Raw genomic sequence first — 107,934 nt, forward strand, 5'->3', positions numbered from 1 at the left:
TTAAGTGGGTAATTGATTTTATCCAAAAAAATTGATTTTTTTTTTTCATAAGCTACGAGTGTGAGCTTCTACATTCGAATTACAAGAAAGGCATGTGAAAAAATTACAAGAAATGTCCAAAATTTAATAAAAATAAAATTAAACTCTCTTTTTTTTTTCCTTAGTAAAATTTAAATTTTGAATTCTCAAAAAATTTACTAATATAAGTTCTTATCAACCACCACCCTTCACTTAACACTTGCTAAAAAACTAATTTAAATAAAATATTAATTGATAGAGAAAAATTAATTTAATTTAATTTAAACTTGAGAGTCATTATAAAGATTGTTGCAAAGGTTGAAAGAGAGATAGATTTTGCATCATTTATTACATCATTACATTTTTATATTGCCAAAATTTTTAAGTAATACTTACTATCTTCATCAGATATGGCTCATATTCATGATGTCATTAGAGATTATTTATATATTATCATCTTCATTAGTTATTGTAAAATTAATATTTGGTATCTAAGAATTAAATCTTTCCCTTTTATTAAATTTATGTAAATTAAAATTGTTAATATTAATGTAATTCAAGTTTTTATAATTATATATAATTTCAATAATATGTTTTACTTTTTAAATAAAATTTAACAAATTTAATAATATTAGATACAAATTTATCAATAATTTAATTTTAAAAAGTAATGTCCTTCATGGTAATTTATATAGCTAGAATTGATTCTGAATAAATTATCCAAACATCTTTAATTCTATTAAAATTAATTTTAAAAAAATAGTATCAAAACAAATTGTGTTATAACATAATTAATTATGATTAAAATTAATCATTTAATTAATCATTTTTATAATTAATTATATTCAACTGAAATTCAAATAGGCTTTTATAAACTCCCTCCCTCCAGTCTTGCAAGATAAAATTGATTAGAGTTGGGGTGGCGTACTTGTAAGACAATTTACAAAATTGAGGTAGTAATTGATATTTAATAAAAGGCATTGGTAAAAAGATGAATAATGTTAAAAGAAATTCTTGCATGGATGATGACATGGTGCAGGGGATCTATGCAAAAATTTCTCTATTTTTAAAGATATGATTATTTTTCTTGATGAGATTAGTTTTAATAATCATCATACTGACAATAGTGCTCATCACTAAGATTTAAATTGTTCAGATATATTTTAAATGGTTGAGATTGAAAGTCTTAACCGACGGTAGATGAGCATGGAAACCAATTTGCATGGTTAAAACAAGCCTAGCAGTAGAAGGAAGTAGACTTCAATTTGTCTCCTTAACAAAGTTTTTAAAACTGGATTGGATATTGAATTGGAAAGGCCAACAATTCACGATTCGCGTGATCAAATTGAGTTAAACTAATAGTCGAATTGGTAATGTAATGATTAAACAAAATAATATTGAATGTATATATAAAATAAATACAAAAAACTATAGTATGTTGATAAAATGGCATAATATGACTATAAATTAATAAGATTATGAATTTTAATTTTATAAATTAGATATGAGTAAATTCAAGTATTTGTTAACATCTTTATAAAAATAATCTCAAATCATATTTTATATATATGAATTATCCAAAAATAAAGTTAGCTTTTAGTATGAGCTAATTCTTAAATTTTTTTATTTTTTGTTTTTAAGTTTGTTTTAATATTATGTTTAAAATGATTTTTTAAAAAAAAATCCGCTCTAGTTCCTAATTCAACCTTGATTTCTGACTCAATAGTAGCTCAACTCAAGTCCAATTTGTTCAATCATGAAAATAATTTTTTTGATCAAAATTGAGCCGTTAATGGCTTTGCTATTTGGTCTGGTTTTAAATCATTGCTCGTAAATGAATACCCGTGTGAGGGATTTTGGTTCATAGCAGATGTCTGCATCCAAAATTGCTTTCCACTTTCCACTATATGTAACCACGGGGTCATGCATAGCATTTAAATTTGCCAGGGGCATTGATGAAGTTGATAAACAAACTAATCTACCTTGACATTATTTAATAATATTTGTATTTTTCATCCCAAAAAAACAAGAAACTAATCTCGCAGTCTAGAACCACTCAAACTTCAACTAAACTCTTAACAAGGCAGGGACACATATGAGAAGACTAAGGGGAATGCAAATTAATGAGAATAAAGATTATTAATATTAGATACTCTCTCTGTGTGAGAGCTTTTGACTCTCTACATACAATGTACGTGAGAGCTTAGGTGTTTGGTGGTGTGGCGGTTACCAGAGAAGGTGATCAAAGGTCAGAGATGTGTGACGGAAGGAGTATAGATGATTCAGAGGAGGTTTTTGCTGAGTCAATTGTTTGAAATGAGGATGTGGATTGAAAAGTATTGATCAGTAAACGGATTACTGCTAAGGAAGTTAATAGATCGATGTTTGAGAGTAAGGTGCAAAAGGCATGGAATCTTCGAGATGGATTGGAGATTACTGATATGAAGGATAATGCTTTCATTTTCACAGTTACTCAGGAGGATGAATATTGTAGAATCCTGAGAGATCGGCCGTGGTCGATCAATGGACAGTTATTGAATGTGCAGGGATGGCTGAAGCATAAAGCAATGGAGGAGTTAGATTTCAGCTATTTTGTTTGTCTGTGATGAATTTGAAGAATATAGTGCAGTTTGGAGGTTGGATTGGTGATGTAGTGTTGTCAGAGGATCCTTAGTTCAATGATAGACTGATTAGAGGATATTCTTGTATTAGAGTGATCTTGAACTTATGTAAACCTCTAGTGTCAGGATTCTAGCTTCCAAAACCAAATAAGTATAAGACGTGGATTGATGTTAAATATGAGAGGCTATAGAATTTTTGTTATAGGTGGGGGAGGATCGGTCATGAACCTCGTGGTTGTAGATCTGAAAAGCTACTGCCGATCTTGGATCCAGATGTTTTGAGGTACAGCGTGGACCTCAGCTAATCATGTTCGATTTTAGGAGGAGGCTACAGTGGTCATTAAGGAGGTTAGCCGGAACTGGGTAGAGTAGGCGTATAAGAGCATTTCAACGTGATGAGGCTAGGAGGAGGAAGGATGTGAGAAGGAAGGAAGATGTAGAAGAGAATGACGATGATGTATTTGTTATAAAGATTGGTAAGAATAAGACTAATTTGAAAGGAGAAATGTACAAGTCTGAGGAACAGAGTCGTGTCAAAGTAAATGAGACAAGGAGTGATGATAGCATTTGTAAGAGGGGTGTTGATGAAGTGTCCGATCTGAAAGGGCCTTTAGTAGTTGGGCTGAATATTATTAGACCAAGTGAAATAAAGGATTGTGAAGGTAGAGAAGTTAAATCTGATGTCAAGAATAATAAGATTGTTGCTTATGGAGGCCCAATAGTGGATGATATAGAGAAGGTTTGGGCGTTAGTTCCTTTTGTAAATCAGGAAATATGTGAAGTTACAAATAAAATGGAAAGAATGGGCTTGAAGAGGAAGGCTTTGGATGTATTAGCTCAACATTTTGCAAAAAGAAGGAAAATTAGTGGGAGGCAGTCAGCCATAAAGCAATGGTTACAGATTATTCTAAAAACTTAAGGTCTGTAAAATCAAGCATTGGATGAGGAAGTGGGAGAATGGGCAGGAGATTTATGGAGGCTGGCTTTTATGAAGTAATGGCTAAAGTTCCCAATTACGAGACCTTTGTTTATGGTGCCCCTAGAGTTAAACATAAAAGGCTTGTTTAGGAGAAGTTAAGAAGTATTGCTAATAGAGTAGTGGGCGCTTGGATGTGTGTTATGGACTTCAATGATGTTTTGTCCAGTTCTGAGAAATTAGGCTGTTTTCCTATGGATTTACGAAGAGTTTTGAATTTTCAAAGTATATTGGCTTATTGTGGTATAATGGATTTGGGTTTCAAATGTAGCCCTGTTACTCGGTGTAATGGAAGAGTTGGTTCTGCACATGTTAAGGAGAGATTAGATAGAGCTGTAGGAAATATGGAGTTTAGAGATGAGTTTCAGAATGCATTGGTTCTACACATTGAGCCTACAGGTTTTGATCATTATATGCTATAGTTGATTGTGAATTTAAGCATGTGAAAGTTCCTCGCTTATTCAGATTTGAAGCTAGTTGGGTGAAGCATGAAGATTTTCTACAAGTGGTTAAGGGAGGTTGGAGGGCTGGGATTGTTTGGAATGATAATAAAGTGATTGAGTTAGTTTAGAGGCTTGATAATTATATAAAAGCTTTAACTGATGGGCAAGAGATGCTTTCCTTAATGCTAAGGGGATGGTTGACAGACTTACTTTGCAATTGGAGTACAAAAAAGGTGTGTGGTTTGCTGAGAAGCGTATTAAAGATAAATCTTTAATTAATCAAATTGAATAAGCCTGGTGTAAGGAGGAAAAATATTGGTGGCAGAGATCAAGAGTGAGCTAGTGATAGAAACACGTGTTTTTTTCGTTCTTGAACTACTTAGAGAAGAAATCAGAACAAGGTAGTCAGACTTAGAGGTAGTGACGGGAATTGGATGGAGGAGAAGAGTCTAATTAAGAATGCTTTTACTAATTTTTATAATAAGCTTTTTGCTTCTGGCGATACCAAGGATATGAGTAAGGCTCTGGGTTTTGTGAAATGTCATGTGACTATAGAGGAAAATTTATTATTAGAGAAAAATGTCACTGTGAAAGAGATCAAAGTTGCTACTTTTCAACTTGGCGGAGGCAAGGCGCTTGGTCTGGATGGCTTCTCTGGCTTATTTTATCAGTCATCCTGGAATGAGGTTAATGGCGAAGTGATTTCTATGGTGCAAGATTTTTCCTTGAATAATACCAGTCGTATGGATATTAATCAGATTAATGTGGTGCTTATTTCTAAGATTGAGAATGTTGAAAGTGTAGGACAGTTTAAACCTACTGGTCTATGCAATTTTGTGTCTAAAATTGTGTCCAAAATTTTGGCGAATAGATTAAGAGGCATACTTGTCAGAGTTATTTCCTGTAACCAGCGTGCATTTATTAGTGGTAGAATGATTCAGGACAACATTTTAGTGGCTCATGAAGCTTTTCACCGTTTGAAACTCAAGAAAAAGCATAAAAAAACTGAAATGGCAGTGAAGATTGATTTGAATAAAGCCTATGAGAGGCTTGAGTGGTGTGTTTTGGAGGAAGTCATGAGAAAGATGAGGTTTAAAGAGAAATGGATCGCTTGGGTTATGGAGTGTGTAAGATCTGTCAATTTAAATTTAGTAGTGGCTAGTAAAAAGGTTGGTTCTATTGATATGAAGAGAGGTGTGAGACAAGGGGATCTATTATCCCCTCATGTTTTTATTATGGCAGTAGGTGTTCTATCTAATATGATTCAATGGTTTTATGGATAGGAGCTGTTTAAAGGGGATTAAGTTGGCTTTAAATGGTCCTATTCTTTCTCATTGTCTTTTTGTAGACAATGCATTGTTTTTTCTAAGAGTGGATAGCAGAAATTGTGGAATGTTGAAGTATATACTAGATGAATTTTGTAAAGCTTCTGGTCAAGGTGTAAATTTGGATAAATCATGTATTTTCTTTTCTCAAAATGCTTATGTGGATTTGAAGAATGAGGTTTTTGAAGCTTTGGGGGTGAAGGCGACTGATGATCCTAGGAAGTACTTGGGTTTACCTATGATTTAGGGAAGATCTAAGTTTGAAGCTTTGGCTTTTGTTAAGAATAAAATGGGGATGAAGTTACAAATGTGGAAGCAAAGATTGTTGTCTTTTGTTGGGAGAGAAGTGATAGTGAAGGCAATAGCTAATGCCATTCCAATTTTCCCTATGTGTTGTTTTATGTTTTCTAAGAAAACTTGTTCTGAGTTGGAGGGAATGGTGTCTAAATTCTAGTGGGGAATCATGAAGGTAGGATCCATTGGAAGGTATGGAAGGTTCTTTACAAATCTAAGGGTGATGGTGGCATGGGGTTTAGACATTGTGAACTCTTTAATAAAGCCTTGTTAGCAGAAATAGCCTGGAGACTACTATAAAATCCTGATGATTATTGGTGCAAATTGCTTATATTTTCTGAATTAATGGGTTTATGCAGGCAAAGAAAGGGGGTAGGGCATCATGGGGATAGTCAAGCATGATGGAGAGTAGGGAATTGTTGGAAAGGGATTTGTGTTAGAAAATCTTGAATGGTGAAAAAGTAAGCGTATTTGAAGATCACTGGATTCCAATGCTGAGGAGCACAGATTCAGGCCAAGGGTGCTAACTGATAAAATGAAGGCCTTAAAAGTGAAAGATATCATCAGTGATGTATGTGGAGTTTTGAGCTGGTTGAGGATTGGTTTAATTTGGAGAATAAGGAGTTGATAAACAGTGTGAGACTGCCTTTGGTAAATGGTGAGGATAATCTTATCTGGTTGGGAAGTAGGGAAGGCGTGTATACTGTGAAGAGGGGATATAAAGTAGCTTTGGAGGAGGAGAAGGTTGATGGGGTTAATGATCCAGGCTGATCTTTTAAAATTCCCAAAAGCTTATGGGATAGTATATGAAAAATCAAAGTTCCTCCTAAAGTTGTCCTTTTCATATGGCATGTATGTAAAGGTGCCATTACTACAAGGGAGGCTTTGTATAAAAGAAATGCTTGTTGATCTTGTATGTGTGATCTGTAATGTACATGTGAAAATTATTGAACACATCTTTTTTTTTTTTTGTGCCCTTAGGTAAAGAAATGTTGGTTTGCTTCTTCATTATCCTTAAAGTTTAACCAATAGAATTTGAGAAGATTGGATAGCTAGTTACAGGATTGGTTGGTGGATAGGGAAGTTGTGGATGATTATGTAGTGGCTATTTTTGTAGCCACATGTTGGATGATTTGGAAGGCCAGGTATGATTTCATATTTGAAAGGTGGAGATTAATGCAGATCTTTGCTTAAATAAGGTTGTGGGGTTGGTAAATGAGTATTGGGTTGATGTGGTCAATCAGAAGAAGGCACAGGTTTTGGATAAGAGTTCTAATAGAGTTTTAAATTGGCAAAACCTGTTGAAGGGATGGTGAAGTTGAACATTGATGGTGCTTTTTGTGTTAGAAGGAAGAAGGCTGCTATTGGAGTGCTGGGTAGGAATGATTAGGGTCAGTTTTTGAAGGGTGTGGGAAGAGTGGTGGTTGCTGATTCAGCTTTTATGGCTGAATGTTTGGCAATGTTGAAGCTCGTTCATTAAGAGACTTGTTCACTGATAAAAAAGTCATTTTAGAGACAAATTGCTAGAACTTATATCGAACAATGGTGGCTAAGGATATGAAAGGTTGTGAATGGGCATGTGTTGATATTCTTCAAAAGTGCTTTGAGCTGCGTGGGTTTGATAGTTTTTGCTCTTTTTCTTTGGCTTTAAGGAAAGGGAATTATGCTGTTGATTGAATTGCAGCTAGTGTGATGAGAAGCATGGCATTGCAAGGATGGCTTTATGAGCCACCATCTTCTCTTGTCTCCATTTTGTTGCAAGACCTGCATGGTAGATGTGTTGATTTGAAGAATAAGGATGTGCTTGATCTAGAGGTCAGAGTTGCTGAAGAGAAGGTGAAGGAAGGTATTGGCTGATGCTAGTTTGCTGGCTTTTTTGTTGTGTTTTGTTTTGTGTTTTCTTTTATTGCTTTATAGGTTGTACTCATAGGTTTATTGCTTTCTGTTTCTGTTTTGTGTTTTTTAGGTTGTATTTCAGGTTTTTGTTTTCTTTTTACAGGGGATTAGTGAGTGTTATATTTCTTTTGGTATTAATAAAACGGCCTCTTTTTGCTAAAACAAAAAAGATTATTAATATTAATATTAACATCATGTTGATTTGTATAACTTTATATTATTTATTAATTAGGAATAATATAACTCACTTCATACGCCATGCAACAGAGTCATTTCTGGTTGATAATCAGTACAAAACGACAACGAGGGTGTATCTGTTGGCATGTCAATCACCCACCGTAGTTTCTTATATATTTTAATTAATTTTCCACATCAATTAAATTTACACGATACTTGTGCTTGTTCATTTACTACTGAAAATGTTAACCGGACTGAGATCGCTGCCATTTCCTTCTGCTTAAACAAAACAAGAATTCATGAAGAACGAGAAGCCCACCAATTGAGACAAGGTCAGAAGCTCACGTGTCTCAGACACCTCAGTTTTCCAAGAACGGGGACTGCTTGAAATTGAGAACTTCACGCTGCAAGTCCAGTTTCAAGCAAACTCGAGGATTTTCGAGCAAACGAAGTATGGAGGTAACAGATCTTCTGGATTAACAATTATGCCGTTATGCTTCGAACAGCTGAAGAAAGTGTATGACTGAACACTGAACAGGTACTTCCATTCCATTGATACATTAAAAACACCTTTTAATTATCTGCAAATCGTGAACTTTTTCCATATCCACATGGTGGGCGCAGAATAGGAGTTCTGATAAAATATTAGAGACAGCTTATATTGTTGTTGTTGTTGTTGTTAGTATTTTCAAATTATTTGTACATCCTTCTCCAAGGTAAAGTCGGAAATGCATCTCTATATTGCTGTCTGTCTGATAGATATCCTCCGAAGATGACTGTACATTCTCGCCTTTTTTATTGACACCTCAGGCGTCTCAAATCGGTAGGGTAATGCTACTAGGCAGTCGATGTCAACGCTAGAAGATACGCCAATGATACGCGGGGAAGGCGTCACATTTTGGAAAACAGATGTCCCAGCTACAAGTTCATCTCCTCTGGTAAACTGATGCTCAGAAAATATAGGCTGCAAAGCCAGTAATATTAATGAAATATGAACTTACTAGCAAGGATTGGTATAAAAGAAAAGCAAGTAAAATGCAGGTCATGTGTGATAAATGAGTGGTTCAAGGTTTACAGAATAAAGATAGATGCTAGTAGATAGAAGATCATATGCAGCACTGAAATAGACGCTTCTAGCATACCATTTTTAAGTTTCAAGACATTGTTGAGACTTGAGAGGAACTAGAAGCAGCTGGTAAATTGCTTATTTGGTACTCTCACAACAAATATTGTTTTGACAATGTCACGCCAACAAATCAGGGTCCCTGGCTAATTCTAACAGCTCGTAAAAATTTAGATAGTTTTCTGAGCCAGCCCTCTACACCCCTACCCACACACCCTACAAAACACGAGAGAAGAAAAGGCAGTGGACATTGAGGACAGAGTAGAGACCAAGAACAAGTTAGCACTCCGAAAGACATAAGATTGAAAGGGGGAGAAATCTTAAGTTAAGGTGACTACATGCTGCATGGCCAACATAAGTGTAGCACCTTTCCACAACAATTTCTTTCTCCCTTTCCAACATGATTTTCCGTTTAGCATCAAGAGTTAACAAGCATGGAAGGGAATTTTTGCTTTCTTCAATACGTAACAACACGAATCACACTAGTACTTTAAACATTACCAAGGTAAATATAAAAGGCAAACAATAGCACCATCTCATCAAATGGTAATTGATAAAGTAATCAGATCTATCACCTTGCAGACATGAAAGCCATCCCACAAAAGACCGCCTTAACAGATTGCTTCTGTCCCGCATAATCAAACGCCAATGGCAGCATTTCATGCAGTGTTAAAAAAGCCATGACTCCCCCAACTGCAATAATTGCAGAACATATATAATCAATATAACTACAAAAATAATTGTGATATTTAGAACTTCTATTAGCACAAACCTGATCCAAGCAAACCTTCAAGAATCTCAGGACTTAAGCTGCTAGGGAATAAATAGGCTGCAGTAAAACAAAAGAATTTATCACAGTAAATTCAAATTTATTAATGCACAACTCCAAAAAGCATGGTTTTGTAAAAGATTAAACCTGCAAAATTATATCACAACTCACTTTAAGACTGATAGGAAAAGAGAGCATATGTAGAAGGTTAATTAAAATGGGCATAATATCAAGCTAATATGCCTTGCATTCTAAAGCTCGTTGATACATGGAAACCTCAAAAATCCAATGCTAGAACTCTATTCAATTTCACACGGATTACACATGATACTCCCCTATTTATAGAATATAAGTTTGTATCAAATATCCTAAATTAACCCTAATTGTTTTTTTTTTCTTTTGGTACATACATGATAATGTCTTCTTATTGGGGGTAATCCTATTCGAGACCCAGCAAAGCACTAACCCTCAGTTTGGATAAGAAGAATAGTTGAAAGGAAAAAAATGAGAGGAAAGAAAGTGAAGATAAGAGAAAACTGGAAAGAAAAAATTCTCTCTCGTTATGTTTGGATGAACAAAAGAAAATAAAGAGAAAAGAAAATAAACAAATATTACAATGACTATAATGCCCCTATATCAAAATAAATTATATTTCATATAATTCTTTATACAAATAAATTGAAGGAAAAATTGCATTAAAATTAATTTCATCAAAATAATTTAAAATATAATTTCATGTTATTATATTTAAAAACCAAATAATTTACTAAAAATATATTATTTTTCTATTTAAAAAATTATTTGGCATTGATGTTAAAATAATTGATTTACCATTTATTAAAATTAAAATAAAAGAATTATAAACCATTTCATCAATCTGTAATTCAACATCAAAAGATCCAGAAAAGGGAAATAAAATAAAAATTGCACACCAATTTGGCATTGACATTGCTCTGCTCCATTGTTACCATGAAATTGAAAAAGAACCAGAGTTGAGGAAGAATAGTGCATGATGAGTCGCTGAAGCTGCCTTGGCTGAGAAAGAACGCACTTAGGTGGAATATTATGATGCCGCTGCTTGGGTCAAAGATGATGAGTCTCCAGCAGAGAGGCAAAAATGATGGATAAGAGAGGGAGAGAGGAGGGGGCAAAGGATGGAATAAAAATTTTACTCTCAAAATCTCTCCCCTTGTGGAGAGAAATGTGATGGGCCCCACACCTCATTTTGTCCTCCACTTTTCTCTCCTCATCCAAACTGGGGGAAACTTATTTTCTCCCTCACTTTCTCCCCATATTTTCTTTCCTCCCATATTTTATTCCCATCCAAACAAAGCATAACTTACCCTAATTCTGATTCCCTAAATACTCTTACCCTCCTAGATTCCCACAGAATATTCGTCCTCATCAATATTACCTACCACTACTATAATATAGCATTGCATCTTAGACTGGGATCACCCCTGTCTTCGATAAAATATATATATATATATATAGCATTGCATCTTAGTCATGCTTTCCTTTCCATTGAAAAGAGGGGGGAAAAAAAAAACAAACTCCTACAATGTAGACCAACAAAAGGGAGATAGCTTACCAACAATAACAACTCCCAGGGGTTCAGCAAAGCCAGAAAGAGAAGCCAATTTGAATGCCTGCCACTTACTAAGATACATTCATAAACAACAAAATTAAAGTTTTAGATAATTGATCAAACTAATAGTTTACTGTCATTAGCAACACAAACTACCAGATGCACAAAACAGAATGACATCAGCCATGTCAAAATTTACATATGTGCGCATCCTGGAGGTAAGGTCATAAGCATCTATGTTCATTTGTAGACAGGTAACAGCATCACTATCCAAAAGCAGTCTCAATTTTTTCTTTTATCTTCTCTGATAACACAACAGAAATATTGTAGTTATCCTCATGAAACAGCCAAGCAATGGCTTCCATAGCCACAATCATATCCATGCTGCAACTAGAAAGTCTGCCCACAACCCTAGACATACTATCATCTACACTGCGTACAGGACAAACTATTTGGATTGCAAGCCCACCATCAACCTCTTACAGCTACTGAACATATATTTTCCTACAATGTGCCTTTACATTTTACATGGATCAATGTTGAATTCCCAAATTTTATGAGCTCTTTATTTACAATTTAAGGAATAGAAGCCTCCTGTCCGTTGCAAGTGATTGGGGGGGGGGGGGAGAGCCATCAGCATTTGAGGAAGTTCTTACCTCTGCGTTGCAAAATAAACAGGAAGCGCAACCGCAACACCCTGGAAGCCAGATGATCAATGTGCTTTAAACCAGAAAATAACTAAAAAAATAGTGCGTTTTAAACAATATGCTAGGAAAAGCAAAAATTGTTATCATACTTCTAAGTTTTTTATTCCCCCCCATTTTCAGGGTGCATGGAAAAAATCTTGTGACCATTCTTCTGGGCTCCTCTGTTTTATCTCAATGCAAGGTCTACTAGGTAGAAACTTAAGACAGTTTAACTCTTTTTCATTTCTACAATAAGAATACATCTCCCATACTGATTTAGCCTTTAGTCTTATAATGGGAAGCAAGAGCAATCATGCACCTAGAAGATGTTAAAAAATAATCAATAATCCCTAGTCTCATGACGAATTGGAGTAAAAGATCAAGTATTCAAACCCACTAATTGTGTGTAAAACATATAAAATTCAACAATAAAAATAAGCAAAGTAACATCAAAATACAAACTCAATAAGGCATCAAATACCAAAAAAAAGTGCAATGATTTTTATTCAATGCTAATTGCACCAAGCAACTAAAATCATAGCAATCAGAATATACCGGCACCATGAAAGATCAGCATATTACCTCAGGGATATTGTGTAGAGCAATGGCCAATGCTAGGTTAAGACCAACACGAAGGCCCTATTGAAAGAATACAAGACAAACATCATATCAAAGAGGCACTAGCAATCCATGTGCAGATATAGTGGGTGTTTGGTTTACAATTGGCCAAAAGCACAATTGCCATACCGACTTTCAAAACAGCAAAAGCAACTCCCACTTGCGTTTTCCAAACTAACGATGGGCTTTCAAAATAAGTTTTTATACCCAAACATAGGTTTAGTGGAAGTTAGTTCACCAAAAGGACTTTCGGGTGCCAAAAGTGGTAATCAAACACCCCTGTAATCTCTCAATCAAAAATTCAACTTAATACCACTCCAGCTTTTAGAAAAGGGGGCTGGACACGGTACCTTCATGGATCCAAGAAACACGGCCATTCCTTCTGGAAAATTATGTAAACTTATACCTGTGAGATGACATGAAAGAAAATTTTACTTCAAACCTTGAGCAACAGTGGACAAGGTAAATAATAGTCAATGGGAATTCAAATTCCAATTTTTCCTTCATCACTTGATTCTACCAGCAAGATGAGTAGATAACCAAACAAAAAACCTCAGAGAAACATTAATGATGGTATAATAGTCAAGAAAATTCAAATCCTATGTTTCCTTCACTCCATAGCTAAAATTTTTCACTCTTGGCCTATAACCTGAACTCCCAGTGATATCACTGATTTTGAAGTTGGAAATTTTACAACATATCAGGAAACAGAATTGGACAGGTAAGAAACATACATGTACATGGTATTTAGAATTTTGAAACATAAATGCTAGGTTAAGATATTCTGAAACAGAAATTAGTGAGCTGGGTTCTATATGTCACCGCATTTATCACATAACCTTCCTACCAATGAAAAATACCCTGTTTGTCACTTAAAGCAGATTGGTCATGAGGGCATTATTCTCCTGCATTATGCTTAAACTTCCTCATAAAGTCAAATGTATTTCAGTAAATTCAATTGATCATCTGACATTTCTACTTTTGTATGCTATGGGTTGCTTCCTTTTTTTCTATTTTATCAACTTGTTCAAATGTATTGGTTTACTTATAGGGCTTAAAATTTTAGATCACTTCAGCAGCTCTTGTAATTTACAACTCTCAGTCTATATTTTTCTTCCTTTGTCGTTTAAGAAATCTACTGTCTAGTGTGTTCCCAAATTCCAATCTTAATATCAGTTTTTGGTACAGCCTTACCAAAATCATGAGCCTTTGTCACAAACATGTGCAAGATTTAACCTGCTATCTATATGATGGAAAACAAAATATGGAATGCCTAGTCTCCCATTGAAAAATCTGGGTTGAACTACAGGAAATTTTAGCAGGCTGGTCCCCCACTTCAATAATTAGCTTTTTCAGGGAGGTTCCTCACTCCAATTCACTGGCTATCACTATATTGCAATAAGAAGCCACCGCACTTTAAGTAAACCTCTAATACCAAAATAACTAGTATTTGCAAGAGGTCACAATCTATCAGCCAACAAATTTCAGCACATTATTCATGATATTCTTTGTGTGAGACTTAACCAGCAATCTACCCTGCAGTTAGAAGGCTCAATTCTTTGACTAAAATCCTGATACCAAGATAACCAGTATTACATTTTTACTGCAGATAAGCAAATAGAGGTGATTTCAAAATCTGTTTCTCAATCAACAAACAAGTATGATGACCTACGGTACAAGAGGTTAAGTTTGAAACATACACATACCTATAGCTGTAATAATCCCACTAAATAAAACTTGGCGGCGACGCTTCTTCATTATGTCCTTGCCTCCATCATCCCCATTTTTCTATTTCAAAGGATGTTGTCATACGATCAAAATTTATATCTATGTGGTAAATGACATTGCAGATGCAATGTTAGCATGCATAAGCATAAGTAGAGATAACATTCATTTTGTTGGAAGGAACATCATGAAAACCTTTCTACTCTTCACATCTGAAGCAGGAGCAAGTGTTGGCTCTGGGATAAAATTGGCCACGACAGCAAAGAATATGACACCCGCAAAAAACTACATGAACAGGAAGATCTAACTTTATCGTCTGAACTATTACATGAGAACATGCTATAAAGGTAAGAGAGAAAGACTGCTGTCCGTTAAATAGATAATTGCTCAAAAGCATAGCCTACCCAAAGGTTGCCTTTGAAGAAGCCAAGTGAGTTCAAAGCATTATGAGCAAGATCAAAGAATGATATACTCAGCATCAAACCTGCAGCAAAACCCTGTGCGGAAAGAAATATTTAGGAAAACAGAGATTCGCAGGCACGCCAACAAATATAATTGATCTTCTGTCTCATTTCACAAAGGAGAAGGGAGGAAAAAATCGAAATGAACTGATTAGCTCTGATCACAAAATTTTAACCAACGAAAGCCACCTGTAATAGCCCAAGCATCTTCAAACTGGGAGATTGATTAATTATTACAAATAGTGCCCCTGTTCCACATTGAGAACTCTTAGTCCAATTACATGAAAAAACTCTATCAGGAATTATAATCAAGACAAAAAAGACGCCGTGAGCTAATAGTTAGGGAAGCAAAGATGTCAAATATTTTCCATAAATGGAACCCGGAAGTGAAGAAGTAATTTTTTTTTCCCCCTGGAAACACAATACTAAGCAAGTAGACAAACTCCTCAAACGGGTTTATAAGAATCTAAATATGCTTGCCATAGAATAAGAAGTGACGAGAACATCCTTCTCTAGTTGGATGACAAGACACAGAGTCCTATACATGAATGACGATACCATATTGTGCAGGAACAAAAATGCTTGAGGATGAAAACAACCAGATTATGAATCTGAACTTTTCTATATATAAACAGAAAAGAGGAGGAGACCAGGGGGGGATAGTGTAGACGAATGTTTTAGGTATTAAAGGAACTGTTTCGTGAAAATGCACCGCACAAGCTTTCCAATGGTGCCGGAATTTGACATTCATGGGTATGAAAGATGAAGCACACGTACCGATAGAAGTACTCAAACCACCCACGATTGAAAGAGCAAGAGCTACAGAGACTTGAGAATCCATGGGGAATTTGTTTCCGTGTTCCCCAAAATTGGGAGAGAAATAGAAGCAGCGAAGATTGAGAGAAATTGTAAGGGTGGAGAACCAAGGCAGAATGTTGAGACTCGAGAGAAATAGGACGGAATATAAGATGGCAGTTGATAAGAGAAAGAGAGGATTAAAGAAGAGAAAGGCGAGAGAAAGTGGGGGGGGAATGTTGCGTGGACTGGCAAGTAGCAATAGAGGTGATGACGAGAGAGGAGAAGGAATTTTAATATATTGGGGAGCGGAAGAAAGAGATGGTTTGAAGAGCTGGGCCAAGAAAAGAGGGAGGCTCTCCTCTCCCGCTTTCTTTATCAGCGGTCTATACCTAACCTCACTTCTTCCTCCTCTCTACCTTCAGCTCCCAAGTTTTCTTTGCCCATCTTTCTCATTTTCTAGCTTTCCGCCCTTGCTTCCTCAAAATAAGCCGGATTTTACAGCCCCTGCAGGTTGACAGTTTTCCTGCGAGTTTAGTTTTTAAAATTTATTATATACATTTTGAATTTTTATAAATATGATCACCCTTACAACCGCAAAATATCTTATTTTGTCTATTGTGTTTCATTTGAACTCATTATTTTGAAATAATGTGCATTCCTGTATATAAAAATAATGTGTATTTTTAAAAAAATAATAAAAAAATCCTTATAAAATATATAAATGACAAACTATCAATCAATCAAAAAATTTTTGAGTTTAGAGTGAGAAGCTCCACCTTCTCTCTAGTTTCTTAGAGAGAAGGTTCATCTTCTGCTTATTTCACTCAATTTCTTCTTCATCTCATGCTTTTCATGAATTCTAATCACAATCTTGACCCTAACTTCATCTTCTCAGCACCTCCGTCTCAAGAGCAAAGTTTGAATCCTCTTACTTTCAAGGAAGAGACTAATTTATTCAACAGAAACATTTCAAAACTTGATTATGAAATGATAGACAAAGGATTAGATTTGATTCAGCAACCCAAATAGCAAATGCAACAAATCAATTACATCCAATTTGAGCTGCCAGGAAACAAACATCAAGAGCAACCAATGGACATTCATATAAATGACGCTCCATAACAACATGCAAAGACAAACAAAACATCTGTAGAGATTCAAGGGGCCAAAATTCTTATTTCTTATGAAGAGTCCCTGATTGGTTACATCCAATTTCTTATGGAATTTCCTTCAGGAGAAACAATACCCACAAAAATGAAGCTCTAGCTAAAGAATTAGAGAAAGAGTGGTCACCATAAAAAAGAACTAAGAAATTAATGGATCAATATCCTGCTCTTTAAATCTCCAAGGATGAATGGAAGAAAATTTATTTGCCTTGGATGGATGCAATTGTTATCAACACACTGGGCCTACAACTCAATCCTAAATCTCTTAAACCTAGGTTAGCAAGAATGTGGCAACTTAGAGACTTTGAATTGATTGACTTTGTTAATAGTTACTATATTGTTAGAACTAAAGACCAATATGCTTATGACAAAATCCTCACTGGTGATCCCTGGATAATATTTGATCATTGTTTCCTTGTTCAAAGGTAGTCTCCTAGCTTTAACCTAAACTCTAATGTTTTAAGCAAAATTGCTCTATAGGTTAGACTCTCAAACATCCCAATACAATGCTATGATAGAGAAATTCTTTGGAGATTAGGAAACTACATAAGAAAAACTCTAAAAGTAGACTCCAACTCTTTATCCAAATTAGACTTTACAGATAAAAATGGCAAAACCGAAAGAGGCAATTTTATAAGGATCAGTGTACAAGTTGATCTCCAAATGAAACTTGTGCCCAGATTATTAATCAAATATGAACTTTATAACGTCAAGTACGAGAATCTAAATTTAATTTGTTTTGGCTGTGAGTGCTACGGACATAACAAGACTAACTACCCCCATAATCCATTAAACAAAACTTCAGAAAGAGCTAAGGGGACTGTCGAAAATCAACCCAAAAAGAAGAATAAAGAAGATTCAAGCATTCTTAAAGTCTAACCAGAGAAAGAAGAAAAGAAAATAACGAAATAGGGGGCACGTCAGAATCTTACCAAAAGCTGCCAGAAGAAGAATTTAGGGAATTCATGAAATTCAGACGAGAGTCCAAATGTACAAGGAGCGCATGAAATTCAAGAAACCCAATGGCTAATCAATCATCACATCACAGCAAAGGTCTTAAGCCATCTTTTGGAACAAGATATGACATCCTTACAAAGCTCAACCATGACGCTGAAGAACAGGGAAGAGATGACTTTACTACTAACTATGGTATAACTAAGCCGATCTCACCTATAAAACCTATCAGACAGATCTAGAAGAAGAAAGATGTCTCTAGTATGAAAAGGGCAAGATTAAAGGACCAAGAAGTGGAGACCAAAAATGCTAAAGGAAAGGGATTAATAAGAGAGGCTAGAAAAATTAACAAGAATAAAGCTGGGCCTAGCTTTTCAATGGGACGGCCCAAATGCCATTAACCTTGACAAAAATGCCTCAATGGACCTATAGCCCAAAAATGCCAACCACAGGCCCACTAAAAAGATCCATAACATTAAGAAAGGAAGTAAAAGAAATCTAATTATCTTTAAAAGGCCCAAAAATGAAGTTACTATTGAGCACGTCCCTACTAATGAAGCTGCAGAAAAAAATAAAAACAAGGACATATATGCACCAGATTTAAACATATGGGAGCTACTAGCCTTCACTCTGAAAATCCTGAGCAAAATTCTCAAATTCCTACCAATTTGTTACTCGAACAAAACAAATCACCAGACCCTATGGATGGTCAATCTGTCATTCTAGAAACTCAACTCAACGTCATTACCATTATGGATCATTGATTCATTTCTTTAGGTCTTGATGCAGAAGGCCACTATAATCATAGAAATTATGATGATGAATTTTTGGATAATGACTTACTAGACGAGGACTATCATAACCAAGTTCATAATGATGATCTGGAAGATGGTGAATTCAATGATGATAAAATAGAAGCCTCAAAGAAATCTCTCAATGGCTAGCCGTAATCCAAGTTCACCTTATCTTTTTATTTAGTTAATTATGGATATAATTTGTTAAAATTGTAGGGGTGCTTGTGCTAGAAGTTTTCCTTAACGCATTAATGATATCACTAAAAATTATAATACTGATAAAATTATTGGTTTGGAAACTAGAGTTAGTGGTTCTAGAGCTGATAAAATTATTAAAAAATTATGTTTTTCTGACTGAATTTGAGTAGAAGCTACCAGATATACTGGTGGTATTTGGCTTTTATGGAATAATGATATTGTCAACATTGATTATATTTATTCCAATGTTTAATTGCTTCATTGTAGGGTTAACATTTTGGGCCCCTAATAATTAATACATACTCACGTGTGTTTACGGTGACCCTATTTCTCATAATCATCATCTCCTTTAGAACTCTATCATCTCTTTAGCTCAAAATATTATTGATCCCTGACTCATTGTTGGAGATTTTAACTTTATCTTTCATGTGATGATAAGTATGGGGGAGATAGCTTTAACTGGAAGTCTATGAAACAATTCCATCATTGTATAAATTCTTTCAACCTTCTCAAATTAAACTATCATGGTGAAAGATTCACTTGGGAAAATGGTAAAATCAAAGAATGGCTGGATTGGGCTTTCTACAACACCAATTGGAGACATAAATTCCATTAAGCTAATACTTTTCATCTTCTTAAATATGGTTTTGACCATCGACCAATTAGAGTTCAACTTAAGAAGAAGGATCATCATGAGTATAAATCTAAACCCTTTCGCTATCATACATCTTGGATGCTTAAAGATTCTTTTTATCCGTTAGTCAAAGATTCATAGATAACTGACGATTGGATAGAAGGGGCAACTAATTTTGCTAAGTTTGCTCCTAATTGGAATAAAGGCAAAATTGGTAATATTTCTTTTAAAAAGAAGAGAATTTTGTGTCGTTGGAAGGGATTGACAAGAAAAGAAACTACAGAGATAATTACTTTCTCAGGAAGTTAGAAAAATCTCTTCGAAATGACTATAACCTTGTCTTACTACAAGAAGAGCTGATTTGGTTTCAAAAGTCTAGATGCAAGTGGTTGAAATGGGGTGATGAAAATACTAAATTCTTTTATGCTACATCTATCATTAGATGAAAAAGGAACCAATTCTATCGCTTGAAGATGAAGATGGCACTTGGGTTCAGGATCAGAGCAAACTAAAAGACATGGCTGCCTCCTATTTTGACAACCTATTTAAGGAAGATGTCAATACCAAACCTTCTCTTAAAAGACTTTCATCTGATATCTCTTTGCAATGTTAGTTATAAAATTATCACCAAAATTCTTTCCAATGGTCTTTGTACTTTTATGAACCACTTAATTAGTGATAATCAATGTAGTTTCATACAGGGGCATCAAAGCAGTGATAACATTATAATAGCCCAAGAAGTCATTCATACCATGAGAAACAAAACTGGAAAAAAGGGTTTTATGGCATTTAAAGTCGATCTTGAGAAGGCTTTTGATAGATTACCTTAGAGCTTCATTGACGACACTATTAATTCTATTGGGATTAATAGTCACTTTAGAAAATTAATCCAAGCAGCTATCTCTACTACATGAATGCATGTCCTTTGGAATGGACATCCTTTTAAGAAATTCACACCTTCACGTGGTATCCGTTAAGGGAATCCTATTTCTCCTCTCTTTTTATTCTTTACATTGAATGCTTAAGTCATTGTATTAATAGTAGCATTGATAATAATGAATGGAGGCCAATTAGACTAACAACTAATGGGCCTCCTATCTCTCATTTATTCTTTGCTAATGACCTTATCCTTTTTGCAAAATGTTCTCTATCATAAGCTATGGTCATGCAACAATACCTCTCTAATTTTTGCAATGCTTCTAGACGAAAGATAAACACTGATAAATCTAAACTCTTCTGTTCGAAGAATGTCAACATTAGCAAAGCTACGCAAATTAGTCATGAGTTAGGAATTCCTCTCATAGGAAATATTGGAAAATACCTTGGAATCCATATTGTTCATGAAAAGGCTTCTAAGCTTACTTTTGCCCCTCTTCTTGATCGCTATTTGAACATGATTGAGAAATATGTTCTTATCAAATCAGTTCTTTCAACTGTTCCTAGTTATATCATGCAAACTATGCTCTTACCAGATAATGTTTTATTAGAATTGGAAAAAACCTCTAGAAATTTCCTTTGGAATTTGTCTAATGGTAACAAAAAACCTTATCTACTTTCTTGGGACTGCATTACCATGGACAAAAAAGATGGAGGACTTGGCATTAAAAAGCTCAAAAATTAAAATATTTCCTTCGTCATAACGCTTTGTTGGGGTCTTATCACGAAACCTAACTGTCTTTGGGTGCAGCTCCTACATGATAAATACAAATACAACAAACCCAAATTCTAATGGTGGTTAAACCTAACCTTTGTTCATACACTTGGAGTAGCATTTGCAAAGTTTGGGATAAACTTATGCTGCATGTTGGTTGGAACATGACAAATGGTCTCCACTCCTAGAATCCCTTATTAAATATGCTTTCCCCAATGCAGATTCTATTCTTCACACTAGAGTTTCTAACTTTTGCAACAATGAAAGATGATGGAATATTGACCTTTTAAGTCATTATCTTCATCATGACATCATCAATCAGATCTTGCTTGTGCAGCCCACTAATCAACAAAGAGAAGATATTATGTTTTGGAGGGCATCATCTGATGGCAATTTTTTCATCAATCTGCCTACAAAGCAATGGATAACTACTAGAACCAAAATCATTTAAAATCTAGTCTAACATTTAGAAATGGCCTACATATGAAAAAATCAGATATTTCCTTTGCAAAGCTGCCTAGAATCGGTTACACACTCACTTTTCCCAACATAGTAGCTGCCCTTTTAGTTGTCACTCTTTTATTCACATCTTAAGAGATTGTAAAGAGCTAAAGAGGTTCGAGAAAAGTTAGTAATCCTACAAAACTTAACATCTTTTTCTCTCTTAGTTTGCAGGATTGGATAAATTGGAATGTAAAAAATAGAGCAAGCAGATTGAATACGAGAAGAATATCTTGGCAAAGACTTTTTGCCCAAACTTGCTAGAACACTTGGAAAAGCAGATGCAAGAAACTCTACTCTGATGATGAGGTCTTACACAGTACCATTGCTTTCTCCAGCATTGAACAAATCAACGATGATCTCAAGCTTTTATCTAAATTCAATCAACTAAATAAAGGAGACACTACATATGATACCAAATAGAGTCCACTTGAATATGGTTGGATTAAACTTGACATAGACAGCTCTATTAACAACTATGGCACTGTTGCTTGTGGAGGCATAATTAGAGATGATAAAGGAAATTGGATTAAAGCATTTTCAAAATTCCTTAGTTACCATCCTAGCACAGAGGCAAATCTTATGAGAATTTATGAAGGACTTAACCTCTACTGGAATGAGAGATTATTCAAAGTCAATATCTACTTAAACTCAATGGAGGCGTTACCTCTTATTAGTAACAACTACCCAAGGAATCACTCTTTATCCAATATTATCAATATGATAAGAGATCTCACTATGAGGAATTGGGTGGTTACCTTTGACTATGTCAATAGAGAAGAAAATAGATGCATTGATCTCTTGGCTTACCAAACAATACACAACAACTTTGATATTCAAATCTTTAATGAACCACCATAAGATTGTACAAGCCTTTTAGCCTTAGACATAACTAGATTTTAGTCTTTCTGCACAGTTTTCCATGGCCTTGTATTAAAAAAAAGAAATATATAAATGACAATTTGGTCCCTCAAAATGCCATAATTCCCCTGAAGTTCTTAGGAATTTTTCTGTTATTAATGAATTTATATAAATTACCAAATTGTCCTTATTAAAAATAAATGATTCACAAGTTTTGTTTATATATTCATAACTTTTCTTTTTATATTTGCAACAATGCAACAATAAATAAGAAATTTAACATGAAAGTTGTGATTTACTGTTATATTGTTACGAATATAAGAAAAAAGTTGTGAATATGTAAACAAACTTGTGAATCATTTATTTTTAATAAGGACAATTTGATAATTTATATAAATTTATTAATGATAGAGAAATTCTTAGGGACTTCAGGGAAATCATAACATTTCGAAAGACCAAATTGTCATTTATATATTTCAGAGGGATTTTTTATTATTTTTCTTTTTTTTTAATATAGGATTTATAATGCTAGTAAAATAAATGAAAATACCTCCCACTCTATTCATCAGACACTTCTAACTAGCCCAGGTTAAGAAAGGAGATTAAAATTAATTAAGAGTCTTGATTTTTTTCAAATTTTTTTATAAAAATCCCAAATTATTCTTAATTAAAATTATTAACTTTATTTTAAATTTTAATATCAAACCTGCTACAATCAACTACATATGTAAACATTTTTGAAAATAATTCATTATACCTCCTCAAATTTTATAAGGTATCTTATAAATCTTCCATAAACAAAGAATGGAGGAATAGTTTATTAGGAGGAAGGTGCCGCCGTAGCAAGCATAGCAAATGCAAACAAGAGGTTAAAAAAAGAAATGGAAAAGGCGGACAGGACAATCGTATAATATTGTACCTCGTTCGTTTGCGTTTACAGGCAGATCCAAAACCCTCAACCCTTCTTCAGATCCTACGCCATTACTTCACCTCACATGGCCTCTACTCTTGCCCTTAGATTCCGATCTTCTCGTCTCCGAACCGCCTCATTGTTTCGGTCATCTCTCCGCCCCAGGCCCATCGCATCTCCGCCCTTGTTTGTTGCTTCTGTCTCTCATGTCCCTGCGATCCTTCTCCCTGATTCCGCGTCCTCTTCCTCCGGCCACCGTTTCTTCTCTACAGCTCGCCGCCAGCCATTCCGATCTAAGAAGACGGTCGACATAGGCGCCCGAGCCAGGCAGCTTCAGAATCGCCGACTCTGGACTTATGCACTGACCTTCAGCTGCATCGCAGGCTTTATTGTGATCGTCTTGAATAATTTCCAAGATCAATTGGTCTTCTACGTCACTCCGACTGATGCTCTCGAAAAATACTCCTCGAACCCATCGAAAAACAAGTTTCGCTTGGGTGGTCTGGTCCTCGAAGGCAGCGTCGTGCATCCGGCTTCATCCCAGGAAATGGAATTCGTAATCACTGATTTGGTTACTGATATTTTGGTTCGCTATCAGGGTTCGTTGCCAGATTTGTTTAGGGAGGGGCACTCCGTGGTGGTTGAGGGGTTTGTAAAGCCCTTTACAGAGGAAGTCAAGAAAGAGGTTTCGGCTAAAAGTGTGTCTGGAAAGGCGAGGAGTGGAGAGTGTTATTTTTCGGCCACCGAGGTTCTTGCAAAGCATGATGAGAAATACATGCCCAAAGAAGTTGCTGCGGCTATTGAGAAAAACAAGAAGATGATAGAGGCTGGCGTTGCTGTGGATGAGGGAGCCAAGAGCTCGTAGATGGATGATACAAATCGATTTTGAGATTATTCCCCCCCCCCCTCTCTCTCTTTTTTTTGGGGGGGGGGGGTGTTGGTTCTACTAGATTATAAATGCCATAATTTTTGGGACGAGAAGTGAGTTATCAAACAGGATGATAATTAGGATAGGCATTGGTATACGATGAGTGTCGGGAGAGGTAAACTTGATTGTTTATCTATTATATTTTGTTGTTGTAATTCATTTTTGTGAGGTGATATTTCTCAAATGAATAAGCGAAATGATAACTTATGTTATGTCTGAAGAATCTGTAAGATGCTTTCCTGTTGTTAGAAGTAGGAGTTTATGGGCAAGGACTGGAGGACGAGAATGGCCTGAGACCTATGTTACAAGCTCATTGGGCACGTTCTTATAGAAATGTATCCCATATACGGTGATGACGAACATTGTGTTCTCCCCGAAATGACAGATAAGAGCGAGAGTTGCATTGAACTCCAACTTCGCCTTGCCTGTGTCTTCCTCAATTACACTTTCTCCTGTGGAGCAAATCTTCAAGTGATTGTGTCCGGAATAATATGCAAAGGAAGAATTTTCTCCCTTTAAGTATCATCTCCCCCCCCCCCCCAAGGGGCCGAGGGATAGAGTTGTGTTAGGGACTGCTGGAAATGACTCCTCACAACTGTAAATTTGAAATTTATTTCGTTTCATTTGATAGTTCAGTTCCAAACGAGGGAATTAAAGCCAAGTCGTTAACCAAGTTGAGGAGAGCTGACTGTGGGGGCTCACACCCAACAAGAGATGAAAATTGGCAATCAATAGGTCACGTAATCTCACGGTGAGAATTCAGATCCTGTAGAAGCAGTTTGGAGGCTTGTTGATGGGGGATTGAATCCTTACCATCAAGGATAAATGGCATGATATCTAAGGGGAGGCTAACGGTAATGTACTTGTGGGGATCCAATATACCGAGGCTATTCCATTAGCCACCTCTTAAGAATCGAGTTGATATAGGACATGTCATAAAGATGTAAGATCCCAAACGAAAGAAAGCGACGATGCTTGCAAGACAAATATGTACTGTGGAATGTGAACAGATTGGTGAATAATAGATTATGAAAAATAAAAGGAAATATACAGGTTATAATGAAAACCAAATCTTGAAAATTATTTTACGATAACGTTTTCTTTTCCAATTTCGTAATTCGCCATGGACGTTAAGAGGATCTCCTGTGCCGTGCTGTTGGTGGTTGCTGCCTCCATGTCGGTGGCTTTGGCCTCCGAGGCCCCTACCCCTTCCGACTCCGCCTTCTCAACCGCTACCATCCCCGTGCTTGGAGCATCCCTCTCGTCATTCCTTGCCTTTTACTTGCATTAAATATTCCCACCACCACCGTCTAGACAGGAAGAGAAGATTCTCAAATTTTCCTCTATAAATAAATTGTACCAATTATGGTGTTCTCTTTTGTATGTTGCAATTGTTTCGTTCAATGAACATTATTAGGAGCGTCGTTAGAGTAATGCTCGATCTATTTGAATAGTTCAAACTCCCATAAAGAGCTTTCAGAGTCTAGTTGTTTTTGCGATTTCAATTTCAAAATTGCACCACAAAAACTGAAAGCTATTCAGATCAATTTCAAGAGATTATGATTTATTCTTTCAATTTCAAGAGATTATGAGTTATTCTTTCTAGCTCTTGCTATGAAGCTTCTTTCTAATGCAGATTTGAAAGCTTAAATTGCCAAACACGGTTATTTAGTCTGCATTTAGGCTAGTAAGGGATACACTTCCAAAAAACCCTGATTAAACATCATCTTCAAACTGGAGAGCACACGAATTCTGCCTCCTTCTATTTGCTTAGATGATTGCTTTCTACTTTGGCACGAAGGAATAGGAAAGCCCCCGTTATGTAGAATAGGGAGGGGGAAAGGGAGAAGAGAATATGGAAAAGAGAGAAAAGGAATAGAGAGAATATAGAAAGAATAAATAACTAGGTTGAAAGAAGAGAGAAGAGGCAAACTATAGTAATTTTTATTCAATCAAAAGCGTGTTCAAAGCAAATGAGTTAAGTTGCTATTTATAGATCTCAATTTAACCCTAAAAATAAATGCAAGAATATTCTAAAAATCCTAAAATTAAATAAAAAGGTGACAATAACTGCTGAAAGATAACAATAATTCAAATTAAAACAAAATACTCTTAATTAATATGAAAGTAAAATATACTTCATCTATCCAAAAATGTAAGGCATTTTTAATTGAATATCACCCCCAATAAATTAGTTATTTACTTTCAAACTAACTTTATTTTTTCATATTTATCTCTATTAAATATCCTACAGTAAATACAAAGTCACTATCAATGGAGGCACTTTGGAAAAAAAGACAATGATTACACCTCGAAAGACTAAAAATGTCTTACATTTTTTAACATCCAACTCCTCAAAAAATGCCTATATTTTTTAACAGAGGGAGTATTCAATATTCAATCTTTTATATCTTTAATTATTTCTTCATCTTTTTCTTTTTCATCCTATCATTTCTCACTTGTTTGAAGACCTCTATTTTGAAAAGTAACATGGTGGATATGCTCAGGAAGTATGATGGGATTGAGAGATTTCATGTTGTTTGGAAATCATTTCTAGTAAATTATATACCAATAAATGACATCAAGTAAACAACAAACAATTTGAGCATGTGAAATCATAACATACAAATCTAAAAATTCTTTCCAACAAACAAGATAATAATAGAGAGAACCATGTGATTCAAAAATAATTTGTTCTTTTGCAACTGCAATAATGTCATCACTAGAAGGTATAATAAACGAAAGATGTTGAACAAGAGCTGAATGAAATTGAGTATCATGATTAATAGTATTAGAACCCAAAACTAACACGAGTAAAGTTTGTTTCCATAACTATTCTTCTTTTAGAATATCAGCTTCCTCTTGAGTCTCAAGAATGATTATATTTAGACTAGGAGCAAAAAATTTAACATGGTTTGACTTAACTTCTTTGTCACATGCCTCAATCTCAAAATGATCAATGCTATTGCTTTCTAACACCACTTATATAGGTAAAAGGTCTTTGTTAGGCATATTATCTCCTTTAAAAGTTAAAGTATTAGGGTTTTCATCAGTTTTTAAGATGATAGGATTTAAAGTTTTTTTCTTTTAATGTGACTTCTCTTTCTGAACTTGACATGAACATATAAAATTCAAGTTAGATTGATCAACCAAATTATACTAATAGTAACATTGATAGCTATTAACATAATCAGACTTGGCTTCTCTCCTCCCACCCCCAAATTAAATATGGACCATAAAAATTTAATTTGAATAGTCTAGATTAAATATTTTTATTCTTATTTTTATTTTGTTTATTAAAATATAAAATTATTAAATATAATCAACAATATGGATAGTTCAAATTTAATATGGGTAGTTTGAATTTAATATTAAACATATATATAATTTTAATGTTAAATTTACACTATCCAAAGTATATCTAGATAGTTAATTTATAAAAATTAATTTTTTTAAAATATCTAATCACCAATCTGGACCATTCAAATTTAATATAGATGGTTCAAAATTAATATTAAATTTTTTATTAATGTTAATATTAAATTTGGACCACCCATATTAAATCTAAACTACCCAAATTAACAATAAAACATATTTATTAAATTTTTTAATAAATATAAAAATAAATATATTTAATCTAAATTGTCCAGATTTAATAAGAGGTAGGAAGAGGGAAGCCAAGTCCAACATAATTATAGCAGTGGTAATCAACATAATCACATTAATAACAATAATTATACTGATGATAATTAATATAATCACATTGACGATGTCAATATAATCATATTGGAGATTGAATGAACTTATAACATCATGATTGAAGGTGTTTTTCTTTTAATTCTAGGTAAAAAAAAGTAAGATAAAAAATGTAACATCTCAAAATTTGACCATGATTAACTAAGCCTAATTAAGGTGATTGAGTGTGAAATTAGTGTAGTGTGTTGCCAAAGAGGTCTAACCAACTTTTTTGCAGTAATTTCAGCCTTAAATCTGGCCCAAAGCAAAGCCGAGTTATCCATATATCGAAAAGAGAGGGAATTAAGAGAAAATAGCTCTGTGCTACATGTTGCGGCGTGTAACGCATTCGCTACAGCACATGTGTGGAAATGTATGAAGAATTGGCTTCTCGATGCCATGCGTCGAGGCGTATACCGCCTATGCCATCAGAAATGGTCAAACTTTTGCTTAAGTGAGCCTGCATTTATTTGAGAAATCAAAAGGAAAAAAAGGAGTAAATGAAGGGCATTCACCAAGCTCTGCTAAGGCTAAAGATTGTGAATCATTAGGGACATTTTGGATCCTCCAAACATTAAGAATAAGCCTCTTATACCCTTTTCTTCACCCTTTTTCATTTTCTTGAAGAGTTAAGTTAAGGTTTATATTGGGATGTTGATTTTTGGTCTCTAATGGCTATGGGTCTGAACCCATAAACTTAAATTAAGTTAATGAAAATTGTTGAAGTTATTTAAAACTACTATTGATGATTTATAAGTATTTGGTTAATGGAGACTATTAATGGCCAATAATGGCATTTATAAGAGTGGTTAAAGGTGTTAAATGCCATTAATGATGGTTTAATTGTGTATTGAGGCCAATGTGAGTTAGATGAGGCTAATAAACCTAATGGGTATTTTTTAAAGTGAGGTTGTAATTTTGGTGAAGTTGAGAGTGGTGACTTAAAATGTTGAAATTTATTCTAATAAGGATATTAATTATTATCCTTGTGATTTAAATTGTAGACTAACTAAAATTTTTATACTATGTGTTGATATATGCATGGCATGATCATTTATGGCGGGGGTTCACATAGGAAGAAGAGTAGTGATAAAATTCATATTGTATTCGTGGCTTACTATCATGATCGAAAGCTAGCCAGACTACTAATTATTGGAATTAAGAGATAGTCAATGTCCCATTATTGTTAAGGGACTTTTTTAATTGTTCTTCGAGGGAATTGAATCTAACTAATATCTACCAATTCATGAAGAAGCTAGCTCAAGGGTACAACATATAGGGATGAGCATCACTTGGTTTGATTTGATACCAAAATGTGTAAACCCTATCAACCAAGCAATGCTAAAAATATGAATTAAATTGAACTGAATAAAGATCAAACTGAAATTTGATAATTTGGTTTGATCAGTTAATTCAGTTTTGGACTTCATGTTGGGTTACTTGGACTTGGGCCAATTATGTTTTCTTTCTCTTTAAAATAGACAAGGCTTATATATAAAATTGGTCTTGTAAAATGATAGTATCCCATTTTAATGAGGGTTAGGGTTTCAACTTATCAAATTATATATTTACTTTTATTTAAGTACAAAATTTAAAGAATAAAATAAAGTAAAGTAATTAATGAACTAAATATAATTTATTATAAATAAATTATATATATATGATAAATTGGTTGGTTTGATCTATTCGATTTTAAATCTTACTAACTAAATTGAATAGATCAACCAAAATATTTTTTCCAAAAAAAAACTAAATTAAACCAAAAAATTGAATAGGTTGAATCATATAACAAAAATTTGATTTGATTTTTGGTTTTGCTTACCCCTAATGACACCTCATGATTATTAGCATTAGAGAAAATCATGACTCACAAGTAAGTATAGTAGCCTTAGTCAACTGATCTTCACAAGTGAAAGACTTGGTTAGATTGAGTTCATGGACGTAGCCATTAGATAGCGATCGATTTCATGTCAAATATATTAGGAGAGTATAAGGATGTCATTGATCATGCATATCATATTTTAGCCACATGATTGTTGATATTGTGGACTAACAACGTTGTTAAGGACACATGATTGTAAATATTGTGACCCTATATGTGTCTAATGATGATAATTTATATAAGTTTTGTATATGTATGGTTCCAGTCACATGGTTGTTAGTATTATGGTTGTGGCGATAATTTAAAAGGTAGATTTTCTTGAAAAAATAATTTAATTGTCATTTGCACCCATAACTAATTAACATGCATCTATATAGACTAGATTGACATTGGTTACTGAGTGATTGTACTCACCTCTCTCTTTTTAATATTACAAGGGCTAGCTCATTTGATCAAGATAAGGAAAAATGACCAAAGGTATAGGATTATGTGGAAATCTGACTAGTAGACCTTGTAGTATTATTTATATACATATTTTGTTAATAATTTGCCAATAAGGGTCAATGATTTTTGACTACTTGTACTATTTGAAAAATTAAATTGAATGTGTATTTTGTGCCCTAAGTTGTATGTGTTATGGTTGTAAAGTTTAAATATGGGCAAAATACTAGTACAAATAAGGAGATATGTAAATAGATGAATATTATGAATTATATGTTGATGTAAGAATTTGGCTTCTACTATATTTTTGTGATTTAATGGGTTGAGAAGTAAAAATGTGGTATTGGTGTTGTTTGGTTGTCTTAGTGTGTTGCACGAGTTCATTGTAGTCCATTGAATGTAATTTAAGGGTTGGTGTGAGCTCTTGGCACTTGGATTAGCAATTGCATACTTAAGTTGCGAGATATTATTAAAAAGGAGTTTGAAAATGAGTGTCCAACTTTTAATTGAAAAATTATTTGATTGTTAGACTAATTGTAACATCAAAAGTTAAATTCGATTAACTAAGCTTAATTAAAATAATTAAGTTTATTAGTGAAGTGTAAGGCCATACAAGTCTAACGAGCTTATTTGGTTACAATTTCAACCTTAAATGTGAGTCTGAAGTAAAGTTGGGTTACTCAAATGTGAAATGTAACAATATTGGGTTAACCCACATCACCACAATGAAAGTCAGCTTTACCTAAGGTGGTACTTGGGGTATCCCCCTCACCCAAGGGACTTCTCAAGACTCAATCCTCCAACCTCTCCCACTTTAATTAAATTAAGGCTAAGTCTTGTATTGTTGAGTCAATAATTATATGATGAGTGGAGTTTAATGATTATGTGATAAAGGAGTTTCATGACATAACTTGTTGTGGAGTTTGATGATGTGTATTAAATGTAACTATGTGATGAATATGTATAATGATAGTACAATGAGATAATTGAGCATGCTTGAGTACTGAACACTTGCCTACTATGGGCTATTGCATATCTATTCATTACATGATCATGGTAGGTGGGAGTTCACCAAGGAAGATGAGTAGAAAATTAAAATCCATGTGGTAAGACCTCCGTCAAAGCTTGATGGTTAGCATGGATTTATTGTTTATATTATCTTACTTGTTCAACGAGAATGATAGTTCAGGGAGAATGACACCCCATAGTCTAAAAAATGAAAAAAACCATGACTTACTAATAAGTTGATCAACCCTGATTAGGTAGCTTCTTACACGTGTTTTGGCTAAGGTAATCTCAATTTATAGACAACCTTAATGTGTTATAGCCTACAGTTTTGTATCAGAGGTATAAGGAGGATATAAAGAAGGTTTGATCATGCATATAGTGATAAAAGGGAACATAGTTGTCTATATTATGACCTTAGTGATAAAAATAATGAGATTTACCTTATACCTATGTGAAAATATGTTAACAAATCATTATCTTATGAATACATGCTAATATGAATGAGAATTGTGGTTAGTGTTTCTTGATCATGCTAAATGAATTGAGAGTAATATATTTACCACTTGCATTTAAATTAATTAATATGCATTAGTATAAGTTAGATAAACCTTAGTTACTGAGTGATTGTACTTACTCTACTATCTTTAATATTATAGGAACTAACTCAAAGGGACAAGACATAGGGAAATAGCTTGAGGCATGGGATTACTATCCTCTTTATAGACCTCCTTTTCTTTTTAAGTATTAATGTGTATATTCTTGCATTATATTGCCAACTAGAGATAATTCATGTTGTGATTTACTTGCACTATGTGTTTTGTTAAACTATATAATGTATTTTGAGCCCTAAGGTGTATATGTATTGATTGTGAGACCTAGAGTAGGATTAAAATACTAATGCAAGTAATAGTTGTGCATGGCACTTAAATTATGATAATCAGTTGATGAAATTTGTGATTGGAGCTCCCCTTATTGTTTTTGAGATTAAGGGGTTTAGCAATGAAAAATGTGTTTCATGTGTATCGATAGTAATGTGGCATGTTACATAGGTCTGTTTTAGTCCATTGAATGTGATCTGAGTGGTGTTTGTAGCTTTTAGCTTTTGGTAGGAATTTTGGACACTCAAGTATTGTGTAATGATGAAAACGAGTGAGTTTTGAAAAGAATGTCCAACTTTTGACTGTGAGATAATTTTCTTGTGAAATTAAAGCTATTAGATAGAGTTAAGAGAAAATTCTTTATAGGCAGATAAAATTCTTTATAGGCACCTAAATCATGTTAATTAGACGTTAGACAAAGAATTGGGGCCTATTAGAAGTTTGCCCCATTGCTATCAAATAATAGCAAAATCTATTGTCAAAATCGTGCAATACATCGTGGCGTATGGAACAGAGGCTCACAAGCTATAGCGCAAGTATGACAAGCTGTGGTGTATACCTCTTTTTCTATAGTGATTTACTATTTTTCAATTTTTACGCAAATGCACTAATTTTTTTTGAAATCCTATTCTTCTGCATATTAATCAAACTTTGATTTTTAATTTGTAAGGATCTTTTAAAATGTTTTAAATATTGAAAACTTAGGATCCCACTTGTATAATTTGACAAGTTTGATAATTACATTGATGTTTATAGATTAGGGAGGATTAATAAAGGTAATCTTACTTGTCTTACTTGGAGATTTTACAACAACGTCATCAGCTAGAGGTCAAAAAAAGCTCTCTTTAGATACCTATATCACCTCATTCAAAAATCGAACAGATAAATAGGGTGTGTCAGAATTTTGCTCCAGGAGCTGTCATGTGACAACTCTGTTGCTATCAAATTCATGCAATGCACTGCGGCATATGGCATAAAGGTAAACATGCAAGGGCATGACTGCAATATGCTGCAGTACACCTATATTGTTTTTGCAAAAATAATGTTTTCCAACTTCTTTTGTGAATGCTTTATATAAATCAGAAGCCCATGCTTTTGTCACATTCTAACTTTAATTTCTTTTGAATAAATGATTGCATAGTGTTATGAGTTTAGAAAACTTAAGATCCTTCTTGTTGAATTTACAACCTTAGTATTCCGATTGATTTAACCATGACTACCTATGACTTTGGGAAGTTAATGGTGGTTTAATAGAGGAAAACTTACAAAAAATGAAGGTCTAATATCCTATTTTAAAAAAAGGTTACCAAATTGACCTCTATAAAAGTAAAGACCCAATTCAATAAGCCTAAGTTTCCAAAAACTCAAAAGTTTCTCAAGGATCACACATATTAAATAACTAATAATTTGAGTAAATTTTTCACAGTAACCTTCAGGGGTTTAGAACCCTTTAGGGAAACCTATAAAAATTTTGACTAGCATTGAGTAAACTATGACTCAAATATAGGGCCAAACTGTATGCGTGAGAGTTGGGTATGGTTGACCTAAGATTATAAGAAAAAGGATTAAAAGATATCAATTTTTTAGGTTAAATTAAAGGAAAAATCATGAGTGAAGGAAGGCAAGAAAATATGGAACAATAATTAAAACAAGAAAGGAAGGAAACAAAAATATGGAGCAAAAAGAGGAGTTATGGTATAATGGTTTAAAATGAAGAAAATAAAGAACCAAAACAATAATAAGAAGAAAAAAATAGGTAGAAAAGACCCAAAATACCACCATAATGTCCAAAAAAACTCAGAGATTAAAATTTAAAATCAAAATATTTTACTACGTAATCTAAGGAGCTTTAAGATATAAACTTTTCTCAAAAAAGTGTTTCCATATGATGATTTTGGTACTGAGCAGGTATTTTAGAGTTAGTTTAGCAGTAGAAGTGAAGTAGAAACCTAACTCTGATGCCAGTTAATCTAGAACAAGAAAGGAGAAACAAAGAAGAGAATATAGAAAATAGAAAAAGGAGGTAGAGAAAATATAGAGAAAAAAGATAACTAGATAAAAAGAAAAGAGAAACTCAAAGAAAAAATAAATTGATAGCAATTCTTATTCAATTATATGTGAACCAAATGAATTAGGATCTTATTCATAGATCTCAACCTAACCTCGGAAATAAATGTGAAAATATTTTAAAAATCCTAAAACTAAATATAATAATAATAATAATAATAATGAAAAGATAACCATAAATGCTTAAAAATAATAATAGCTTAAATTAAAATGAAATATTCTTAATTAAAATGAGAATAAAATATTTTGAATCTTCAAATCTTTAACATCGCCGAGAAGGACGCCATCCAGCGCCGACAATGGCTTGATGCAGATGGGAACACTGGTGCCTGCAACTGCAAATAGTCCACCCACAGGAATTATTCGGATGAGGATCATACCGAATATTCTCCTCCGCTCTCCACTTCTATCATCTTCCGCTTTGTTAGCTGCGTCGACTGCCATCGGCCATCCACCACCGTTGATTCCAGGCAGTGGCAAATATCTTCCCTTCGATTCAGCCTGTCCCCTTCAACGATGTGCTCTATGGGCCTATTCTCCGCCTCACCCAACGAGTGCGGAGTGGAGGAGCACGAGTGATCAGCAGACTCGATTGCAGTAACGGGAAATCTTATCCAGGCTTTGGAGTACAATGCCATGCCTACGTTGTTGACGAAGATTAAACCAAAAGGAGTCCTGTGAATATTACATGAGCTTTCGGTGGAGTAGGGAAATAATGGGGATCTTTGAGGGAATATGCTTTTGCATTTGCATGCATCGACTATCATTATTCATTCGTGAGCCTGATGGTGAGTTTTCATATTCTTTAGATACTATTTATCCCATTTATCTTTGTTTTAAATCTAGGCCGCTGGCAGATAAACTTTAAAAGGGGCCCAAATTCTATACTAAATGTTGATTCCCACAAGTCCATGAAAACTTCAATCAATTGATCGAAGGGTCAAAATCGAAGGATTGATCAAATGTCTGGAAAGTAAAATGAAAATAATTTTTTGGGCCAAGAACCGGAAGAGAGATTGAGGAACATCCCGGTGGAGATTATTCCAATTGATCTATTTATTTGGGCCGGGCTTGCTGCCTGACCTCTTCCAACTACCATCTTTTTATCCCGGCGTGCTCCCTGTCTTGAATGTTTCCGTCTCAATTGTGAAGAGAGACGTTGCATGGTTCATTCAACAATAATAAATGTGATATTACCAACAAAAAATAATAAATGTGATGATTTTACTTAACTAGTGCCACTAATTCTTTATTCTTTTATAAAAAAACCCCCCTTTCCCTCTGGGAAACAATTATCTAAGGGCTGTCCTATTCAAATAAACTCTACCCTAAATATCACGATTAAACTTCAAGATAATTTTTCGTTTTTTGGAATGAAAATAGTATTAAAATCATGAAAGATTGCTATGCATGGTTTTCAAGCTTTAGGCATGAGTGGCTAGCATATGAACATAAGTATTAGCCTCTCTATACATAAAATTTAAATTACTCTTCCAATCCCTATATAGTAAGAATTTGGCTAGGTTGAAGATATCTCTTTAGGGGTGTTGGACAATATGACAATGAGTTATCAGATTAATTGCCTTGACACAGTTTGTGAAAACTTGGACACTATGGAGATTATTGTAATTACCAATGTTAGCATTAAAGCCACAAATCCAAAAAACATTTAATGTCTCTGTTTACTCCACCACACTTACCAATCTCATATTTGAATGAGCCATCAACATCAAGTTTTACATTACCTGATGTAGGTCTCACCTAATAATCAACGCTCTATTGAGTAGGCCTGCATCAAGATACTGAGTCCGTGGTAATTTTTTAACACATAGCACATCCAAATCCAATTCTCTCATACTTAAGACGCAGATATTTGTGAGCTCAAGTTGTATTGTATATTTGCAAGTGTTCATTTGTTTATGACAAGCCTTTTGTTGGTTTCCTTAACTAATTATACAGCTTCATGTACCTCTTCCTTAAATTTCTTGGATTTAAACAAGCATGTGTCTTTTTGTGCGTGGCTGTGTGTATGGATATGTAGATAATAGGACTATAACCTATACGAGCCTCTAATATGACCACACACGGCAGGTTGGTTAGCGTAATCTCGGACTTTGATTTCACTCCTTCATATATACTAGTAATATTGATTAATGTTGTCCTCGTGCAATACATTCGACTGCGCACACTACAACATTTTTTTCCTGTGGCAGTAGCCAAAAACCGTTGCTACAAGGTAACTGTTGCATATAGGTATGGGCAATGATTTTTGGGCATGGAACTTGCCCCTATATTCTATAGTCTAAAACAATGGTTTTTTCATATTTTAAGCCACAAATTAAACAACCATTGCCTATACAGTAAAACAATAGGCAATAGTTTTAGGGTACTGAAATAAGCAACAATTTTTATCCGTTACTTGTTATATAATTATAGGCAATATTTAAGAATTGTTAAAAAAATATTAAATAACCAAAATTTAAGAGCCTGTTTGATTTCTATTCTCATTTTTTATTTTTAAAAACTATTTTGAAATAAATTTTTTAAAATTATTTTTAAGACAATAAAATGAAAATTTGTTAGTTTTAAAATTTGAAAAATAGACTGATACTGATAGCTATATGTAATTAATAGTGATGATTAATAATAAAAATTGATCAAGATAACTATCATTTTTAATAATCAAATTTAGTGTATTTTAAAAATAAAAAAATAAAATGATAAAGTTGTTTCTATTTTTTTGTTTTTAAAAACAAAAAATGAAAATAATTTCGAAAATAATTAAATGAAAAACACTTATTCAAATAAATTTTTAAATTTTTCTAGTTTTAAAAATAAAAAATAATTTTTAAAAATAGAAAAAAATCCCTAATATTTACTTCCTTACTTGAGATTCGAATTGTAATTCACTTGAAGTAATAAGATAGCTGTGACCACTCTTTCAACAAAACTTTTAATTATTATAATGTAAAAATATTACATATAGATAATTGTTAAATTAAATTTTAGTTTTTTCTAATTAATAAATGGAAAATTAAGAAAATAAATAAATAAACAAATAAAAGAATATAGATAACTTATAAAAAAATATTTTTTTATTATTAAAAAAATATTAGAGGCAACAGTTTTTTTAAATATTTTCAAAAAGAAGATTTATAAGTAACATTTTTTTTGCCTATTAAAATAAGGACTAATTTTAAAATGTTATGATAAAAGTGTCATAATAGGCAATAGTGTTTTAAGTTGTCTATTTAAAAATTTTATTGCAGCATTTAAAAAATGTTGGAATAATTTTTAAATATTACTAAATATTTGTTACTTAAAGTAGATATTAATAGTAACACACAAAAAATGTTATTTATATCTATATTTGATAACATTTTTAAAATTATTAAAATAAAAACTATTGCCTAAAAAAAATTGTTGCGGTGACAGTGAAAAGAACTATAGGAATTGGGCGGAACAGAATACGAATATACTGTACCCCGTTTCTTTCCAACCACTGCTTTTACTTCCGAAGAAAATTTTTGTTCCCGTTTTTCCATTATTTTAAAATTCAAGACAATAATTATTATCATATTTTAGTTGTACCCCTGCATATCCTCACTATTTTCTCAAGTTCGGAGCAGCATTATAACATATTGTATTTTCTTAATTTATGTACTAAAACCTTGAAACGAAATACAGGCTTGCCGCCGCCTTGCCCCGTGTTTCTTGTTTTCTTATTTTCACACATGTATCCCCTGTCAGCATGAAACCCAAAAAGCAAAAATTCTCGAAACTAATGAAGATATGTTGTTGAGGATGATATGTATATACACTACCTGACCCGGATATCATCACGCACGAGTTTGAAGCTTTTGTGAGATTTGAAAGCACACGGTCAACCCATGTACCCCATTCCCTTCAATAATTCCTTAATTTCCACAACTGCTGATAATTTCTTAGTTGGCGTCCTGCTTTTATGTAAATTAATTAATAATTAATTATGATCTGTGATTGGTCTTTGGTCAGAATCACATGAAATACTGGACAAGTTAATACAAGCCTTAACTTATCCGGGGAGCTAGAGACCATGTTCGAGTTGATTAAAGCAAGCATCGTCATCGTGTCCTCCACTTGTTCGCCGCAACAAAGAATTGTTCTTATTTGTAATTAATATATCATGTGTCGCGGTTCTCCAAAAGTTGCTTGTGGAACAAGGGAATGATGGAGGAGCCAATCGCCTTCCCATTTTTCAATTTTTTTTAATATATTTCTTGTCCATTTTATTTTGTTGGATTCCAACTTTAGTTAATTTGGCGACAAGGGATATGGTCTCGGCGGGTGAACTAAAACAAATCAACAGCTCTGATGGATTTCATCTATTAATCCATTAATCAAAAAATAATTACATTTGAGTTCATAAGTTTATGGGAATGGTATTTAAATTCTAAAAGTTTGAATTAATGACAATTGACTTTTTTTAAAAAATGATATACATAAATGGATTCAAATAGTTAAAAACAAGAATCATACTTATAAGTTGAGAGTTATATTTAAAACTTGAAAACTTTACTAGATTCTGAATTTATAATTATTTAATTTTTTTTATAAAAATAGACAAATAGTGGCAATGAATGAAAATTTGTAGATAGGAGAATATGAATGAAGTAAGGGTGCCACTCAGCGGTAGATATAATACAAGAGCGAATGGAATACACATGGGGATTGGGAATGGAAGATATAGGGCCTCTTTGAAAACTTATTTCGAGTATAGTTTTTTATTCTTCAAAATAAGAAAATAAAAAAAATTATTTAGTAATGTATTTTTAAAAAATATTTTAAAAAACAAAAAAATAAAATATTATTCTGAAGAAAAAAATAAAAATAATTTTTAAGTGTTTTGAGATTATTATTTTAAAGAATAAAAAAGAATGAAAAAATATTTATTTTTATTATTTTTTATTTTCAGACCATGTTTTATAAAATATTTATTCTCAAAACAGTAAAATAAAAAATAGTTTCAAACAGACACACTGCTTCCCAATTAATTTTGATTCAAAATATAAATAATTTAATAAATGTAATTTTTTTTCATTTTACCTCTTATATTTATTAATCTAAATTTTTATATAAATATATTTTTTATTTATTATAAAGTGTATTGATAATTGAAACTATATATAAAAATAATATATATTTTTATGAAAATAAAATTTTTATTGGTATGGAATTTTTTAAAAAAATTACTTATATTTTAAATTAAAGGGAGCAAATGATAGTGATAATAATTAATACATACTGCTAATATATAGGAGGAAAGTAGGGTTGTGTGCACGATTAGGGGGAGCCCCATGTGACGATGATGGTACAAACTCGTTGTCCATTCGTACCCCTCACTTTCTTCTCCTTCTTCATGCCGTGCACGTGTGGCTACCGCCACATGGACTGGATGCCTCTTGCTTTTAATTTAATAGAACCTATTCCAACCCACACAATACGACACTTGATTAACGGGGCTTGATTTAAGCCATGCACAATTCATCAAATTGCGAGGAGATACCCTCATTTATGTATTAATTAATTATAGATATCAAAATATCCCTACCTCTTAATTCATTTTCATATTAACATACTCGGACTCACATCCACCTTGGACACCAAACACATGACCTCTTTGCTTCATGCCTGTTGTCTGCCAATTTCTCCCACGGCCATCACCTTCTTCGAATCGAATGACAGCGGAACTCCATGCATTTCACTTTCTTTACGGTAACTATGGAAAGATTAAGCAGCCGTTTAAAAATTATTCTTTAAATTGGAGTTTCCGGACTCGCTTCCATATAATATCATTTCAAAGTATGGGGATCAACGTGTTTAATTTTCCCGCATGCATCCATGCATTTGCGTATTAAGTTTTCCTATTTTTAATTTCCACGCATGTAGCTTGGGTATTTCCGTATTTGTGCGTTTACATATATAGTATAAAACTAAGACTTTTAATTTGTTTTATTTTCCTGACCTCCTTGTGTTTTTTATTACAAGGATGAGTTAATCATGTGATTAACGTTCCTATTTTCTTCTAGAAGATATAGAAAATGTAAATATTAATCTTCGTGTTAAAAGGCACGACAAAATAAACTCGAATAAAGTTGCATCCTAAGTGATATTATTTAATATCACCCACGTCCCCAAATAAAAAACAGAAAAGATGTTATCACAATCGCAAAGAAAGGAAAAAACAAACCGAGGGAAAAACAAAATGCTCTATATATAAGCGCCGATCGTGGGAAGAATGAAAAAACACATCTTTTTCTCTCTCAACACCTTTCCTTCACCATCAGAGAGAGAGAGAGAGATATGGATTCAGCAACTCCACCGTCGCCGGAGCTGAGGCTAGACGAGTTAAGAGCACTCAAGGTCCTGGGTAAGGGTGCCATGGGTACCGTCTTCCTCGTCAATGACGTCGTTGCCGATCCTTCTGCTCGCTGCCCCTTCGCCCTCAAGGTCGTCGAGAAATCCTCTGTCCACAACAAGCTCGACACCGACCGTCGTGCCCGCTGGGAAATCCATGTCCTCTCTCGCTTGACTCACCCGTTTCTTCCTTCCCTTTTAGGGACATTTGAGAACCATCAATTCTTGGCCTGGGCCATCCCTTTTTGTCCGGGCGGCGACCTCAACGTCCTCCGTTACCGTCAAACTGATCGGGTGTTCGCCCCTGCCGTCATTCGCTTCTATTTGGCAGAGATCATCTGCGCATTAGAGCATCTTCACGCACAGGGCATCGCCTATCGTGATTTGAAGCCGGAAAACGTCCTCGTCCAGCAGTCCGGTCACGTGACCCTGACGGACTTCGATCTGTCTCGAAATCTCGCCCCCAAAACTATCAAAAATGCCATCACCGTCGAACAAAATCTGTCCGACAACCGAGGCAAGCATCGCCGGAATTTCACGCGTTGGATTCCAGTCCCACAGGATATTATTCATATCAAAAGAGGATTGAAGAAGGCCAAGTCCGCCAGAGTCATCCCGGTGAGCAGGAGGAAAGCGAGTTTCTCCAACGGGGAGCGTTCTAACTCGTTCGTTGGCACCGAAGAATACGTTTCGCCCGAGGTTGTCCGCGGCGAGGGACACGGGTTCGCCGTCGACTGGTGGGCCCTGGGCATATTGACGTACGAGATGTTATACGGCACGACGCCGTTCAAGGGAAGGAATCGGAAAGAAACGTTCTGCAACGTTGTGACGAAAGCGCCTGAATTCGCAGGGAAGCGAACGACCTTAACAGACCTGATAGAACGGTTGCTGCAGAAAGACCCCACAAAGCGATTGGGTTACGCTCGGGGTGCCAGCGAGATCAAGGAGCACGGGTTCTTCAAAGGGGTCCGGTGGGACCTACTAACAGAGGTAGTACGGCCGCCGTTTATTCCGTCGAGAGAGAACGGGGACTGGACGGGGCTGGCGGGCGCCGGCGGGGCGGACATAGGGGAATACTTGGAGAGATTAAGATCGCGGTCACCGGCGAAACGGCGGGATACTTGTTTAACAGAATTCTGACGCTTGTGTTTAGGGATCAGTTATTCAGTGAAGGGACTGTAATTGGAGGGTACACAGAAGAAGGGAAGAATGCGAGAAAAGGGGATTAGGATAATTAGGGGGGAGGGGGGAAATCTTGTGGTAAACGATAGGCTTAGGTGTAAGAGCTGTACATTACGGTTGTTTAAGTTGTTAACAAGATAAAACCACTTCTCAAGTGTTGTCAACATGCTCCGAGTCAGCCCGCCATCTTTCCATATTGTTTTATTGCATGCATGCTGAGGCTGCTTTATTTATTTTTGCTAATTATTGTTTGAAGTCTTGAACCCAAAAATGGGGCGATTAAATTAGAGAGACTCGAGCGCGATCGTGGAGTCACGTGGAGAGCCAGTTATTCCAAATCATAGGCGTTTTAAAATATTCCCCCTCTTGATTATTTATTTCGGGGGATGGAACCCTTTCCAATTAATGAATGGCGCAGGAATTATTAGTAGCATTGATTATTGATTTAGCTAGACGGACCCGGAAGTACGTACGTAGTCGTTGTTGAATGAAGCGGTGGCGTGTCGATTATAGAAGTCGGAGCAGCTTACCTGAATGGTGTAAACTTTTGGAGGTAATTATGATGAGCGGCCAAAGGGATAAGCGTGACCGCGCAGCAAAAAATAAAAGTTGTGAGGATGATGTCGGGACCAACTGTTCTAAAATTGCGGGAGCCAACGCATGATTGCCCTCCAAAACCTTTTTGCAATTAATTTACCGAGTGAACCGAGCGGGGAAGGTATCAATTATTAGGAGCTACTAATTGAAAACGTAGACATGGCAAATCAGAGAACAATAATGGCGTATGGATGGAATGGAACGATAAATAAAGGTGGCAGCGAAATTTAAGACATTACATTTTTTCCACAATATGATGTAATTCCAAATTCCAACGGCATCTTCTCTTTAGTCTTCACCTCACCGCACAACTAAGCACAACCACCCATCACCACGAAGCATATAAAATTCCCTGTTTTCTCGGCCCCAAACAACTCCAACAACCGATTCCCTTGTTTAAAAAGCAAAAGTTCGTCCCTGAAAATATATACGCACCAGATTTCATTACTTGATCACCTTCTGTTTTCGTCCCCCCCCCCCCAACATGTATATCATTATATGTTTATTTGAACAACAAATATCAAATGTAGTGTCATGAGACATATAGAAATGTAGAGTCTCAAAAAGATAAAAGAAACTAACTTTTAATCAAACGCGAAGCCTGAGCTCCTTTACCATAGTTTATCCGAATGTAAAAATATAAAATAAAAAAATTAATGTAGATGCAAGTAAGCAGGGATACATTAATTAAAGAAAAATGTGGCGGACTATGCCGGCCATACAATAAAAAAATAAATACTAAAACTACATGATAAAAATAAATAAAGGAACAGACGTGGAGTTTGATACTGATAATTTGTTGATGCTAATGCCTTATGTTGAGAGAAAGCTCCTCTATTTATAGATGATCCTGTTTTGGTGCCTAAGCTCCATGATTACTACTTTTCTTAAATTTAGGAAGCACTTTCTTCAATATAGTCATTCATCATGGGTGATGGTCTTAACTTAATGATTAAGGCTCTGTAAATATTTTTTTTATGTATAATTATTTTAAAGTCAATTAAGTTGAGCTAGGCTCAAGCCTTTAAATTCACAATTTGAGTACAAACAATGCTTGTATAATTTTTGTTTCCACTGCATTTCATCGCTTACCCGCGCGCTTAACCTGCATATTCAAAATTCTGCACCTGTACTGTACTATGGATTTGTCAAGCGCCTTATACATCTAGTTATTCAAGTTAAGAGAATACCATCGGTCATGTTGGGAAATTAGCAGAAGCACCTTATCTCTATATAGCCCAAGGGTGCAATATAACTAAATTAAGTTGTGCGTGTTTGTGTTTTGACAAGTGTAGCTGCAATTAACCTTCAAACATCCAATTTGTCTCGGAGAGTAGAGTTGGATCCCGAATGACGATTCTTTCATTAATCAAACCCAATGATCTCCGGTTGTGGTTTATTACTCCTTGAGCTTGCACGTGATCAGCTATCTCGGGTGGTCTGCGTTTGTTAATAATTAACCATATATGTGCAAAGGGAAAGTGGGGAAGCTGTTGCATTGTGAATTGGCTTCGGGGACTACAGAAATAGGACGATAGAGCACTGAATTTGCTTTATTTTGCCATCAAACCTCTATATTACTTGAAAGCAATAATGCGATGATTCATTTATCTCTCATCTCATATTTGTCCTCCAGTGTCGACTTCACAGGGGCCAATTATTGAGCAACTACAGATATAATTTTTGGGATCATTTTACATAGACATCCACGTATACGTATGACTCATTTGGAATTACAGGTTGTCAACGTGTCTTCACCAAAAGGGTCCAAGCCCAATCCATCCAGCCCATGAATAAATAATTTTGTTTTAAGTGTTTTTTTTTTTTATATACATATTCTAACCCAGGAGCCAAGGAAAAAAGAGAAAAGATTCTCACTTTGATAAAAAATTGTACTGCTCTTTCTTGAGTCTGAATACAATAAAATGAAGGCTATTTATATTAGTCTCAATTAGACAAGAAATTAATGTTAATGGAGAGGTTATGAAATAATTTCATTCTAAATGAAGGGAATTACAAGATTTAAAAATACTTAAAAGCATTTATTGAGAGCTTATGAAAGTTACAAACACTTATTATAATTTATAGATAGAAAAATTATAGAAATAGTAGGAGTTATGGAAATGGAGCATTCAATTCTGTCACATATTCATTGCTCTATAATTTTTTCCTGTTATATCTCTTGTATATGTGTCCACATCTTGTGGCACTCCATTGTGTATATATTCCTAGTACTGTACAGGCTTGAGGACTACTATGGATGAAGAGAAATGAATTCAGGAATATTTCCTTGCTTTATCTTTTATGGCTTAACATAATATCAGAGCCTTTGACATTTGTCAGCTACCGTAAATCATCAACCAAATACACCATATTCGACTAATGCTGATTCTACCTCTAATTCCTCTAACATGTCTAATGCTAATGTTACTGCTCCATCTAATTTTTCTCATTTTCGTCTGATTGACAAATGATAATTATTGATGGTTCTATTCCCATTGTAGCACCGAAAAATATTGATGGTTCTGTCAATCCAGATTAAGCTCGCTAGTTTGAGAAAGATCAGTTACGTTGGTTCTTGCTATTCTTACTTCTTCTTTGTCTGAAAAGTTTGTTGCTCTGGTTATGAAGCACAAGTCGTCTTGGACCCTATGGTTTGCTGAGAGAATGTTTTCTCTCAACAATCTCAGGTGAAATTTCTTCAGCTTCATCAACAACTTATTTCCTCAAAAAGTGTGGCGATTCCATTTCTGACTACTATCGTCGTGCTACTATTATTGCTGATTCTCTGGCTGCATCTGGTCATCCTTGTTCCTCATCTAGATTTTAATACTTATTTGCTGATTGAGCTTGGACCCCTTTGGTGAAGATATGTTAACACTTGTAGAGACAGCCAGCGTGCAGCCATTAGCCGTACACAAAACACTCCGTTTGCTTCAACCATCGGCAAATTAAAATTGGTTCCATGCATATGCACTTGTGTGTGTGTATTGACAATGGTAGAGAGATAAGGGAGACTAAGAAGAGCTACAACCTCCCCTTATAACTTTTAAATTATTTTTTTCCTAAAATGAAGAAATTATATATTTTTGGCACTAGATAATATATTTATTTGTATTTGGTATTAACAAAATTTAACCTAATTACTAAACATACAATAATAATATTTGAAAAAGGAATAATTTTTTTGGCCTAAAAAAACATACTAAACATGAGATCTATTTTATGTGATGGTTGATTATTATTATTATTGTGTTGATATATTTATTGTCATAAATTATCATTAAATTATTAATTAATGTAAGAGTAAGCAATAGAGTTTTTTAAAGGACAAGACTTATATACTTACTCTTATATATTTAATATATTTTTATCCAATTAAATCAAGACATTTACATTTTAATATGTCAAGAATATTAATAACAAGAATTTATTATATAATAAATAGTCTATAATAGATATATATGTCTTAATTTAATTGAAAACAAACACCTTAAGTATATAAGGCTAAGTATATAAGTTTTTTGCTTTTTTTAAACTGAGTATAACTTTAAATTTTAATTATGCATTTAAATCATTTAATGCTAAAATATTTCTAAGAAGTTTTACTCTTCAAATTTTTCTAACCAATAAAAAATTGGAACATAAATTACTCCCTTTGGATTAATTTATACTCCCTCTATTAAAAAATGTAAGGCATTTTTTAAAAAGTTAAATGTTAAAAAATGTAAGACATTTTTAATCTTTCAAGGTGTAATTATTGCTTTTTTTTAAAAAAAGTACCCTATTGATAATGGCTTTATATTTATTGTAGGATATTTAATAAGGATAAATAAGGATAAATATAAAAGATGAGGTTAGTTGAAAAGTAGGTAACTACTTTATTGAAGGTAAGATTCGGTTAAAAATGTCTTATATTTTTTAACGGAAGGAGTAAGTTACTTTCAGTATATTTTACTAAAATCAATAAAAACCTTAAATTTTGTTAATTCTGTTTAAAAATTCAATAAGTTTTTAACTTTACTCTTATCAAAACATACTAAAAAAAAGTATCTTAGCATTTAATAACATTCTCAATATTTAATAGGGGCAAAATGATAATAAAGATAAAAACAATAGTCATTGAAGTGTTTTATAAATAGGTCTAAATTTAAAAATCTTTATCTACCCCATGAATAGAACCAAAAGAGTATAGCATTATGAGTTTAATGCGCCCAAAGATCTCAATTTTTAGAACCTGATTACTATCTATGAGTAAATTATGTCAAATTTTTGTCCAAGTTAAAATGTTATTTTTTATTTATTGATAGTTTTCATTGCATGAAAATTGACGTCTAAAATTTAAAAACAAAATTTCATTTTCTTTTGGCAATTCTATATTTATGAAATTGAATATAATTTATTAAAATATTTATGTTATATTATATGTGTGTGTATATATTTCCTTCCATTTTGCACTACCGGTCTCCTTAATTAAAAATTCTGGCTCCGCACCGCCCCTGTATATAGAATTATGGGAAGAGGAATGATAAATACGCCAGAGAAGAAACCTTTTTTATGCGAAAGATTCATCTGTTAGGTGGGTACATCCATCGTCAATCAATTTATCGTATCTTCACAAGCGTGGGGTACTTATCTCCTTAATTGCTAATATTGCTGTTTTCCTGTTTTTTTTTTTTATGCATGCATCTTTGTTTAGTAGCAAAGTAGTACTGTAATTAATCAACATCACAGCTTGATGCCAGTATAAATAAAGCTAGAATTAATTAGAACGGATCAATGACAAATATATGCCTTCTACAACCACGGCGCACATACACTGGAACTTCTCGAGAGAGGCGTATCTTCAGTTCTTCACATCTAGTCTGTTTTTTGTTTTCTATTTTCCGAGTGATGCGTGCAGAATCCAACCCGTGACTTGCCGAGGGAACCAATGGTGTGCCATAACCACGTTCAGGATGGATACCCTCACCTTCAACATAACCAGTGTATGTATAAGGTAATGTGATTGATTATTAATTATGTATTAAGTTTGTGACAGAGAAATTTTATGATCTCCTAACATTAATTGCAGAGTTGAAAATTACAACAAAACTTGAACAAAATGTGAGAAGAATTACTGTGGTGACATGTTTTTAACAAAATAATCCGTGCTCTGGTCCATCAATGTGCCGCCAACCATCTGCTATGGCCTTCACGGCTTCACCTTCACGTGAACTGTTCGCCATCTCCCTCACCCTTCTCCTATCCACTCATTCCGTCCCTTCCTATATTATTGTTATTTTTTTTTTCACACGTTTGAGATTGCTCAAGTGCCAGAACAGCAGTAAAACCCTTGCTGACCAACTGTTTGGTACGATCTTGCAAACTGTGCGAGGCAAAAGTCCAAAATTTTAACTGAATACAGACCATTTTCGCCAGTGTCCTTCATTCGATAATAATTACTTGTAATTAGTATGGTTCCCAAATACTACAAATTAAATATTACTGTTTTGTTTAACTGAAAAATGAGTAATTAAAATTAATAATATTCATTTACAAGCCGCATACACGCGAGAGACAGCAGTCAACCTTAAACGGAGGCGCATCAGGACTTGATAGATGTGATGCCGGCGTCATCAGCGTGGCGGGAAAGAAAGCGAGCGCGGATTCATGGGGACACCTTTTTTGGGGAGATGAAGGATATAACTGTAAAAGACACATGCAGAAGAAAGACACGCGGGGCGGGAGAAGAGTAAAAGGAAATCAGGAAGAGCAAGGCTTGAGAGGTTTGCCGCAGAGGCAATCGTTGGAGACGAAGGAGGAGGCTTCCAGATGGTCGAAGGGAGAGCCGGTGGGGATCCTCCCGCACAGATGGTTATGACTCAAGTCCAAATGCCCTATGTAACCCGCCGTCGACAGCGACTTGGGGATGCCGCCCTTCAGGTTGTTATACGACAGATCCAGCACCGTGAAATATGATCTCGCCCCGAACACGTCCGGTATCGCACCCGACAGCCCGTTTCTGCTCAGGTTCAGGTCGCTTATACCCGAACTGAACAGGCTGTCGGGGATTCTGCCCCATAAACTGTTCCCGTCCAGATTCAGGGTCGACAGTACTCCCATTCTGCCCACGCACTCCGGGATGGGCCCCGCTATCCTGTTCCTAGACAAGTCCGCGTCCGCCAGCCGATATATTCCGCAAATAGAGCTGGGAATCGTGCCGCTCAGCTGGTTCCCGCTCACCAGGGCCCTGCTCAGCATCCGCATCCTCCCCATGCTTCTCGGGAGCTGCCCCGTTATTCTGTTGTTTCTCAGATCCAGGTGCATCAGGCCGCCCAGGTTCGTCAACGACGCCGGGATTTCCCCCGTTATTTGATTGTCCGCCACGTTCAGGACGGTCAGGCCCCTCAGCCTTCCGATGTCGCCGGGGATGTCGCCCGATATTCGGTTCCCAATGAGGTCGATGATTCGGAGGAAGGGCAGGGAGGTGATGCACGGAGGGATTTCTCCCGAGATGCCCTTCCAGTCAGCGACGGTGATGCTGGAAAGTCGACCGAGCCTGCAAACTGCGGGGGAGATGTATCCTGTCATGTAGCCGGTGCGGCGGGCTTTCTGGAACAAGGGGTCCTCGGATTCGCCGCGGAGATTGATGTCGGCGACGCGGCCGCTGCGCTGATCACAGCTGACGCCGTACCAGTTGTGGCAGCAGTCGGTGCCGGTCCAGGAATTGAAGATGCCCAAGAAGGGCTCGTGGAGTGCGGCCTTGAAGGCGAGGAGGGCAGCCCGTCGGAAGGGGGGCAAGAGAGGACCGCGGGGCTGACTGCCAGGAGCAGCAGCAGCGCTCCCATAAACCGACTCGGAGTTGCTCGAGCGTCCATTGAGTGGGAATTGCTTGCCGTTGCAGCTGCAGTGTCTCCGATGTTTTTCGAGGACGTGAAATCAAAGCTGTGGCCTCACTGGCTATAATATTTTAGTTATTACCACAAATGTGTGGGACCGGGGAGTGTCTGCATGCAAGTTCGGGAATCTGACACCTCATTTATAGACTCCTCCTTGGTCTTTTCTTGTGACCGTTTTGCCCCCCGCAACACTCCTCCGCTCAAATGAACAGCGTAATGTGAATAAATTAGACAAACTGTAATGTGTGCTTTTTTCACCAGGAGTACGAACAAGTTGTGTATTTACTTACATGTGAAAGTGAAAGTAACAAAGAGGGAAGGATATTGGGGTGGTGAAGTGGAAGAACAGGGGAACATGGGAGAGGAGGAGGTAGGAGACAAGAGAAGGGTGGGAGGAGGACAGGGAGGGGAAGTGAAAGCATGCAGGCACATGATAGGGGCAGGGATTGAGCGGAGGCAATTGGCACAGGACAAAAAGTTTCTCATCATCATCGATGTAAACGTACGTGTAATTTCTATGGGTATTGGATTTTGGCATATGACCCAGGAGCAGGGGCATGTGGACGGAGGGATAGCAGGGTTTGGGGTCCCGCGGGGCCAAATAATTGATGCCCATAACTACTTCACCACCATGCCCATCTACGGCTGCGATAATCAAGCTGGGAATTAATTATTAGTGACCTCAATGGGTTACTGTGCGGTGGCATCTTCTATATATATATATATATATATGCATGTATCTCGACAATTGTCAGAACGTACACCCCGGCCCCTTATGGCAAAAGGGTTCCTTTGTCTGTTTATCTTATTAGAGATGCATTAGCGCATGTTATTCATATATTCCTTTAATCTTGGCTGTGAATGATTTGTTTAACTTACGCATGAGATTGCTGTTTGGAAATTAGGTTGTACAACTACAGAGATGGTGCCATGACACTTGTGAGTGTGATCCGCATGTGAAATAATGTGATATGCTCTGCCACCTGCCTGGGTCTCGTAATAGAAGCATGCATTTACTTTTTGCACCCACAACCCTTGCTCCATTATATCTTGCTCCCGAATCCCACGTATATTTGGTCATGATATTGTTCTTTCTTTGCCCGTTCATGCCTCGCTCTCTCGTGTTATGGGTGATGATCAAGAAATCCATGTCCAGAGAAACATAGAGCATGAAGAGCAGCCATTTGTAAAGATAAAACGAGGCCCACAATTTCCTGTTTGACTTCATATCCAACTTATAGTTTCAAGAAGCGGAATATTAATGTTTTGGGACTCTTGTTCAACCATATCGCCGGTCGCCGGTGTACGTATCATTATATCGGCGTTCTCGGGGACGAAGCGGCCAGGAGAAGCATGTGCGCAATTTAGTTTTAAATCGAGCTTATTAGATTGGGTTATATAATAGCGATTTGTTTGTTTGGGGAAAGCAAAAATATTGGAACATAGGGTTCCAAAATCTGCTCGAGTAATTATTGATGGATGCACATGGATTTCAACCAATATCTCGGTATATATGCGAGATCAGTGGTTGCGTATTATAATATGACATAATTTATAATATAAATCTGAAAGAGGCGGGAAGCTTCGGAACATGAATATCGATACGACAATGTTTACCAGCGGCCATGTGACATATCCCTTTCTCCCAAATTAACAGGCAGGGGGCACCCAATCAGTGATGGATCTACAGTGACACTTACGGAGGGTGCCAAATTTATTGTTTTTTTTTTTAAAAAAGATGTATGCATGTATTTTTTTCATCTTAAAAGTATATCATCATTTTTTTTCAAAAGATTAATTCAATAACATACACGAGAAAGGACCATTAAATTTAGATAACAAGCTATATATAATATGAAAAAAAAATAGAAAGTGAAGATATGCAGTACATTAGTCATGCAACAAAAGTTTAAAAGAAATACGACAAACAAAAATCAGCTTTTGAAAACAAGTAGCCGGGGTCCGGGTGCCTTGAGGAGTAATTAGAGTGGTGGCGTGGAAGGCATGGAGGTGGGGATGGATATGTAGAGGATAGGGGTGAGGATCAGATGGGCAAGGCCAGGGCTGGTGCTAATTAGGTAGATGGAACCTGCAGGCTGCATCTTGTGTCTTCGTCGGACATGGACCCATCTTTTGCCTCCTATTTCCCATTCCTCCTTTTTCTTTCTCCGCCACCATGATGATGGACAGCCCTTAGTATGTATATTATATATGCATGCAGTGCATGCTTAGATCATCCCTATTATCCTGAAACCACACACCAGGGATCGTAGAGTACCCTCAACTAACCTTGTCTCTTTTTGAACCAACTTAGCATGGCACATCACGCAACCTCGTGTCGAAGTGCGTTATTAGGCTCTAACCTCATTCATTAATTAATCCTTCCATTATTGTCCCCATCTCTCCCGCGCAAAACAAAATGCGGAGATATTTTTGGAGTCATGATGAACAACATTTTCAAATTTTATTGAGCGCCTGCAACATTTACGAGCACGGACTTGGTGAAGATGACTTGTAAATGCTCGATTGTAATCTGTATTGACAAGTGCTTAAAGAAGGAAAGACAGCAAATTGACGACTTCCTCGCAGGATATCAAACTGATCAGCCCCGTAGACCGATCAGGCTCTCCAGCCTCCTGCAGTCGCCTCTTGATGCTTGATCATGCTATTTGAATCCGCGTCATTATTTACATCTCACTAGACAGTATACAAGTTGTTAATTATTTATGCAGTTGTGTATTTAATGAAAAGGTTAATATGTTTACAGAATTTCATTTCGATATTGAATAGTATCCCATAAAATTTTAAAACAGTTATATATAATCTTCTCACTTTTAAAAGTTTAAAATTAACTCTCCTGACCTTTAATTTTATTTTTCAAAACCACCTAATGTTAATTATATTATTTTTTTATGAGGGTTAAAATGTCATTTAACTAAAAAATATTATAATTTAGTCTAATATTGCCATGTTAGATTAATTTTAAAATTTATCTAATATTTAAATATTTAATATTTAAAATTTTAAATATTTTAGCCATGTACATTGTATTAACCTAACATGAAAAATAAATAAAAATTTATCTTTTAAAATAATAAAATCATGAACCATTGATAACAAAAAAACATGAATAAAACTAATATAAATATAACTATTTAAAATTTTATACAGTGATAGTAATTTTTTTTTATTAATGCTTCAATTATTCAAAAATATCAAAAATTTATTATAAACAATTATACAGTATAATATTTTTTTAATAATATTTGTAATTGAATGACATTTTAACCCTCATAAAAAAATAACATAATTAATAATAGAAGGTTTTGAAAAATAAAATTGAAAATTAAAAATTAATTTTAAATTTTAAAAAATGAGAGATGTACATATAACTATCTTAAAATTTAAAAGATTTTATATATTTTAATCATATTTTTACAGACCTAAAAAAGAAAGCAGCATGGTTCAAGAGGGAGCCCAATAAAATGGGAGAGGATTTTTGTTTTGTTTTTTGTTTTTTTGGTTTTTCCTGGTTGAACAAATGGGAAAGGATCTAGTGATGCGATTAGGTGGAGAATATATAAAGGTGCCACACAAAATCATCTGCCGCAGCTACCAAAAAAAAAAAATCATGTGCCACACTCGCGTCTCACCAATGCGCCGCGTGGCACAAGCAGGCCCCACTGCATCGATGTTATTTTTTTTAAAAAAAAGTATTATGAAAGGCGAAATAATAACAGGAACAGGTAGGATCTGAGAAGTTTGAAGGAGCGGTTTGTGGTGAAGATTATTTTCTCCATGTAGGAAGGATCGGGAAAATGGATTTTTGGGGGGGTGGGGGGGGGGGGCTGCTCTGGAGGAAGTGGGGAAAGTAGCAGGAGTAATTTGAGATGATGTGGCATCTTAATATTTTTCCAGATTCATAGAAATAAAAAAGAGAAAGGAAGCCACATTTGGGGGGGGGGGGGGGTAAGGAAAGGAATATCCCAGAAAGAAGGGGTCATTATAGTCAGAATGGAAGGGAAACGTACCAAATCTGGCCTCGCCGGTTTGCTTTTCGTTCTTCTTTTGGAGTGTTTATGTTTCTGCCTTGCATCCTCATATCGTATTATTTTCAGCTATTGCTTTTGCTGCTACGGTGCTTGCCCCTCCCCTTGCCTTCACATCACTCTCTCTGCGGCTCTGCTCCGCGGGATCAACTACTGACCTCCCTCCTCTGGATTTGCATCCATTTCCTTCTTCTCTCATAGATCTCGATCGGGTTGCGGTTTTTATTTGATCTCCTAATTACACCAGACGCAAGAGAGGAGGAATGGACTCAAATCTCCAGCAGCATCTCCCTGTGTTTCGCGATCCGCACCAGATTAATTCGGGTTGACACGTTACCAATCGGCGCCCACCTCCTTTTTTACCGATATAATTGACAAGGAGTGTTATGAGCACATGTTCAATCGGTCATCCAGCCCCGAAACCGAGCGAGTTTTTTCGCGCCTTATCCGTAGCTTTGCTGAGGACCCCCCTCCTCAGAATCTCCCGCCCCTCGCCGTAAAGCAAGAGGTCAGCCAGAACCAGCAGCCTCAGCCTCAGGCTGTGCCGCCTGTCAATAATGAAGCCGCGGTTCTGCCGCGGCAGCAGAACAGCACGAACATTTTCGACGGTGCGCCCTGCAATTTATACCCGAGCTCAGCGCGACCCCCTCTGCCAAATCAGGGCCTCTCTTCGGTTAATCGGCTGCCCCCTATGAAGACTGGAATCGGAAACAGTACTTGTAACCTTACCAGGCATAATAGCTCGCCCCCAGGACTCTTGGCTAACTTCAACATTGATCCTGGTATGTCTTCTCCTTTTCTTTTCCTGCTTTTACTCTTTCTTTTCTATTTTCTATTTTCCTTCTTCCGAAAAAATCTCTCCGTTTCACAACTCCGTGGCAAATTTATGTCCTTGGCTTAGCTATTCTGGGTGTTATTTGCTGCCCGCTTGCTCACGCCAGTGGGCCTAATTCGTTATGAAAAATTAAAGGAACGAGGATACAATTAATATAAACGGTCTTGTTAGAATTTGCCGGGGGTATATATGATATCAATGCCAAGGTCTTCTGAAGCCGGGGTCAGTATCTGCAGGCTATGCTGCGGCTGTGAGAGGCATGGGGACTTTTGCAGCTGGAGATATAGCCACCGAAGCGACAAGCTTTCCTTCTGCAGAGACGTTGAAGAACCGACCACCGGCTTACCTGTCGGGGTTAATGTCATCCATACCTGAGATCGGAGATAAAAACAACATGGAGCTAGTTAATCCCCAGAAGGAGGCCTTTAGTGAAAGTCAGGGTAATGATTTTATGTCTGGCTTCCCCGTAGATCCTTGGGACGATTCTGCAATCATGTCTGACAATATCAGCGGTCTAAAAAGATACGGAGATGATGAGGATGATACAAAACCATTGTCCGGCTTAAGTGCGGCTGAAGCCAAGGTACAATACCGCTGGAGGTTTATCGGTATCGTTTGTGATCACTGAAATGTGACTGATCTGATTTTTGTTGTTTGTGATTGGTCAGAATGAGAGGGGAAGCGTGGGCGGTGGTCCTTCTCCCTTGACTCATCACTTGAGTTTGCCAAAAACTGCAATGGAGATGGCGGCCGTTGAGAAGTTATTGCAGTACTCGGATTCTGTTCCCTGTAAAATTCGTGCCAAGCGTGGCTGTGCCACTCACCCCCGAAGCATTGCAGAGCGGGTGAGCTATATTTTAGTTTCTAATCCCCAAAATTTTCCCATTTTTCCATATGTACCTGGATTGTTTATCCTATTATGCAGAGTCAATTAGTATGTCTACCATTATTTTTGCTCGCATAAAAATGTCAAACAATGCATTTAACTATTTATCGAACAAATGTTGAATCGGGGAAAGGAAATGACTGAGCAAATGAGGGGTTGGTTCAGGTTCGAAGAACTAAAATTAGTGAGCGCATGAGGAAACTACAAGATCTGGTTCCCAACATGGACAAGGTAAGATATAATCGAACTAGCCATTTCCCTTGGGGACACTGATGATGAGGCCGTGTCATGCAAACGTATAATATATTTGCTTCCCTTTCCAGCAAACAAACACGGCAGACATGTTGGACTTGGCTGTCGACTACATTAAAGACCTTCAAAAGCTGGTCCAGGTATATCATAATCCCCGCCCATCTTAACTATGTCCATCTGTGGTATATGTATATGGGTGCAGATCTGCCCATTCAATTGGACTTACTTTCTTCCCACATGATTGTGCAGACACTTTCAGACAGCCAATCTAGGTGTACGTGTTTACGGAGGCAGCACCAATAACGGGAAAGAGGGTGGTGGATGCAAGATTCTGCGTTTGTACAGATTTGTAACGAATAAATATGCTTGAGTAGATGTAATTGAACTGGAGAGCTTGCTTCTGTTTCTTCACTGATTAAGAGAAATGCATATCATATATATATATATATATATATATAGATCCAAATATACATCGAGGATACCATATGAACATAGCCAGGGCAAGATGTGAGAATTTTGAAAAACCATCCTGACTTGCACGGGCGGCATGTATTGATTGTAGTTTAATAATCAGACTATCCGGGTCATATCCTGAAAAAATAATAATAATGATCTTTGTTATTTGGAGAAAGCAATTAAAGAATTTTAAATTAAAGAAAATAAAAGCAAACAATTAAATTAAATAATCAAAGCAGTTAAATGAGAAAGCAATATTCGAATCAACAAAAGCTAGGGGGTCAAGATTCTTCGGATTTTTTATCCTATTTATCCAATTGTTCATTTTCAATTATAGAATAATCGTTGTTAAAGTATTTTAATTACTTCTCAGTAAATTAGATTGTATATGTTTAAGATAAAATTAGCTCTCGCTAACCCACTTAAAATGTTAAATAAACCATGAAGTTCCGATTTAAAGTGTTATAAATTTCTAAATTATCTTTAAGTTAGTTATTTAAATCTAGGACCCTAACTTTAGACCCGTTCTTCATCTCTCAGATCTTCAGACAGTTTTACACAGAAACCATATGGCAGCCAACATATGATAAGAATAAAAACAAAGGAGAGAAGTATAAAATGAATTAATAAATGATAATTCATAAATTCAGAAGTCCAATAGGAACAAAGTTCAAAGCAAAGAAAATGCATCCCAACCAAGCCATTATATACCTTAATCAGAGATTTAGAAAGAAATAAGCATGATTAAAATTTTTTAGAAAATACATAAAGATGAAAGAAATCAAATGAGGAATTTCAACTCTCAGATCAGATGTGACTTTCTCCAACCTCTGTGATGCCTCTCTACTGTATGGGTGATTGGATACTTTTGAAAGGTTTCGTGGAGGTTTATTTATAATTTCCTGTGACCTTCTGGCCTTGAATTCAGACAATTTACTTCCCTATTGTATCTGATTTTAACATAATTGATTTAGATTTTATCTGGACTTCAAAATTGAAGATGCCACGTGTCCATGACTCACGTCGGGGCGCGGTCAGGCAAAGTTTATTCATGTCCTAGCACGGGTGATTGACGAAGAGAGTGTATCCGTGTGTTCCTCCACGCACAGGAGATTGTTGGACCTTCAGGTTGTTCGCACGCGGTTCTTTTCGTCTCAATACTTCTCCACGCTCGGTCATGGTGCTAGGAGGTGATTTCTTCGTGCTCAGTTATGTCTATGTGTGGAGATCTCTTCTTCTAAGCATGCTCCTGAGTGGAGGTACTTGAAAACAACCATCTTTCTCACCCTCTTTTTGTCTTTGCGTGGAGATGTTTTTAGAGTTTCCTTTGTTCATGAAAGGAGGTGCCTTTTTTGGGCTTCCATCGTTAGGCTTTGCCTCCCTTGCATTTTTAAACATTTTTTTAATCTCTTTTTGCTTCTTTTTCCTCTGAAATCACCACAAATTCACCAAGTGAGATGTACCCCAAAAAAAAAAAAAAACTAGGTGAGAAATGTTACATCATTTTTTCTCTTAATTTCCATAATAAACACCAAATAAATGGATAGAATATTTTAAAAAATAGATAATATAGTGTTTGCATAAATTGTTGGAGGTTAGAAATAAAAAAACAAAAAGAAAAGAAATTGAAAACATGATGGTTTAGACATTTGGTGGCTTAACAGCTGGTTATTTGAGGAGGGGAGTTGCACGGGGGATAGCGCATGCGCGCACTTGCTTCGAGCTGAGGGAATTGGTGTGACGCTTAAGTGCAATTGGGAGTGGGGCCTCAGATGGGCAGCCATTCAACTGGTGACTTTGCGCTTTGTTTCTATTTTACTCTTTTTGGGCTTTTTGTTGGCTCTGTTCAGTGTTATGGATCAGAGGCAACCGGAGCAGCACCAGAGTCCTCCGTGGAAGTGATGACGTCATAGATGATGTCATTGCCGAAGCTTGTAGGCTTGCAGCAGGCATTTTAATTTACAAATAATAATGTCCTTTAATTACATTATGTGTAGAAGAAGAATTGCAGGGAACTTAAATGAAATGTGGGAAAGCTAGAAAAGATTAGTGGGTTAAAGTTGGACATATGTAATATAAAAGCTGAATATAGACAACTTTGTTAAAAGCTCTCTGAAGTGCCTTGTGATGTGATTTTGGTCAATGCTAATAAGAGTTAGAAATGAGTGGGGTGGAGGTTTGCTAGAAGAGATCGAAATGAATTTGTTTCAGCAGGAAGTAAAATTGGAGTTTGAAACAAGGAATTAATTGGACAGCAGTGATAGAAATAATGGGTTAATGTAACTTGCTTCCTTCCAAAAGCTTCCCCTAATGGAGCGTCATTTAAAGGCGGTTGCAAAGAAGGTTCAATCTGCCATGTACTAATTCCTTCGGCTAATTTATTCTTTGAGGAAGCCATGGCGGCATGATGCCACACCAGGTTCGGAACATGGAGCTGTGAAGTCGTGATTTTTACACTCGTGGTGGTGCTGGCCCTCATCTAATCTGTGATACTTCTTATTCTATGCCTCGCGGTTCCCAGATAGAGCCGGGAATAAGAGCCGGGCCTAGAGGGCCGGCCTGAAAGCCCTGTTTAAATAAGGGTTCGGGCTTTGAAAATAAATTTTTTTTAAAGTAATCGGGCTTGAGGGCTTGGCCCTGATAAGTCCTGTAAAATAGGGCTCGGGTCCGGGCTGCCCTTCAAGCCCTGTTATATTATTTTTATTATTTTTTTTAGTAAAACACGTGTTTGAAATCAATGACCTGCTCACCTGATCCTACATACATTATATTATTATTAATTTTAATTTATTCTAAAATTAATTTAATCTAATTTAATAAATATAAGTGTATAGTATAAAATTTATGATATTTTTTATTTTTTTATAATTATTATGTTTGTATATTTATAAAAAAATGAACTATTTTTTAAATGAAGATTTAAATTTTATTACTAGACTTCTAATGTATGTTATTTAATTTTTAAAAAATTATGATAATTTTAATTTTTTTTAATTTTAAAATATTTTAATTTATTTATAATGTTTAATTTAATTTAATTTTTTTTATTTTTTAAGAAAGGGCTTACGGGCCTGACCCTGAGCCCTGAGTATAAGGGTCGGGCTTGAGAAATGGGGGTTAAAATGACAAACCGGACTTTAGAGCTCAGGCCCTAAAAGACCGAGCTTATAAGGGCCAGGCTCTTAAAGACCGGGCCCGCCTGTATTTACAGCTCTAGAGATAAACATGAAACCCCATCTCCCATCCCTTGTTCTGGCCTCCCGCTCAAAACCCGAAAGAGGATGAATCAATCCCTTCCACCCTGGAAGTCCCTTTCCAAAAGCAAATATTTTCTGCCTTCTCAGGAATGCCCCTGGCTTCTTACCACATATCCTTCCTGGACTCGTTCTTTTTTGTCATTTCGTTCGCTGTCATTGCCATCCTCTTCAGTCTTCCAGGCTTTCCGCCCCCCACTAGACACTGTACCTTCCACTCTCCATTGTCTTTTCCCCTTTTTCGTTCTTTTATGCGGACCAAATTGACCTCACAATCCTATTTGCCTGCGCGACGTGCTCACGAGCAACGCGGCGAAGAAAAGTTGCGGCGAGCATGGCATTATCTATTCGGGAAGGTCCGGGGGCATAATGGTAAACTCCCTTCCTGCGGCTGTGAGGTCAAGAGAGACCCGATATGTACTTTGTGGTCGTCCCGCGGATACTCGCTTAGATATGGAGATGCCTGCCAGTGAAGGGGAGGCGAGGCAGGAAATAGAGGGAGGCATCGCAAGAGCAGAGGAGCTTCGAGCACTTCGCGCTGCTTTCTTGCAGGGGAATCCTCCTTCCCACTTCTCTGGCCGCCCCTACCCTCTTTTCACTCCTGTAAGCTTCTCTCTCTCTCTCTCTCTCCCCCCCCCCTCGCCCCTGTTTCCGAATAATTCCCCCAATCTCTGATCAATTTTCTTACTTGACTTATTTCTTGACAATACAATCATGGCCAGAGCTACGAAGACGAGCCGGCGGCAGCTTATCAACAGACAGTCTCGAGTTGGAACGAGAACCATGTCAAAGCAGGGCCATATACGGACATCGTCGTGCCCCATTCACACTCAAGAAAGGGACTCACTTTTGCTTTTGCCAATCCCAGCCTTCACTCTCATTTATGCCCGGCTGATGATAACAAATCCGTAAATGGTTCGGGTGCCGACAACACTACCGTCCTTCAAACATCACCCGCCACCAATGGTAACGACTGCTTCAAGTCCGGGCGAAGAAACAGCTTGGACGATTTCAACTCTCTGTCCTCCTGCAATAGATGTCAGCCTCTCCTCATCACTGCAAAATCTGAAAACTCCAGTAACGCCGATACTTCCACTGTTCTTGTCCCTCTTGTCGATTCTCGCCTGTCTCTTCCATCGCAACCCAAGAGTAAGGGCGTTATTTCTTGGCTGTTCCCTCGGCTAAAGAAGAAGCATAACAAGAACGAGACTTCCCCAAACAGAACGGAGTCCGAGGAAGTTTCTCAGGTTCTTAAGGATTTGGGAAACCTGTCGATCGAGGCACTGAAGAAAGAGCTCATTGAAGCAAATGAGAACAGAGATGCCGCCTTAATGGAGGTGTCAGAGATGAAATCTTCATTTGGGGAGCTTAAACAAAGGTTGGAGTACCTGGAGAGTTACTGTGAAGAGCTGAAGAAAGCATTGAGACTAGCAAAGGATTGCCGTGTTCATGAAAAGCTCAATAATCTGCCCGAGAGAGGAAAACCATCTCTTGGGAGCGCGGAAAATGTGATGCCTGTGAGTGAAGAAGTATTGGTAGAGGTGTTCTCGCAGATAGTATCGGAAGGCAGATTATCAGTGAAGCAATTCTGTAAAACCCTCGTAAGCCAGATTGAAGAAACTGATCGTGCCTTAACTCAGAATCTAAACCAGCTTCTCCAACCATTCAAGCTGTCTCTGAACGCCAAGTACTCGAAGGCAGTGTTATACCATTTTGAAGCTTTCGTTAATCAGTGTCTCTACCAAGACTATGAGAATTGTGTGTTCCAAAAGAATGGATGCCCTAGATTCTTGGATCCACGGCAGGGTCGCCAGGCACATTTCTCATCATTCGTGGCGCTTAGGAATCTGAGCTGGAACGAGGTATTGAGAAAGGGGACAAAATATTACAGCGAGGAGTTCAGCAAGTTCTGCGACCGAAAAATGAGTTGCATTATCACTTGTCTAAATTGGAGTCGAGCTTGGTCTGAAGAGCTGCTCCAAGCATTCTTTGTTGCTGCAAAATGCATATGGTTGCTTCATTTGCTGGCATATTCCTTCAACCCACCATTTGGAATTCTGAGGGTGGAAGAAAACACGAGATTTGATGGGCATTACATGGAAGATATGTGTGGGGATAGGCAGAGATTACGGGGGCCAAGCAGGGTGAAGATGATGGTGATGCCTGGGTTCTATGTGGGGGATAGGGTGTTGAGGTGTAAGGTTCTTTGCAGGTACAAGTCTGCAACCTAGTCGGTGTTGCTGCTGTTGTTCATTTTTGTTGTGCACTTTTTCTGTCATTTTCACTTTCCTGTCAATAGTCTATCTATACCTTGCCCAATGGATGCGATCCTTTGAATTTTGGTAACCGTATGTCAAAATTACACATAAAACTGTGTTCCTGACTCCCCGTGAAGCAAAGCATGCAGTGCAGTTGAGAAGTACATCGCGAATCACGATGCAGTCATGAATGCTGTTGGATATTCCAATTTCCAAGTCCATCCTCCATTCTGCTGTCAAGAAAGGGCCATAAGCACAGAAACTTTGGCATCCTTGAAATTGAATGCCATTCTGTCCATATATCAAAGTCAAGGCTGAAATGTACAACTGTTATCACACATCAAGCGTCATTTTAATTTTGTCTTCATATTGACGCAATTGTTTTTTAAAAACTTTGATGCAAAATATAGACAAGGAACTTTTATATATACACACACACACATATATGCATAGCATTTTTTAAAAAAGAAAAAAAATAGGATGAGTGACTTGGGCAATGTACTAATTCATGCCGAGAGATATTAATATGGTTCACAATAAAATTAATTATTTCCCTATCATCATTAGCATAAATAATTCCATAAAATAAAAAATTTGTGGTGTGGGGTGAAAACGATATCTTGCTCACTTATACACACACCTGTTTTTTGAGAAAATGGGTGCTGGCTTACCCAATTGAGCAACAGAAATGTGGATTGCAAATATTTGAGCCAGTTTTGTGGCTTGGATTGACATGCATAATCAAACAAATTTTATTATCTCCCATTCAAAAAAATATTTACTGGATGTGAATTGTTAAATGAAACTAAATGGGGAAAATAAACACATCAATCAGTTTAAAAAGATAAAAAAACATTTATCTAATTTTATTTATAAGTTACTTTTAATATGTTTCACTAAAATCAAGAAAAATTTTAAAATTTATTAATTCTATCTAAAAATTTAAAAAAATTTTAACTTTACTTTTATTAAAATATACATTATTTAATAATATATTTTCTCAGTTCAACTTTTAATGAAAAAGAAAAGCATCATTTATAATAAAAATTTAATAACATAATTTATAAATAAGATAAAAAAAATCTGTTCTCTTGGTAGGAGCATGCCATTGCAGACTGCAGTTGTAGTCATACAGATTGGTTGTTACTTGTTGCTATTAGTCCGTGCAAGAATAAGTAATTACACAATGATACTCAGCAAGTACTCAACTGTGTGATACTGGATCCCATGGATACATGACGTGATATAACGCCACTTGAGTAAACAGATTCCTTTTAAGTTGGGTCATAAAGGGGGGCGACCCCGTGCTTCCTCAGACTTTTCTGGGATTAATAACTCTAATTTATATTCTTTCAAGAAAGGAGGCACCTATAATAGCTTTGGAAGATTACAGTGGAATTAAAGTGAGTTCTTTACTCGGGAACTGGGAACAGGATTCAGGAAGATTACCATGTTACCGAGTCCTTATTCTAATTGGAAAGGAAGACGTGAGATTTCACCCCTTGAACTTCGAGTAATATTTTTAATGAAATTAGGAAGATCATAATGCGAGAGTGGATCATTATATATGATTTATGGTGTCGTAGAGAAGCAAATACATATACCAAGTAGTTGACGCATCAATCATCATGCCGACGGTGTTGATGACGATTACTTCAATACTTCGTGATGATGATGATGATAGATTCCCTTCCCAACTCCGACGTGATTCCCATAATGAGTTTTTTTGGTTCCATACGTGGTCATTTTGTATTGAAAAAAAAAAAAACGTGTTGGTTTTGGTTTTGGAAGTGGGTGAAAACCATTCAAGAAAGAAGGAAGGATTTTTGTTTTTTTTTGGGGGGGGGGGTGGTTTCAGATATGGCGTTAAAACCAACCGCCATCTCATGAGTTTGATTAATTGATAGGAATTCAAGGCGTCATTGACATTGAGTTTGTCTATGGACCGTTGATCATTGAAACCAGACCCCTGATTAAAGTAGTGCCCCTTCAGTGGCAAACAATCAACTCGAATGGCAGAATATATAGTAGCGGTTGGAAAGTAAAAAATCCTTACTGCAAATTTTTATCTAATAGCTAATAAAAAAAATAAATGTATGAAAAGACTCCTCATTTTCAAAACACATAATCACGTTTTATTCAAAATAAAAATTTATAAAAATATAATATTTTTAATAAATATATTAATAACTAATTTTGGATAATATAGATTTTATTTGAATAGTTTAATTTAATATTAATTTTTTATTTTTTATAAATTGACCATTCAAATGTATTATGAACAGTTCATATTTGATATTAAAAAAGTTTATAATCCTTAAAAATGTTTGAGATTTTTTGTATATGTTGCCTATTTTACAGAATCAAACCAAATAAACAACCTAACATTTATTATATTTTGAATTATGGCTCTTATATTTAGTTAAGTTTTATATGACAAAACTATTCTAGGATCTCCCATACCAATCTTCAATTAACTACCACATCTAAAGTAATTAAGGATTTAACTCTAATAAGGATTATCAAGTTTGTAAAATAATACAAATTGAGTATCCCAAGTTTTATAATTTAAAACACAACCATACGAATTTAGCGTTTACAATTTAGAATTTGAAACATATATGGAAACATGAAATCCGTTTTGAGTTAGTACAATTCCAAGAGAAGTAAGAAAACATATTTTCCCAAACAGTGTGATGCGCAGCGGTGCATTCCAAGACTTTAACAGCCATTTTGCTGTCAAATGACATCACCCAAAATGAACTTTTGACGCATCCCAAATCCCTTTTCGATATTTGTTTGAGGTGATTTAGGTATTTATAAAGATTTTTCTTCTCACTTTAACTAATGGCATAGGTTTCATAATTAAATTATTTTTCCATCAAAAGTTGAACACCTTTTATGTAAACTCACTCATTTTTCACAATAACCCATAATTTGGTGCTTAAACCACAATACATATACTAAAAGCCTACATCAACTTTTATACCACACTCAATAGATTATTTTGGACTTGTGCAACACACCGCAATCAAGCAAAATGCATATTTCGTAAATTCAACGCTCAATTTCTTGATTCATAAAAACGTGAGGGGGAGTCAAATATGCACAAAACCATTCAAATCACCATAATTATTCATATATATAAGTTTCCTATTTGCACTAGTATTTTAGCTTTATATAACACTTACCATTCAATCATGGACAACTCAAGGCACAGAATACACATTTAAACAATTCCACTAGTAGTGCAAGCAGTTCCAAATCAACCATATGTGACCCTAGTTGGCAATAAAAAATAAAATACACATAAATAAGTATGGAGGCCTACTTGTGGGATTTACACCAAAATCCTAAGCCTCAGAACATTTTTCCAACTCCTGATTTGATCAGTCAGATCCTATGATATTGAAAAATGAAGTGTACAACTACTCAATAATCAATGTTAATCTAACCTATAAAGTTGCATATCAATTAACTCTGGATACAAATGGCAAAAAAATCATCATTATATAGACATATATTGAATATAGTCTTAGTCACGGAAATAAAACCATATGATTGGACGTGTAACACATAACATCAGATATGTGACAATTATGCACATCTTGAGGTCGCAAAAACAACAATCACGCGTCTCTAAAAGACATGTTGGACTGCAATAATAACAATCATGTGGCCGGAACTATAAATGCATGATCAATGCCAACCTTATACCCTTCTATTACCTCCAACATGAAATCGGTAGCTATCAATGACTATATTTGTAACTCAGACTAACCCAACCTTTTACTTGTAAAAAGCTACCAAGTCAAGGTTAACTCACCCACTTGTATTCCATAGTTTTTCTCAATATTAACAATCATGGGATGTCATACCTGTAATCTAACCTCCTCATGAACTAATACAGACTAGTTAGGTTTTAATCTCTTGAATAATAAGTGGAACAGTCTTTAATCAACTATGGGACAATGGCTATCTTGCGACTCCAATGGTTAGTGCCAAGGCAAGCTTCTGATTTCAACAGTGAGCTGCTGTTGGGATTTACCAATTTACTCCTCTCACTATAAGCAAACTCTTGCCTCAATGATCATGCTATACACATATGTTTGCACTCAAATTGTGAATTTAAAGGCTCAGGCTCAACTCAACTAAATCGGCTTTGAAATAATTAAAAAAGAATATTTATGAAACCTTAACTACTACGACAGGATTGAGTTTAGGCCATTATCTCCACACTCCACCCATAATTAGTGACCACGATAGAGGAAATACTTCCTAAATTTAAGGAAAGCAGCAATCATGAGACTTGAATACTAAGTTAGGATCATCTATAAATAGAGGAGCTCTCTCTTAACAACAATTATCATCAGCATTAACAAATTATTAGTCAAATTCTCAGACTCCGTGTCTACTACTTTATTTTATTTTTTCTTTTATTATGTAATTTTAGTCTTTACTTTTCTATTATATGGTCAGCATAACCCGCCACCTCTTTCTTTGATTAATGTGTCTTTACTTCCTTGCATCTACATTAATTTTGAACTGTGGTAAGGGAGTCCAAATTCTCCGCATTTGATTAGAAGTTAGGTTTTCCATTTTGTTGAAACCTTGCGTCTCTAGCACGCCTTACAACACTCCCTTTGTTTTTGCTAAACAATTTTTGGCACCCCAATAGGACCCGTGTGAACGAAATGCTTAGGACATATAAAGATTAATATATTATTGAAAAGAATGAACCTAAGTCTTACGACTCAGAAAATGTGGCTATACACATAGAACGTGAAGTACAGGCCTCTTATACTCTAGTAACCATAGGGCGACAGGTAACACCTCCTCAAGGAATGCTTTACCCACTAGGTTGGGACAAGAGTCTCAAATCCTCTCATTCAAGTAACCCTTCTATTATTGTGTCTAATGATGCTGTAGCTTTCAATAACTCATAAAATCATTAATGTGGAGTTTAAATACTCTAAACAAATCTCATTGTCTCTATTTTAGCTAATAGATTTGGACTCATAGCTCATTTAGAGCAAATTATTTTCTCAATTCAAAATCTAACTTTAACTTTCATAAAAACGAAAGGAAAGATAGAAGCATAATGCACTTACATTGAGTGTTAAGAAGTTTTAAAATATCTCCAATGATCCCTAAATTCGTGCCCTAACAGAGCAAGTGATGTGCTTTGATTTTCTCCTTATCCTCTCTTCTAATTTTTTGCATAGATATGAGTTGGTTTAAGCAAAATTCTAATAGTGCAATACGGAGCATGGCACAAAGAAGTCCACTTAACATTGGTTGCCTCTATGCACTGCAACGGATGTGCTGCACGCTACGATATATGATAGAGGTTCTCACTTTAGCTTTTCTTGCCTTTTGATGCTTGAGCACCCTACTTCACTTCAAATTCAAATTTAGGGTTAAAATCATAACTAAATACATTTATTAAACTTCTTTGACCACATGCTTCATTAATTAACTCAAGTAATCTCTTTTTATTTAAGTTAATCCTAGTTAATTTCCCAACATATTAACCAAATTTTTATTTTCATATATACAATATTAAAAATAAAGATAATATTTATAGCAATTTCCAAAAAAAATATTTTTTTAAAAAAATTATAAGTTAAAAATTTTAAACATGAATCAAAATAAATTTGAACTGTCTTGAATACACCTAAATAGTCAATATATAAAAAATAAAAAAATTTAATATTAAATTATGTCATCCAGATAAAATCTATATTATTCAAATTAATGATTACTAAATGAATTAAAAGTACTATTTTTTTAATAAATTTTAGATACTGCATGATTGTGTGTTTTGCAAATGAAAAATTTGTTTATACACCTGCTTCATACCGGTCATTAGATTAAAAACACAACCACTAGTGCACCTTTACCGCTGATCTGTATCCAGCCCTCCCTATATAAAAGAGCAAAAAGGGTAAAGAAAACGTGAATAGCTCCAAAGCCATAAACCTACCACCACTTTGGTCTTCGGCACGCACAGTCAGAGGGGTCAATCAATTCAAAGACCATCATCCTCTTTGTTCGGCCGGGAGTATCCGTGACGATGGCTCCGACCAAACAAGACATGGACATAGTGCTGTTCCCTTTCATGGCCCAAGGTCACATAATTCCTTTCCTCGCTTTAGCGCTTCACTTGGAGCGAAAGACAGGCAATACCATCACCATGGTCAACACCCCTTCCAACATCAAAAAGCTGAGGGCCTCTCTCCCGCCACAGTCCTCCATCAACCTTCTCGAAATCCCTTTTCAAGCTTCCGACCACGGCCTCCCTCCCAGCACCGAGAACACTGATGTTGTACCTTACACTCTCGTCATTCGTCTCCTGGAGGCCACCACTGCTCTGAGGCCGGCATTCCACCTCGTCATCCGCAATCTCATCGACTCACAACCCCACCGACGCCCACTCTGTATTATAGCCGACATTTTCTTGGGATGGACCGCTAGTGTGGCCAAAGAGGTCGGTGCGTTCCACGTCATCTTCAGCGGTGCCGGGGGATATGGCCTAGCCTGCTACCATTCTCTCTGGTTCCATCTCCCTCATCGGAACCGACAGAGCGACGAGTTTTTGCTACCCGATTTTCCAGAAGCTGGTCACATACACAAAACACAGCTACCAACCAACATAGCGGAGGCGGACGGCAGCGATGCGTGGTCGGTATTCCAGAAGAAAAATCTTTCTGAGTGGGGCAAGTCAGACGGGATGCTGTTCAACACAGTGGACGAGGTTGACTCTGGTGGGCTGCACTACTTTACCAGAAAGCTAGGCCTCCCAGTTTGGGCGATCGGGCCGGTCATTTTATCGACGGGCAGCGGATCGCGTGGGAAAGGAGGCGGAGTGAGCCCGGAGCTGTGCCGAGAGTGGCTGGATATGAAGCCAAGGGGTTCGGTGCTGTACGTGTGTTTCGGGTCAATGAATACGATGTCGGAGTCACAGATGATGCAGCTGGGGATGGCGTTGGAGGGGAGCGGGAGGGATTTCATATGGGTCGTGAGGCCGCCAACTGGGCACGACATCAATTCCGAATTCCGGGCTCAGGAATGGCTGCCGCCAGGGTTCTTGGGGAGGATTCAAGAGTCAAGGAAGGGGTTGATAGCCATTGACTGGGCCCCCCAGCTGGAAATACTGTCCCACAAAGCCGTGTCTGCATTCTTGAGTCACTGTGGTTGGAACTCCGCGTTGGAAGCGCTGAGTCATGGCTTGCCCATCCTGGGATGGCCCATGGCAGCCGAGCAGTTCTTCAACTGCAAGTTTCTCGAACAACAGGTGGGCGTGTGCGTGGAGGTGGCTAGAGGCAAGAGCTGTGAGGTTCGGCACCAAGATATAGCCGCCAGCATTAACGCGGTGATGGCTGATCAGGGGAAAGGGAGGCACATGAGAAGCCAAGCTCATCGTCTCAAGGATATCATTGGCAACGCCACTAGAGATGAGCTTGCCTTTATGGGCTCTTCTATCAAGGCCCTGCGTGCCTTCCTGTCCGCTGCCGCCAACGTCGAGGCCAGCGTCCCCACTGAATCGTGATCGGAAATAGCATACACATTCTTGTATGTGCCTGAACGCAGAAAATGTAGCAATGTTTTTTGTTTTGTCGTTTTGTGTTATTCTTCGATATCATCTTGTCATGGAAACAATCAGACTACTGAATAGTGAGTACTCACTCATCGTGTGTTAGTTCATTGACATTCCCCTCGCCCCACCCCAAAAAAAAAAAAAAAAAACAAAAAAAAAAAACAAACAACAAGCAAACAAACCAACAAACCCATGCGGGGTAAAACTTCAGCAAGCTTTTGGTCGGCAGCTCTATGCAGCACGTTTTTTCCTGTAATTATGGACTATGGTAGCACCAATTGCCACGAATCATGTTTATGTATACGAGGATTATACCGTTGCAGCGATGCGAACTGACGTGTGTAGACATGAAAGGAGAGCATCAGGATGCACGCGAACTCTCACCCTCGCTCCACCAAAAGCTAACCGATAAACTGGTAGTCAGAGATCGGACATAATGCCACCACCTTGGTGGGATATATAGCATTTCGCCTTCTTCTAGAACACAGTCCACGAATTCCAGGTCTTGCACCTTCGGAAACTCCATTTCATTTATATCATCTAAATCGACCTTCAAACAAATATTTACCAATCAAAATGGATATAAAGATTTCAAATCAACACCTCATTTAAGAAATAACAATTAAATGAACATAAATAAATCATGCATGCCAGATATTAGATTGCCATAAGTTCAAGCATGCAAAGCCACTTGGCTGCCAGTGCAAACACTCGTAAAGGGAGGCCCCATAATTCTGGAAACATTGAGGGTACATTAAATCATACTTTTAGTCTCAGAAATCTTTGGCCATTCAAATAGGGGCGCGGCGAAGTGGTATGCTCCCAGCAAAGAGTAACGCACAAGTAAACTGGTATACAGGTGGCCAGTTAATTATCTCAATTTGACTACGTACCTGGCTGGAATTACGAAGCATGGTTTCCGGGTAGGGATAAAGTTCGTCAGAAAAAGATGAAGAGTAAAGCCTGATATATTTCTTTCCCACTACCTGAAATCATCAAACATAACATTGATCCCAGTCATGCTCATATCATTTTACGTAATGGGGCTTCAGATAGCTTTCAAGCATGTAAACTAACAGGAGAGGAAGAGAAGTCCAAACAGGATATGAATCCGTACTGTTTTGGGAGGTGTAGAAAGTTGACAACAGAAACGATAATGAATTGTAAGAGTGCCAAGATTACGAGAATCATTTTCTTATTTGGCTTAACACATGATTTACGATTTAGAGAACTTAAGGATGGAAAAAAAAGCCATGCACAATATATCATAGTTGTTCATAAGGGATTCGAATCTGTACACAGCTTCAAATGTCATCAGTACTCATGTTCATTGACTCACTCAAAGCTTTGAACCTCATCTTTCGTGATGGCCATCCTGGACATCCTTTCTGGGAAAAAGTACAAGGCATCCGCTACAACATGGCTGAGCTAACTGGGTCTGAATTACATCATTTTTTACCGTGAGGCAATCAGCCGACCTCATTGCCAAGAGTGCTCATCATAGCATCCCTCTTACCACTTACCTTGATCACTTTATTCCAGAATGTACTGTTGTTTATAGGCATAAAAAGATATAACTTTTCTCGCCTCTTTTGACTTTGTAATCAAGCTTTGCTTTCCTTTTCTTCAAGGGGACAAATAAAAGTTGTTGATATAAATTATATTTATAAAAAATCTTTTATCCATGAAATATGAGTACTTTAGGAAAGAGCTATCTCCACGTCTGTCGCAGAATACTTGTATTAACAAGACGCAACACTTCAAATTTTGTCTTCCACCATCTTTGTGATGTTCTGTGTCCATACTTCTCGGGCCTTTATTCAGAAAGATTTTAGCAATGTCTGCCAAGAAATTAAATTATCAAGGCAGTCATAACAATCAGTCACCCAGATTTTAGATACAATTTTATTCTAGCAAGAAAGAATGGAGATTAAACGGTAATAGCATTGCTAACAGGTACAAGGTGACGGTTTTCATGCAACAGGCAACACTTTCTCTCATTTAATAATTAACCTTGTGAATATGCTCACAGAAAAGTGAGGATAGGTAACACAACAATAAATTGAAATAGCAGAAAATTGTAAAAGTTCTATCTTCCAAAATCTTCTTGATATTACTTAAACTGTGTTACCTGCGCTAATACATTATGGTGTGGATCATGGTGTAAAGGCGTTACTGTCCCAGCTGGACCAAACCAAGCATTGACAGATCTAAGCTCACCTCCGTCAGTAAAACAATAGTCTGGTATACAAATATCTTTCCGAAGCTCAGTTATCTGTCATGTCAATAACATCAGTAATTAAAAGCAGTATGACTATGAGAGCAGCACTTGCATACCAAAATTACATACGTTAGAAATGCAAAACGAAAGAGCTACATAATATAAACCTGATCAAATAATGGATGCTGAGCAAGATATGTAGGGCCCAGAGGTGAGCAGCCAGGAGAATCAATCCGCTGAAGAAACTCGGAGAAAGTAATTAGCTCTTGCTTCCACTCTGCACTTAGGTAGTTCTTCCCGACCTGTAAAGCAAGCAAACATTACCCTATCCTTTAAATATTTATTAATTGAAAAACGTATGTATGATATTTTTGCCTCAAAAATACATGTATGTTATGATTACCAAAAAAATAAAAAATATTATTTAACCCCAAAAACGAAAATGTATGTTAAGAAGAGACACTGGGGGAAGTTAATTTACAGTTTGGTGATCGTTAGTGATGGTAAGTTTAACGCAAAAAAGCAAAAGATTGTATTTTCAGAGGGGGGAAGGTACCTATCTTCCCCCCTTTTTTTCTTGTGCCAATGGAAATCAAACAAATGCAACTGCTCTCTCATGCATTACCTTTGTTTTTAAAAGGAGAGGAGGTGCATTTTTTAAATTTACAAAAGTAAAAAAAAATTTAGAGTAATTACCTCGACTGGAATTGTACGGTCACCAGCAACTCTCTTCAAATAATCTCTGTTATTCCATTTTGCCTTGGCTGGCCAGTGATCCATACAATCACTGATAATAACTGGGGAACGGGATAGGTAATAATCTTTTAGAAATCTTTCCAATGACAGAGCTGCCTTCTTCAATACAGTTTTACTTGAAAGAGACTTGAAAGGTAGAAGTTGGAGCACCTAGAAATGTGAAAGCTATAGCATAAACATTAGAAGGGCCATGCATTGTGGCGATAATCACTTCACTCAAATCCAACACCATGAGCACAATTAGGAAGGCAAGACAAATTTAAAAGTGAAAACCTAAAATTTCAACATTGCTAGACTATCATCTTATATCAGATTGGATTCAAGGGTGATGCACTGATGCTACTTGTTTTGTCCAGGAAACATAGTTTGGATTCTGACATTTTTCTGAAGATTTTTAACTACAATGAAATTTCTATTACATCAAAATTCTTAATAATACTTCAAAAATAAGTTAGAAGGAATCAGAGATGTATCTTTATATACTCAAGAAGTATCTTCATGACTTCATCCCCAATAAAAGTTCGTATGCGAGCTAAACGCATGATAATACATGTGAATATTTACCATTGATCAAAACCCCAAACTTTGCCAGACAAGTCCCAATTCACAATGACATTATTCTACAAGACGTACAATAGCAAAGCACAGTCGATCATCCAATCAGTAATTAATGTCAAGAAGGCGCATAGTCCGAAATTATATTATCTTGTTCATCCCAAGCTTCAGCAGTACAAAACCAAAAAGTTTCATTAAAGTAGAAAGAGGCATGGACCTCACCTCGGTGTTATTAAGTTGCTGATTAACAAGTGGATGCTCATACTTCAAACCTCCACAGCAATCTTCAGAAACCCCAATGTTTCTGACCTCCACCGAAACTTTCTCAACAGCAGAGTCCAAGTCCTTCCTTAGAAGCATTCCTCCCATGATAAGACCCATATCCAAAGCCCTAAGGGCCTCCTTGAACTCACCAGTTCTATAATGGTACCTGGCCACGAGGAGGCAAGCCATAGAGTATGCATCACGCCACACCGGGGGGACAGAGTACCAGGGCCCCGAGTGAAGCTGCTCCCACGCCATCTCACGAGCCGCTTCAGCAGCGCGAAAGTCACCGGCGGCCGCCAGAAACGCCATCCTGACATAAGCATAGCCTCCATGCTGGGAAATGGACTGAATGAGCCCCGAAGACTCCCTGTCTAATGTCGGAGTGTGAAGATCAGGCGACTCAACGCCGGACATGGCGGAGGCGGCGGTGGTTGACGAGGTTAGTCGCGCATCACTTGCGTCAGCGTAATAAACAAGAGCCTGTGAGATATTTCTTTTGTATCTGCGAAAAGCGAAAAAGATCCAACGCCTGACCCCGACCGATATTTCCTGCTTCCCCTTTGCGAAGATTCAAGATTAAGCCCATAGATTTGCGATCCGGATCCTCTCAGAGTCCCACTCCCACAATGACCCTGGCAGGCTGGAAAAACCTTCATCCTTCGATTCATATCCAATAACAAAATCATTTTATATTAAAATAATTTTTTACACCTTATTTCACTATTTTATATATATATATATAAAAAATTATTCAAATTGATTCTTTTTATTTTCAATACCTGTTCAAAAAAATATAATTTTTTGAATAAATTTTTATTAAATAAATTTGGTTTTGAATAAACCAAAATGTAAACTTCTTACAAGCTTACTCTACAAAATTTTTTAAAAATATAAATATAAGGTTTTTTTTTGGCCAAAAGAGAAATTTATTAATGCAAACAAAGCCAAAGTGGCAATGGCAAAGTTACATATGTAAACAATAAAACAAAAGGCAAGAAGAGTTACTCAACTCCATCACGTGGAGCCACAGGAACCACACCCTCCGCATCAGAAATTAAAAAAGGAAAAAGGGAGCGATAATGTGATTATTGCACAAGAAGCAATTCATACCATAAAAAACAAGCGTACAGGCAGAAGCTACGTGGCTATTAAAATTGATATGAAAAAAGTGTATGACAGGTTAGACTGGGGTTTTATTGAAGATACTCTTCACAATCTTGGTTTTGATAGTAATTTTGTGGCGATCATCATGCATTGCATAAATTCAGCTTCTATGAAAGTAATGTGGAATGGTGATACAACTCAAGAATTCTTTCCTTCAGAGGTCTTAGACAAGGTGATTCACTTAGCCCTTACATCTTTGTGTTGTGTATGAAAAGACTTGGGCATTTAATAAAGGCACAATGTGCTGAAGGAAAATAGAAACCTTTAAGGATTACTTCCGAAGGCCCTTTTATTTCCCACCTCTTCTTTGCAGATGACTTATTCTTGTTTGTAGAAGCTTCTTTAGAGCATATTGAGATCATTAAGGAAACTATAAGTACTTTTTGCAGTGTCTTGGGCCATAAAGTTAATCTTGCCAAATCAAAAATTTTTTGCTCTAAGAATGTCAACCATAATAGAGCAACTCAGCTTAGTCATATCATTGGCATTAGTCTCACCGCAGACTTGGGCAAATATCTGGGAGTTCCACTTATCCATTCTCATGCTTCCAAAATGATTTTCAATCCTCTTGTCATGAAAGTCAGGAAAAGATTATCTACTTGAAAAAGTAATTACCTAAACATAGCAGGGAGGTCAGTACTCATCAAAGCTATTTTATCAGCTATGCCCACGTGTCTAATGCAACAATGTTATTACCCACAGGCATTCTTAAAGAAATTGAAAAAATCTGCAAAGGCTTTTTATGGAGTCAAGAGGTAGATAAAAGGAAATTACACTTGATTTTTTTTTGATACAGTGAAATGCAGGAAAGAGTTGGGAGGTCTAGGGATTAAGGATCTCAAATATCAAAATACTGCTTTTATTATGAAGCTTTGTTGGGGTTTGATAACTAAACCAGATGCTCAATGGGTTCAATGCATAAGGAAGAAATACAAATGCGGAGATAACTTCTATCCTGAAGTCACTCGTAAACAGTGTTCCTTAGTGGTTTAGCAAGCAATCACTCACACTTGGGAAGATTTTATGAAAGGTGTGGGGAAAAAGATAAGAGGCGAACATAATACCAACTTTTGGTAGGACAAATGGTCATGCCTTGATCAACCACTTATTTATTATATTGATCAAACCTATAACACAATTAATCAGTCAGATGTGGTCGGCCAGCATGTGCTATCTACTGGACAACGGAATATTATTAATTAGATTAATGTCATACCATCATGGGTGATTAAGAAGATAAAGAGGTTAAAACCACCAAGTGGCTTTGAGGCTAATCAATTAAGTTGGAGATCTACTACTGATAGTTCTTTCATTATCAAATCAGTGTATGATTTTCTCCAAACTATTAATCATGGGTCTCTAGAACCTTTATGGAAGAAGATATGGAAATGGCCTGTTTCTAAAAGAATCAAGTTTTTCTTTTGGCAAGTTACTCATGAGAGATTACTTACAAATTCACTCAGAGCTTTAGGTGGTCTAACCACAAACAATGAGTGTCCATTTGAGTACCATAGAGAGGAATCCATCATACACATCCTTCGAGACTGTAAGATTTCTAAAAGAGTGTGGGAAAGAATTATTAATCCTAATGATTTTATTGATTTTTTCTCTATTGATTTGCAGGATTGGCTCAAATGGAATACTACTCACAACCCAGGAAAAAGCAAATTTAGAATATGGCCTTAGATTAAGGTTTTTTGTAATATGTTCTGGCTCTTATGGAAGACTCGATGCAAAGGACTCTTTGAAGGCTCTTTGAAGGAACCCAATTCAAGTCTAATGAGATCATACATCAGGGTCTTTACTTGCTGATGGAGGATTCAAGTACCAACAAGTTTAAACATGCAATATTCTAAGGTTTTTTAGATGACGCAGATAGATAGACCCTTCCACCTAAAGGCTATGTTTGTGTGGATGTGGGTGCTTCCATTAACCAATAAGGACATGCCACTTGCGGGGGAGTGTTCTTGAATGAACAGGGTGATTGGATTCTAGGCTTTAGACGTGAATTAGGAAGAGTAACCATATCAGTTGCCGAACTTCTTGCTATAAGAACAGGATTGGAGATTTGTAACCAACAAAAATTTCAAAAAATCAAACTCTTCTCTGATTCATTAGAAGCCATCAACATGCTTTTTAGGGATTGTCATTCTGATTCTTCATTTAATGAAGTAACGGTAATTCGTGATCTTATTTACAGCAATTGGGACTTTGTCATAAAACAAACGTCCAGAGAGAATTTGAGTTGTGCTGATTACTTAAACAAGACTGCTTACACTACTGGAGCAAACACTATTTTACTTTGGAACTGTCCCTTAGGTTGCTTAGACATCTTGTTGTCAGATAAGAGGAATGCTTAGTTTCTCTTTGCTTTTGTAATTGAAGCATTGGCTTGCCTTTGTAACTAAAAAAAAAAAGGAAAAAGAGAGGATGGGGAAGATAAAAGTCGCCCAGACTAACACATCCTCTTTAGAACTAAGCCTGCCAGATGATCTACAGCTCGATTATCATATCTAGTCACAAAGGAGAAATTAACATGATTTAACCTACACTTCAGATCAAAAACGTCCAGGAGTTGCTAGTAACTTTGCCAATCACAACCACGTGTGCTATTAGTAGAAATGGCCTTGAAAATAGTCATCAATCTCGATAATAGTGGCAGGAAGGTTGAAGCTTCAATAACTATAAGGGCAGTCTTGACAGCACGTGCTTTAATCTCCATTACTAAAGAAGTCTCACAACTCTCTGTCTAGCCATCGACCCATACACCTTAAGAGTCATGACAGATGACACCAATTCTAGCAGTCAAGTGACTCAATAACAAAGCACCATCCACATTGAATTTTAGAAAACTAACAAGTGGAGTAGACCTCATAGGAGATGCCTCGGGACATGTTGGTGGAGCTAATTCTGACTCATGAACAGGGTGCACAGCATGATTTTCTCAGACTATCCAAAACTCAAAGAACCCAGATTCAACAAGATAAATGGTTTTAGTTAGGTCGACAACAACATTCTAGAAGACAAATAGGCATCTTGATTTCTAAATTAACCATAAGGTAAATGCCCACCTTGTTCTGATTAATTCATCAAGGTCGCTATTTTCAAAAATCATCTCTGCTATGCATTTATCAAATCTTGTTGTGGCCATTTTATCCATGTGCAAGTTAAAATTGGAACCAAACCAAACATCTTTAACCCAATCAAAGTAGAAGAACAAGTGTTTAAGAGATTCAGAGCAGATCCATAAATAGGGCAAGTGCTATTCAAAACACATTTTTGTTTAAGCAAACCTACCTTTTATGCCAAGGACCCAAAGCATGCATGCCACAAGAAGTGCTTTATTTTTGGGGGTGCTTCCATATTCCATATACCCTTCCACAAGCTATCAGGAGGTCGCCATGAGTGGCTTGGATCAGGTAACGGGGAATTATCCCACTCTTTCCTTGCAGTTTTGTACCCGCTTTTGACTGTATACAATCCATCCTTAGCACTCAGCCAAATAGCCCTATCATCACGAGTAGAGCCAAAACTAGGAACTTTCAGGATATGTTCCATTTCCCTTAAAGAGATTCTATCTCGAATGCTATCTAAATTCCATTGCCCATTCTCAATAATATGATCTACTAAAATATTCTCTTTTTCTGCCATCAGGTTTTCAACCTTAAGCTTGAATCTAGGTAGCCCCAAAATCCATTAATCGGTAAAAATTTTAACCATGTCACCTTTACCAATCTGCCAGCAGAACTCTTTCAAAAATAAGTTTCATCCCTTTAAAAGACTAAACCAACCCCAAGATGCACAGGAGCCTTTTTTTTCTTGTAAGAAATTAGTATTTTTAAAATAAATACTCTTGATAACTTTAACCCATAGATCATTTGGATTGTGCAGCACTCGTCGTGCATTTTTAGCTAATAAAGCTAAATTAAAATCTTTAAATTCTTTAAAACCCATACCACCCACCTTCTTAGGTTTATTCCCACAATTTCCAATGGATTTTACAATTAGTGCCATTGCTGTCCCACTAAAAATTAGATATAAGGCTATCTAGCTCAGCACATTTTCTTCGGGAACTTGAAAACAGACATTGGTTAAACAGGGATTGAATTAGCCACAGATTTGATAAAGACTTCTTTCCTCGCATTAGATAATGTACTCCTTTTCCATCCTTGAATACACTTCCCTACTTTCTCTCTTACAAAGGCAAGAGTAGTAACCTTTGATCTTCCCTATAATGTAGGTAATCCAAGATAAGAGCCAGGATCCATAGTGTTTGGGATACCTAGATTAGTGCAGATAAAGTCTCAAAGTTCATCAAGTATGTTCTTAGAAAAGAAAACATATGACTTCGCATAATTAATCTCTTGTTTAGATACAGAACAAAATAGATCAATGAGCAACTTAAAGGTATCACATTCATTAGTAGAGCTCCGAAGAAAGAAAAAGGCATCATCAACAAAGAAAAAATGTGTTAACTTAAGATAGGATGATGCTAGTTTTATTCCCTTTAGTTCACCAATTTCAGCATGTACATGAATCATTTTAGAGAGGACATCCATAGCAAGAATAAAAAGGTATGGAGATATAGGATCACCTTGCCGAATTCCATGCTCAAGAGTAACGCCCGTAACCTTATGGCCAGAAAGAGTGAGGTTGAAATGCATTGATGAAATACATTTCAAAATTCAGGATACCTATTTATAGCTAAAACCAAGCCTCAATAAAATTGCCTCTACAAAATCCCATTCCAAACGATTATAGGCTTTGTCAAGATCCACTTTTAAAGCCATGTCAAAAGAACCTCTCTTCTTCTTATGTTGAAGATAATGAAAGACTTCATGAGCCAATAGAATATTATCTTGGATGAGTCGATTAGGCATAAAGGCCCCCAAAATACATTTGAGTTTATTAGCAAGCACTTTGGAAATCACTTTATAAAAAAATTGCACAAACTAATAGGCCTAAAATGGCCAACAACCTCAGGGTGATCAACTATAGGTATAAAATAATGTTTGTTTCATTAATACAGTAAAAATCCTCACTATTTTCTAGAAAATCATGAACCAATTGAAAGATTTTACCTCCAACAATGGGCTAGAGACGCTGGTAGAATAAACTAGAGAAGCCATCCATAAGGGCTTTAGTGCTCCGCAGTTCAAAAATAGCCTACTTCACTTCCTCAATGGTCACTTTTTGACACAACATGGAATTATCCTCTTCAGTAACTTTTTGAGGGATGTAATCAAGGACATGATTAATAATATTTCTCCTACTGGCCTGAAACAAATCAGTATAAAAGTTCAAGAAAGCATCAGCTATCTGGTCCTCATTTTCCAGCCAATCCCCTTCAGCATTTCGTAGCCTCAAAATTTTATTATAGTTTTGTCTTTAGGCAATGACAGCATGAAAAAAATAAGTATTACGATCTCCATATAGTAGCCAATTAACTCGAGATCATTGCCACCAATATTTTTCTTCCATTTTAAAAACCTCAAAAAGTCTTAACTCTAACTCTCTCTTTTTTAATTGCCTTTTCAATTATGTATTCACCATTAAGGCACTTAGCAATCTGGCCCTTCAAGTTTTGTATTAATTTGTGATTGTTTAGAAATGCCTTCACACTCCATTTAATGAGATCTTCTCTGCACCACCTATTTCTCATGTGTATTTCCTCCATAGTACCATCAGACATAATGTTAGTAGAAGTCCAACTGGGTTTGATAATACACAGGAAATCTAGGTGGTCACACCATCTAGCTTCCAACCTAAATGCTTTTGGTGTTTTCATATCTTTATAACAAAAATCAACCTTGATTAAATAGTGATCAGAGCTGACTGGTTCTTCATAAAAAATAATAGTTTGAGGGAACCTTCTTTGAAAAGACTCATTCCCCAAAGCTTTATCAATGCGTTTCTTGATATAATCCTCTCCCAACCTATTACTTTCCTAAGTAAATGAGGATCCCTTGAAGCTCAAATCCATAGATCCTCGAAGCTCAAATCCATAAGGTCACAATTAGTTAAGAACAATTGAAAATTAAGGATTTTCCAAATAGAGCAAGGATTACCACCCATCTTTTTTTACTGTGAGAGCAAGTCATTGAAATCTTCAATACAAAGCCATGCTTCACTACTTCCGGGTTTCAACTTAGAAATCTCCTTCCATACTTGCCATCTCTAATTTTCATTTGTTGGCCCATAAATAAAAATAATAAGTAGATCACCCCCGCTAGAAGAAATAATGGTGTGAATGTAGGTACCACAAAGAATCTGGACTTGAACATCATCCTGCCACCAGAGTGCTAACCCTCCACTAAGTCCCTTAGGTTGTTGATAATAGCACCCATGCAAACCTACCTTTTTTCCAATTTTTTCTACCTTTTCTGCTAATTTTTGTCTTTATAAGGAAAACAAGAGATGATTTATTTTTCTGGCACTCTTCCTTTAAGTTTTGAATTGTCAAGGGGGTGCCTAGCCCCTGACAATTCTAAGATAAAAGCATCATTATCTTCCAGTGACTGTTTGAGGCCAGTCACCAGCGCCTTCAAAGTTGGAGGTTGCAGTAAGAGAGGATTTAAAAACAAACTAATTTGTAGGAAATTCCACAGAACTCTCAATAGGGGCATCAAATAAGCCATCAGTTGAATCGCTAAGCTTTCTTAAAAGATTTTGTTTAACTTTGCATTTACCTTTCCTTTTCTTATTGCTTACTCCTAAATCTTTATCATTGCTAGTAGTAAAATGAATTTTTTCTCCAATCAGGTTATAACTCTTCTTATTGCCCTTTACTGACTTTTGAGATAAAAATATTAAAGAAAATTCTACCAAAGCTGAGCTCCATTTCCCTATACAGCTCATTATGATTGGCCAATTAAGCATGTATTTAATTAAATCAAAATAAGAAACCACATACAAAACTGCGTTTATTATATAATGCCTTAACTTGGTACAGGCATAATATAGTGCCAAACATACTATTTCCACAGCTGAGTATCTGATCTCAGTGGGAGTTAAGCACCTACTTAAATAATAGACCGCCTGCTCATGTCTCCCATCAACATTTTAGGCCAACATACAACTTATGGACATGGCGGTAGAAGCTAAATACAATAGAAATGGGGTGTTCTTCCTCGGGGCTACTAAGACTAGAGGTTTTGTTAAGTGTTCTTTAATCTTGTCAAAGGCCACCTGATGATGTTTGGCCCAGGTGAATTCCTCAACATTTTTAAGTTTCAAGAGTTTAAAAAACTCCTTCATCTTCCCTACAAGGTTCGGGATGAAACGCCTGAGATAATTGACCTGTCTTAGAAACTTTTAAAGTTCTTTCTTGTTACTCAGTGCATTTGCCTTTAAGATGGCCTGTGCTTTGTTTTGTTCTACTTCAATCCCCCTTCTGTGGACCAGGAATCCAAGGAAGTTACATGCAATTACACCAAAAGCACACTTTAGTAGATTTAATTTAAGGCCAACCTCCCTCATTCGGAGGAACTCATCCTCAAATATTCAATATGATCATGTGCCTTCTTAGATTTTATCATTATGTCATCTATCTATACTTCTAGATGCTTTCTTATCATATCGTGAAAGATAGCATTCATAGCCCGCTGATATGTGGCCCCAATATTTTTTAGACTGAAGGACATAACCACCTATTTGAAAGTTTCAATGGAGCCCGAACACTTAAAAGCGGTCTTATGAATGTCTTCTTTTGCGATAAATATTTGATTGTATCTGGAGAAGCAATCCATAAATGACAATAAAGTGTTTCTGGCCCCTACATCTATTAACCTGTTTGCAATAGGCATTGCATACATGTCTTTAGGTATGACCATGTTTATGTTTCAGAAATCTATGCAAACTTACGGTTTCTCGTTTTTCTTGATCACTGGGACTATGTTTGAGAGCCACTGAGCATACTTGTAGGGCCATATGAATCTGGCCCGTTGGAGGCATTTGATCTCCTCCTTTACTCATAGCTCCACTTCTACTAACATTCTCTGGTGGTGCGGTATATAGTTTGGCTTTATAAAAAGCCTATGTTAGACCAGCTGCCAAGCCAGCCCTGGTATTTCATTATAGTCTCATACAAAGCAGTCTTTAAATTCCAACAGTGTTAGCTTGATGGCATCCTTTTATTCTTTATCTAGTAATGAGCTAATGAATGTGATCCTCATTTCTTATGAGGATCTAAGGTCTACTTCTTCTAGTGGATCCAGGAACTCTAGGGCTATGTCTTCAAATTTTAAGGTATAGGGTCTATTTTGTGCAATTGTGCTATCTTCTGGGTCTCATCTTCATATACGACTTCGGTCCCATAAATCTTGGGTCCGTAGTCTTCTAGTTTCTCTTGTATATTGTGCAACCATAATTTTTAGATGGCCTCGACTGCTATGACCTTTTCTCTATTTGTTTTAGTCATCAATCAATTCTAGTAAAGAGGGTACGCATTCATTGGCATAATCCAATCTTGACCTAGGAGGGCTTGGTATTGTGCTGTGATACTGATTACAAAAAAGACTGTCAGTGATGACTTGGTCCCAACATCAACCTGTAACGGTAGTACGTCGAGGACCTTAGATGCAGTCCCAGTAAACCCTACAACTAATACCTCAATTGGCAACAGATCATGCTCCTCTTGTCCCATCTTGATCATCAAGTGGGCTGGCAGAATGTTCATCGCCGAGCCATTGTTAACGAGGACCCTAATCATTGGTCTCTTATCAAAATGTGCCTTGATGTATAAAGGCTTCAAGTGCTGAATCATCTTCATGCTGGGTTTCTTCAGGATAGCCTGCTTTGGCTTTCCTTTTATTGCTTGCAAAGTAATTTGGCAGACGAGCTCTGCAATCTCTTCTTTCTGTGCCTACGTATTTATAGGCTTGTACTCTTCTTCTTCTTTTGACTCCATTAGGCAGTACTGATATAGTCCTGTCTATGTCGGCCCTGAGGAGTTTTGCTTCTACTAGCCCTGAGTATTGCTAGTGGTGGATTAGAATTGAGAAGGTAATGTTAACGAGACCACGTAGTAGAGGTTGAGCGGTATCTCTCCAATGTGAATGGTCCTTTTTTTATTTTCGGCCTCACTTCCTTCGTCTTGATCCTCGATGAACTTTTTTCTAAACTTGCTAGCCTCCTGTTGAATGTCGGGCTATCCTATATAAGGTACCTCTGTGTAGCCCATTTTCATTGAAAACGTCGCTTTTAGGTTCTTGTCAAGGCTGCTAGGAATTTCTTGTGCCTCACAACTCTCCATTTCAAAAGCAACACATTGCTAGGTGATGTAACAAACCTGTTCGAGCCCTGAGCGGCTTTTGATTTTGAAGGAAGCTTTGTGTTATTTTCTGATGGCGTTAATGGTAGTAACGGTAGGTCGTCAGGGCCTACATCCCAATTAGTTGGTATCCCTATGAATGGTTCGCTTGATCTAGGAGGTGCCAAGTACTTTACAAAGAAGTCGAATCTACCAAATGGTTCCCCTAGGCGGTCCCATACTACCTTAGATCTATTTAGTTCTGTCATCACTAATCCCCCTGGGCTAACATCCCATCCTAAGGGTAGTTTGCTATTTTTCTTCCTTTTCTACTGACTGCCTTTGCTCTGGATTTCCCCCAAGCAATCCTAAACTACTTTGGAGTCATCTGAGCTTTTCATGTTCTGCCCCTTCAGGCCTATGTCACATTTAAAAGACCTGTTTTTACTGGACCAACCTGTAGGCTTCCCTAGGCGGTCCCATGCTGTCTTAGAGTTTTCTTGAGTTACTTTATCCCTGTTCTAGATGTTCCAAGGTCTCCCATCCTTCTATTTACCATCACTTTTCTTGAGTCGTTATTTGCCAAAGGTTATCTCCACCATATTGACCGTAGCAAATAGGGAAAACGGGTCCTTATCTACCACCATGGATTCTTCCTTAGGGAATTTTAGAACTCCCTTATTGATCCAGTCCTGGACGGTGTTCTTAAATCCCCAGTACGCCTTAGTGTTGTGGCTCCATGAGTGATGATACTTATAGCATTTCTTCCCTCTCTGTTCTTCCTTCGAAGGAATCTTATGATCCATGAGCAAGGAGATGAAGTTTTCCTTAAGGAGGAAATAAAAAATTTCCTCTGTTTTAGTAGTATCAAAGGTGTACTAGACTGCGTTTGGTCTCTTAAGTAATTCTCCGGCCTTCCTTACTAGAGCTGGGCATGTGTAGTTTCTAGCATTCTTCAGTTCTACTACCACTATATCTAGATCTCCAAAATAAGTCTCAGTTATAATCCGTTGGTGATGGTCCTCTTCCTTGAGTAGTTTCTCATAACCCCATACTTTGGCCATGAGTTCATAAAAATCTCAAAATTCCATCTCCTGAAATTTCTTTCAGAGTTCTATATCCAGTCCTACCTATGCCAGCTTAACAAATTTAATTTCTAGAAGTGGCACGTGGCACCTACTCCTTAGACGTTTAAACCTCACCAAGTATTGGTCTACTGTCTTTCCAGCCCGTTGTGTGAGCTTGTAGAGTTTTACTATGCTAACTTCTAACTTTGCTTTATAGAACTGGATGTGAAACTTCTGCTCCATCTCCATCCAGCTGATGATTGAATTACGAGGCAGTGACGTATACCATGTGAACGCCGAGCCCATAAGAGTATTTGGAAACAACCTTAGCTTCAAGTTAGCAAAAATTTCATAATTAGCAATCTCGCCACACTGGATTGTAAACCTCCCAATGTGCTTCAAGGTTGACTGTGTCCCATCTTCTAAGAACAATGTAAAGTCAAGGATTTTATACCCTTAAGGGCACGGGTTGTCCCTGTTTATGTACTCCGAATAGGGTTTTAAGAAGGTGGGGAGGCCAATTGGCCTCAGCCCTAGTCCATATATATCTTGAATGGCATCCCTTAAGGCCTTCATGTTCATTAGTTAGTTCTGAGGCTCGACCAAACGTTTCGGGATCATCACCGTGCCCCCAGGCTACTGTGCCAGGATCCTGTAGATAATACAAAGATTTAATTAAAGGATGAGTGTGTGCGAATACTTGGTGGTTAGGGATGTATCTTATAAGTGTGCAGTCCCGATGGCCAGCACCTATATTGACTTTAGCTTGCTGCCCCCCAAGTGGCCCTACACTCGAGCCTGCTTCTAGATGGGTGCCTCTCAATGATGCAGTTATATTCTTCATGCCTTCATGCAGAGCTTGCATCATGATCTACTGTCGTTCTTTCTCCTGTGTTTTGATGTTTCCAGGGATATTACAAAGAACCTTTAGTTCTCTTCCAACTACTTATCCATTCAGTCTTGAATTTCCCGCAGCACTTCTGCCACAGGTTTGTTAGATATGATCAGTGAGTTAGGTTGACCACTTCCTGACTTTGAGCCAGGGCTCCTATTGCTACCTATTGTCATCGGTACTACATGCTTACAATGTTTAGCTGCTCCAGCATCAGGCGATAAGTGTTTTGATCCTGCGTGAGCAGAGATCCCTTCTGGTTCATGAGAACCAGCACCTATTTTATCAATTCTTTTATCTTTTTGCATCCCTACCATCTTTGTTACACAGGTCCTACTAGGCGTGTCGCAAATTGTTCATGGTTGAACAATAAATATTAGGCATACCAGAGAAGTTGAGTCTCAATAGATAACGAAAAGAGTCCCGAGTTCCCTTACCACAGTTCGCTCGGATGTAAAAAGATAGAAGGCTTTGGTAGAACAAGTGTGTAATTTGATTGAAGTGTAAAAAATTATAGACTAAAAACTAAGAACTAAAAAAGGACTAAATGAATGTAAAATATGCGAGTTTTGATCGATTGTTGACTAACTCTATTTTTCTTCTTTCTATTTATAATATCGAATAACAAAAGCTTTTCCTTTGAGACTTAGCACGTTCTATCGAAGAATCAAGAATTCCGTGAAACTTATGGCATAGTTTCTCTATTTTGATAACCATCATGTTTCATCGAACTACTCGAGCATAGATTTTAACATTACTTAAGATCGTGTCCTCGTGCCAACGGTCTAATATTTAAAGCTAGTGGGATTTTGGTATGTTTATTTGTTGTGGACTTTATTAAGCTTCAAGGCTGACGTCTTTGTTGTATATTAGGCCTGACGCTTCGATTACTCAATCTAACTAGTCTCGTGAACTATTTGAACGATATTTTATATTTGGCCCCAAACAATATGGATAGCCTCTCGTGCAAGAATGGCATCAACACTCCCCCGCCTTCCAAAGATAAAGCCACATTGCTGAGGACCAATAGGTTAATTCATTTAACTCCTAAGGCGAACAGTAAGGATCTTGGTAAAAATTTTAAAGCTGGTCACAAAAAAATATTGGTTGAAACTCTTCAAGTATAGTAAGATGGTCAACTTTAGGGATTATAGCAGTATTAGCATGCTTAAAATTTGTTATTAATAACAATTTTTTTCATGAGTGCGATGGAAGACAAGTCTCATGCCACAAACAATAAAATAATATTTACATATTGTAATGTAATCCACGAGACAGTTGGTAGTTTGGATAATAATAAGCTAATGTCATCATCATTTAGGAGATTTGAATTTGGTAATTGTAAGCATTGAGTGCTTATGCTATTTGAACTATTGAAATTCATATCAATTATTTAATTAAACTCACACATTCGTTAATCTCAAGTAGAGTAGGAATTCAATACCTATATTAAGCACATTCAACGAATCCAAATCCTCAACAAGGGAAGAAATATTGACAACTTATAAGTTGTGTACCTGTTAGGGAGACCGTAGACCGGAGACCTCCTCCTTGTTAACAGGAGAGTGAATAATAATTAGTAGAGTTAAATATTTTAATGTCTTATCTATTTTATCTTAATTATATTTTTTTTATTTTAGAAATATATATGAACCTACCCTATTATAAGTTATAAAGAGTAAAATACTCTAACATCTCCTTTGTTTTAATTTAATTACATATATCTCTTTTTTTATTTTTAAAATATATATGAACCCCCTAGTGTATAGATATGAAACACAAAATTTTCTCTATTTTTAAGATTTTATTTTCATCAATTCAATCGTTAATTGACCATTAAGTCACATATTTTGAATTAAAATAATTCTCTTTAAAATATAAATTTTTTCTTAAAAAAATCAGTCAAATTATCCCAAAAAAATTAATGCATGTATTTTTTTACTTTTTTAATTTCTATTTAAAAAAATTTTAATTATGAAAATATATTTATTTATTAATTTTTTTAAAAAATTAAATACGTAAATTGGCTAAAATAATATTCAAATACTTAGTTAAAAAATTTATAAAATAAAAATTCAATATAATAAATTACTCAACATAATTTATGTTTATTTTTAAAAAAAATATTAATTTGGACACAATTGTTAAATTATTTATTTAAATATTAAAATACTTAATTATTTGAAGGTTTTTAAAAAAAATTGAAGAGAAAGTAGACAGTTATATCATAAGAACAAACTAATAATTTTAAATTTTTTATCATAACTCAAAATGAAAATTTAAATATTGTAAAACCTTTAATGGAATATTCCTAATCATGTTAAAGATTGGATTAAAGTATAGGTTTTTAAAATAAATGGGAGGTTTATACAATTTTAACAAAACATAAGGAAGCTCATTATATTTTCTTCAATTATTAATAGTTATAAATAGAAGCATCGTCTCCATTTTTAAGATTTCATTTTCATCCATCCAATCATTAGTTAACCATTAAGTTATATATATTAAACTAAAATATCATTTTTTTTAAATGTAAATGTTGCCAAAAATCGTTCAAATTACAAAAAAAAAAATTCATGCATATATTTTTTAAATTTTTTATTTATATTTTAAAATTTTTGGTTATGTGTATATGTTTATTTAATGATATTTGAAAAATTTAAATATATAAATTGACCAAAATAATATTTCAAACACACATTTAAAAAATTAATGAAATAAGAATTAAATATAATAAAAGGTTAATGAACATTTTAGACTCCAAAGTATTGCGTTAAAAGTGTTTTAGATTCTAAATTCTTAAAATATATAAAATGAACTATAAATTTTTAAATTTATAGCAAATTAAACTGCACTGTTAGCTCACCAGTAATGCGGTTACTGTTTACTTAGTAGGGCCTAATTAAAATGCTAATGTGGCAATACCTTAATGCTATGTCATTTTTAATTAGCACCACATACCTTAAAATACTGCATGACTAGCATTCTGGACTCCAAAATTTAAAATTTAGAGCAAATTACTTCTATCATTTATGTATAAAACACTCATTATTATACAAATCAAATTAACTTTAGTGTGGTTCGCCATGGTAAATGCATTATTGGTTGAGGCGAACAACTCATAATTTTATAAAATAACATTTTTTGCTCTTTTTTGTAATATTTTACAAACGATTGGTATCTCATACTTTTATATACTCTATAACTCTAATTTAATCTTATTTTGAATAATTTTTATTTATTTAATGGTAAAAATTTGGGATTTCATTTAAAAAGAAGTTTACGTAGCAAAGGATTTTACAAAACAATGGATGCAAGTCAACAATTTTATCAATAGATTTCAAAACAAATTAAACTAGTTAATTAAAATCTTAAACTTTTTTTAAATGGTATCTTAAGTTTTCACCATTAAATAAATAAATATTATTTAGAATAAGACTAAATCAAAGTTGTAGAATATATAAAAGTATGAGATACCAATTATTTAAAAAATATTGCAAAAAAAGGGTAAGAAATGTCATTTCATAAAATTATGAGTCATTCACAGTAGCCAACAATGCATTTATCATGACAAATTATGCTAAGGTTAACTCGGTTTACATAACAGTCAACGTTCTACATATAAATGGCAGGAGTAATTTGCTTTGAATTTTAAAATTCAGGATTTATGATATTACTCACGCAATAATTTAAGGTATGTGGTGTTAATTAAAAATGACACATCCGTAAAGAACTACCACATTAGCATTTTGGCTTGGCCCCATTGAGTGGACAGTAACTACGTTAATGATGAGTTAACTGCGAGATTTTATTTGCTATAAATTTAAAAGTTTATAGTTCATTTTACACATTTTGAGAGTTTAGTGTTCAATGTACTTTTCATGCAATACTTTAGAGTTTATAATGCTCATTAACCCTATAATGAATTATTCAATATAATTTATATTTATATTTATTTTATTAATTTTAACATAAAATCTTAAATAATTTATTTAAATATTGAGATAATTATTTAAAGTTTTTAAAATTGGAAGGAGAGGGATAGTAGATAGTTAGGTTATAAGAATAAAATAATGATTTTAAAAATTTCAGTATAATTATAAAAAAAATTAAGTATTTTAAAATATTTAACGAAATATTAGCAATGTTAACAATTACACTAATCTTATATGTAGTAAAATACAATAATTTTTACTGTTCCTAGATAAGTGAAATTAATAGTTTTGTGAAGCCCATCATTCTTCTTCTTTAAACCTCAATTGTTTTTTTAACCTTTTTTTGCAATACTTTTTGTTATACTTACTTTTTTATTTTGTTAAAAAAATGAAGCATTTTTAACTATAATTGCTAGCATTTTAAAATTATTTTTATATTGTATTTTTATAATATCATATTATCATATTATATATATATAGCTTTGAAATTATCTTTTAATTTTTTTCAGGGGCAATAAGTTCAAAAATAAAATAACATATTTATATTTTGGATAAATGAGCAAATTATCTATTGAACTTTAGGTCCAATAGTATCATAAATCTTAAATTATTTATTACATAAATTGTTCTTTTAATTTTTGAAAATGATATAATGTAGTATCTGTCTTTAACAAAAAATAATTTTGACCGTTAATTAACTAGAAAGTGAACTAAAAAATTATTGAAAATGACCAAAATTTTTTTTGGCTTTTTTCATAATATCTTGGGTCATTATTTGTAATTTTTAGGTCCTTTATTATATTTTTTTCATTTTCTATAATTTTTGATGTTCTTTTTTGTTATTTTTTAGTTAATTAACTATCAAAGTTAACTTTTATTAACAGTAAGGAATATATTGCATTATTTTTAAAAGTTAAGAGAATAATTTACGTGATAAATAATTTTAAGATCTATGATACTATTGGATTTAAAATGTATGGGGTAATTTGCTCATTTATCCTTATATTCTTAGCATGCACAAAATAATTTTTTTTTGAAAAAAAAGGTTTTTTGATTGCTTACTTGTATCCTCTAATTGAAGAAAATTATATTTAAGACATAATTGAACACTAAATGTTAACACCTCTTTGGAAAGAATTCAAACATTAGTTTAGGGGCCAATTTGCTTTTTCAACCCATAACTTTATTGTCATTGTTATTAACAATGCATTTAAAACCGGACCCAATATTAAACCGAAAAGGCTAGTGGTTCATTGTTCGCATGGTCGAACCAATTGGATTAATGGTCAAACCGTTGACGTAATAATTAAATTAAAAAAATTATATATGTATATAATAATCTAAATATAAGAAATAAATATGAAATTACTACTTAACTTTAAAATAAAATAAAATATTTTAAATTTATCATAACTCAATAAGTCATATAGTACAACATAACATCAAATAATTAAAAAAAGTAGTCATTTTCTTAATAAAATTAATAATTTTTTTAAAAAGAAAAAGTCATTTTTTGAACAATGTGGTGGTCCAAAGCGGTTCAATCCGGCTCAACTTTCCAAATGATTTTTTTTTAATTCAATTGAGCCATTAGCTTGATCAATCTGACTTTTTAATCATTAGTTATTAAAAGTGTTTTCTAATATAGCCATACTAGATTATCATTTTGATAGTGCCACCTTTTTTCATGATCTCTGGAGAATGGCAATATGTAAAATTTTTGTTAACTAAAAGAAAATAAACTGGTACATAAATATGTCTTTTAGATTAAATATTATTATGCATATCAACAATTGAAGTCTAAAATTAATTATCAAGAATTATTGAATTAGTTAAAATATATATTAAAAATGATCTAAATTTATAGGGGCACAAAATCCTATGACTAGAAGGAGCAAAATACAAAAATTTATATTATTTTCATATAATTTCTCCAAAATGAGGGTTGCATGTGCTTCTGGCTTCACCATTGCGTTCTAGCTAAAGAGCAAGACAAATCTTCATCTCACCCTAAGGTGCCCACGTCTCATTTCCCTACCTCAAGTCAGAGCCACCACTACATTCTCATCCAATAAAGTCACCAGTTACCCCTCTGTACATGAACCAGGTCATTAACACAGAAATCCGCATGATGGGGCCGCTTGATGGCATTAATCACAAGTTTCAATACAGCGAGCATCCGAATTTCCAAAGGCAAATGTAGATGGATTTAAAAACTTAGTTTTATAAAAAAAAAAAAACATAAAGATAGGATGCACGAAATATTCTCTTGAAAAACATGCATACCAGCGTACTGCTGTCACACGTATTGAGAAGAGAGAGAGAGAAAAGGGGGGGGGGGGAGGCCGTGTTTCTTCTTTAATTAAATTTGGAGGTACTTTCTAGTGATGTTTAGCTTATCCAGTACAACAAAATGACTAATTACCATGAAACTACCAGAAATAATAAATAATATTGAACCGGTACACCTATATCACAAATTCATGCTTTCATCACTCCTGCTCTGTAAATTGATGACATATTAACATTAAAATTATCACTTTTCAAATCGAACAGCATCCTGATACTGATCTGGGAACCTTCACCCAGCAGAACAATTTACAGCAAGAATTTAAAGTTCCTGGAAAAGGATGAGTCAAGAAACAATACTAGAACACAAGTGATTCTACTTTGGGTTAATTTGGGAAAATTTAAGAGAATAGCACTTACAATCTCTGCACCAAGTCCCCAATTCTAAAATCTATGCCCCAAAGTACTCCATCATTTCATCATCACCCAAGATATCATCAAGATCAAATGGTGGAGTGCTGAGTCCTCCAAAATCTAACGACAGCCCATGGATTGGCGATCCAAGGAAAGGGTTTTCCATAGGCCTTTCTAGCTCATTTTGAAATGTATCTTTTACATAATACTGCAGGTCTACTCCAGTAATCTCACCCCCTTTCATATGTCCAGCTGGCATAGGGGCTGCGTCATTCTCTTGCCGAAACAGTTCACCATTTCCCGATTGCAATAGCTGCCCTTCACAATTAGGCCTAAATCCTGCTGCCGAATCATAAGCATTACAAGTATCTAGATTATGTGTATCAGGATCTTGCATTGCATCATAGCGCAATGGTCTTCCATTCATGTGCATGCTTTCTGAGGAAATTGTGGTGTTTGAATTCAGGTAAGGGTACTGACCAAATTCATGTGCTGGCATTTGAGTCGTCACCTCAAGACCTTTCTCCAAGGGCGTCAGAACAGAATCTGTCTCATTGACCTCTCCATTTTCATGAATTTGGAATCCAGTTCCTGGCACTTCCTTCTGGGTCTTATTCAGCAGAGTGCTGATAGGCTCAACATGTAAGGCTTCATTTTGAGATGATGCAGGTACTCTGTCAGATGCACTTGATATAAAACGGGGTTTTTTCTTCCAGCGTTGCTTCTCAGGTCGCTCTTTATCTTGGATACAATCAGGACCCATCCTCCGTTTATCTAACGAATCAACATCCATCAACTGATTTTTCCTATTGTCTTTAGAAGAAACAGAACCAGCACCATCATCAGCACCATCAACATCATAATTGCTATCACTGCTAGCTGGCCCTTGCTTAGTTTCAACTGGTACACCAGGCCGTGTTTTAGTTATTCCAGATGAACCATTATCACTACTAGGCTGCCTAATCAGAGCTTCTTCTCGACTTAATACCCCTAACCAAATTGCACTTTCCTTTGCCGTCATCTTATCCTGTAAACACTTGGACTGGCGGACATGCCTCCTTATTTTTGCAATGTTTGGTGACATGTGCTTTATAACTGCAGTTAACACTCCAACTTTCCACATCTTCTTCAAATCATGTGGCTTCTTGTAAGGAGGACTCTGTCCATGGGGTAGACCAAGTTGTACCCACCAATCTTCATTCCCAGTTGGCCACCACGGTGGAGGAACACCCTTTTCCAATGGATACTTCCGCTGAGGAGGATCACAATGTTGCATCAGAGAAGATAGAAGTGACCCAAGCGTTGCATCTTGCAGGTCTTGGAGAATGCTATGTGAGTTCCCCTTCTGTTTATTATCAGCCTCGCTCATAGCAAGACACTCTGCTTCATACTTGGCTATAGCCGCAGGACCATTTTTATCAAACTTTACCTTCTCTTTCCACCATGCTCTAATGTTATCTGAAGCACCACTCACGGGCTTACCCTTCTCAGGAATAATTCCATACACAAACCCACGGGCTTTACAGACTTCCATAAGCTTCAGCATATACTTAAGGATCCCATCTTGTGCTCTGGACATTTTTTTCCTGCGAGCTTGATCAGAGGTTTGCTTGGACTTTTGCTTCTCTGCAGTCTGCTGCGCAGCCACCTTCTGTCTTTCCTTGATCCTCTTGAGTTTGATGCGATCCTTCAACATCCGTCTCTCCAATTCCTCTGGTTCAATCTCTTCATCACTGACATCTTTCTCCATTATGGTCTGGCATCCAAAGTCATCAGCTTCTAAATCCGAACTGTAGATCAATGTGTCACCAAATATCATAAGCTTCTTCACTGAATTAAGTAAGAAATCCTCTCAGCCTGGCTGCTGAGAATATCTATTGAAATGAAACGTGGAACGGATTTGGGACCAACAAATTAAGAAAGGCTATCTTGAATTGCTCTCCAAAGACAGAACTGAACTTACATATATAAGTGTTCATTGAGACATACGGAAGTCAGTAAAGAGCAAACTCTACTAGCATAAGAAAACTAATAATCAACACTCGAAATTTCATTCCTTTTCTCCCCAATCGTTTCTCAGAAACCAATTTAACAAAATTCAAGCGCTGAATTCCAAAGTTGAAATAGATTGCATATAATACCTGAAATTGTTATAAAGTCGTCAATACCCTATATGGAATCAGAAAACTTACGAGGCTCAGGGAACACTCATCGCAATACCAAAATGTTACAAAACTTATACAATGTTCTAATTTTGTTTTGAATGAATCCATATGGCCCGTGAACTCCAAAGAGCAAACAGATAATTGGCCTGACTATACGATTCGTATAAAAGAAAAGGCAAAGTATAGCGTAAACTTTTTTGGAATAACACAAATAAAAGAAGCTTCAAAAATAGAAGAAAAGTCACGAAATTGAAGCTCATAATAAAATCAATATAGTCAATACTCATACCCAACGTCAACTCCAAATTCTTGGATTTCACCCATCAATAAATATGCAGGGGACAGTTGAGTGCCAAAGTCGAGCTTCTCGAATCGTTTACAGCGTCCCAGGTTGAGAATCGAAGGGGGCTTTTGCTTTTTGCGGGCAAATCCGAAGGAGGTTGAACAATCCGTTGCCGCGATGGGAAAAGCGGTTTTATCCTCTGGAGATGGAGATTGAAGAGAGGAGGGAGATGCCCAAACTCTTACGACGATTGGAGAAAAACACAAAATCACTTCGGCCTTCGGAGTCCGCACGATCCCCTGCAACGCGCCTCTAACTTTCTAGTGTGGATCTTCACGTTCTACTTCGGCCTTCTTCTTCTTCTTTTTTCTTTTTCTTTTTTTTTTTGACAAGGTCTTAATTTAAAAAAAAAAATGATAACAAAATTCCATCAAAACATGTACTCCCTCCGGTCCTATTTATAAGTCATTTCTACCAATCTCATCAATACCAATATAATAAAAGTACAAGGAATAAAAATAAGTAAAATTCCAAACATGCCCTTATATAACAAATCTAAAAAGTAATGTCCTGTTACTTTTTCTCTCTCATAAAAGGTAATTTTGAAAATACCTCTCAAATATTACCTAAAAAGACGTATAAATGGGACCAAATACACCTTCTAAAATTGGATTTATAAATGAGACCGGAATGAGTAAATCACAGTCAGAAAACCCATCTTGCTCAGAAATTGTGAATACTAATAAGGAAACCCATTTATTTGAACATATCAATTTGAATATCTTAACTTGGTTCTACTCTATCAATACCATTTCAAATGCATAGTATATAATATTTTTTTATTGTTTACGGTTATTCTTTTACTATAAATTATTTTTATTTGACATACCATCAAATATTAAATATAAATACTTCTCTTAATAAAAATTTAAATGTTAATTTTATCAACTTAACCCCTGTTGGAAGTATTTTATTCATGTCATTTTGACAAAAGAGCAGGGAACTATAGCATTTAGCATTTGGATTCAAAACAAGTGAACAACTGAAATACAAGGCCCATTATCGTTGGGCATCCCAATTATTTTGTTATCGTTGCTTACAAAAACCTTCAAAATTCTACAAACAACATCGCCATCCATCTAGTACACTCTTTCAGTTTACACATACAGAGGGTCGCAGGTTTACCGGCGGAGGATGGCATAAAGAACAAATGATTTTTTGAGTTCGTTGATACGATTAGAGATCATCTGAGAACCCTAGTGACTTTATCCCCTCCTTGAAATAATTAGTTTTTTGGGCGTTGCCCTCTCCTTATATATATATCTATCTATCTATCTATCTTCATCCATCTAATCTTCATTATTATTCAGCTTATAACTTAAAACTTCAGTAACTCATGAAGGCGATCACGAAGAAGAAAGTTTTTGTTGACATTGTTCGTAGAGGTTGTGTTTCCACGTTTAACGAAACTAGTGCGAATATCATGCGTAATGATTAATGAGTAGTTTTACATATCTATAGCTTCAATGCACTTGCTTTCTCTCCAATGTTCTTACTTGTTTACTCCCCATTTCTATACACTTCTTTTGCCCCAGGTTACGAAAACAGAAACCTCATTCACATCCTCAAGCTAACCAAATAATGATAAATCCAAACTCCCGTCTAATATCTGGGAGCCAACGTACAAATGGTTGAGTGAAAAAAAAAAAATTATTACAAGCACCGGTCATTAACACAGGGTCTCTAGCATAAGTAATAGCACAAGTTACGGGGACAATAGCCACACCTTATATGATAATACAATAAAGAGTATTCATCATTTCTTTGTTCATAAGGAGAAATTGCAATTAAATCTAGGAAAAATACAATTATTAGTCCATATAGTTTTGTCAAATTTTGATCTTAATCCCTGTAATTTTTTTTTTCCAATGCTTTCAGTATAACACTAAAACCATAAGGACCTAAGCAGTAAATGTCATCTAATCTTACTGAAATTATAGAGATTGAAAATGCTGAAAAACAATAGGGATCAGTGGTTGTATTTTTCCTTAATCTAATTAGTATTTCTTGAGGAAATTCTTGAACCAGTAAGCAGACAATTTAGGGTATCTTTTCCAGTCATCCTTGAAATCAACGAAGTTGATCCCAAATCGCACAGTGTATCCTGAATCCCATTCCATGTTATCCAACAATGACCACGCGAAATACCCCTTTACATTCACACCGTCCCTTGCATGCACCAAAAGCCAACCAAAACATAAGAATTAAAATGCGACAATGACTCCATTTGAAACAAATAATACCTTGGGGGGGGGGGGATTCTTCTCACAGGGGGCTTCTTACCTAATAGCAGTTTGAAGATGGTAGAGATGACGGTAATAATAATCAATTCTGTAAATATCCTTAAGGGCTTCCTCAAGTGATAGTGTTGGATCATTATATTCATCATATCCTATAATATGCACATATATAATAAAATTCACTTAATTTCTTCAGCGTTTAACATTCACATCAACCAATGCATACATAAAAAAAGAAATATGACCAATGTAGTACCGTTTTCGGTAATGTAAATTACGGGGTTGTTGTACTTTCTCTTGATATAGAGCAGCAGTTTTTGCAATCCTCTAGGATAAATACATAACCAGTCTGACGCACCCTGCACATAAATGAAGGGTTATATTTATTATTTATTGAGGAATAAAAGGCCATAAAAGCTTTGATATGCATTTGCGAATGAAGTCGCACATAGATACCATTGGTCCAAGGGGCTTCCCATCACGACTATCTGTCATAGCAAAACAAAATACATGGTTTTACAATCACAATCACAGTATAGTTTTTCTTCAATTCTTTTATGCCATCAGAACTGAATTAATCATTGCATACACAACTTTCTCATATCTCATATAATGCTATTCTTACTTGTAACATTAACCAAAGAATCAGTCTGTAGGCTTGGTCTGCTGGGCTTATGTAGGTGAGGCGCATCAGCAGCATAAAAGGAAGAGTAGTAGTTTAAGCCAAGGAAGTCAAATGACCCTTTAAGTAGCCTGGATTGTTCTTTGGAGAACTTTGGCAATCGGTTTCCTACTAGAGATTGCATGCTTCTCGGGTATTCACCTTTTGTGAGTGGTTCCATATACCTGAAATCAAAGATAAAAAGTTCATGCACCCACTTGAAAGTTGTCTTCTTGCCATTTTCATCTGCTTGATTCTAATGCTATCTCCAACATAAAATTTCGGCGCTCCTTCCATTGCGTGCAGCCACTAGTCACAAGAAGGGGTCCGTAAAAAGGCCCACCAACTATCTTCAGAATCTTGAGGGCTCTCGTAATTCACTGATAATTGTCCAAAACTAACCTAAGTTCAACGGAATCTTTCATAGGAGTGAAAAGTGATGGATGCAGGGCAGTTAAGCTGTCCACGTAGTAGTCAAATTATTTTTATTCAATTTTAACAGAACTAGCTTTTACTCTTTACCTTGTACAACAAACGAAAGAAATGTCAATAGTAATACTTTAACATACAGAGTCCTCACCATCCAAACATGAAGTCAATAGCTCGGTCAGCAGCATCACAGTCTGATTTGCTATTGGAGAATGGTACTAACCAGTCAGAGTTTAGGGTTATGCCTATCACACCCTTTTGAGAAGCCTGCACACTTTTCCAAACATGCTGGTTATTTATTAATAATTCTAGTTCAACAGTAAATATGTTTACTTAAGTGTTTGGCCATTCTATTACAAGTCAAATTATCAATTTTTTTGGGCTCAGACTTATGAAGTTATATCCTTAATCAGATACAGGACCTGATACTTGATCTTATACGCTTGAACAGCAGCTGCATGAGCAAGAAGTTGATGGTGGGAAACCAAATAGGGCTCTGTCCCAGAATCACCGCCAGTGCAATTCATCTTCAACCAAGCAGAACACCGACCTGGTGCAAACCTGCCATTTGAATAGCCATTCTTGCTGACGCTCCTTGGTTCATTCAATGTAATCCAGTTCTTAACCCTATCACCAAATTCCTTAAAGCAGAGCTCGGCATAGTCCCTAAAATCATCTCTGCACATAACTTAAATTTAAGCCATTAGAGATTGATTTATGAAAATTCTTCCCCGATGGTCTTGCGGTGGAAAATTGAGTTACTTACACAATGTGAGGACTTAAGAAGCCACCATACTCATCTTCTAAAGCTTGGGGAACATCCCAATGGAAAATGGTTATAAATGGTTTCAGACCTGAATTAATCTCAATGGTTTGTCATGTTTATACCTTGTTATAAATATGATACTACAAAATAAAGGGCTAAACAAAATAAAAATTTAATTTTGACCATTAGCCAATAGCTCGTTGATGAGGTTGTCATAAAACTTAATTCCTTCTTGATTAATACCTCCACCAACCTTTCCTTCTGCAGAGGGTGCATAAAAATTTAAAAAGGTCAAAATGAAACGTGTAACTAGTAAACAACATCGCAGGCACATGAAATAACATTTGACTGACTTGGCAGTATTCTTGACCAAGAGATAGAGAATCTGTAAGCATCCATATTCATATCTTTCATGATCCTGACATCTTCCTATAATATGTAACAATATATCATCATGCTATAAAGAAAAACAAATGAAATGAAAGAAAACGACTCTTAAGAGTCGAGTTTGAAATCATTAGCCAATCATGAGAGCAAATGTCAATTTTGGTGTTCACCTATGTCATTCGGACCATACCTTATACCGATGGTATGAGTCATCAGCTACGTCCCCATTGCTTCCTCCTCTTATTTTTCCTGCAAACTCAATCTTGAAATTTAAACTAGTCTAGAATAAGAAAAATTAAATTTAAACTATTTATAATTGTCTGAGTTGAAAATAGCGTGAACAAAATCCTGAGAATACTTTGACTAGAATAACTGAGAAAAAAATCAATAGCATGCTTGGCCAGTGGCATTCAAAACCCCCAAAATTCAGTTATCCAGAATGACACTGGATGGTAGCAACTCAGGAAAAGTTAGTTGTACACAAAAATAGGCAGAAATTAGAGTTCAACAGAACTGGAAAAGAATGGGCAAAATAGTTTGGAACAGGGAGACGGATGGATACCTGGGAATTTATGGGTGAAGGTATCCCAGATACTAGGTCCTTTACCATCTTCATTTGCCGCACCTTCGTACTGCATGACAAGTTAATTCAATTAATTGTACATAACAAGGAAGTAGAGAAGAGGGACTAGAGTAAAGATGGACCTGGTAGGCGGAAGATGCGGTCCCGAAAATGAAGCCTACGGGGAAACTGGTGCGATTAAGATAAGAAACGTCAAGGACGGGCGGAGTTGCGGCAGATTGCATCAAAGTGATTGCAAGCAGGGCCGAAAGGCGACGGAATATTGCCATAAAGTAATGTAACTGAATTCTGTGATCTCCCATACCCAGGGCGAGATCTTGAATTTATATGGGAAATTTCTCAACTGCTTCAAACAATTCTGATCCGATATCATCGAGAGTTACCCATTATGAAGTGCATTGGCCACACAAATTCTTATGGTACCTTCGCCCCTTTTCTAAACCCATAAACAGTAAAATTTGAGCGAGTGTTATGCGTGCAATCGCTTTTCCGGCGTTCCTCTGAGCAAATGGATGAAGGAATTTCGGTGTCGAGACTCAAAAGAAAATGAACATGAATGCCACGACAGAGCGAGCAACAACCTTAGCAAACAGCGATTAGGAAGAGGATTCCGGAGAATGCTGAAGCAGGATAAAGTGGGGAAATTCTGACCCTTGGCAGAAGGGACCACCCAGATCACGCCACATTATCCAATTTTCCCTTGTCCGTCTTCACCATCTCAAGGGCATCTCCATGCCATCCATAGAGCATGGCATCTCTGAACTTGTCATGCTACATGTAAGATTTAAATGGTGGCTTCCATTCTAGACACTAGTAGCTCCTGACATAAAACAGATCGAGGGACATGTTTCTATGCACAAGTTCAGAATATAGGAATGCTAGAATCAGAGCGAATGTATAGCCCTGGCACCATAAGAATCTCTTTGTTCCCGGCTTTATCAAGGACAACCACCTCAGCACAACCGCGACACAGACGTCGAGAGGACAGACGCAGGCCGAGTCTTGTATTTGACTATGCCGACGCCTACTTAGCATTAGGCAAGCAGGGATTGACCGATTGGTGTGCATGTAATTAAATAAGAAAAATTAACCTTTTAATCTTTATAATTTTACCCAATTTTGAATCAGATCTTTATAATTTCCTCCCTTCTTATTGGATCCTTATAATTATTTCCGTTGAAAGGGTTAGTCCCTCATGTTATATTCTGTTAGTAATGATCAAAACACCATAAACGTAGGGGTGACACAGGATGATGTGATGCTGAATAAAGTCTGACTAAGCATGCACCTTGGAACTTTTTGCCACGTAGACAATGACTGTCGTTCACAGCTCCATCAAGAATCGAAACTTTGACCTCTCTTTCAGTCTGATCAAGGAAGCTCTTTTCTTCTTTAGTTTTACTCAATTCTCTTCCTTTTGGCCCATACCAAGCGAGGAAACAAAGGAGAGTGAGAGGCTACACTCATGTCGAGAGAATTTGAACAAGGAGAATGCCGATCGGTTTACACTTTGCCATTATTTAGCCAAACCGATGAAAATAATTGAAATTTTCTAGTGAAGCCTTCAGGTTTGTTCGGGAAAAAATCGCAGCAAGTGGAGTGTCTAGCTACTTCGAAATCAAGCATGTGAAAGTAGGGGAAGAAAAGACGACTGTGATGGGAAATTATTGCGGCACCAATTGAATAATATCTATATTTTATCATTTTATGATTGTGCCCTTTCATTCAAACTGGAATCTAGTAGCTCAAATACTTGACCGTCCAAAGGGACTCTCACCTTGTTTCATGTGCCTCATCGTCCTTTCAGTTTTTAGAAAATCTTTATAGAAGCCGAAGAAGAAAGCTTCCCTTCCAGCCGGTTTCGTGTTTGATTTGCTTTTAATGTGGGCCCATGTTAATCATTGTTACATATTATTACCAAAACGAGGGTAATAGTCATTCGGATCTCTGCCCCTGTGAATATACATTTCACATCATTACCGTTGAAAAAACCCGAATCAATCTGAACAATATAATTTTATTTAATAAGCCATTAGGCTATCTGAGTACATAGCTTGGGCAATTATCTCACTGTCTGACTCACCAAATAAGTCTGGGCTATAAGAGACTTATATAAACCAACAACAGAATCAAGAAATACAAGAATGAATTAAGCCTAAACTAACTAAACAATACAAAACACATCCAGGCCCATGAAAAGCCCACAAAGAAGGATTATTTCTTATCACTCCCTCTCAAGTTAGATCCAAAAATAGTTAGGGTACCCAATTTGGATAACAAATTATCATAACTCTTTTTCCGAAAGGCCTTTGTCAACATATCTGCCAGCTATTCTCCAGACGTCACATGCTTTAAAGTAATCAAGCCTTCCTATAACCTTTCTCTCACAGAATGATAATCAATCTTTATGTGTTTTGTTTTTTTATGGTAGACCGGATTTGAAGCTATCTAAATTGCTTCCTTAATGTCAAAGTACACAAAAACAGGAGCTAAATTAGTAATATTTAATTCTTTCAATAAACCTTTTAACCAAGTAATTTCAGAAACAATACTTCCTAGGGTCCTATATTCTACCTTAAAAGAGGATTGTGAAATACTAATTTATCTCTTAGATTTCCATGCAATAAGGGCTCCTACTAACTTGATCATATATCTTGTGACTAATCTACGGGACTTAGGACAAGAAGCCTAGTCATAATCACAGTACCCTTCTAATTTCATTTTACCTGAATAAGGAAATGTATGCCTCTTCCTGGATCCTTTTTTCAAATATTTCACAGTATTTAAATCAGCCTTGAGATTGAGACTTTCTTGGATTTTGCATAAATTGACTCAATAAATGAACATAATAGCTAATATCAAGCCTAGTAGTAGCTAAATACAATTACTTTCTTATTAAGCGCCTGTATCTAGATGAATCAGCTAATAAATGATCTTTTTTCCCCTTTCTAACAACACTGTAAAGCTTTAAACCTGGGTTCATTGGCATATTCCTTGGGTTTACAAGCACTAATACCTGTAGTGGCAATTAAATCTAAAATATATTTTCGCTGATTAAGAATCAATCCTTTGTCAGACTTGGCAATTTCTATTCCAAGAAAATATTGCAGCAAACCTAAATCTTTCATTTTGAAATTATTGTGCATATATCTTTTTATTTCTTCTATTTCCTTCTTACTATTTCCAATAATGACAAGATCATCTACACATGCTAATATGATAATGAACTCATTTTCACGTCTTTAAGTGAATAAGGAATAATCAAATTTACTTTGTACAAAACTTCCAATAAGCAAGGCCTCACAAAGCTTTGTATTCCACAGTTGTACAGCCTGCTTCAACCCATAAAGAGACTTAATTAGTTTGCAACCTTCTTTTTCTCCTTGCTTGCTAAATCCCAGAGGGATCAAGAAAGCATTGTCGACATCTATTTGAAATAAATCCCAATTATTTCTAACAGTGATAGCCAACGTAGAACGCACATTATTCATTTTTAACAACAGGTGAAAAAGTTTTAGAATAATCAATCCATTCTATTTGACAATAATATTTTGCAACTAGCCTTGCTTTTAATTTGTTTAAGCTGACATCAGCATTAAACTTCTAAAAAATTCACTTATAGCCTATTGCCCTTTTTCCAGGGGGCAATTATACTATTTCCCAAGTCCTATTTCTTTCTAGTGCAGTAATTTCATTTTTCATTGCTTGAACCCATCTATAATCTTTTATGGCTTCTGCAAAGGTGTCTGGCTCAATAATATCATTAGTACATGCTATGAATTTCTTATATGATGGGGATATGTTAGCATAACTGATACTGTGTTGCATAAGATAAAGAATCTTTTTATTTCCTTTACTATCAACCTTATTTGCCAACTCAAGACTAGAACAGTCATAATCACGAAGCCAAACAAGAGATCTTTTATCTCTAACAAGCCCATTGTTATCCTCATTTTTGAGCAAAATGCTATTGTCTCTAACCATAGGATTATCATTATTATGCCTAGAAACATCAGGGTTATCACACAAACTAGAAAGATAAAAAAAATGTTATTTTCTAGGTTTCTAATAATAGGATCAACATGTGTCCCAATGTAATAATGCTAATCATGCATACTATAGCCGTAAAGGAAAGGATCTTGGAGACTTACCATTTTTGGATTCTGATCAAATGTCTTTGTAATTGAAAAAGGAAATTTATTTTCTAGAAAAATAACATCTTGGGTTAAAAAATATTATCATTTTTCATATCATATAATATATATCCTTTCTAATTGTTAAGGTAGCCCAAGAAAACATAAGCATCTGATCTAGTTTATAATTTATCTAGTCTTCCTGGATTCTTAGCATAGGCAAGACAACCAAACACTTTAAAGTTGGATAGATCAGGTTTCTTTTTGAATAATGTTTCATAAAGAGTCTTAAAATCCAAGATTCTAGAAGGAAGTCTATTAACTAAGCAGACTGCAATTCTGATAGCTTCTCCCCATAATTTTATAGGAACATGGGCTTGAAAAATTAGATTTCTAGAAATTTCTAAAATGTGTCTATGTTTTCTTTCAACAACCTCATTTTGTTGGGAAGTACAAACACAAGTAGTCTCATGTAAAATGCTATTTTCTAGAAAATAGGTGAACATGATTAAGGAATTCTGAGCCATTATCACATCAAATTCTTTTAATTTTAGCTTCAAACTGATTTCTTACCAATTTAAAGAAGTTTTTTCGATTGATAGGATGCCTTTTCTTTGTTATGTAACAAATAGACCCAAGTAACACAAGAAAACTCATCTCTTATTGATAAAAATAATTTGTATCCTTGATGAGTTGGTTCTTTACATGGTCCCCAAACATCAACATGTAACAGATCAAAATAGGATTTAGTTTTTCTTTCACTAGTAGCAAAAGACAGTCGAGCTTGTTTTGCCTTAAAACAAATATTACAATTGGATGAATTAAAGGAAGATAAATTGTTCTATAATGAAGAGACATGTTTGCGTGTGGAGCCTGAGGGGTGTCCCAATCTCAAGTGCCAAGTGTTACTATTAGAAGTGACATTTTTAGTGAAAGCATGAACTCTCATCTACAACGTTTAGTCATGAGCTTATTCTACCAATCATAATCATTCTGCCATTGTAAGTCCCTACAAGACACATAAGTTAGGAAAAAAGGCAACTATGCATTTATGTTCATCTGTGAGATGAGATATAGAGATCAAGTTATAACATATTCCTAGAGCTTAATAGAGATTATCTAAAGTAATATTATCAAACAACTTGATAGTCCTAGTGTGTATGATCAATACTTTTTTAGAATTAGAAATTTCAATTTTAAAAGAGGGGCCAATGTATTCTGCAAAATAATCAAGATAAGATAAATGACTATGTGACAGGTGGCCCCTAATCTAATGTGCTTGATTTGTATTTATAAAGGCTAATGCTAAAGGGTTTAAACCTGAAGGTTCCCCTTGATCTGTGGACGTAATTGTTCCCACTGATGCCTTGCTACTTGACATTGTTGAGTGTTGACAGTGCTTTAATCTCCTTCTTTAAATTCTCAATGATTCTTTCATATTCCTTTGGTGAGAGTAATTAGTGTTCAGTTAGGGAGTCACATTACTTAGATGAGTTGACAGTGGCATTACTTTCGGCACTATTTGCTTGTTTGAATTGATTGCTGCGTCCTCTTCCTCCTTGAAAATTTGGAGGGAATCTAACAAGATGAAAGCTATTGTCTCTTATGTGGCCTCTTTTGCAGCAATAAGAACGCTCATCAGTTGAGGTGCCTCTAGCTTTCCCTCTACCAAATCTACCACGGCCTCTCGTAGCTATCACGGATCCTTCACGTTAAATAAAAGAGGATGTAGAAATAATTTTTGCGCCTTCTCTTGAGATATAATTGAATATGCCTCATTCACGGATGGCAATGGATCTATAAGAAGAATTTGACTTTTGACGGATTGATACGAGTCATTGAGCCCCATTAAGAATTGGAAGAGCTTTTGTCATTAAATGTTCTTCGTATGCTCTAGAATGGAATTACACTTGCAAGTAGGTATGGGAAAGATTGTCGCATATTCCTCCCATAGCTCCTTAAGCCTTATGAAATAACTCAATACAGATAGATTTCCTTGATTATGAGAATTTATAAGACGATAAAGGCTACATACCTTTGTTCCGTCAGTCTGATTAAAATGCTCTCACAAATCCTCCCAAAAGAGACAAGCACTATCAAAGAACGTGATACTCACTATGATTTCCTTGGAGAGAGAATTGACTAACCAAGAGAGCACAGCAGCATCGCAGCGATACCATTGATCCCGAAGATTCTCTTTTTGGAGATCTCTCTTGCAAGAACCATTAATCATACCGATTTTTTCCTTCGCGCATAAAGCCATCTACATTGAGCAACTTTAAATAACATAATTTGCGCTTTCGGTAAGTGGTTGAGGGACGAGAGTGGTGGCCTGAGTGTTGGACGGATGAAGGTATAATAGATGTGTCAAATCAAGAATAGATGCTGAGGATTAGATGGCTGTGGTTTCAGTTATGTCGGAAAGAAAAGTTAGCATGGCAGAGACGTTGATGGAAAAGACGATTGTAAAAGCTAAGGCAAGAACACACAGAGAATAGCGGCGATGAGAGACAAGAATAAGGGAGATGAAAAAGAAATTAGGGCAAGAATGCTCATCCGATTTCAAGAAGGGTAATAGGTCATATGATTTGACCAAGCTCCAGTACCCTGTTGAAAAAAAACCCGAACCTATCTGAATAATACAATTTTATTTAATAAGCCATTTGAGTACATGGCTTGGGCAATTGCCTCATTGTCTAACTCACTAAATAACTAAATAAATACAAAACATATCCAGGCCCATAAAAAGCCCACAAAGAAGGATTATTTCTCAACCATTACCACGCCTACATTCCAAAAATGCCATCTCCCCATCTCTACTCAGTTTCCTTGCATCTCTACTGGCTGCCCCCGCCGTCTTTTTTTGGATCACCCTCCCCACCACTGTCCGTCTCTCCCCTCACCTCTTTGTCAGCCTCTCCCGCTATGTCTACCACTGCCATAGCCCCTCACCTACCACCATCGTCAGCCTCTTCGTCTTCTTTGCCACGACGGCCTCTTGCTTCTTTATCTCCCCCTCCATTGTCTACCTCTTCTCTCTCCATCATTCCTCCCTCATCGATTTCGCCACCACCATCGGCCTCCTCCCCTCTCCATTAAGTTTGCGATGTCATTTGAGTGTTAGGAAGAAGATGACAATGTCTGCAACATCAATTGAGTTCTAGATCTAAGAGAGAGGAGAAGGCCGCAGAGGGAGAATAAATCCGTGTTGCTACATCGAATGGGCTTACTGAAAGAACAATCAGATTTTTGTTTTCATTATTTGTTGCTTCTCAATTTATGTTTCTATTCTTTGATTCTTTCTTGTAGTCGATCTATGCGTGCTGTTAATAGAAGGTCAAATGAGATTGATTTTTGGAGTGGATGGTTTTACGGGAAGGTAGAGGAATTAGGAGGGAAGAGTATAAAATAAATTTATCGAGGGCAATTCAGTTATTTTATATTTATATTTATTTAGTTTGATATAACAAATAAATTTGTTACCGACTTATTGAATATTGTACCATACATCCTTATGATAATAAGGATTGCGTTACAATATTCGTTTGCAGTGCAGTACTACGAGAGCCTACAATTGAACCAGACGGGCCTTTAGAATTAGAACTAGCTTGATTGTTCAGATCCTGTATCGTTGAGAGGAAGCTTCGAGATAAAAAAAAAACTCAAACCCACTACGTCAACAGATCCCTAATACACATGTTGATGCTCTCTTTCTCATCAGATCTATCAAACCCTCTTGTTCTTCTCTCTTGCAAATAGAAATCATTGGCCCTCTTATCGTTCTTGATCACAACAAATCTCATCCTCTCGTTGTCGACAGCTTCACTCTCCCTGGGGCTTATATGCTTAGTCAGAGTTTGTTTAGTTACACATCTTCCTTTGTCATGGTAACATTAACGGTGCTAGGAGCGTTGTTAAAGTATAATTAGAAGAGGGACTAACTTGTTTAACAGGAAAAACTACAAGGATTCAACAACAAAAAATATGTATAGGGATTTGACTTGAAATCAATTAAATTACAGGATCTGGCAAATTAGTTTTCCCTTCAATGAATCATTGTGTGATTGGAAATTTATAGGGAGAATGAGCAAGTTCCAAAAGAAGAAGCAAAATTTTTTTTAAAAAAAAACTAATTTTAAATATCAATTCAAATAATTATAAATAGAAATCTAAATTATTATTCTATAAAATTTATCTTATTAATTTATAAGCTCAGTTATGAAATGAGAGACTTTAAAAAATAATGAGACAAAACTTGGTAGAACCTTAAAATGTATTTTAAATAATTTTGTCGTGTAAAATATGAAATAAACTTATTAAAATCATAACTTAATTCAACTTTCTATCAATGCTTATTCATTAATTTATTAATAGAATTGGTTACTAATATTACATTATTTCATATACAACAAGCCTCATTCACCTTATTAATTATGAGTTAAAAGTTATTTTTACTCTTTAATTTTAATTGACAAGTCTGTGAGCACCCTAAATTTATTGATAGGTCAATTTTGTCTCTCGACCTTAAAAGTTTACTTTTTTGTGCTCTTTGTAACACCCTCAAAAATACAAACCGATTTTTCACAAATTATTAAAACCATTATCATGGTAGAAAAGTTTCTTACCATGATACATCCAAGACATA

At 35.9% G+C, this 107,934-nt stretch overlaps 9 protein-coding genes and 1 pseudogene across 19 annotated transcripts; 5 read left to right on the forward strand and 5 right to left on the reverse strand.

The window, feature by feature from the left end:
• Positions 1 to 8,274: 8,274 nt before the first annotated feature.
• On the reverse strand, positions 8,275 to 15,954 carry LOC129314988 (zinc transporter ZTP29). The gene is made up of 12 exons (XM_054958480.1): positions 15,498 to 15,954; positions 14,910 to 14,968; positions 14,664 to 14,756; positions 14,455 to 14,544; positions 14,241 to 14,322; positions 12,885 to 12,940; positions 12,499 to 12,555; positions 11,887 to 11,927; positions 11,234 to 11,301; positions 9,646 to 9,702; positions 9,449 to 9,566; positions 8,275 to 8,714 (listed from the first exon to the last, which is right to left on the reverse strand). The coding sequence occupies exons 1-12, from the start codon at positions 15,559 to 15,561 to the stop codon at positions 8,669 to 8,671; spliced, it is 831 nt and encodes a 276-aa protein (XP_054814455.1). The 5' UTR covers positions 15,562 to 15,954; the 3' UTR covers positions 8,275 to 8,668.
• A 7,190-nt stretch (positions 15,955 to 23,144) lies between these two features.
• On the forward strand, positions 23,145 to 24,327 carry LOC129316383 (cytochrome c-type biogenesis protein CcmE homolog, mitochondrial-like). The gene has a single exon (XM_054960778.1). The coding sequence runs from the start codon at positions 23,273 to 23,275 to the stop codon at positions 24,050 to 24,052; it is 780 nt and encodes a 259-aa protein (XP_054816753.1). The 5' UTR covers positions 23,145 to 23,272; the 3' UTR covers positions 24,053 to 24,327.
• A 16,003-nt stretch (positions 24,328 to 40,330) lies between these two features.
• On the forward strand, positions 40,331 to 41,875 carry LOC129316120 (serine/threonine-protein kinase UCNL-like). The gene has a single exon (XM_054960390.1). It carries the CDS (start codon positions 40,469 to 40,471, stop codon positions 41,660 to 41,662), a length of 1,194 nt encoding a protein of 397 aa, XP_054816365.1. The 5' UTR covers positions 40,331 to 40,468; the 3' UTR covers positions 41,663 to 41,875.
• Positions 41,876 to 47,791: 5,916 nt separating this feature from the next.
• Positions 47,792 to 49,309, reverse strand: LOC129315910 (DNA damage-repair/toleration protein DRT100-like; annotated as a pseudogene).
• A 3,857-nt stretch (positions 49,310 to 53,166) lies between these two features.
• Positions 53,167 to 55,670, forward strand: LOC129315911 (transcription factor bHLH130-like). 2 transcript variants are annotated; one of them, XM_054960062.1, is made up of 6 exons: positions 53,167 to 54,013; positions 54,294 to 54,649; positions 54,735 to 54,911; positions 55,118 to 55,183; positions 55,276 to 55,344; positions 55,454 to 55,670. In XM_054960062.1, exons 1-6 carry the CDS (start codon positions 53,626 to 53,628, stop codon positions 55,505 to 55,507), a joined length of 1,110 nt encoding a protein of 369 aa, XP_054816037.1. In that variant the 5' UTR covers positions 53,167 to 53,625; the 3' UTR covers positions 55,508 to 55,670. The 2 variants fall into 2 exon arrangements, with proteins under 2 accessions (XP_054816037.1, XP_054816039.1); XM_054960064.1 differs by having other exon boundaries at positions 53,291 to 54,013; positions 54,303 to 54,649.
• A 3,450-nt stretch (positions 55,671 to 59,120) lies between these two features.
• LOC129315171 (IRK-interacting protein-like) lies at positions 59,121 to 61,260 on the forward strand. Its single transcript, XM_054958728.1, has 2 exons — positions 59,121 to 59,517; positions 59,637 to 61,260. Exons 1-2 carry the CDS (start codon positions 59,284 to 59,286, stop codon positions 61,143 to 61,145), a joined length of 1,743 nt encoding a protein of 580 aa, XP_054814703.1. The 5' UTR covers positions 59,121 to 59,283; the 3' UTR covers positions 61,146 to 61,260.
• A 5,889-nt stretch (positions 61,261 to 67,149) lies between these two features.
• Positions 67,150 to 68,879, forward strand: LOC129315546 (UDP-glycosyltransferase 92A1). The gene has a single exon (XM_054959333.1). It carries the CDS (start codon positions 67,249 to 67,251, stop codon positions 68,722 to 68,724), a length of 1,476 nt encoding a protein of 491 aa, XP_054815308.1. The 5' UTR covers positions 67,150 to 67,248; the 3' UTR covers positions 68,725 to 68,879.
• Positions 68,770 to 73,216, reverse strand: LOC129315547 (lysine-specific demethylase JMJ30-like). 3 transcript variants are annotated; one of them, XR_008594525.1, is made up of 7 exons: positions 72,527 to 73,216; positions 71,690 to 71,899; positions 71,161 to 71,295; positions 70,904 to 71,047; positions 70,112 to 70,613; positions 69,666 to 69,758; positions 69,294 to 69,322 (listed from the first exon to the last, which is right to left on the reverse strand). XR_008594525.1 is itself a non-coding variant. In XM_054959334.1 (6 exons), exons 1-6 carry the CDS (start codon positions 72,983 to 72,985, stop codon positions 69,134 to 69,136), a joined length of 1,230 nt encoding a protein of 409 aa, XP_054815309.1. In that variant the 5' UTR covers positions 72,986 to 73,216; the 3' UTR covers positions 68,770 to 69,133. The 3 variants fall into 3 exon arrangements, 2 of the variants coding, with proteins under 2 accessions (XP_054815309.1, XP_054815310.1); XM_054959334.1 differs by lacking the exon at positions 70,112 to 70,613 and having other exon boundaries at positions 68,770 to 69,322; XM_054959335.1 differs by lacking the exons at positions 69,294 to 69,322; positions 69,666 to 69,758 and having other exon boundaries at positions 69,774 to 70,613.
• Positions 73,217 to 91,385: 18,169 nt separating this feature from the next.
• On the reverse strand, positions 91,386 to 94,361 carry LOC129315418 (ETHYLENE INSENSITIVE 3-like 3 protein). 3 transcript variants are annotated; one of them, XM_054959080.1, is made up of 3 exons: positions 94,037 to 94,360; positions 93,546 to 93,723; positions 91,386 to 93,372 (listed from the first exon to the last, which is right to left on the reverse strand). In XM_054959080.1, exon 3 carries the CDS (start codon positions 93,330 to 93,332, stop codon positions 91,620 to 91,622), a length of 1,713 nt encoding a protein of 570 aa, XP_054815055.1. In that variant the 5' UTR covers positions 93,333 to 93,372; positions 93,546 to 93,723; positions 94,037 to 94,360; the 3' UTR covers positions 91,386 to 91,619. The 3 variants fall into 3 exon arrangements, with proteins under 3 accessions (XP_054815055.1, XP_054815054.1, XP_054815053.1); XM_054959079.1 differs by having other exon boundaries at positions 91,386 to 93,723; positions 94,037 to 94,361; XM_054959078.1 differs by lacking the exon at positions 93,546 to 93,723.
• Positions 94,362 to 95,817: 1,456 nt separating this feature from the next.
• On the reverse strand, positions 95,818 to 105,904 carry LOC129315419 (cyanogenic beta-glucosidase-like). 6 transcript variants are annotated; one of them, XM_054959082.1, is made up of 14 exons: positions 104,610 to 105,901; positions 99,279 to 101,109; positions 99,136 to 99,205; positions 98,764 to 98,822; positions 98,540 to 98,615; positions 98,370 to 98,447; positions 98,187 to 98,274; positions 97,843 to 98,098; positions 97,572 to 97,687; positions 96,956 to 97,176; positions 96,787 to 96,818; positions 96,587 to 96,689; positions 96,374 to 96,482; positions 95,818 to 96,259 (listed from the first exon to the last, which is right to left on the reverse strand). In XM_054959082.1, the coding sequence occupies exons 2-14, from the start codon at positions 99,456 to 99,458 to the stop codon at positions 96,088 to 96,090; spliced, it is 1,560 nt and encodes a 519-aa protein (XP_054815057.1). In that variant the 5' UTR covers positions 99,459 to 101,109; positions 104,610 to 105,901; the 3' UTR covers positions 95,818 to 96,087. The 6 variants fall into 6 exon arrangements, 5 of the variants coding, with proteins under 5 accessions (XP_054815057.1, XP_054815056.1, XP_054815059.1 ...); XM_054959081.1 differs by having other exon boundaries at positions 99,279 to 104,298; XM_054959084.1 differs by lacking the exon at positions 104,610 to 105,901 and having other exon boundaries at positions 98,764 to 98,835; positions 99,279 to 99,421.
• Between the last annotated feature and the right edge of the window lie 2,030 nt (positions 105,905 to 107,934).

Source organism: Prosopis cineraria, unplaced genomic scaffold (genome assembly GCF_029017545.1).
Source record: "Prosopis cineraria cultivar Desert tree isolate PC_DT_omini unplaced genomic scaffold, ASM2901754v1 PC7, whole genome shotgun sequence".
NCBI classification, from domain to species: Eukaryota; Viridiplantae; Streptophyta; class Magnoliopsida; order Fabales; family Fabaceae; genus Prosopis; species Prosopis cineraria.

What these genes read in the sequence shown, in the direction of transcription:
- LOC129316383 (XM_054960778.1), top strand. Translation starts at nt 23,273, where the DNA reads ATGGCCTCTACTCTTGCCCTTAGATTCCGATCTTCTCGTCTCCGAACC.
- LOC129315419 (XM_054959082.1), bottom strand. Translation starts at nt 99,458, where the DNA reads ATGGGAGATCACAGAATTCAGTTACATTACTTTATGGCAATATTCCGT. An exon ending in TTCTTTGGTTAATGTTACAA is followed by an intron (nt 96,819 to 96,955) that starts GTAAGAATAGCA and finishes TTGCTATGACAG; the next exon opens with ATAGTCGTGATGGGAAGCCC. An exon ending in GGAAGCCCCTTGGACCAATG is followed by an intron (nt 96,690 to 96,786) that starts GTATCTATGTGC and finishes ATTTATGTGCAG; the next exon opens with GGTGCGTCAGACTGGTTATG.
- LOC129315546 (XM_054959333.1), top strand. Translation starts at nt 67,249, where the DNA reads ATGGCTCCGACCAAACAAGACATGGACATAGTGCTGTTCCCTTTCATG.
- LOC129314988 (XM_054958480.1), bottom strand. Translation starts at nt 15,561, where the DNA reads ATGGATTCTCAAGTCTCTGTAGCTCTTGCTCTTTCAATCGTGGGTGGT. An exon ending in TCTTCAAAGGCAACCTTTGG is followed by an intron (nt 14,545 to 14,663) that starts GTAGGCTATGCT and finishes CTGTTCATGTAG; the next exon opens with TTTTTTGCGGGTGTCATATT. An exon ending in GTTTATTTTGCAACGCAGAG is followed by an intron (nt 11,302 to 11,886) that starts GTAAGAACTTCC and finishes AATGTATCTTAG; the next exon opens with TAAGTGGCAGGCATTCAAAT.
- LOC129315547 (XM_054959334.1), bottom strand. Translation starts at nt 72,985, where the DNA reads ATGTCCGGCGTTGAGTCGCCTGATCTTCACACTCCGACATTAGACAGG. An exon ending in AGCAACTTAATAACACCGAG is followed by an intron (nt 71,900 to 72,526) that starts GTGAGGTCCATG and finishes TCACATTTCTAG; the next exon opens with GTGCTCCAACTTCTACCTTT. An exon ending in AGCATCCATTATTTGATCAG is followed by an intron (nt 71,048 to 71,160) that starts GTTTATATTATG and finishes TTGACATGACAG; the next exon opens with ATAACTGAGCTTCGGAAAGA.
- LOC129315911 (XM_054960062.1), top strand. Translation starts at nt 53,626, where the DNA reads ATGTTCAATCGGTCATCCAGCCCCGAAACCGAGCGAGTTTTTTCGCGC. An exon ending in TAAGTGCGGCTGAAGCCAAG is followed by an intron (nt 54,650 to 54,734) that starts GTACAATACCGC and finishes GTGATTGGTCAG; the next exon opens with AATGAGAGGGGAAGCGTGGG. An exon ending in ACCTTCAAAAGCTGGTCCAG is followed by an intron (nt 55,345 to 55,453) that starts GTATATCATAAT and finishes ATGATTGTGCAG; the next exon opens with ACACTTTCAGACAGCCAATC.
- LOC129316120 (XM_054960390.1), top strand. Translation starts at nt 40,469, where the DNA reads ATGGATTCAGCAACTCCACCGTCGCCGGAGCTGAGGCTAGACGAGTTA.
- LOC129315171 (XM_054958728.1), top strand. Translation starts at nt 59,284, where the DNA reads ATGGTAAACTCCCTTCCTGCGGCTGTGAGGTCAAGAGAGACCCGATAT. An exon ending in CCTACCCTCTTTTCACTCCT is followed by an intron (nt 59,518 to 59,636) that starts GTAAGCTTCTCT and finishes AATCATGGCCAG; the next exon opens with AGCTACGAAGACGAGCCGGC.
- LOC129315418 (XM_054959078.1), bottom strand. Translation starts at nt 94,071, where the DNA reads ATGGGTGAAATCCAAGAATTTGGAGTTGACGTTGG. An exon ending in GAATTTGGAGTTGACGTTGG is followed by an intron (nt 93,373 to 94,036) that starts GTATGAGTATTG and finishes ATTGATCTACAG; the next exon opens with TTCGGATTTAGAAGCTGATG.